Genomic DNA, 144179 nt, shown 5'->3' with positions numbered 1-144179 from the left:
TGTGGAAAAACGATCGCTCTTAATAATAACCTTTTATTAAGATGGCAGTTTGGCATTATACATTTGACAAAATGTCACCATTAGCAAATCAGAAAAATTAACTCAAAACACTTCTGTTTCTTAATTTATCAACATCCATCTATTAGTGTAAAAAATTTCTAATTTTTAAAACATAACAATTTACAGACTGACCTCTCCGTTTGAGAACTTGAAATATCATCAAGCGTCATATTTGTTTTATCTTTAAAAGATTAAAAAAAAAAACTTTAAAAGCACAATTTCTTTTTGGACAGAAATTTTATTAAGTAAGAAATAGTTTATTAAGTAAGAAATAGTTTATTAAGTAAGAAATAGTTTATTAAGTAAGAAATAGTTTATTAAGTAAGAAAAATAGTTTTCGGCTGGGTTTGATTTTTAAACACGAAGTCGACGTTAAACGACGCTGGACTTCGTTCAGAACGAATCTACAAAATTTAAGCGAAATAAAAATTAAGGTTCAACTTTTATAATGCCAATTTTAACAAGACCAAATTCCTATGGTAGAACAAGGTTTTTTTTTAATGTGATTAAACAATATTTATCTTTAAATTGACTCATGACTCTTAGTAATACTTCGAGTGTCTAGTTTATTACTATAACGATGTATTGTAAGTTTCAATTATCTTAAGGCTGTGTTAAGTTGAATGAAATTTTTTTCTTTCCGCTTTTCTGTAATAACCAACCAAAAGTAATTAAAACCAAAGTCATTACAAATTTTTTTTTATTAGAGGCTTTTGTTGGCCGTGTAAATACTTAAGAGAAACGAAGGACTAATCCTGGTTCAAAAAGGTGGGGAGGGGTTATAATATCAAAGGTTCTATAACCTTCTCATCTTGGAAGTGAAAAGGTTATTTGTTTAGTATTGTGTTAGGTATAAAGAAGTTAAAATGAATCTCATATGATGCGTAAAAATTTTATTAATTTGATGTGCGAAGTGTGAAAATGGGGTTTTATCTTTTAAGGTATACAATGCATCAACTACTTTGCCATTTATGTAGCAGCGTGAAATGTCTGAAGTTTTGTCATCATTGGTAAGAATAATAAAGGGATATGAAGGTATGGGGTACGAGGAAGCGCGGAGATTTGGGTTGAAGTAAAGATTCTTGGGACTGTTTGGTAAGGATTTTTTTTAGATGTTCCAGCGTGTTCTAGTAGAAACAGTTTTTTTTTTTTGCAAAATAAGGACTTGGGTGGGAGTGAGACCATAGTGCAGTTTTACTTAATAAACTTTGTATTCCGAAGTTTTGTAAAATTTCGACTTCTCATTAAATTCGTTTGAACGCAGTTTTTCGTTACTTAGCCTATGTCTAGTAAGGATGTAGTAGATACAGACCTATTAGAGATCCAGTAGTTATAAACCTAGTAAGGATGCAGTATGGCTTTCTCACTTTAGTATAGTCAATAATATTAACGTTAATGCCAAAAAGCAACATGACTTACAACTGAAATGGGTGGATCTATCTGTTTCTTCGCTTCTTTTCGGCCTCTATTATTCAACAAAAAAAGTACTCACAAAAAAAACTAATAAAACGTAATCCAATACGAAAAATCTTAAAATTGCTGAATATGAAATTTTTAAGATAAACATCTTAATTTCTGATGCGCAAACGCTTCATAGAACAGTAGCTTTAAAGAAATTAAATCTAAAGCACACCACACTGAATCTCTCTTTACCTGACAGAGCAAACAAGGAGTAATTAAAACTTCATGATCTGCACACAATTTGTCACCAGTCCTGTAAAGTAAGTTTAGAAGACCTTTTTTGATGAATAAAAAACAACTCCTTAAAAAAAATCACAAAACTAAAATAAATGAAATCCTTACCTAAAAATTGTGTTAACAGTGGAAGGAAATTCTGCCTGTAAAACAGAAAGCAAAATATTAGGCTTTAGTTTTTAAGAGTTAAGAACAATGAATTAGTTCAACGAATAGTGTTGTGAGTTAATTACTATTATTTCTGATTTTTTGATAATTTTTTTACGTTATTTTTTGGAACTTGATGAAAGTTTATCCTTACTTAAAATACCTTGGGATTCTTACCTGCAAGCTGTTTACAAATTCTTCAGTCTGACGTTGAATGCAGGAACCTGGCCCTTTCTATAAGATATATTTGAACAATATTAAACACATAGTTTTTAAAAGTAAAAAAATTCATTCACCTTTTATTAGCCATTTTTTATTATATATTCTATATTTTAATACTGATTCAATTAGTATCTAAAGAATAACTTAAGAGCCACTGAGAATAAATACCCAACCTTGGTCAATATATTAGGCATTGCAATAAAGTTAAGATGGTTAAACCGGTTGTATAATGCAACTTCTTTAGAACTAAACTCCCTTTAAAATGAAAAAAGAAAAGAAAAACATAAGTTGTAAAAATAAATTTAAAAAATCAATCTTTTAGGCTTAAAAGTTCAAAAACAAGACACCCTAAATTACTCTGAAAAATAATTTACAAAAGGATTTTTTTGAATGCAACTTATAAGAAAGACAATAAAATACTCCAGCTTAACAAAGAAAATATATCAAGCAACTTCATTAGGCTCATAACATAATTACACAAAATACCTTAATGGACGTATTACAGTTATGTTGTCGTACCTCTTGTCAGCAACCCCCTAAAATAAAATAGGTAAAAACAGGTTCAATAACAGCTTTTTCAATAGCAGTGTGTTTGTTGAGTTTGCAATTTGTTTATAATTTTGATTGTGTAAAAGAAAGGTACTAAATGTTTGAAAATTTCTGCAATTTACATTCATATTGGAGTGCATGGAGTACATGGAGTGCAATACACAACGATTTTTTTTCACAAGTGTTACTGTTAACTACACAAATAGTAATTTAAATTTTGTTATGAAATATACTAATGCTAGAAAATAACTTACAATATCAGCTGGAACAGCATCACCAATTCCTTGCAGAATGTTGCAAAGAAGTGTTATTGATAAATCACTTGCAGTATCACCAATCATTATCTAAAAATTATTTTTAGAATTCTTTTAGAAAAAATCAATTAACACGCTGCTGAGCAACATTTTCAAAAACTGGTTCATCATACCTATTAATATTTGTAAATAAATTGTAATATAAAGCTACAAAATATATCTTTATGAGCTAGGCATTTAATGTAGCAAACTTTTAGATTTATTTTAAAATTTACCAGAAATAAGATACATTAATGTGATCAACTGTAATAAATAATTTCATTATTAGCTTTAGAAAGTTCTACAAGTTAACTCATAGTTGGCAGTAAATTAGTTAAAGAAATTTTAAATTTTCATGAAAAACAATATAAAAACCACTATTTATTTACCTTTGTATAAGAATACTTACGAGCAGTAGCAACAACAGCAGACATTCTAAAAAATTTTATATATATATATACAGTATATAAAAGATTAGAAATAAGAAAATTTGGTTAAAAAATTATTTAGCCTGGTACCAGCCAAAATTTGTAATGCAAATGAAAATTGTAAAAGCAAATTTGTTAACTGATAAATTTTGTGAACTATAAGATAAATTTCATGAACTGTAAGATAAATTTCGTGAATTATATGTTAAATCGTATTTTCTATAAACCAATACCTGACTATAGACAGAAAATGAACTTTTGCAGTGAGTGTTGTCAATTGGGTGAATGCTTGACAAAAGTAATTTTTGTTACTGTCATCAACAGCATCAGAATGAAAATTCTGAAATTTAAAATAAAAAGTTAATAGTACTTAAAAAATTTAACTATTTAAAAATCAATCATTTTTTTTATAATTTACTATATAATCGGATTTAAAATTTACTATTTAACCAGATTTATAATGTACTATGTAACTGGATTTATTGCCTATTGGATCATTTTAGAAGATTTTCAAAGTAAAAGTTTTTATTGCTACATAATCAATTTTTTTTTATCAAACTTTGCAAATAATCAAAATTATTTAAATTTTATTCCAAAAACATAATTTTCTTCCAGAAGCATTTATTGAGAATTAATCTTTGTATCTATCTTGTTGGTTATAAAAAAAAAAAAGTATTAGGCAACCATCAATGATTGCTTTTATATGCTTTCAACTTACTGATAAAACAGTATTCCATGTAACTACATAGGTGAAAAGACCTAAAAGATAAGAAGATTATGTCAACCTTCCATCATTTGCAATTTTAAATTTTAGTTACAATTTTAAATAAACTTTTTTACATTCATTTGATATACAAAAAATTTTTGAAAAAAGAACATTAACTCAGATCAATAACTCATTTAATATACAAAGATTTTTTGAACATTACAGTAATCATCAAAAAATATCATTTTGCATGATTGGTAACCATCATTTTACTACAAATATATTTAAAAACTTACAAAATTTTATCATGGCTTCCAACATGATAAATAATTAACCCAATATCTTTTTTCAAATGATTTTCAAAAAAAGTTTTATCAGGATTAAAATATTTAAAATTTAATTATCAGGGTTAAAATATTTAAAAGATGCTTTTTGTAGCTGTTAATATTTTTTAGGCAACTTTTTTACACAGATTTTTTCAGTAAGAAAGGTTCAACACTACAGATATCTAGCAGCAGGAAATGTTTAACACAGACTTCCTGATCAGAAAACTGTGCAATTCTTACTGTAGAGAATTCTAACTTTAGGGATGAAAATTTTGTGACAAACAATTGTAGAAAAATTCATCAAAAAGAGGGCACACCAAATAATAAAGATGTCATTTAAAATAATTTTTAGATTTTATCAATTTTTCAATTTTTATGTTTTATTAGGTATAATTTCAATAATTATCTTTAGAGTGTTTAAAAGTTAACTACCAAATTAAACTTAAAAAATATTGGCAAAACATCTCTTAATTTTATTTGACTCAATTAAGCAAAAAAATCCAGCTACACTAAAATACTACATAAGTGAATAAAAAGATTAAAAAAATCACCTGGTATATAGGTACACAATAAAAAGGATATCCAAAATTTTCAACAAGTTTTTGTATATTTTGAATGCCAAGCTCAAATTCTGTTTTGTTTGGTAGGGTAACGCTTTCTTCATTTAAAAATAAGAGACAAAAATTCGTTTAAAAATAAGAGACACAAAAGTGTAAATAAAAAAAACAAACAAACAATGCACAGCTAATGATTCCATTTAAACTAAAGAGCTTTACCATCTATAAAGATGGCTCCTGGCGAAAAACGAAGTCTTTTGTGAGCTCCTTCACTCAATGCCTTTGAAAAAAATAATTTTAAAACTGTTTTACTCCACATAATAATATAAAGAAAAGATTTCCAAATGATGTGCAATTCACTGACAAAAAGGTGCAACAAATAGTTATGCTACATGCGTTTATTTTATTTAATTAAGAAGTATTCAAACCTCCTTGACAAGATTTAGTATAGCTATGGATGAGTGACTACCAGATAAAACTAATAAAACCTAGAAGAAAATAACAATTACCACCTCAAACTATTAATGTTAAGTAAATATTTAAATTCATTAAAGAAATATATTTTAATCAAATAGAGTAATTCCTAACACGATCATTTGCTTTAACCAACTTTGATTTACCAAGCGTTGATCTAAATTTGTGAGTGGTGTATGTCAAAAAACATGACCTAAAAAAAAATACCTGTAGAAGGTACCTTTAATAATGGAAAATGCATAACTAGATATAATTAGAATAATTTAAGATGAAATCAGTCATACCTACATAAAGTATCATTAACACGCACAACGACAACAGCTTGTTGACTTTTGCACTTCATGCATAAGCTACCTGGGCTAATGACCCCATAATCATAAATTTAACAATATGTCACAATAAAGATTTTATTTGAGGAAAACTTCATCTTAAACATAATTCAAAATTCAAAAATCCAAATTTCTTTAGGAAATTAAAACAAATTTCAAATTATTTATAATAAGAATAATTGAACATTGTTAAATTTCATAAAATACAAAACAACTCTAGGGTGGCTCTTCTTTTCTAGCATATTTCATACAAATTTCTTTTAGTTTTCTGGGTACCCAGCCAACTTTTAAAAATTTAATTACAATAAAAAGTTAGTAGAGTTCATAACAACTTAAAGAATGATGGATCAAGAAATTAAAACTTTTTAAAACTTAACTTACAAAATCTTTTTCCTATAGATCATTTCTGCACTGTGCTTTTCAGAGTTGGCCTCACACATTTTTATTAAAAATACTAAAAAGAAAATTTGAAAATCAATAAAATTAAACATTTAAAGTTTTTTATTTGTTTATTTTAAATTCTTTACAAAGAAAAGATAAAATTTCTGCAAACAAAATTCTATTTCATCATGATTATTCAAAGATAACTTAAATTCATTTAACATATTTTAAATGTTGGCCCAAAACCATCAATTTTACCAAGTTGTACTTTAAATACTAAAAGCAAATTGTTAATTTCCTTGTTAAACAATTCTTTAATTATTAAAATAGCAACAAAACTTGCCAATGAAAATATTTTTTATTCTTCTGATGGCAATAATTTTTAGTAGAAATATTTTTTATACTTTATGACACTTAGATAAAGAATGATAAAGCAATAAATAAAAATTAAAAAAATTAAATAAGCAACACGAAAAACTTTTTAAAATTTCAAAAGTAATACCAAAAAATAACGTAAAAAAGTTATCAAAAAATTAGCAATTATAGTAATTAACTCACAACACGATTTAACAAATTTTGATAACTAACAGTACCCCAAAAACTTTTTTGGATCAAGAAATAGCAGTTGTCTTATTCAAAAAAATATACCAATAAAACATAGATATCAATAAAACAATACAAAGAACTTTCATCATCTCAACCAACTAATTACTATATACAACTTTTTATTTTTATTCTTATCAAAAAAATTGTTAAGTTTGTTATAAAGTTGTCATTTTTACATATTTATGACATCAGATGTATTCTTCTTACATAAGGCAATTAAGAAAAAAAGTCAAGGAATCATTCAAATCAAAAGCACTGGAAACTGATTTAACCTTGCTACTGCCAAACACGATAAAACAATTGAGAAAAAATTAACTGTTAAAAAGTTATATTTAAAAAAAAACAACACAGAGGAAGTTTTTTTCAAATGATTCCCTGAGTTTTTTTCAAATGATTCCCTAAGTTTTTTCAGTGCTTTCACAAAAAACGCAACCAGCAAAAAAAAACAAATTACAAAATTTTTTCGCATAAGGTAAAGAGTATGCTTAACAAAACTTATAAAGGAATTTTTCCAGTAATAAGAAGAAAATTGAAGCTATAAATGTATTTATGAAATGTTGTAAAAAAGGAAGATTTATACAATCTTTAGAATGTGTTAACTAAATAAATATAAAACTCGCAACCAAATGTGCCTATGATAACAAAGAAGGAAGATTACAAAATATTTGGTAAGGATTTCTTATAAATTAGCACAAAACTGATAACTATAAAAATATCAACAAGAAATTAGCACAATTCACTACATAAAAAACAGATGAAAGTGTAAATGCTAAAAGAAAAAATATGTAAAAAAAATCATAAATGGGGATTTAAGATATATCAGTAAACTTAAAGGAATACCTTTATTAATATATTTTTATATTCAAAAATGCACTTCTTTGATAATGTTACTTGAATATAAAAGTGCATAAATATTTCTTTGATATCTTAATGTCATTATATGATGAATTATTCACATATTTTAGGCTCATTTAAGATGCAAGCATCAAACTGTTAGTACTCTGGCACATTATACTCTGTTTTAACAGGCTGTTTTGGTGGTGGAACACCAAAAGGCTGCTCTGGTATCCCAAATGGTTGCTGTTGATAAGTAAGAGAATCATCTTCCCCAGGATGGGGAAAAGATGCATAAGGTGACTGTTTATACCCACCTCCAACCACACCATACTCATTTGTTGAGCCAACAGGGTTATTTGTAAAACCATCTCCTTCCTTGTACCGCTGATAAGCCATAAGAGACAAAGCAACCTAGAAAAAAACCTCACATAAATAATAACATTAATAAACAACCAATAAGAATTAACAAACTAAATAAATTCGGTATGAAAAATAGTCCATTTATGGCTAGTTTATAAACTATAAATACATATACACACACACATATATATCTATACATAAAATAAGTAAGCTTACCCATGTAAATATTGAGAAAAAAGAGAAGGCAATAGCTGCTCTGGCATTATTAGTAGCTTTAGTTGTCTGTATATTAGTTTTTCTCCATTGATCTGCAAGAAAACAAAAACCTACAAACCATAAAAATGATAAAACGCTTGAAAATCCCAAATCTCCAACCACAATTTGTTTACGAGTATTAGTATTGCTGATATTTTCAAACTTTAAATCAATAGCCAAAAAGAGGAGGCAACTCAAGAAAGCAATGACACCAATGCCAACTCCATAATGACAAGCATCTTGGTTTTTGTTAAATACACAATTACCAAATGGTTTAATATAGCCTTCATCAGATATGCAGCCAAATACAACAATAGCAAACAGCTGAAACATAAATTCAAGCTCTTTTTTAAATTAATATAAACTTAATTACATGGCAGTATGTCTGTATATATATATATATATATATATATATATATATATACACACGTAAACACACACACACACACACACACACACACACACACACACACACTCACACACACATAGAGAAAGAGAGAGAGAAAGATCACTAAGTTATACATATACACCCATCCATCCATCCATACATACATACATATGTACTTATATATATATGTATATATGTATGTGTATATATGTATATATATATATATATATATATATAAATATGTATATATACATAAATATATGTGTATATGTATGTATATAAGTATATATACATATACACATATATATACATACATACAAATATATACATATACACATATATATATACGTATATATTTATATATATAATGTTTTTATTGGTATTTTATACAAACATTTACCATGCTAACTAGACGGCAAATAGTTAAGGATCTTTTCATAAAGTTCAATAAATCAATTTCTATTCCAGACGCAACTCCACCAAAACTTCTGTTTTCCATTTTTTCGTTTAGGGGCTTTCACTTCATATTCATGAGCGGATAAATGAAGTAGACGGAAGAATGTATACAAACGATAGTAATATTCTACCGCGCCCATAAACATCTCGGATGGCCACGCGTAAAGTGGCAGCACGGGTCATATATTTAAAACTTACTGAAAAAAAAACAAACATTAAAACAAATATTTAGAGTAACAGTAACTGCAACTTTCCTCGTTGCATGTGTTCAGGCATCTGATAAATGTTTTAATGGGCCGCTGGGCTAAGCTCGAAAAAGCTGGAATAACTTAAAAATGTTGTAAAATGTGATACCAGTGTTATATTGAATCTTCAACATAGTAAAGCTCCTTTAATAATCCGGTAAATACATAACCCACCCAACGTAAGACGTCTTTAAGACGTCTTCAAAATGTCTAGACGACTTAAAGATAACTTTAATAACTTATGTTAGGTGGGTATATTAGTAATTTATTAAAATTCAAACCACTTTCTTTTTTTTATATATACACAAAGTTTTTGAGATGATATTCATTTTTCGCTTTCCAACGTAATACAAGCTTACACATTTGTATTACCTTTCGTTAATCAAGAATATTAAAACTACTTAATTTTCTTTTACAGCTGGCACCCTGATTTTCACTCTTCAATGCCCAGCTAAGGTTTAGACTTATTTTCCTTGAAATTTTATTTCGTAACTGATGTCCTGATGAAATGGTTCTCCGTGTTTATCGCTGACATCACCGAGATTCAAAGGGGAAGAAATCCAATTGCAAATCCAGGAAATGCATTTCAAAAGACACGTTAGATTTTATTTACTTTTAAGCCAGTAGAAACTTCTCAGCATGCATAGAAAATTCTTGCATATGTTTTAGTGCAGATAAACTTAGATTAGACATTTAGATTCTTTATCATTAAAGATTTTTCAAATCCTTGGCCCAGTAAAAGTCTTCTCATTCGTTTTAGCCTCGCTTATTTTCGGAAACTTGTTTCGAAGGTAACGAAAATCATCGTTCAAGTTCTGTTCATAATTCGAAGCTTGTTTAAAGTTAATGCAGGCGTTCTAGATTTAAAGTTAATGCAGGCGTTCTAGATTTAAAGTTAATGCAGACGTTTTAGATTTATCAATAGAAAATCAAATAGAAAAAATCAAAAGCTTCTTTCTGCTGATGAAATTATGTCATACTTTTAAACTGGAGTGCGATCCAAATTGAAACGAAAAAACTGGAAAAAAAAGCGTAGCGCGACCCGGGCTGCAGTTTCCTGTAAAGCCTCACTTTTAGGTAAACTCTATTTCTATATTTTGTTGTAACTTAAAAAATATTTCATTTAAATGCTATTTTTTTAATGTAAATTATATTGCAAAATGTCAAATAAGTTCTTATCAATTATAAAGTTATCAAAATTTTTAAACCAAATTTTTTTTCAAACCAAAGTTTTTATGGAATTGATATATGATCTTGTATATTTCCTTTTATTGTTAAATGTTTTAGCTGCTATCAGGATTTTTAAAGATTTTAATATTTTCCTTTTATTGCTTCAAAACAGAGAAATAAGTTATTTTAAATATTCAAGTTGAACCTGATTAAATGGATGACCACGGTCTGTAAATTTCAAGGTTAATTCTTACGAGAATCATTAAGAAAACCCTTTGGATGTATGAATAGACACATGATAGAGTAAGTATTCAAAATTTCAAAATCTTTTAATTTCGTTTGAGAAAGAGTGAAAAACACCCTTAGCTCACAAGTTTCAAGGAAGCAATTTTTTATTTAACCATCAGTTTTTCATAAGTAATGTTACATAAATGTTTAAAGTACAAAAACAGGTAGTTTTTTATCGAATAACATTAACAGTGGAACATTTTTTTAATAAAAAATCTGAATATTAATTATATTGCAGTCATTTCAGTATGAATAACAATTACACAGCCACTTCGTGCAAATTATGTGCAAGTGATTCCGATTTAATGCAGTTGTTTCTATTGGTGGGATTTTTTCTTACTAAAAACTTCCAAATATATGTACTTAAAACTCAATTTCAAAGTTTCTTTAATGATTTACAAACTTTTGCTGTTATAGTCGAAAATGCATTGCAAGAGTATTGATCCATACTATGAATTTTGAATGGACTGCTTCTGTTGCCTGTTGCTAAATTATCCACAGTGGCATGCAAGTGAAGGTATGATTGCTTGAAGGGCTTGATTTTTCTTAAGGGAACTGTCATCCGAAGTTTGTCTACCAAAAAGTTTGTTTACAGCATAAATTGAAAATGTTACCGAAGAGCTGAAAGTTTCAATACTTGAACTTAAAGGTGCAGTATGTTTTAGCCATAATTTGAAGGATGTTAACATTCTGCAGCAACCTTTTGCACTCATTCTCTGCAATTTTACCGCCATAAAAGGGTTGTATCTGAATAATTACTTTTGCCGGTCAGTTTCTTGCTTCTGAGCAGGTGGTTAACAAAAACTAAAAGAAAATGCAATCTTATTGTTGGGATCAAATCCAAATCCATATCCATGAGACTCTTTTAGGATTCTGGAACTTTTTCTGCAAGTTTTAACTTTCATAAACTGTCGCTTGACTTCTATGCTTCATACTGTCGGAGTAGTCTTTAGTTTTAGATTTTCTGTTTAGGACTGGATGTTGTATCAGTTCCTCGAGATGTGTCAATAACACTAAATTTCTTTTTTAAAAAATGATCCATCACCATTAATTTCATGCTTGATGAAGTGATTACTAAGAATTTCTTTTATGTATGTATGTATGTATGTATGTATGTATGTATGTATGTATGTATGTATGTATGTATGTATGTATGTATGTATGTATGTATGTATGTATGTATGTATGTATGTATGTATGTATGTATGTATGTATGTATGTATGTATGTATGTATGTATGTATGCATGCATGTATGTATGCATTATATATCACCTTTCTTTATATTATATTGTGGAGTGTGATTAAATTTATTTCAACCAGAAAAAAAAGATTGCATGCAAGTTCTTTTCAACAAGAAAAAAAGATTGCATGCAAATCTTTTTAAAAGGGATTAAAATACTGATTCATGAATTTAGTTTTTAAAAATTTACAAGTCATATGAGAGCGGCTGATCTTAACAAGCCTCAAGCTGATTGTTTTTTAAATGTGTTTTTGACTAAAAGAAATTGACTTAAAAAAACAATTTTCTAGCATCAAGAATATGAAATGGTGGTGAAAGTGTTGGGTCATTTCGCGCCAAGTGATCCAGAGGTCCCCGCACTACCATCTCCGATTTTAATAAAACTTTGACAGTATGTTGTTAAACATGTTTCATGAACATTGCCAAAATTTCAGATCAAAATAAATATTATTTCGGATTTTGTGGTACTTTTTGTAAAGCTTACCCATACTTCAATATCTGTCAGTAGCTAAAAATTAAATTTTTGGTGGCCTATATTTTTGCAATGAAAGGGTAATATATCTTAAAAACGTGGTTTCTTAGTAAACCGAAGGTGCAGATCAAAAATAATTTATTACAAGTTTCATATTATGCCTACATTTTAGTCTATGGTTCGCCAAATATCGTCACAAACGCAACACTATAAATATTTTTTATTTATTTGTAGGCTCATATCTCTAAAACTAAAGGTTTTTGAATATTGCTATTTTGTCTAAAGGTTCTACATACTGTCATAATGATATGGATTAAAAATTTGCTAATTTAAAAATTTCTCTGCTGAGTTATTCTGAAAGCAATATGGCGAAAAAAAGTGAAAAACCCTAAAATAACGTGTGTTTGAACCCCTAAAACTTGATGTAGGCAAATTTTTTTTGTTTTTTTAATTGTATAATTGGAAAGACCTTATTTCAAAATTTTAGAAACAATAAAAACTTTCTCGGAGAGATCTTTCTTATGAACGAAAAAAACTTGGTTAATATATAAATTTTTTGAATTTTACAATTTCGTCCTAAACATAAAGATTTATCATACTGCATCAAAATCAAAGCTTATTGTGCCAAAAATCAAAATATTTTAATGTTCAAAAAGTATTTTTTAACATTTGCTTGAGTTATTTCTAGGGATTTTCGGGTCTGGGTACCTGGTTTTTTTCGGACACGGCGAGTCTGTGGCTGAATACCTGGTCTAAGGCTCGGCGAGTCTCGTGATTTGAATGCCTGGACTTGTTTCGGACGCATCAGGGTGTTTTTTGAATCCCTGACCTCTCTAGTCATCTGTATGTGATGCATAATAGCATGCTTAGATAATGTTTTAGTTATATTATTGCTAGGGCAACCCACGGTAAAAAAAGTTCATAAAATTAACGGTTGGATCAAAACTGTCAATTACAAGATAGTTGGGTAAATCTAATCCAGAAAGAGGCAAAATATAAATTATAATATTTTCTAATGAATTTTAAAACAATTTTGTATCATTTAAGAAACTCTTCAAGGTATTGGAAGTGTGCGCTTTAAGAAAATATTAATATGGAACATGAGTTGACAATACGCTAAAGCCTATTAAATTAAATGATGAAGCTTTTAGTAGAAACGCTGCTAATCTTGCAACAGCCCAATTATCAATTGATTTTATGTTAAGAAAATTAAAAGAATCTAATGGTACTTTAAGTAGAGAGCTATAAATGACAATAAAAACTAGAATATATAGCCATTAAATTTAAGATTTAGAAGAGCTATTTTAATCTCTTGAAAATGGTACTACGCCAAGGAAAAGAAAAAAACTTACCACAGATTTATTGAAGAGATTATCTTATTATCTACAAAATACTGCTGATAAATGCATGTTATTGGCATTTTAAAATACTAGAGAAGTTGAGGCAACTGACTATGGGCACCAACCAAAAAGGGGCGCTTGTTTTTTTGTTATATATGTATTTTTTTAAATTTTTTTACGAAATTTTAGGCGACGATTATTCATATGCCTATGAGCACCATCAATCCAACACGTCACATATGCGGTCCTGGTTATAGATACAAAATCTAGTTAAACAATACAGCTTTTACAACACATTTTCTGCAACAAAAAACTAAAAACAAATATTTTTATGTTAACATATTGTTTCTTATCTACAAAAAAAAAATTTGTGATAGAAAAAATTCAGTTGTACGAAACTGTAATCAACTTGATTCCAAATTACATATTTAAAATAGCTTCAAATTTGGAATTAATGTTTAAAACAACAATTGACGGTAAATTATAATATCGACCTGTTGCAGAACTGATTGGATTTGGAATGACTGCAATAACATGCTGCTTAGGAACCCAACAATTGTCCTTGGTGCTAGGCCAGTAAAATGACTGAGCCATACCATGAAGATGCATAATATCAATGAAAACATCTTCCTGTTCTTCTGAAATTTCACAAACATGTCCAATCCACCAATGTGCATTGTAAATACATGCAACAAAATTTCCAGGACTAAGATCAGACAGTGAAACTAATTTGGTTGAGTTGTTGTTGTGACTCTAATTAACGTTTGCAATAAAAAATGTATTGTCATTTGAAATACGACTGACACAAACCTGATTTTTATTTACAGGTACAAATTTGTGATTATCGCGAGTACCTGCAACTGTGTTTCCAGTACTAAATCGTTTCTCTTGATTGTCTTTAATATTGTCTACTTCGTCACTATCAACATAAATAAATGAAATACCCGTGATACTTTCCTTGCAAAAATCATACAAATTTAAGGGCGTTAAAATTGATTATCAATTGGCCGTTGAAGACTGGCTTGTGCTGCTAAACGCTTCACAGTTCCTCCAATTCCATCACAGGGAGATTTTCCATGACTAGTTGCAAAGAAATTCCATTCTGCTCTAATACCATAGTCAGTATAATGGTGACATAAATTCATAAAATTTTTGAAGTTTTTGTACTGTGCAGCTGAACCGTCACTGAAATAATGAATAAGTTCAAAAGATAAAAATGTTTTAAGTTCAGTTAATAATTTACTAAGAAATACATGAACAGAAATAGTATTGTGATGCATGCAATTACTGATGACACAATAACATTTATTTTTAAGTATGTCATTAAGTTTGTAGTAAACAACAAAAGGATGCAAAGTTGTTTGGCTGTTTTCCCAGTAAAACCCTTGAACAGCATCTTGCACAACAAATGAATAGTTTTCAGAAAAATCCATCAAAATGATCAACTCATTTGATTTCAGTTCATTTTTCAATAATCGCAAATAGTTGTTTTGGTTTTTGGCAATAAAATGATGCTTAGATAAAATAGTTACTTTTGAAATTAAATCATCTATGAAGTCGTCTACTGGTAATTGCAAAGATTCTAAAGTTTCATGATCTACTTTTATCAATTGCTTGAATGTTATGGTTTCATCAGATTCAAAGTCTTTAAATTGCTCTTCAAGATAAGCCTTTAACATTTCATTCCCTGGACATTTATCGCAACGATGAAGCATACATTCTTTAGATTCAATATCACAAACTATTTTTTCAATTAGACATTTATAGTCTACCATAACTGGGCTACTTGCAAGCATTAATTTTATATTCTGGTGAATAGTACATACACAAATACGATGGGTACCTGAAGATCTAACAGTTATACACCATTTTGGACGTAACTCGCAGAATTTAGAAAATCCGACTTCAGCTCCATTTTCTTTTTTATACTCCAAAAAAAAGTTCCTTTAAATTAACTAACAGTATTTTTTTTTGCATATGCATTTTTTTTGCACCAATGCGTACAGATACAAAATCCTTTTTCCCTGGACATGTTCTGCTGAAAGCTTCGTGTTCATAAAATTTCAACATTTTTTCTTTAACATATTCTGGCAATTTCTTTGTTTCATTTCTTTCTGGAAGTGCTAAGATTCTGCTTTTTGCTTTTAACTTTTTTGCTGCTTTAGCCATTCTGTCTGATACTTTAAACTCACTACATATTTTTATTCTTGACCAACTGTTTGGTATAAGAGTTAAAACTTGAACTTTTTCACGGGGATTACTGATTGTAGATATTTTATCTTTTAATTCTAATATCAAATCTGACCAATCAATTCAATTTTCACACTCTACACTTGCACTGCTTAGTTGTAGGACACTATTATCTGGTGATAAACCACTAACAACAGCTATTTTTTCTGCAACTGTTATTTGCACTTTCGAAATTTTGCTTTTTACATAACTAGCGTGATTTCTCTTACTAACACGTTTTCTTAATGGTGAAATTCCAAGCTCAGAAAGGCTAGTATTAATAGTGTCAGTTGAACAAAATATATCATCTATGTCATCAATATCATCAATTTTTTCACTTGAAGAGCTTGTGGTTGAATAAGCTTTGCGGCAATTTGGACACAATTTTTGACCTGGACAAATAACTTTATTTGTTAAATTCGAAAGACAGTCTGCAGTATCTTGGTCAATACATCTCAAGCCTTTAACTGAGCAACAATTGGCCATACCAAAGGGTTTAAACAATGGCGCTGTAAATGCGTGTATTTAACCAGCAGCAGTGATTTGTGGTGGAAACAAATTAAAGTAATATTTTTAATTAAATTATAAGTTCGCCTCACAATCAAACTCTGTTCCTCGTTCGAAAGTTCTGAGCAAAAGTCAATAAAACCCTTTTTCGAGAATAAGTAGTTAAATGACATAAACTTCCATCAAATTTTCCAATACAACAAGTAGTTAAGTTTTGTTCAACAGACATGTCAGGATAAATTTAAGATAACTCTTATTATAACATCTATTCTCATTTTCGTCTTCGAATATTAGATGTTTGTGATTAACTTAAATATTTGAAATTAATTTAGAGAGATTTGTCCGTAGAATAATAATATACTTACTTACTAAAATTACCTCTACATGGCAATAGTTAATATACACGGCGATCTTCTATTTGACTTATTAGTAAATTTTTCGAGATCGTCCGTGTTTTATCATTCGGTCTTATTTTTATAAGATTTTTCATTCCGTACTTTCAAGGCCTTCTCAAACAGGCCACAACAGCTCATTTTCCGTAAAATTAGCGAAGGCCGACTTTTTTACGGTTAAAATTATTTTTTATCCTTGCTTTTGTAAACAAACTTCAGAAACAAATAAAGAGCTTTATTAGGACAAAACATTTTGATTAAATTTCGGAAGCAAATATTGTAGAAATTTTTTTTTACGCTTATAAATAAGTTAATTAAAATAAAAATTTAAAGAGTAAACATATAGTTATAAAAATGACTAAATCATTTTTATACTATATGTTTATTTTAGCTGTTTAACATTTGTAATACAAATAATAAATTTTTTGATAAAAACAAACAAATATGTTAACTTTATTTTATTAAAATTATTTTGACTTTTTTTTAACTCAAAATATTTTTATTTTGAAGTTGAAAGTTTTGCTTGTTTTATTAAAAATTCCTTCCCAAAATCTTCAGAGTGTTTTTTACACTAATTGTTTAAAAAAATGTTTGCTAAAATGCAGCAAACTTTTTTAACACTTCGAACAAGCAATTGAAATTTACTATTGCAGTTAATAAAAATGTCAATTAATCCTCTCTTGCACAGCAATGGTGAAACTTTATTCACAAGTGTCACTTCAAATATAAAAAAACAATAAATAACAAAGTAGACTAAATTGTCAGAAGGTTCTCTTAGTCTTCCCCTGTTCAAAGAACTAATCAAAGTTCCATTTTCTTGAAACATATCAAAGGTGTCTGTTTCTTCTAAAATTGAATGTAATTCCGGAAGTTTGTAAGCAATAAAACCTGCAATATATAAAAGCCCTTTTTTGCATTCATTTGGCAACTGAACCTCACAACTTTCACATATTTACATATTAAACTACACATCAAGTTCACAGTTATCACAATGGTGGTGAGCAGGAGGAAATATTGTAAAATCTGCTTGCTCGTCTATCAAATTACAAGTTTTGTCGATTCTAAATTTTTGAATAACATTTTTGCACAGTTATCAGATATGTGCCACCTGACCCTTGCTGATATTTCCTAAACAGTTTTTCTAGTGCATCTGATTGCATTTGTCCTAGCAATACATAAGATACACCGCAGTTCAACAAATACTTGGCACAGCTTGCTATTCTTTTAAAAGTTTTTTGCAAAGCACTCACAGTATCCATTGTTAACTTTTTCTCTCTTAATTTTCAATTTACGCATTTCAAATTTTCAGCAAAATAAGAAATATAGTTCTCTAAGAAATCTATTTGCTAATCATTGACTGAAGCAATAGGCTTTCTTCGAATATCATTTAATCTAATATATAGACCTTTTGCTTTACTGTTGACAATAAGCCATCACTTGACAACTGTTTCAATAAAAAGTGCAGTATCTTTAGCTTCAGGAATTTTTACACGTAACGCTGCAGCTGTTTCATCACAAAAAACTTTGAGAACTAATCCATAATTTTGTCGTTCAATTGGTTTTGGTGACTTGATGCCTAATATAACTTGCTCGCTTAGAATCTGTTTCATTATTAATAACATAACTAACACCATTCTCCAGTTGAGAATAATATTTAATAATTCCTTTGTTTAAAAATGAAAATAAATATCTCCAGAATCGTCTAAAGTTATATATATTGAAAACTTTGGTACTGGTCCACAATGTTCATATGATATTAAAAATATATTTTTTTCTTTTTCAAAAAAATAAAATTTTTCTTCACAGTTATTTATCATTGACTTCAAATTTTTTACAATTGAATTAAATTGAATAGCTTCCATTTTTTTAAAGTTTTCGAACTCATCAGGTAAACTATTTCTTTCAGAGCACATTAACCCAGTGACATCTCGTTTTCTAGACACTATTGGAATACAAGACACTGGTATACCTTTAAAGACTGATGGAGGATGCACTGGAACAAAACTACTACCTTTGAATTTTTTAAATTCTGCATCTTTAGGCTAGTGCTGAGCACAAATTCGCTTATAATCTGTAAACACCAAGTTTGCATTTGAAAGTTTTTTAATCCATAACTTGTGATCCTCGGCTTCACAGACAAAGACATACCAATTTTATCTTCACCATTTTTTAAAACGCATTCAAACATTGGCTGACCATTTCCTGACTCTAAAACATTGCAAAAACAATCAAACTGATTACTTTCAGTTATAATTTTCCGGAGTGCACTGTAGCCTTTATTGCATTTATAAGACCCTGAATAAAATTCTTCAACAGATACTCCAATATTCACTACACTATCCCATAATAACTTTTTCATCTAAACAAGAAGAACTATTAACTACTATTAGTTAATTAATTCCAGTTATACTATTACAGCTTGAAGAACCATAACCTTATTTTCTCTTCACTTACTTTGAAATTATAGAAAATAATTTCATTTTTGTAAACTTCGTTTGCGATTTGAGTCTGATTATTTTCTGGCGATATCAGAAATTTACTTCAGATTAAAGAAAGAAACAGTAAAAACACCAAGTTTTATAAAACGAAACAAAATACAGAAAGAAATTATTTTGTTATTTATTTGAACAAAATACAGACACGCAATTATTTCTTTAAAGTTAAATAATTTTGCAGACCTGGAATCTCTTGACACATTCGGTTAAAAGTTGTAAAAAAAGACTGATTTTTTAAATAGTAAATTCTACATAACAAAAATAACAAACCTTTCTCTTTCTACTTTTCTTAATAAAACAGGTCTTACTTTTCCTAATTGTCAAAAAAAAAATCAAAATTCCTTTGTTCCTTAGTGTGTATTTTTAAATGCCCCCGAACGTCGGTAATCTGCCCCCGAACGTCGATAATCTTAAAAGTGAATTTTATTTGCATGGTTTCGTCAAAACAACATTTTTTTTTTTGAAAACAAAAGAACAACGTTCTGACTGTATAACGCACAAGTTTTTGTTTACAAAGTTAGGTGAATTCGCATTGTATAAAACATTTTAAATAGGTTACATGGAGTTGTTTCACTATTTGGTAATTTCCAGATCCACGGATATTAGGAAAATCTATATACGAAAGATCGCCGTGATATGGACCTTAATATCGTTTTTAAAATATCAAAGACTTTGCAGACCTAACTTAGCTTATAAAAACTAGATTTTTTTCGTTCATAAGAAAAATCTCTCCAAGAAAGTTTTTGTTTCTAAAATTTTGAAATAAGGTCTTTCCAATTATACAATTAAAAAAACAAAAAAAATTTGCCCACATCAAGTTTTAGGGGTTCAAACACACGTTATTTTAGGGTTTTTCACTTTTTTTCGCCATATTGCTTTCAGAATAACTCAGCAGAGAAATTTTTAAATTAGCAAATTTTTAATCCATATCATTATGACAGTATGTAGAACCTTTAGACAAAATAGCAATATTCAAAAACCTTTAGTTTTAGAGATATGAGCCTACAAATAAATAAAAAATATTTATAGTGTTGCGTTTGTGACGATATTTGGCGAACCATAGACTAAAATGTAGGCATAATATGAAACTTGTAATAAATTATTTTTGATCTGCACCTTCGGTTTACTAAGAAACCACGTTTTTAAGATATATTACCCTTTCATTGCAAAAATATAGGACCCCAAATGTACGAGTTTTAGCTACTGACTGAAGTTGACGTTTGGGTAAACCTTACAAAAAGTACCACAAAATCCGAAATATTAAACATTTTGATTTTAAATTTTGGTAATCTTCATGAAAAATATTTAACAACATATTGACAAAATTTTATCAAAATCTGAGATGGTAGTGCGGGGATTATTTCGGAAATTGGACCGTTTGGCGTGGAATGACCCTGTTGTTTCATGCGTTTATAGAAACCACGACGTATTGTCTGTAAAAGGAAAACAACAAGTTGGTAAATTGACATCAGCAGGAATAGGCTGAAACATGAAAATAAAACCTTCTGATACATCCTCGTAAAAAATAAATTGAAATAATTATCTGGTGATAGGGGCACTCTTAGGGGTTCTCCCATACTACACACAAATTGCAACCACTAGACAGATCTTTAATGAATTCCTTCAAGGCCGAAAGTAGTAAGCATCAGCTATAAAGATGCAGTTGAATTCTGGAGCTAAAACAACTGATTATGACATTATTTGTCTAGTGTCCAGTGTTTTATTTTCCGTTAGTATAATATTTTTAAGTGTCCAGAGCTACCTGACATTTCCCTAGAGGTTTTTGTCTATATTAATAGTAATCAATAATTTGGCATTTTCGCCATTTGTCAATTTTACAAACCTATCAATAAATAATGAAAATAAAAATATTATATAATAAATTAACGCATGACACTTGTACTTTGTTTAATCTTACAGAAGTAAGATTTCATTGTGATAATTATGATAATATATATTAAACAAATGATGAATGGATTTCTTACTTTAAACAACTTGATTCAGTTCATAATCAAAAGGTTTGTCATGAAACCTATATTCCTCATGTTTAGTTATAAAAAAGACTAGTTCCCAGTTTCTTTTTTCTTTTCTTGAGTACTTCTAACTTACTTTCAAATGAATAACGTTACTTTTTTGCTTCGAAACTGCTAATAATATCAAATACAAAAATCTTCATGTCAATAAAGCTGTTTTTTTTTTTTTCATTAAAAATTGAGGAAGAGTTTTCGAAATTTTTCTTTTATGAAAAAAGTCTCGATCTTCTTCCCGTTTTTTACGTTTAAAAAATCTATTTCATGATTTTAGTCCTAGCCACCCTTTGCGATTGCTTTTTTTTTTTAAAGAAACATATGCTCGCAATTTTTGAACAAAGCGCACTCTTGCGTACCGACGTGCTCGATTAAAACTTGACAAATTTTACTTTCAAAATCATTCGGAGGAGATTTTTTAAGAAAAAATGAACCAATCAGGATCATTATATTTTTTAATTAACAAACTTATCTAAATAAACCGGGCCTCCTCTTGTAACAAGTAGTGTATCCAAAAAATTTTGCTGTCGCTGTTTTATATTTATTACCATTCTTAATCAATAATATATAAGAACATTTGTACTCCGATTTTTGATTTCGTATGTTACAATTTGACATCTATTTTTTGCTAATTCCTACTTGTTTTCTTGATAATTTTCCCTATGACACTCAATGATAACTTTTAGAAACGAAAACAAAAAAACGATCGCAGAAAAATTAAAATGGTTATTTATCGCAAAAACCAAAAGAATGAAAAAAGAAAAATAAAGATACCTCGATGATTTTGTATGTACTATGAATGCATTTGTAATAAAAAATGAAGATAGGGTAAAAAAAGGTAGAGTTACATCGTAGTGGTTAGTTAGAGATATTTAAATTTTAAAGTTGAACATGATTTGTCTTTCTACTATATATGGCTGTTTCATTTCCGCTTTTCTTTCCTTTCACTTAAATTGTGATAAAGAGCAAACTATAACACTACCTATAACACAACTTAAAAATTCAAAAATACAACTGGTATTTTTCCATTTGAACCATAAATATTTGCAAAAATAATTTTCTGTTATGTGGTTTCATTTTGAGCTCCAAAAAGGTCCGAAGAACATCGTTAAACTAGGCATCTTTTTTTAATTAAATTTCATACATGCCGAATTATCCGCAACTTCATACATAGTTAGCAAACTATGATAACAACTGAAGAGCTCCCACACAAAACCAGACTAATCCATATTTAAAAATTTCAACATATCTTGATATTTTTAGTTCACAGAACATAAAAAACTTTTAAAAAAAAAATTATGCTCTGTGAACCATGATCCTTGTCGATGTATGCTATGTTAGTGACATTAGAATGTTGCCAACATAAATCAAGGAATTAAAAATATCAAGGTATGTTAAAATTTTTAAATATGGATTAGTCTGGTTTTGCGTGGGAGCTCTTTAACTATGCATTACAAAGTTAAAAATAACAAATGCATTATGAAGTTTTATTTCTGTTTACTCAGTTTTAAAAAATAACCTTAGAATTTTGTTTCTTTAGAGTGCAACACATAAATCACAAGATGAAGAGTAAGATTCCTGTCGTTTCTATTATTTTTCCTTTATTTAATTTTATTTGTATCATTTTAATGCACTGTTCTCACTATAATACAGAGACACTTATTTTCTACTTGTATTGCAGCACTATAGTAGGAGTCTATTGAACTTGATTTAAAAATGTAGCTGCATGTTTGTCTTTATTTAACTATAGACTTTAGGAAAAAATATATGATATTCCAATTCAGTCAGCACCAAAAAAATCTAAACCATGCACAATGCATACTTGTTGCATTTTAAGACAGAAGGTTATGAGGTATTGTGTGTTTATACATTTTTATAGGATAAATATATACATGAATCTAGGAACTAAGATAAGAAAAAAGTATTGAGAAAAAATTCTTAAGATCAGTTTGCTATTCTGTTATGTACAATTTATAAGAGTTAAATAGTAAAAAATTATTTAAGTTATAAATGCTGAATAGTGCGAAGAGCTTCAATCCACTCTAGTTGTAGGTATCTGATTTCGCTGAGCAAGAATATTTTTTCTGTCTCTTCCAAATGTCTACTTTGATAGTTTTTCTTAAGATATTGAATTGCTTAAGTATGATAAACATGCTTTTTGTATGGCTGTATTTTTCTCTCAAGTTGTTGTAACTCTGTATGTAGATGTTCTGAACATTGTTGATCTTTTGACATGTACACTCAGAGATTTTCTACAATAATAAAAAGAAAAGAGTACTAATTACTATCTGCATGTAAAATTCTAATAACAATTATTCATCAAATTAAAACTCATGGCAGTGCATCATTATCAATGATCTATATCTAGAGACATCTTATTACCATTGGTAGGTTTTGGATACTGACTGAAGGAAGCCAGAAACACCCAAAATATGTAATAATAGATATGCTATAATAAAAATATGTACAAGGAGTTGAAACTTAATATTTCTGCTCCACATTTCCATCAAATACATCTCTTTAAAACATTTTTGAGTAAATATATGTGATACTTTATGACCTTAAACAACCATAGAATTTTTATCTTAGCATTTTAAACGTAATTTATCAAACACTGAGACTTTAGCAAATACAAAGTTTTTAAGACATCGATGGGATCTACAATGAATTTGTTGCTGCTTAAAAAACTCATAATTATTTTGTTTTAGAATTCCTAAGCAAATTTTTTTTAAGTAAACAATGTTTTTAAATATTTCAAAAAATTTAGGTGCAAGTTGCTTAACAAGAAAAAAATGGTAAACAAACTTTAGACAAATAAAGATTTGGCAAAAGGTATACTTATCAAAAATTAATAGTCAATTTCTTTCTTAACATTTTTTAGCATGTTTTTGCATTCCATTCAATTTTTCAAATACGGTTATAAAATTATACTTATTTTAAGAATTTATAAAATTTATGAACTGCCTTATCAGTTTTAATATTTAGTCTTGTTGGAAAATAAAACTTTAAAGTGATTGAAAAGTACATTAAAAAAAAGAGACCTGTATCATATTTTGTATTTTTAGGACCAACGACTTTAGGTTGTTGATAATGTGTAAAAGATTGTTATAAACAGCTCCTTTTGATTTTTCTTCAATTTTCAACACATGGAAAAGTTCTTTGAGGATTACTTCGAATAAATGCTGATATATCCAAAAAGCTTGAAAGTCCTACAATAGAAACAACACGTTGCTCTGAATTTGTTTGGAATGTTTAGATATCGCTAAAGTATACACTAAGACTGATACTAAATTGGTGAATGCTAAGCTTTCCACTTTTTTAAAGCTATTATTTTTACTGGGGATTATTTTTTGTGAAATAATTTTTTTTTAGTCTCATTGTTTTTGTTTTTTTTAATGCTTAAGAATGATAATTGAAAAAGTTACATTTCACTTATTTTTTACCACTCACTGATTGAGCTTTTTCAAAATTTGGTCTTCTGATGAAGCTTTCAGAGGTTTCATAAGGGCAAAAGGAGTAATTAGATTTTACTTCTGTTGCAGACAGCTGTTCTCCCTAAAGCAAATGTTTGTGTAATATTTATTTGTATATACTAATGACGAAGGCGTTTATGTATGTATGTATGTATGTATGTATGTATGTATGTATGTATGTATGTATGTATGTATGTATGTATGTATGCATGTATGTATGTATGTATTTATGTATGTATGTATGTATGTATGTATGTATGTATGTATGTATGTATGTATGTATGTATGTATGTATGTATGTATGTATGTATGTATGTTATGTATGTTATGAGTAGTCTTTTTTTTTGTAACTTGGTTGATCTTCATAAAATCAGATGAAAACTTCTTCTCTTATTATTTGGTCTGTAGATTGGAAGTAATTATAATAGTTTAGTGATAAAATAATGTAAAAATTAGTTATGAAGCTAAAAGAGACTTTGTGATTTTTTTCAAGTATAAAGTTTTATTTCTGAGATATTGTGGAAAGTGTTGTGGAAGTGCTAAAAGTATCAAAAACAATCGTTTACAAAATTAAATTAAATTTAAAAGTTAATGGAATGTGCTAAAACACATTGATGGTAAGAAAAAACATTTAGAACTAAAAAAGTTCATTTCTAAGTTCAGTGTTCAGTTCAGTAACCATAAGTGAGATCCATAAGAAAGATGACTAAAGAGTTTGAGGTGTTAGAGGCAGCCATCTGAGGGGTGGTCACAAGCTAGGATATCAGATTATTTGCTTATGTTTGATTAGAATATTTTTAAAAAAGGACCAAATAAAGTGCTGTCATTTTCTAATGAAAAAAACTTTATTGAAGGCCACAACAGAAGAAATGAAAGAAAAATCTCTAAGCAATCCCCCAAATATATTCTAGAATAAATAAAGAGGATAGGTCACATCAAACACTAGCCAAATTATGGTGTAAAGGTTTGTAGTATTTGATTGAGAAGAAATAGTATTTTCTCAAAGCAATGAAACCTCAATTCTTGTTTTTATTCGTGTGTGTGTGTGTGTGTGTGTGTGTGTGTGTGTGTGTGTGTGTGTGTGTGTGTGTGTGTGTGTGTGTGTGTGTGTGTGTGTGTGTTAGTATAAAAGCATATATATATATAAAGAATACATAAAAAAGTTGTTATAATAAATGTAAAAAATATGTTAGTATGTATATAAAAAATACATAAAAAGGTTGTTATAATTTTTTGATATGTAAATATATCAAAAAATTAAAACAACTTTTTTAATTAATTATTTTGATAGAATGCATTCTCAAATAATCCTCACCACAAAACATTTCACTCGATGTGCCAGTGAGAGATGGTAGTTATCCATTAACAAATCATCAGTTAATTGAAAAACAAAATTCTTAAGAAGATCAAAACAAGATCTCTTTTGGCAATTTGAAACCTTTGTAATCAGTGGATTTGTTGAAAACTTCTTTGAATGCTCTGTGATGTCCTTCGGCATACCCATTATACTGGTAGTTAGAATAGTCGCAGCTCAAAAAAAAAGCGAGAAATAAATAAAAACTTGAATAAAAAAAGCTTGTATTAGTAGCATGATAAAATTATACTTAGATTCATTCCAGGAAATTTTTCATCATTTAGTCGCATTATTTTAAGTAACTGAAAATAAAATACCTGTTATCCACGCCAAATGTTTATTAGCCATGTTTTTCAATATCGTGTCGAAAGTTACAATTGTGAGATCTCAGTTGCGTCGCTCTCATCTTTATTCCAACTAAGGCTTTTACCTCGCAAATGTTCCCGAAGAACTTATTCTTAGGATGGTCTTTTTTCGTTAGGAATTTCTTGTCTGGTAGTTTTCTTGTAACGCACTCGAAACCACTACCGAAAAGAAAAACAATCTTTTGCTGTTAAAAACTCGTGGATTTCATTGAGTTTTTATCTTGTGATAAGATGTTACGATTAGACGCTTAACTAACACATAAAGCTTTAGTTAGTAGAAACCTTCTGTTTTTTCTTAGAAAATTGCATCACTAATTAATGGTTCTGGGAATATTTTTTAAACATCAAGGGCCAATAGAAGTTCACGGTTAAAAAGAAAAAAAGAAAAGAAAACCACAAAAAGCCGTAATTCTTACTAAGAATCCTTAAATAAGAACGTCGCATTTTTGTTGCTGTGCTTTTGTAGTTTTCTTATTTTTTTTTTATTTTTTATTTTTTTGTTTTTTTAGCGTAAATATCAATTCGGTAAACATCTCATTTTTTTCTCCCATTTTGTTGGAGATTTAGGACAAACTTTTAATAGCTAAAACGAAAAAAAAAAGCTCTATTAATTTCTCATTTTAAATTGTTTAACAACTCAAATCAAATAGATTTATTTCTATCGTTAACATAAACTGATTTTTTCTTAATTATTTTTAATCAATACTATTTAGACATGTCTGATTATTTTGAGCTCTGGTTCGTACTTTCAACTTTGATAAAAAAACATTTTCATGAAGTTGACTTAACCAATCAAATTGCAGTTTGCAGGCAAAATAACTTTAATGGAAACCCGGATCTTGTTGAAAGGGAAGTTTAATCATTGAAACTTTAACTCGATTTACTCCAGTGCGGCTGAAAATCTTTCAAAAGCCTTTTTTAAATTTGTTATTGATTTTCTTGGCAACTTTTTTGTTTGGCGAGAAACGGTTTTTAATATTCTACTTTTCTTTTTATATCTTTTTATATTATTAATATTTTACTTTATTTAAGTTGTATTATACAAAAATATGTGAAATTTTCACTTTTTTTCAACACCATTTTTCTTTTTCATAGAAAAATCAAGAATTGTTTTGAAATTGAATTAAAAGTAACAATGTTAGTAAAAACTTTAGTTGTAAACTATATATAAATAAAGTTATATATAAAGATATATAAATTCAAGATCGCTCATTACTCATGTCTGTAATTAACTTGTGTTTTATAAAGTTTATATCTTCAAATAAATATTGTGTAAATATTTAAAAGAAGCTTTTACAAAAATATTTAAAGTAACGTTCTGTTTCTTTTTCTTTCAGACGTTTTTTTAACAGCAAATTAAATGCAATATATAAGAAGATACTTTTAATCTACGATCACAAAAGTTCAATGAATTTGTGAAAATGTGTTTAAATGGTGACAATTGCAATGAATTTGTGAAAATGGTGCACCATTTTCACAAATTCTTTGCAATGTCACCATTTAAACATATTTTCTAATGAAGCTGACAAAAAAAATATCCATGGGTGTTTTTTTTTTTTTCAAAAAAAAAATCATTCTGCAATTTCTTGTTGGCAAAAGTTTGCTTCACAACCCAGCACGAGTTAGACATCTAGTAAATATATATCATTGTTTTTTCATAAACTTCAGAAAATTCGATTTATTCTAAGACTGATATATAAATTTGTAATCTATTTGTTAATAAAGAAAAAATGCCGATGCTTAGTTAATGTTTTAACTAGCTCCAGATGAAAAATTTTAAGTAAAATCATAAATTTTAATTTCAAAATTTCCACTATTAATTTAATTTTATTTTTGACTCTTATCTCCGTAATTTTAAGGAGTTAAGCTAGTAACGTCATTACTCTTTTTTTAGTCAGTTGTTCGCGCCCCAACCTTCAAAAAGCTAATCAAACCCTGGGTCACTACTATAAAACTCAACCCTTACCGATCGGAATTAAAAAAATCGTAAACCCGATGAATTTCTTCGGATTCGGCAAAATAGGCGCAAACCCGATAATTTGAGCTAGCTTTTTTTTTTTAACAAATTCTTGTTTTGAAAACAAAAACAGAAATCAAACTCTATTTCTAACATTTCTCATTGACAAAATTAAAATAATAAGTTCCACATTTCATTTTTCACTGTCCACCTCGACAACAGATAATCAACAGCGGGTAAGAAATTTAAAATATGAATTTGCGCACGAATAAACTCCTTACTTATTTCAGACCAAACTCTATTTTCATATGAATTTTTCCGAAAATAGCAAACACCAAGGTTATCATCCAGTGGTATTAGCTTTTGACTCCCCATATTACTTTTGTTAGAATCTGTCACCTTCTTTGTAGTCACTTATTTGATGTTGTCCCAGAAGTCCTACATAGTTAGATAATACAATTTAAGTTTGTAACATTTTACAACATTGATTACATCTTATACTATGATATTGCATTATTGCAGTATTTTGCACCGTCTAGGAACCATTTACACCTTGGGCAATAGGTCACTTTTGCTATATTAAAATATTGTCAGGTAACTAAAACTGATGCCTGGCAATTTTTTTTTTAGTAAAAATGACACAAATTTTCCAACTTACAAAATTTGTAAATGGCATCTAAGGGTCAACATAGACAGGTGATATTAAAGTAATACTTTTTATAAAGTAAAATTATCAAGGATGTGATAGCCACTGACTTTTACTAAATGATTAAAAAGAGAATTAAACTTTTCAGGAGACAATAAATAAAGTTTTCAATTGGTCAGAGCTTTATTATTACTTTAATTTCTCCTAAAAAAAATTTTAAATAAATGGAATCGAGTTGTTTAATTTTAATTTGCTAGAACAACTTTTAGGATATTTTTTGATGTTTTTTAAAGGTATTTATTGTTATTTATAGTGTAGTAGAAGTGGCGAAGGCTTCCTTTTTAGGGCTTATAATAAGTTGCATTTAGGACCAATACATTTTGTCTGGTCAAAATTGGATCCTGCTTCTAACAAACCAAACTAACATCTAATGTGAATAAAACTTGGTAATCTAATTTTAAACTAGGTTTAGAATACTTTTGGAAATGTAAGAAACTATTACAAGTCTTAGGTAATAGATGTTTGGAATGGGGAGTCCATTTGCAACTGCTTTAGAATAGATAGCCTCAGATGCCCAGGTTTTTTTCAAGATTGGTAACCTTTGGTGTTTTTGAGCCATCTGTGACTTTTCACCAAATCTTCTCATTAAAACATCTTTGAATTGTTTAATCCAGTCTGCCGAATTTTTGTGACAAACTCAATGACACTCGAGCTATGTAGGCATCTTTTTTCTGTCCCCTTGGATAAAAAACATTAAAGCACATTAAATATAATGCACTAAGTGTGAGAATAGTATTACATATTGGGTCGACCCAAACAGGCAACAATAACAATAAAAAATAACTTTGATGTAATGTGAAGAAAATTATTTAACATGAAAATTATTTAACATGATAATAATTTCACTACTTTAAAATTACTATTTAATTGTGGCTGTGTGCCAGTCTTTGTTATGCCTTAGAAAAAATTTTTTTTTAATTAGAAGTTCTATGACATAATTATTGCCTTTGTGGTATGCCTATAACAGGAAAATTACAGTGAAAAAATTACTTATAACTATTTAATGGTTTTAATATTTTAATAAAACATTGATTAGCTGGCCTTGTAAATTGAAAAAGAACGTCTTAAAACTCCTAAAACATATGAACGTAGGACTGTGGTAATTTCACAGAAAGATTCGTAATTGGAAATAAGTAGGGGAACATGGGGCAAGATGACAAACGTTTTGAAAAGCACTTATATCTTATTCAATAACTGTTCCAATAAGTAAAACTTTATCAAAAAGTGGGAGAAAAATTATTATGCGTCACATATGTATAAAAAAAACCCATATAAAATTAAAAATAGCCTGGAAAAAACTCATTAACCAAAGTTATCTCAAATTATCATCTTGCCCCGTATGCGGGTCAAGATGGCGGCTTTAAAAAAATTAAATTCCATTATTCCTTCTCAAATAACACGATACCATAAATTCTAGTTAACAAGATATGTAATACAAACGGTTATGTAACTTTTTCAACAACTAAACTATATATTTATATAGGGCTATGCAAAAAAAAGTCCACTAATCAGTTCATAGCAAATTCCAACACAACAAAATAAACCAAATGTCAAACAAAACATTTTAATGCATAATAAAGCAATATAATAATGACTAAGCTACACAAAAGTTATTACATTACAGGTTTATGGTAAAACATGTACTTTGGCGAAAGGACAAACAAATCATCTTGCCCCGTTCATCTTGCCCCTAGGCTACTTAATCTTTAAAATGACTCAGAACTCTACATAAATAAGTAGCTTAATACTACTTGTATGGCTTCCAAATTGAACAAACTGAATGAGAAATTCTTGCTTGCCTTTGGCTGGTATTGTAATGATGAAATTAATCAGATACAAGTGGATAAATTTTTTTTTCCCCTTAATATAGGGAAAACCTTTTTAATAATTATCTTTTTAATAAATAATATTTATAAAGAAAGCATAAATAACTCTAGTAGATGTAATCTACTTCCCTCTTAGCTACAGTCAGATTTCATATTTAGTTGAGTTTTGAAGATAACAATATGTTTTCATCTTGCCCCATTCGTCATCTTACCCCATGTTCTCCTATAATTTATATTTAAGATAAGGATATTGTCTTTACTTACATTTCTTTTTTGAAATTTGTTTTTCTTGTGGCATTTAGTTGAAATTTTGCACAACTGTCCATAATATAAACAAAACAAAATGTAAAAAAAACAATTAACTAGATAATATCTTTTTGTTTTTTTATGAACCCGCTAATATTTTCGTCGGAAAGTTTTTACAATACCAAAAAAAATGTTTATAGTAGAGGCTATTTGGGATTATCGGGTTTACGATTTCCGCTACACAAAGATCGCGTAAATTTTAGGCCGTTACTACTTAGAGCGCAATGCGCTCTATGCAGCCATATGCTACCAATGATATATTAAGAATAACTAGATGTCTAACTGCCGTAAATCGGCATAAGAAAAAGTGAAGCAAAAATCGGCCATTATGGGGGGCAAAATCTTTACGCTATTTATCAAAACAAAACAAATACGAAGCTTATGATTTGTTAAATTTGCCCCCCATAATGGCCGATTTTTGCTTCAAAAAATACGCGGAAGTTAGACATCTAGTTATTTTTAATATATCATTGTATGCTACTCGGAGCACAATACTTTGTACGCATGCACAAATTTTTTATTTTTAAATCTTGTTGATGTTAACCCTATCCCCATCCCTCACCCTAATCGCCTATCTAACCAGCTTTATTGTGAAATATAAATCGCACTATTACAATAAAATAATTGCGCATGCGTGTACAATATTGCGCTCAGAGCAGCTTATGGCTAAGTAGAGCGCATTGCCCTCCACGAAGACACTTCGTAAATTTTAATTGGGTTTTTACGCTGAAATTAGTGGAAATTACGAAAAAATATGTTTATAGTAACAATCCGCTCTTTTCAGCGGTTTCAGATGAAATGGTCGTGAATTCCGATCGGAATGAGTTTTATAGTAGTGACCCCCTGACAAAGTTAAATTGCTTTTTATTTAAGCATTCAACTTAAGTTAAAATTTTGTTTTCTTAGTCTTCAAAGGTGCAAATCTGTCAGTTACTACATGAAAATCAACATTTTTCATATCGTTTTCGATTAACAGACCAGAAAGCCTGTTACAATGGAAAATCGCAAATAGTTCTTCGTAAATTTTAACACGAGGGATGCACCGCTTGCAACTCCTAGTGACACCAATTTTTAAGATAAAACCAAAAAAACCTTTAAAGGTTTAAAAAAAATCTTATTCGCTTGCATTTAAAGTGAACTTACATCCAATACAGGGGGTCAGTTTAATCTAGACTTGAACTAAAGTATTTTTATCAATAGATAAAAGAAAATCATGCGTTAAAAGTGTTGTTGATACCTCAACTTTTTGTGTAAAAATTAGTCAAGCTCTTTTCAGGAGAACAAGAAGAGACAAAATATATATTAGCAAACAAATATATATATATATATATGCATACATATATAAATTGACAGCTATATTATTGGCAAAACAAATAGCTGGCGAATTAATGTTAAACTCAAAATCGCTGCTTTTTCCTAAAAGTAGTAAATCATAGACGATGATAGAAATACCAAATGCTTGGCCTTACTGAATCATCTGCGCATACTTTTTTATTTGAATCATCTGCGCATACTTTTTTATTTGGCGGGAGATGCTATTGAATCTCCTGCTAAATAAAAATATGAATCAATTAAAAAAACAAAAATTTACATCGAATGCCAAATATAAATAAAATTTATTGCCAAATAAATAGAGTTACTGTAGCAGAAAATTGTTAAAATAAATCAAACTCTTTGAATTTCGAAGAGACGAACATCAGTGTCGTACCATATAGGCGGATCAATATTTCTACAAAAAAATAGACAAAAAAAAACCGTTATTTTTATACTTCTGGATTGTGATTAAAATTTTACTGATAAAAGAAATAAATTCTACCTTAAATAGATTATTCCCCACATATAAGTTCGAAACCAAAGTTGTGTACCACTATTTGCCTAAGGGAAAAATATAGAAATCAAAAGTAACCAGACCCGTCAATAGGATGAGTGAGGCTCGGGGCGACTTATTCAGGTGGCTAGATAGTGATACAAAGGAGGTAGGGGAATCTTTACGGTCACCATTCCTTTTGAAAAACATTTTTGGGGCTTAATGTTTGTTTTTTATAGTTTTTACTTAGCTAAGAAAAACTTTATAAATATGCAATAACAGTATATATTAGTAATAAAAGTAAAAGTTTAAGAAGAGATTTTTTTTTTATTACAAATCGCGACCCGAATGCTTATTTGCCCTAACTCCCAAAAACACATCATTGAATAAAAGCGGATAAAAGATTCAAAGTTATTTTTCCTACGCCTTTAAAATTTCTGACTAACTTTATTTGAAAGAGATAGTAATTATATTCCGTCAGATTAACTTTAGACATTTTTTTATACTAAAAATATTTTTTTAAATGAATTGATTTGGAGATCAAAAAAATATTTGTATCTCCAATAATAGAAACCAGGATACCATTTTTGAAGCATTTGCAATACTCATAATTTGACTATTGTTTTAAACTGTTTCTTCAAGTAAATAAAACGTTTCTTTAGAAATTACCAAAGAAGGGTTACCCCAAAACCATGACACTACCACTGTCTACATTGTGAAAGTGGATATTAAAAGGTACAAAAACAATATTAAATAATTTCAACATACAGTAAAAATAAAAGATTGTATTAAAAAAAAATCAGTTTTAGTACAACAAAAAGTTTTTATTTAAAGCTTATTTCATAAAAAGCACAGTCAATTGTAGGCATAAAACATAGAATTGACTTTATCTTAAGCTTTTTCTATGCTTAGAGGAATTGCTGATGTTAATGAGACACTAGAGATTGGGACTAATGTCCTTCCTTTTTTCAAAATACTTACAGATATTTCTGGTTCAGTGATAGAGTGACAGTCCTTGTATGTTACAGAATGCGGCATATTTGAATGATATTTTAGTTCTTTGACAGAAAAAAAAGGTATCTGCAAAAAATTCATAGTTTTTGATAATTTTTCAAAGTTAAAAAAATCTGATGATCTCATCTGAAAAATGTGGAGTTGGGGCTTTCTTCTCAGCGTTTTTAATATACGAATTAAGGTAACCGGGCTAAATACTTCATTTTTATCTAAAATGCTCTTGGAAGCTGAATAACATTTTCCATATCAAAACATAAAACAACTTTTCTGAATTCCCTACCACTCTTCCTTTCTTGATAGGAATCTGTCTTTAAAAAAATATGATGCTGAAATTGTATTTTATACTCTAAGCTGTTAATTGCTTTCTCCATATTCATTTCATTCTCTTCGCAGCAGTCACATCAGTCTGATTTTGGTCTTGAAAGACCTATATTAAACTCTTTATTAAAAACTACTTTATACTTATGTTGCTTAACATATTGAATTCCTTTTTTTTGCACAATCTTCAGTATAAAAGTCATACATTAATGACAAATTCAACTTATTTTCAAGATATTCTTTTTTGGTAGTGCTCCTACAATAATGAGATTCAATACGTGGAAACATATTTATGTGAGTACAAGCTTCATCCAACAATCTTTGTGGCAATTTGTATTTTATGTACTTTCCTTTTTTTCTTTCAACTGGAACTCCTGTATGTAGATCTATTAAATTGTTGTGAAAATAATGTACTCTTGCTTGAGAAATGCAAAGAACTCCAAAAAAAAACTTTTTAAAAACCCCGTGAATAATGCTATCATTTTCCATAAATTATTGATAAGAATAATTTCTTCTGCTATTGTCTGAAACAGTTCTAACTCTTACTTTTTCATTCCTTTTTTGTAAATTTAGCATAAAAAACATTTTTGCTATTGTCATCTAAACTCCAGAAATGTTTGAATATAAGTTTCCTATTTTCCAGGGTAATTTTTTATTCACAAGAAAATATGCACTTTAAGCAATTACTTTCAACAGGTTTTCTTTCTTCAACTTTTTTCCCTCTTGAATTTACATAGGATTGGCCAGATTCTCTATTTTTCTTTGTGAAGTTCCTTTTCCACATATCAGTATTTCTTGTCCGTTTTCTTTACTTGGTCTTCACTAAAAAGATAATACAATAATTTAATTTACAGAATAACAACAGAAACAAAAACACTTGAGTAATGTTGAGTAAGATTATATTAAATTTTACACAATTATTATTAAATTCTAAACAAATTTTTTATTAATTATTTAAAGATAAATTCTTTAAGCACTATTTTGTTAAATAAATAAAAATAATCACAGTTCGACTTACGTTATTGAACTACAAAAAAAGACATTTTGTGTAGTTTCATTGTCTGCCATCTTGAAATTGTCATCAAATTATAAAAAGCAAGCTGCGTGATTGGCTAGAATCTGTTAGAACAAATAAGCATTAAAAAATTTTTCTTGTTTGGAAACTTGTTTTTTGTAATGCTTTATTTGATTGGCCATTTTGTAGTTAAAACAATTAAGCATATTAAAACAATTGAAAAAAGTGGAGATAAGACAAAGTGAATTCTTAATTGACACTTACCTGGCACATTGTTACACAAACCAACAATTAAAATATAAAGATTTTGATGCTTTATTGACTGCGTTAAAGTTATTTTGATTTTTTACAAAATTGGAGTTAGAACGAATAAGCACTCAGGTCGCAAAATCTATTAACAAAAAAATACCCTCACTCAGCGTGAAGGCTGGGGAAAAAAATTCTGCCAGCAACCCCCCCCCCCCTTTCTTTCTCTACAGGGCTGAAAATAACCACTGGTTTTAAAAAAACTGTTGTGTTTAGCAAAGGAGTGAAACAATACTGACTTACTTGGTACTTTCTAATTAATATCGGATGTGGAACAGGCAGCAATCCAACTAAAGTACCATGTTGTAAAAATTTTATTATTTCTGATTCGTCAGTAAGCCCTCTAAAAAAAAGTAAATAAAACTTTCTTTAATGAAGATTTATTAAAAAGACAAAACTTCGAGTACTTTTCTTACTTGAAGGACTGTTAACAAGTCATCAATAGTCGAGTAAATGTATCACTTACTTATCTATACATATTTTTTCTACTTGTGGAACAAGAACTTGTAACAACCTCATTATGGTCTGTAACGGAAGTTTTTGCTTCCATGAAAAAACCTTGAAAATCAATAATACATCGATTAATCTTTTCGTATTTGAACTATCTAAACTAAACACAATACCAGTCTGATCAACACATTGATTCTTTAGCAGTAAAAAATTAAGGTTAAATTACAAGATCGTAAACAAGGATTGTAACAAAAAATCCTAGTGTTAGTTTCAGTGGGATTAAGCTTTGTTTAAGCGAAAAAGAAAAAAGAGAGAGGAAAAAAAAAAAATGTCAATCTACAAAACATATAACGCAATTAAGATAATTACCCATTCTATAGTAGGTGTAAATGCTCCTTTCTCATTCTGCCTCAAATTGCTTTCTCTGTTTGCAGGAGCCATAACATCGTATACACTTTCTCCTTGATTAGTCTCTTGTGAGGCGATATGTTCAGAGGAATTTGGATTTTGAACTAAGAAAAATATATCTTGGTTTCAAACTGGTAGAACTGGTAGAACTTGAAATTCAAAAACCAAATTGAGATTCAAAAACCAAATTTGAATGAATTACAAAAATCACTAATTAATAAAATATATTATTTTTATACATTATTTAATTTTAACTGAACCCATACCTATCTACCCTTTCTTTATAAAAAAAAATTTTTTTTTTGTATCTAAACTTCCCTGATTATACTTACACCAGAAATTTCTATTAATATATATGATCATTTTTTGTTAACAGGTTATTTTAAGTGTTAAAATAAAAAAAAAAAACAACCCAAAAGAGTTAGACATTTTTGAACAAACAATTCTCTGCTGTATCAAACAATTTACATTTGTTAGATACAGCAGAGAGAAATGAAATAATAATAATAAAAAAAGCAGCAAACAACAAAACCAAGGAGGTTTAAGATGAGAATCCTCCACTCACCAGTTCTGGTCGTTGTAGGAATGGTTTCTAGCCTGGGTTGCTTAAAATTTCTAAAGAAAGGATTAATATTGACAGTGAATCAATCAATTTTTTAAATACCCCCTAAATTGTAATCAGTTGTAAAAAAAAAATTTTCTCATATTAATTACATTAAACTATCAAAACAATTAATAACGCAGCATGCAATAAAAATATTCATTTTTTAGAACTTTTTTCAAATAATTTTGTAAATTTTTATGTGCTGATAGAACCATCTTTTAAATTGTATGTAAAAAAATATTAATTTTATTCTATGGTTGATGATTATAAAATATCATATTTTATTATTTTAATAATGATAATCTTATTCACAAAATCTGAATAAACAAATTCAATGTCAACATGTTGTTTCAATGAATAGGTATTGCCATGTATTAAAAGAGTCTCATAATTTTGTAACAAATATCTATGAGAAATATTGTTCCATCTTAACTGGAGGTTTATATTATGGTTAACTGGTTAATTCATCAACTTTCAAAAATGCTTTTGTAAAATAAGAAAGGAATATTCTGCATTTTCTCAACGTATTCATCTGTTTTACGATATTGGATTTTTAATGCAGTATTTACCTTTTTGCTTACATTTTTCTTTAAAAATATTCACTAGAAATAATTTATAGTTTAATTTTTTTATTAATTTTTCTTTTAACAAAATGTTGTTAATTTCTTAAATGAAATAATTTTTACCAAATTTTTTTTTTTTTAACTTAAAAAGTGTTATGAAATATTTTTTACCCTTCTTCTGATGATGAAACAGAGTCTTTTCTTTCGCTACTTTTTCCTGGCTTTTTCACAGTGGATGGATCAGTAGGAAGGTTGGCCATCTGATGAAATACATTGCGCTTACGAATGATTGCATATACCATATGAGCATTCCCTAGAATTATATTACACCAAACTTTTTTCAAGATATAAAACCTTGCAGAATTTTAGTTGTTCAACCAGAGACAAAAGAGTTCAATCAGAAACAAAAAAAAAAATTTTTTGGGACATATAAACCATTCACCATCAAATTGATACTGAATAATGTTGTTGAATGTTTCCAGAAGAAAGAACACTAAGTGGTGGTTCGTTGAATTCGCAAACAAAAACCATGGTGTGGAAAAAGCCTGATACAAAATAAAGCAAAAATTTTTCATTAAGAAAAATCTTTAATATGTTGAATAATATCAAAAAGAAAAAGCATTTATAAACAAAAATAATTTAAAAGCTAAGCAACTATAGGCATGGAGAAAAGAGGAAATTGAAATGGGCCTATTACCTCCAAGAGATGAAGCAGTTTATTTGCAGCAACCATTGAAAGGGATTTCAAGTAAGGAGAAACTAAATTAAGAAAAAATTAAGAAAAATACTACAACTACTATAAATTCTCACAAAGAAATAACAAGATAAATAAAAACTTACCATTTACAATAATTGTTAAGAGACAATCAAAAAGAGGATGTAAACGTTGGTGACCGGTAGTTATAATTTTATGAAACACCTGAAAAAAACAAAAAAAAAAAAAACAATAGAATTATACCCTTTTGTTTTGCTTGAGTCATTTAACTGCAGCTTAAATAAATTTAGATGCTTTCATGTTACACCCAGAGATTTGCTTGAGAAGTACAAGAGAGATTTGCACACTGATGTAAACTTCTCTTACATTTCTAGAACAAATCTGTTGTATTTCTTGTATTACTCTAAAAGCATCTTACTTTGGACAAATTTTGACTTATTTGTAATTTTCATTTGTAAAAATCTGCTTTAAACTTGTATTATATTGATGTAAACTAACAAATCATTTATTTAGGTTATCTAAATTTTATTGTAATTGTTAAATTTATTTTTACAAATTAAAAAGAAGTTTTTCAAGATTGCTTAAAAAATGTGCAAAGTTAACCAGAGGTCTGGGTAACTTTGCACAACTTAAAAAAACTTAGAATAGCTTTATGATGTATGGGATTGGTGCAAAATGACCTCTTTTTTCTATACTTTCTGAAGGAAAATTATTTCAAAGGGTAGTTTAATAAAAAATAAAAGATTAATTTTAGTATTATTTTGCTTAATAATTAATATAACTATGGTATGATAAAAGAAAACTGAACACAACCTCATTAAAAACACAAAAAAGACAAAAAAGTTCCTTTGTATCTTGGTAAACTTAAGCAAAAAGAAATAAAGATTTCCTTTTTTAAATAAAAAACTAAAATTAACAAAACACTAATGAAAGCCTAATTCTGGCACTTTGTGAAGTTTTCTAGCTTTGCTTATTTTTTCCTCTTTTGTAATTTTCTTAGAGGCAATATCACAATCCTCATTAAAGTTTTTTTTTTTGTTTATTAGTTCCTACAGATTCCAAAGATTTAAAATTGTCTTGTAAGAAAACCTTAAAGCTGTCTTCTAGAACTTATCATAAGATTCTCTTTCTCTAAATTTTATAAGAAGTTTATTGACATACACTGGATAGACACTGCTGTTGAATCTTTATACTCTGTGATAATTTTACACCAAGCTGTTTAAAGAAAGCTACATCTAGAGATTGAGTTGTATGTGTACTATTAGGTGGTAGACAAACTTTATTTCATTTTCTTCAGAGGCTTCAATAACTTTTGGAGAGATGTGAGAGGATAAGTTATTGCCTAACAAAACTTTAATTCCTGACTTCTTTTTCAAAGAAGGTAAATCTATAGAAAAAAACCACTCTTCAAAAGATACTCTATCAAACCATCCACTTTTAGTACTGAAGTATCTGGCTCCTTTAGGATCTCCTACACATCAAGCTGATCACAGATTAGCCTTATAAACAACAAAAGATGGTAAAACTTCACCTGCTGCATTACCTGATATCATTATAGAAATACTTGTCTTAGAAGTGTTTCTTATATTTGTATGGTATTTACTGCCTGTTTTATTAAGGATTTTTTAAACTAGGGTCATCAGTTAGATTTGTTTCATCATAGGTTTATATGGTTTTGGTTAGATGTTGAATATATTCTTTTAGAATTTCTTCATTAACATTTGCTCGTGATTTCTTTATAATTGGCACAAATTTATTTGTTCGCTCTGGATGTTTTTATAAAAATGACATATGGATTAAATCAGGCCCAGAATTTATATTCTTTTACTTTTCTACCAGAACTATGGATATAATTGTACATAATATGATGTAAGTCTTCTTTACCAATAAGAAATCCAAAATGACTTAATTAAATGGTACAATTGACAATGGGAGTCTCCTCTAATTTGGAAAAACAATACGGTTTACCAGGTTTTAAATTATGCTTTCCTTTCAATTTGTAACAAATTGTTCTTCAACTAACACCATACTTTTTAGCAGCTTGCTCTTGTGTCAGCTTTTTAGATTTTACATCTTCAAGACATCTAGCTAGATCATCCTCTGTATATTTTTTGTATTTTACGGACTTAAGCTCCTTTTTGTAATGGCTTGACATCTGGAAAAAACATTACTAATAACTAAATTTGACCTTGAGTTACCCAAGAAATTATTTAAAGATATAAAAAAGTATGAAATAACTCTGCTTATATAAATATGAAGTTCTAGAAAGTATTGCTTTTGGATGAACAACTACATTTAAGGTGAACTTTGTACATTATGCAAAGTTACCCCAATTTCTGTCAAAAAAAGTACTTTATTTACAAGATTGTTAAACTTTAATTTTTTTTTATTGATTATAGGTTAAAACTTTGTACACTTCAAATGAATACCATAATAAACACTTTAAGCAGTTTATTCACTCTTGAGTTCAATTCTGATCTGGTGCACAGATAAAAGTTGTAACATAATTTTTGTATTCTACTTCTATGTTTACACAAAACGACTCATGTTGCGAGAAATTGCATTTACAAAACTATTTTACATGAAATTCATATTGACACTAAAACAAACTGTCGGATTCTAAAGTGATTTAAATTTGTAGTTCAAACTTTTAGTTGCTAGAGAGTAAAACATCTTTGAAATATTGTTGTGCAAAGTTACAAACACTTGTGCAAAGCACTTTTACTGTGTTTTCAACATAATACTTTTTTAGTTGCTAGAGAGTAAAACATCTTTGAAATATTGTTGTGCAAAGTTACAAACGCTTGTGCAAAGCACTTTAACTGTATTTTCAACATAATACTTTTTTTGCCTTTAAAACAACAATTGATTAAAAACTATTTTTTTAAGAAACATTACTAACAAATTAAATATAAAAACAACCAAAAGTTTTGTCAAAAACATACATGTTTATACCAAGTAATCTTCAACAATAGAGAAAAATTAATAACTATTGGTTACTAATCACATAAATAGGTAACTTACAATAATCAAGAAATCTGCATGACTTCCATTGAACACTGGTAGGTCCATTGGAATTCTCATTGAGTATGGCTTGTTCAGACGCACACCTGTGATAGTTATTATAATTATTTTTTAAAAAGATAAGATGCATCCTAAAAAAAATTTTCAAATATTTTTAATTTTTTTTTGCTTAATATTAATACTACTTTGATATGATACCTTTTTAATTTTTTGCTTAATATTAATACTTTGATATGATACCTTTTTAATTTTTTGCTTAATATTAATACTACTTTCATATGATACCTTTTTAATTTTTTTTCATTTACTTATTCTTTTGAAATATTAAAAATCACTTCAAACAACTAATTAACTTCTTTTAAAAATATTTACCAAAGTTTCGTTCACCACTTAAAAGCAGCAAAATGAACACACCAATATGCATAAGACCAATACGCGCTAAAATAGAAGTATGAATATATTTGTATACACACACAAAGTATCTTTTTACATAAAACAATCTGAGAAAAAAGAATTCTTAACTGACAAGGTGTGAAGCACAAAATTGTTAAGTTTTATTGGCAGCTTTATTAACTAAAGCTTTTTGTAAATTAAAACTTTTTTATTTCTTTATTGATACCAATCAATAAAATTATGAATTAGGAATTCTAAAAACCAGTTAAAAATTTTAATAAACCAAATATTTCTAAACTGATATCATTACTAAATAAGGGACTTGTAAAAACAAGGACTTTGGCAACATTCCAGCAGCTTTGTAGTTTGTTAATCAATTTTAAGATTAAACTTGCTTTATTTGCAAGATTGAGAGTTATAATTTCAACATATAAAAAAACATAACAATGCTTATATGATTTTTTATATGAAATATAGAAAGATTTATTGTAGCATTTTCACTGTTTTTCTAGGAAGGTGTTAATTTGTATGCACAGAATAAAAACATTTTGATAGTTTGGAATAAAAATGAGTGCTTTTGATACTTTCAACTTATCAAATATCCATTTCATTATCTATGTTATATTTCATCTATAATATTTTTAGGAACTAATCACACTTTTGGGGGAAAAATATACATCAAAGAGTATGGCAGTTAAAGGAAAATCTTTGAATAAAACTTAGAAAAAACTTTTTACAGATTTATTTAAACAAAGAAATTCTTATAGAAAAGTACAAGAAGTGACAAGTATTTTTTTACCACAGTAGGAGCCACTGTAAAGAAATAAAGCTATAAAAACAACAATAAAAACTCTAAAAACAAGAATTCGTAAATAATTAGTACAGCCAATCAATTTTTAATTCTTAATTTACATTCTAATCCATTCTATTATCTGATTGTATACACTTGCTTGCTGACTTCACTCATCAGTTGTAAATTTTTTAAATTAATTTTGTTAATGATATGAAATATTTTACTGGTACTTAAAATATAAACCTTAAAACAGAAAAGAAAACTAAGAAGTTATTTAAATAAAAAAAACAACAATAAAAAAAAAACACTTTTTTTAAGAGGAGCATGAGCAAAACATAAAGTAAAAAACTTTGATTAAAACATATTGTAGATAACATATAAAATCCTAAGAATTAGCTCCACTATCTTTATTGTGCAATGCTTGTGTTTAACATAATAAAAATGTTAAACACAAGCATTGCACAAAAAAAATTTAATACCATAGTAACAATGTTTTACTTCTTCCATTATAAATTGATCACAATACTGAATAAGGGTAAAACACACCTGCCTGTTTTTATTTAACTATAAAAATTGTGTTATATGTCGGTAGGTGTTATATGTTGGTAGGTGTTGTATGTTGGTATGAGTATGTGTTGTAAGAAGATGCTCACAAAATAGTATGAATAACAAATTTTATTAGCAAAAACTTGATTAGAAAATTTGATATATTGAGATAAAGTTCAAATCTTTAATTATTAATTACTATGACTAAATTTACTTATACTGGATTAAAAACAACAGTTTTATACAAATGCATAAAAAAACTTGTCAATAATGTTTATCCTGTTAAAAAATTAAATCAAATTACAGATGTTATTTAAAATACTTACATGGGTCTCCACGAGAATCGCTCAGATGATAGAGGATTGGTACAAGAACATTTAGAACATCACTGCTTTTCAACACATAAAATAAAAATTTCTAAACCAAAAACAAAAAGTTACAAACCATGAAAAAAAATTAAAATTGACTCATTCATTCATTCATTCATAGACATTGTTACCTTGTTCAGATCACAAAGTTTCCAAAATAAAACAAACAACTCTTGGTGGAAGCCAATTCTTTTGCATGAATTAGGTAAATAAGTCTTTAAAGAAAAGAAAAAAAGCATTCAAAATTGTAATGTCATTAATCATATCAATACAAAACAAAAAATATTTAGTTTTTTAAGTTTTTTAAGTTATTCAGAAACATACAAAAAAAGATTTGATTTTATGTCCATAAGTTTTTTCAGATAATTTTCAAGTGATTTTTGATATAATCTCATAATATGACATAACATGACTGTGTAGAAAAATTAAGAATTTCATGATTAAATTATATGAAATTTTTAAATTAATACTGAACAACCCAAGTGTTTGCACATAAGATAAGTAAATATTTTAATAAACTTAAATAATTTAAAAAATAAGTAAAGTAGATGATGTCAAGAATCTTGGCTGATAACATTCAATCCAATGCAACTTTTATTACAACATCATATTTCAAATTTAAATCATAAAATAAAAATCCAAATTAAAAAAAAAAAAAATTAAGTTGTCTTTAATACAGAGCGAAATAGTTGATCGGGGGAATTTAAAATCATCTGGCTACTAGTTGATCAGGGAATTTAGAATCATCTGGCTACTAGTTGATTAGGGAATTTAGAATTATCTGGATACTAGTTTGTGTCATCTTGATCCACCAGTCAATGTTCTCTGAATCAGAATCTACCAGTTTGAGGGTTTAAGATCAAGCAACACTATCAACAAAAGCATGACTTAACTCTTAAAAATCTTTTGGCATTAAACTAGAAAAACTGTTACATGAAGTTTTTAATGCCAGACAATAAAAAGAAGAAATGAGAAAAGTTTGATGAAAAAATTGTTTAACAACAATGCAGCAGATAATTTTTAAAAAAGATTAAAAAAAATTAAAACTCTGTTATTTGCTTCCTTTTTTTTTATCATGAAAAGTTTTAAAAAATGTTTTTTTAGAAATTATTGTTTGACTTTAAGCTCTCAAATGGACTGTAAGATAAGCAGAATTTTAAGCTATAAGAAATTCCACTTGTTTCTTTTTGTTATCTTTTAACTCCTAGAATATATCGTTGAAACTTTTCTCATACTAATTGTTATGCATAAATACTTTTATCTCCTAGAATATATTGTTGAAACTTTTCTCATACTAATTGCTATGCACAAACACTCTTATCTCTTACAATTTAAAAAAAAATTTCTTTTATGAACTAATAGATGTGAAAAATAGGATGAGATGATGTAAAGAAATTAAAATCTACAAAAACAAATGGTAAACCAAAGTCATAAAAATTTAAAAATAAAATTTTAAATGTCTAAATTGCTGCAAAATTTTCTCACTTGCTAAAAAACTGTTTAATTAAATGTAAACAAAACTGACTAATAAATGAAGCAAAAGTTCAGCACTAAAAAGTGCATAAAAAAAAGAAAAGGTAAAACACATTAATAATGTAAAAAAACCTGTATCAATGGATTTTGGAGTAAACCGGTGATTCCTCTCAAAATGAAGTTAAAATCCTAAATAAAATGCACACATAATCTTTTGCAGCATACAGGTCGTCTTTTACAGGTTAAAAAAAATAGAGTAAATAGAATAAATTTCAAACTAGAAACTTTTATCTTTATTTTTCCTCTACACATACCTCTTCCCTGTGTATTCGTGTCAAGTAGTTGCAAAACAGGTTCTCTGGACCATTATTTCCCTATAAAGCATATATGACAGTAAACATAGTAATAGATAAAAAATCTTTTTTTTTTTGTTTGTTTTTTTTTGCATATTCGAAAATAAAATATTAAATTTTTCTTGTTTCTTCTTTTTACCTCATAGATTTGATCTGGGTTGTTGACATGGTCCATAATTTGTTGATGCTCCATATCATAATCCAAAACCACTATGAGAAGCTGCAGTGCAACTTCAATCATTGGCTCTCGAGTGTCAGAAAACATAACATAATTGTATCTAAAAGAAGAAATCCCCAATAAAATTTTAACAACAAAAAGTACCTAAAAAAACATCTTTCATGAAAATTTCACTGCTCTAAAAATTTATTTAAAAATTGGGTGAGAAAAAAATATTAAATTTTTAAACAACGTGAAAAAAGTTGAAAATACACATGAAGGGTTAAATAAACACGTAAGTAAAAGAAGGTATTAGTCTACTTCTCTTCCAACTCTTCCTTTAATGCTACTTGTGCATAGTAATTGAGTAAATCAAAAAAAAGGGGAAATCAGAAACTTTTGGACAAAAATTTTCTTTTCATGTAGAGCATTTTTTTATGTTTCTAAGAAAGCTTTGTAGCTTACTAATTGCTATTCTGAAGATGTTTAATATTTAGATGACATTAAGTACTCTGTATATATGCAAGAAAAAGAAAAAACTTACGGAACACCATATCCAATTGGATCATAAGAACAAACCACATTTATTAATGAAGTAAACAGAGGAAGAGCATGTCTAGATGATCAAAAATAATTAAACTCACAACTATTTTAACAAAATATACTTATAATTATTTAACATAGTTAATTATATAAATCTTAACAAGGTAAAACTTTAATCATAAGAAAATAATACCTGTTTTCTGACGATGCAAAATATTGTAACCATTTGTTCTCTGCTGTTGGTGCTTCTGCAATAAAATTTTATTCATACAAAAAAAAAATTTTTTTTGAAAGTAACAAACTGTAAAAATATCTTTTCATAAAAAAATTTCCTTAAAAAACAAATTTACTCTGAAAAAAAATTTATTCTCACAACCTAAAAAAATGTTTAAAAGAAAAAAATTTAAACATCATTAATTCCCTAAAAATTCTCAAATTTTTTAACTCCATTTTTTTTTTTTAATTTTTATTATTAGCTTCTTTTTTTTTTTGTAATTTTTAATATTAGCTTTTAAGAAATGGCAAATATTAATGGTATCAAGAAGTAATGATAATTTTGCTTAAATTTCATTCAAAAAATATTTTTCTCAAAGTATAAAATCATGTGATGTAGAGAATTTAACTGTGTAAAAAGTAAGCATATCATGCTTTATTTTTAAAACTTGAATGCATGTACAGTTAGCTTTCTAGCAAAAGCATTTTTAAAAAAAAAATTTAAAAATAAAAAAAAAATGTTATTGAGTGTACATTTTAGTTAGCTATAAACTAGGAAAATCAGTCAAGGAAATCCATGATGAATTTACTTTAGCATACCCATATGGCACTCCTTCATACATGATTGTTTGAAGATGGATTAATCAGTTTAAACATGGCATTAAGAACCTCAAAGACTTAGACTTCGTGGAGCAATGTGATGAGCATGTCATAAAAGCCATCTGAGAGTACCTAAACAATGAGAGCATCGTAATAATCATCCACCCATCATACTACATCCGGAGTTGAAACTTGTGAATTTTACTTTTAAGTAAAATCAAGCAACACTTAACTAACAATAAAAATGACCAAAACCTAAAAGAGTAGACTACAGAGATAGTTGCTGCAATACCCAAAGAAGAGTGGCTAAATTGATAATACCCAAAGAAGAGTGGCTTTAGATGTATCTGGAAAGAGTGCAACTATGCATAGATAATAAGGGCAAATACTTTAAACACTTTAATGAATAAAAGCTATCAATATCTTACTTGTTCTTGTTCTTTTTATTCATTATATCATTACTTCTGAATACCTTTAAGTATCATTTGTTATAGATTTAAAAATGCAAAAATTAAATTAATCTTTAATTAACTTTTCCAATGAAATTGATAATGCTATACTAAACGTCTTTTAGCTGAAAAAGCATTTTAACATTTTAACCTGATGGAGATAAATACATTGCTTCAGAAAAACATGTTAGCAATAGCTTCAGAAGCTCTGTTCGATGTTGATCATGTAATGCAACATGTGGTGGTGAAGCAGCAAAACCAACACCAGCTTCCCTGCAAAAAAACTATAACTTTCTAAGAAAGTTTCAAGTACTTTTAAAGTAATATTACAAGTAATATAAAAAGAAAATAACATCATACATACATACTGACATACATACATAAATACAATATGCATGCATGCATACATACATACATACATACATACATACATACATACATACATACATACATACATACATACATACATACATACATACATACATACATACATATATATACATACATAAATGAATGAATGAAACAACAAACCAAATATATGCACAGCTATCAATACTAGCAAGGTCTTCAGGATTGTCCTTTCAAAAAAAAACCAAATAAATATTTCTTTTGTGAATATATATCAAAAGTGTAATCATATTAAACATAAAAGATATATATTATATTTTAACAAATATTTAAGACAAATCTGAAAATCTGACAACGTTCAATATGAAAACGTTCCAGGAAAAAATTCCATAGGAAAGACAACCTTACATTGAAACCATCTGCTTCAGATGCAATAATTTTAAAATATCAGGTTTTTTAAAAACTATCCTTGTTTAAAGTTTTCAATGATATAAATTTGTTAATTTAATGTTAATTAAATATGATATAATAGTTAATTTAATATGTTTCATAGAAAGTTTAATGTGTTTCATAGAAAAAAAAAACTGCAGTATGAGCAGAATTAATTTACTCATTTTATCAGAATAACTCTCCTAAAGGAATATTTGTTTCATTTATTCATGTTGTTTAACTAACTGTTAACTATAATAACATGAATAGCTAGATAATCAGCCCCATGTAAGATGAATGGTTCAGTCAACAGCTTTCTTTTTATCAATAAGTCGCTTAAGGATGGTTTGATACATGTTTCAATGAATAGCCGAACCAGTTGTTCAGTTTATAACAAAGAAACTGCTTTGGAGAACTGTTTAACCCTTCTAGAGGCAGATTTGTTTCTTCGCTCTATGTTTAACGCATGGTAAATTGTTAAATACTTGTTACAAATGGACTGTCTGGCTGACCACTTTAGTCGTAGATGATGACCGATGCCAGAGAAATGGCATCTGTTCTTATGCCTGGGTTTGTTTGATTAGCACAGGGTGATGCAGTTAAAGTTGCACTAACTTGTTTGCTAACCACAAGAGAATGACAAGGAGTAACAAACCTTTGTTAGAAATACAAGAATAGGATCATTCTCAAAGTCTCATTTTTACTTATGAACTGAAAATTCTACAACTGGCAGCTTATGAATCAGCATTGCCTGTAATGAATTAGGGACAAAGGTGAGTAGAAGAAAAAACTTTGAATTCCAAAACAACAATTAGACAATCTCACTTCAAAAAATCATTAAATCAGAAGTAACAAATATTTACACATTGGAATTCTGTTAAGTTCCTCAACCAGTAATATAAACCCATGCTTATTTTTTAAATATAATTCTTTTTTTCCTAAAATAGTATAATTCAAAAAACCTTGACAAAATTTTTTAATTTTTTTTTTTACTTTTTTGAAAAAAAAAAAGGAAAGGTGTTCAATTAATCTTAAAACAAAAAAAAATCATTCTCTCTTTCAACTATTATTTCCATGACCATGACAGATGCAACTACCTGCGAACAATACTACTAAGCAACTATATCTAAAACTTGAAACATTTGTTTTAATCAGATTATCATTGGGAGCATGTCTATGTTATGTATTACAAAGGAAGTATGAACCTGTAATAGCTTTTAAAACTTTCAAATTTGTCCTATTTTTATCAAAATTACAGGATAAGAAAATATTTAAGATACTAACCATCGTAATATATAAAACTTAGTAAAGAAAATAAAACTGAAAATACAGAAGAAAACAACAAACATACCGGACCAGTTCTTTTAGCATAGACAGTAAAATCTGGACAAAACAGCAAATCCTTTTGAAAGAAAATATTTTTAAAAAATCTTTTTTAAAATCTTTTGTTAATTTTTTTAAACTTTAGTACAAAAGCATATTTAAAAAAAGAGGTCAGACGCTTAATTTATCTTAAATATAAATTTAAGTTTAACTATTTTTTGATATAAGCAACCTATTATTGTTATTGACAACTGCTTGAGTAATAATTCTGGTAAAATCTGTTTCAAACATGTATGTGACTGTTAAGTGCCAAGTTAATGAAGGTGAAAGAAATCTGCTTTGAAATAAACAGGTGAATGAATAAAGAACTTTGCAATGGATGGTAATAATCATAATTGTTTGGATAAATGAAGAAACATTTTTGTGATGTATAACAAATTGCTCATGAGGAAAAATGGAAAAAATACTATTTTTTAACCTTTGAAAATCTTATTTAAAAAAAAACACATGAGAAAACTTACACAGACAGCGGCAACCAGGGACTGGGCAAGAGGTGTTGAAACATCTTCTGGATTCTACAAAAGATTAGTTCATATAGTTTAGATATAATTTTTTAAACAACTCTTTAAGTTCTTCAAACAAGGAGTTTTTTAAACCACTTCTTCAACTTTTCATTTTGACGTTGCAAATCTTTTTTAGGATTTAACATGAGAAAAAAAGAAATTTCAAAACAAAAAATAAGTTCAAAAGTAAAAAAGAAAGTTCAAAAAACATTCAAAATATGTTTTGACATAAGAGTCTTAGTTTTGTATGAGAATTGCAAAATATATAGGGCACTTAGGAAAATACTCAAAAATACATACTTCGTTTGCCATACGCTCTGTTTCTCCCTATAAACAAATCACATGAAATAAATAGAAAGCATTAAATAATTTTTATTTTTGTAGCACAACTTTTAGTAGATCAAAACAAAACATTAGTACTTTTACCTTAGTATTTTGGTAGTAAAAATTTGATCGAGACAAGAAATTTCAGAACTTTTAACATTAAATAAAATGCACAAATTTTTTTGATTAATTTGATTTATTTTTATTTGTAATTTTGTTTCACAAATTCATATATTTTCATTCATAGATTTTAACAGAGGTTTAGCAGAAGTTTTTATGGATACCTCAGGTAACAACTTTTAGCAGAATCACAGAAGAGAAATGAATTTTTGAGAGACAAAAGAGAATAGAAATATCATAGTAGGGTTCTTTTAACTGTAAAAATCCCTTTAGCAACTATATTTAGTTAAAAAAGATTTTTAAAACAAAATGTTTGTTTTAATTAATATAAATATCATTTACATTATTACAGGGTGACACAAAATAAGTCACTAACTTTGTTTATGTCCTAATTAACTTTGCTTAATATTTTTATAATTTTAACTTTTTATAGTTGAGTTGTCCATGTTTTAACCTACATTGATCTTTATTTTTAACTTTTTAAACAACCATTTTGAAGATGTCAAACCAATGTTCAGAAATTTTGGCTTTACACAAGCATAAATGCATTACTGTGAGATCACGTGATTACTCAGTATTGACCCAAAAACTGTCTCTTGGACCATCAAGCAATATCAGAAACTTGGTCACAACTACACCCAGTAAGGGGTGTAAGTGAAGTTCCGGAATTCCTAAGAATTGTGAGCTCATGTAAGAGCAAATTAGAAAGGATCAATTAGAAAAATAGCTTGTAAGACCAGAATTAGTCTTCTACATAATTACACAAATTGCAACTGGCAGAGAATACTTTTCACAGATGAAAATTTCTTTGCAGTAGAGCAAGCACACAACAACCAAAACAACAGAACTTGGTAAAAAAAATTTTCCTAAAAGATAAGCTCTCCATGTCAAAGCTGAAGGGGGGCACTTTAAAACCAGCTGTACATAATATTACTACTACATCACATTGGTATTTTTTGTTGATTTTCTGAGATAAAAAAAATTGCTGACTGTTTTTTTGTGTCATCCTGGAGTTTTATTTAAATTAATACTATTACTGTTAATAATTAATACTGCTGCTGTTACTAATGTTACTAATAAAACTGTTTATACTAATACTGGTATCATTTATAATTATATCTCTAAAGCATCCTGCTATTATGTAGAATACTTTTAATTGCAAAATTAAATGTATTGCTAAGTAAATAATTGGTCAGCAATTTTCATTGTGCTTAACTTTCAAGTATCCTTGTAACAGCTTTTTTAAATTCTGTGCTGTGCTTCTACAGTAGCACAGCACAGAAATACGGAGTCCTGTGGATCAATATAAGTTTTAGCATTATCCACAAATTAGTATTTTTCTTAATTTTTTCTCAAGGAATGTTTTTCAATAAAAAATAAAATTTAATTTATCTACTTCATTGATATTAATATTCATTTTAGCAATAATAATTATCAATATTTATTTTAGAGATAAATATTCAAAATCAATCAAAATATAAAACAGAAGTAAAAAATTTATCAAAATGTAACAAATATAACAAAACCTGGCCTGGAACTGTTGACCAAAAAAAACCTCTCCAGTCTATATCCTCAAATATATAAGGCATAATACGAGTGAGCAAGCGAGTACAGTTCAGAACTAAAATTAAAATTAAAAAAAAATTATTAAAAAAAAAAAAATTACATAAAGCTGCAAAATATTTTAGCTAAAAAACTGACCTGCTGTATGTTCCTCTTGACCAGCACAACCATTAGATGCAGCATTGACAAGTTTTTCAACACACTAGAAAAGAATTTTCTTTCATGATAAAATCAGATAAGGTAAAAAAAAGTAACAAATTTTCAATAAAATTCTTTAAAAATTTTTTTATTCTACTTTTCAAAATTTCTAAAGTTATAAAAATACAGAAACCAAAATTACTTTACTCAAACTACTCACTACGTGATATAAAGAATAATGGAAAAACATGAACTATATTATTGTAATATATTTTTTAACTTAACACATAGTAATAAGCATTTGAAAAAAAATCACATACACACAAAGAAAAATGCAACTACTTGATGCAGGGTTTGATCCAAAATTATTGCAATGTTACTACACTATTATTTAATCTCGTATATCAAAGGATGATACAAATGTTAGTATTGATCAAAAATTAGTCTTCATCCTGTAATACAAATTACAAAAAAGCAACAACTAAAGTTTTCTATTTTATGTCAAATAATGTCTTCCATAACTCATGTTTTTGAAACTCAAAAGCATTTGAATTAGGCAAAATTGTTAGACTTTTTTTTAAATCTCTTGTCATAATAGAGTATGAATATAGACATTTATAACTTCAATCTTACGTTTGATCAATTGATATAAAATTTGCATGGTCGAAATTATAGTTATTATCTTAAAACTAAGTACCACACCTACAATATTTTCACAACTACTAAATTGTACAACTATGATTTGTGCTAAACACTTTTCAAAGTAAATATAAAAACAAGCCTATACATTTACATAAATATTATAAGTAATGTATGTATGTATGTATGTATGTATGTATGTATGTATGTATGTATGTATGTATGTATGTATGTATGTATGTATGTATGTATGTATGTATGTATGTATGTATGTATGTATGTATGTATTTATTTATGTATGGATGTATTTATGTATGGATGTATGTATGTATGGATGGATGAATGTATGTGTGAATATGTATATATATATATATATATATATATATATATATATATATATATATATATATATATATATATATACACATATATACATATATATATATATATACACATACATACATACATACATACATACATACATACATACATACATACATACATACATACATACATACATACATACATACATACATACATACATACATACATACATACATACATACATACATATACATATATATATTCTTTATTCCTAAAAAGAACAACTGCTTATTCTAAATTCATTTTATCTAAATATTTTACCTTATAGCATAAGGTCGCAAGATTTGATGGACATTCTTCTCTCAAAGTACGAATTTCTGCAGCTGGTATAAGAGCAAATACATCATTTACATTAGTAATAGAATCCATCCAAAATTGCTCCCAGAAGGCTTCATCACTCACTTCTATTGGCTAAGTAAAATAATTCAATTAAGATTGAAATAAAGAATATTGATAATTTTGAAAGTGTTGTGACAGTAATGTAAAGAGGTTTTCGGGCAGTGTTTTATTGTAATTTCTAAAGAGACTCACAGTTTTCTTGGAAGTAAGCTGCACAACTGCCTGTCGAAAATTCAATTTACTATCTGCTGCTCCCATTTCTTAAATAATTGCTATTGTCAAACAGTATTGACTAACATTTTTTTAAATAATAAAATATTTGAACTAAATTAGACAATTCATAACTGTTATATTAAATTTCAAAATTATGTAATATATTTACAATTTACAAAGTGTCAATTTATTAGAGATTTTAAATGTAACTGATTTTCTAACAGTAGATAATATTACAAAGAACTTTCTTTGATAAATAATAAATTCGTAGCTTTTAAAGACGATGATTTTAAATAAACAGCCCGGAAGATCTTTCTACCATTGTTAAGCTAATTTAATTCCTGTTACTTTTTTTTAAATATTACATATTTTCACTAAAAAGTACAATTTGTTTAACCTTGAAACCAAATTACAGATATAAATTTGAAAATTTCAATGAGCCAAAGCGGAACTTAATGACTTTTCACGGACTTGATTGTACACGTTTCACATAAATGTAAATACAAATTTCGTCCGGTGTCGTACAAATTTATTTCCCCCATAAATTTATTTCCGTGGCGCAAGTTTCAGTTACTAAGGAAATAAAATTATGCGGCTTGCGCATAAAATTGTTTCCCGATATAAATTTATTTCCGTAGCGGAAAAAAATTTGCAGAAAAAAAAATTATTTTTTTATTTATTTGCGAGGTAAAGAAGGTAATTTTATAGCAGAATTTTTTAACTCAATAGTAAACTAGTCACTCAATTATATAAGGAGATCTAGAGGGGGAGCGCAAAATACCTGAGCTCATAGATTTTAGGGGCTGATTTTGTTTACTTTTTTTACTGGTATTTCAATTTTTTCTATATTTTCTTAAATTTATTGTACCAATACTGCCAAAAGGAGCCGAATTGGAATTACTTAGTCCGAGCGTTTGAGTACTTTTAACCGTGCCTTTGAAATATTCTCATAATATTAAACTTTACCAGCTGTGAGCAACCTTTAACACGGATTATAAGAAAATAAATCAATAACAATTTAACTTATCTGAAATGTATTATTATATCACCGGATCGACAAAAAGGCTAGTATTACAACTTAGCCAGCACGGGAACGTACAAAAAACGTATAATTAACGTTTTGGACGCGTTCTAAATGCATGCAAGTAAAGACGCTCAACGATGTCCTCTTTGGGTGATTAAGTTCCATATGCGTATAAAGTTGATCCTGATATCCCAGCTGACATTTGGTCCGGAAACGACGTCTTTGAACGTTCACAAGACGTTCAGAATTTCTTTTAAACGTTCAAAAGATGTTTGTTATGATTTGAGCGAAATTTAGTAATCACAAATATTCTTGAGCTTTTTGTGACTTTAACGTTCAAAAAACATAAGTGAATATACAATTGTAATACAAGAGCTTTTTTCCAAAAAATTTAAACTAACAAAACATATTTTACATAACAAAATCTACAAAACTGACAGTGTGGATTTCTTTTTTACGGCCACTGCCGCCTTTTCTATCCCCCTAAAAAAAAAAGAACAAAAAGTATTGAACGAGCGTGTCATTAAAATCTTCTAGGTCTGATGCCTGATTCATGAAATATGAATCAAGTAATTCACTTTGTTCACATGCCATAAATATAAATCAAAGTTCATATATTAACTTTGAAAAACGAAAAAATCTGCTAATCCAGCAGGTAACTGAAAAAGTTTTAGTACAAAAGGTAAATTGAAATTTTTCACTAAAATTTTTCACTAATACTTTTTTTCCCATATGCTTAATAATGTTTTTAACAGAATTGTGGCTATGAAAAAAGCCTTTTTCGTTATAATTGTGACTGCCTAATCCAAACAAGACGCATCTTTTGTATTTACCATACAGCATTGACATCATAGATAGAAAATGTAGATTCTTCAAACAGGTTTAATCTTGTCTTCTGAAGGCATCAATATCCACAGAAGCAAAAGTCTAACTTTCAGCATGCTCTGATAAAACCTTGCAACAATAAACAAAATAAAATACATCTGGTATGCCCTATGATAAAAATAAATCAAAATAACTTAATTCCTGATGCATAACACATTTTACCATTAAAACATTAATATAAGTCGATCCCTTAATGTTTGATTTGACAAATCCTCACATTAATACCTGAAATAAAAAAAAAAGATATATAAAAATGATAACGAAAAAGTATAGATCCATTCATAGACTATGTATTAGGGGATGCCAGGTGCCATACGTTCAGGCTACACTGATTTATTAAAATTACTAAACACCAGCATCTTGTCTAATTAGTAGAAAACTAAAATAATCTGAAACTATATTAAAAGTTAATTATTAAATAATACAAAACAGACATTTCCATGCACTAATTTTTTAAGCTTCTGCCACTGATTCACAAGAAACATGAAAATAATTTTTACAGCTATTAAACTGCATAACTTTTTAATCTATACTGAACTTATAATCTTTTATTAGACAATCTACACAACAATCTACATATTATCAGACAATCCACATTAACAAAAATTAAAAATTGTAGAACTACTTTCACATTTATGAACTGTCTTTTCCAAATATGATCTTGGAAATGATGTAAAATACTTCGCTTTAAAGCAATTATGCAAATGCTGGCGCATCGCAGATTGATTGTACGAAATGGATGCAACATTTTCTCCCATAGAAATATCTACTGCAAATGCAATTGCAAATAAACCACAGTCAATTCCTCCAATTTGTTGCTGACATGGTTGTTATAGACACATAACTGTATTTTTAGAAAACGATATAATTGAAACAATTTGGTTTTGTACATGCAAAGTTGGCATTTGTTTCTTCATTGAGTCATAAATTTTAATAACTCTATTACTGCAACCATGGGTGCTAACCAATAGCCAGTGAAGGGATCCGTCATGCAAAATTTCTAGCATCTCCTGTGACTGTTTGCTGAACATAAGATTAGTTCCTAATAAAGTGTCTTGCATACCTTGAATAGCAGGAAATTGATTTCTTAATATTGCTTGAGCAGCATTAATTTCAATATCTGTTAACATGTTTTGATTCAAAATACTCTCAAACACAGATAAACTAACTGTAATGCTATTTTTGGGTGAATAAGAATGAATATGGTCAATGTTTTTAATATCTGACTGATTTTGTAATAACATTGTTTGACTAGATCTAGTCTTTTGGACTAAATTTGTTTCTGGGTAACTACTGAATGACAAATCTAAACGAGTTGCTTCTTGATGTTGAATATTAGTTTCTATGTCTTGACATGGATAATAAGGTTTAAGCTGAGAAACGTTTACTTTTGTCTTTAAAAATTCACCCTTAAGGTTTTTTAAAGTGCATTGACCTTTCACATTTAAAGCAGTAAGAATATATGGTCCCCACCACTCCTTAGATAAAGGCTCACCTTTGCGACCACACTTTCTAGCATTTAACTTCATCACTTGATCATTAGCTATAAATGTAAACATCTTTACACCTTTTTTTGAAACTTTTTTCATGTGTTGCTTGCACTGCTTTTCTTGAGCAACTTTTATATTTTCTCTAACTTTTTTCTCTACAGCTTTACAATCATTAACTACCTTTTCTACTGCAAAGTCATATAATTTTTCAGAAAAACTACTAGTTAAACTATCATCTCATTCTGAACATTTATCACTTCAATACCTGGAGGGTGTCTTAAATACATAAGATAAAATGGAGTCATCTTTGTAGATTTCTGGCATGATATGTTCAGTCCATAAGCAATTGCAGATGTGTAACTAATATAAATCATCAAAAAAGAAAATAATAATAAATGAAATTGTACATTTAAGAGAAAATGAGTTAAAATTATAAAGACTATCAAACCTATCCCAGTCATTCATCTCATTACTAGTATACTTGCTTAAAGCACGCTTAAAAGATTGAATTGTGCGTTCATCTTGACCATTACTTTGAGGATGGTATGCTGATGTCACAGAATGTTTAATACCCATTAATTGAAAAATTTTATGATTAAGCTGTATAACAAAAAAAATTAAAAATAATTAATAAAAGAATTTAACTACCACAAAGAAGATGAAAGTTTTAGAAAACCTTTTAGCATTTACCTCATTTACAAATTCTCTTCCTTGATCACTGATTACTTTTTTTGGTGGACCATACATATGAAAAGTGTTAACCAAAACAGTAGCTAAAGCAACAGCAGATTTTTCAGGCAATGGCCTAGCAACAATCCATTTTGTAAATAAATCTGTTATTGTTAAAACATATTTATTGCCATTTAATGTTTCTGTAAATGGACCAATTAGATCAAGTCCTAAAACTGCCCATCTTTCAGAAACCTGAATTGGGTGTAGTTGTGGTGCAATTGTTTTTATTTTTTCAAATGACTGACATCCCACTGAGAAAAATGAGCTCTTCAAAGAGCTCTTTTAACAGTAATTGCTATAAAAAGAGCTTTTTCTCAGTGGGATTGTTTACATGCCTTGATCTATAATATAGACTATCTATTATTTAATTAGAAAAATATAATTTATAAAACTTAAAGTGTATATTATTAATGTAGGTTACATGTTTATTTTCTTGATATTATTAGAAAGATAAACAGGTAACCTATGTAAAAAACAAGTAATAAACATGTACTTAACCCATGCTTCCACATCAGATGTAATTGACATCCAATAGTATAAAGCTTTAATTTTAATTTGTGTTCTTACTATTCCTTGATGTGCCCCACCAGCATCATTATGGCATTCTTTGAGAACCCTCCTTCTTTCTTCTTGACTATATAAGACAAGTCGTAGAGATTCATCTCTATTATAGTACAAACGTCCATCTGAAAATTTAATCATTTTTTAAATATAATTCAAACATATAAAAGCTTTAACTTAAAACTGAATATTTTAAATTGAATGGAAAGTTCTCAAATATTAAGTTATGAGTACTGACTTGCCTATTCCTGTAAAATTCTTTGCAGCTAATCATAGCCCTCGTTTTTCACTGTTCGAAACAGTGTTTGCATACTTACCCTCTTACGTATTGCCTAATCTCTTCAAGACGTAACTCTTGAGTTTTAACATTGATCTTAGGCATTGTTTAAGAATAAATGTAAAAATAATATATCAGAATATGCCAATTTATTTATTTATAAACTTTCAATCAATATCGGAATTAAATTTATGGGTGTTGTTGTTAAGTTAATATGGGTGTTCTTAAGTTTTCGGGCGGACCTCTTAAGCCAATCGGCGTGCGACTCGGAAATAAATTTATGGGGGAAATAAATTTGTACGACACCGGCATAAATTAATATTATATAAAAATGACGTATATTCCCGCTTTTATTTAGCTTGGTAAAGTAGTTTTTAAATTAAAATATTATTTGATTGTTAGAAAAAGCGTAAAGTAATTATATTAATGTTTAAAGAGGCTTCTAAAAACCTCTGTGAAGGGCGTCTTCACAAATATTTTCAAGAAGCTGGAGAGCATAAAATTTAGTGAGGTATTTTTGGTCAATTCTGAAATTTCGTTTGCAAGTCTTTTAACTTTTTTAAATTAAAGATCAAAAATGTAAACAACGATCTCCACGCGAGTGAATTCGTTGGACATAAAAAAATTTTGAATTTTTTTTTCCAATAGCTTCTAAGATATAAACCCTTTAAATCTAGAAGAGGAATATGAGGAGTGGGGGTGGGGTAGGGGTGGAGACCTAATGGACACAAGGACCCCCAAAAAAAAAAACTGCTCTTTTACAGCGCAGGATCAAATTCGCTAGATTTGCAAACTTTTATTGGAAATTTTTTCTAAAGGACTTCTAGTTATTATTTCAGAATACCTATCGAACTTATGCATACATTTACAGTCATTTAATCGCTATTATTTTTGATTGTACTTCAATCTTGTAATCGGGCTTTTAAAAGGGAATACGCAATATAATCTTATTACTTGCATGCAACATAACTATTACTTGCATGCAACATAACTATCCCTACACTTTATAGATTTAGACAATTCCTACACTTTTCCTACACTTTATAGATTAAGATTTAATCTCTTACTTTCTTTTTAACGGTTTTCTGATGAATGCAACTTTACCAACCACTGCCCAAGGTAAAATGTTTTTACTTTATTTAAAGAACTGTTTTACAGTTTTCGCCCAAACATCTCGCGAAAACTTACCCTCGGATTTTACTTGAATAAATATGATTTTTCTCATGTTTGATAAAATCTGAACTACTATTAATTGAGTAATACTAAAGAATGTTTTTGAGAAAAAAATACTTTTAACAACTAGATATTCAGTTTGTGAAGAGATTTTTGCATAAAATATGTAAAAATGTCATTGTCATTAGATTAGTTACTTATTGAATTTTTTTTGCCATCATGATTTAATGTAGAAAGCAAAAAAAAAAAAAAGAAAAAAAATTAATGTGAACACAATAACATTGTTTGTTTGTGTTATATCATAGGCCCAAGCCATTTGGGGAGTCCTAAGCTAAATTTGTTTTGTGCGCTCCCGCTACACGTAGACACCTTTGATTGACGATTATATACATTGTAGGTAAATTTATTTAAACAATATATTAATACAAAATAAATACTAAAAAAAAAAAGGAAACTTAAAGAACTCTAAAGTTATCTCTAACCTCCTCCAATAATGGAAGTTATCCGCTACAGATTTCAAAAAAGGGCCACTTCTGGCTACTTTTATAGTATCCACTATCGGCTCATCAGCCACCCCATTGGCAAAAGAATTCTTTTTGTTGAATGCTATCATATCTCTTTAGTGCTTTTGTGTTCAACCACATTTTTTTTTTTTTTTTTTTTCTTTACAAAATTTTATTTTTTGGTTACTGTTGAGTTCGCTATTGTTGCTTTGTTGTTGATTGTAGAAGCTTGCTAGTAATGTTACGTTTATACAAAATGTCAAATCAACCAAATACTTGGATTGGGGCCCTGAGCAGCTGCTTTGTTTGCATATACCTTGGGTAGCACTTGCACTTACACATAACAAACCTTATAACTACCAGATATGGATTGTCGTACAAATTTATACTGTATATTGATATTTATAACAAAATAACAACATAACAACATAACAACATAACAGCATAACAACATACTTTACGAAAATAAGTTGTAACTTCACCAAACAAAGTCATAAGAATATCTGGTGTTACTCGAATTTTTCCAAATCATTTTGCTGTTGTTTGCTTCAAACTAAAGTTTAAGAAATATTTACTCTGTTGCTTGGAGCTAAAAAGGCCTATGTTCAAAATTAATGAAATTTAGCTATAGTTTCTACAATACTGTAAATAAGCTTTTTTATATAGTAAAAGGCCAATGGCCAGCTCTTGTATTTACTGAGATACTGATTCATTAAAGGGCTATGCCCAAATTTCATATTTATATAGGAAGAAGGTGAAGAAAGGCTTATCGTCACAAAATTTATCAAAATAAATAAATAGGAGTCTGAATACACTTAAAAAACTAAAATAAAAAAATCATATCACATATTATTATAACATCATGTAAAGAAATCTTTAAGCTGCTGTATCCGAAAGATGAGACTTTAAACATTGGTCCTTTTAGCAAGTTTAAACTAAATAATTTTGATTATAATAAAAATGAGTGATATAAATCTACAGGAAGAATGTTAAATAGTTGTAGAAAACTAAAAGTGTAACGAATTTTGTTAAGGCAAAATCAAAATTTATCAAATAAAAAGTAAAATGTTATTTTTTCAGATTTTTTTTCTTTACAATTTCATAAGTTTTCAGAAACAGCTTGTAAATTCTATTAACTGAGAAAGACAGATTGTGAGTTGCGATATCCAAACGTTTGGCTGATGATTTGGCGTCTGGAAGTTTTAATAAACTTAGTTGTTCTGTAAAATGTTTCTGTTAACAAAATTCTGAAACTGTTTTTAAATTCTGATATTTTTTTTTATGCAGGATTTTTTTATGCCTCTCAAAACTTGAACATACTTAAAAGTTCCCAATATCTGCTATTTCGTTCCTCGTGGGCATTTCAAATTACTTGAAATTAAAAAAAAAAAAACAAAATGCTACTTGAAAATCTTCTTATCACAATTTTTTTCTTTCTGTAAAATACGCTGCAAATCTTTTCTAGCAAGATAAAGAAACAATGTTATCTATCAAATTTTGTTTTGCAGGCTTTGCAGAGTCTTTCCCAATTATCTTGATTAGAACAGATTAGAGAGAAAAAAAAACGTGAAACCATCAAAATGGCGCCTGTAGAAAAGTGTTCCAATTAAGAAAATTGAAAATAAAACAATTCAGCATCTTCAATTTTGATCTCAAAAGATACTATAGATCTCAAAAAATATATATAGATCCATAATAATATATATAGATACATATTAATATGTAGATCCATATTAATATATACATCCATATTATTTTTATTAATAAAAACAGTTTATTTAATCTTGAAATAGAAACTAGTTACTTGAACAACGCGCGTCACGGATTATTTGTTTTAATTGGTTCACCTGTTGCAATAATTCTATATAACTATAATTATTTTGGAATAGAAAGATTTGCTTTACCGCAAAAACAGCAATGACGCCCACTGCTAATTGTTTCAATTCGGAAAAAAGCATAAAATAATTTCTAATAGATAACAAAAACTTCCACGCTCTTCTTTTAAGCCATAATAGAAATGCAAAAGCGTACAATTAAATTTTTATTTTAAATTATCTATATTTCCGCTTTTTCTATATTTCTAATTATCTATATTTTTGCTTCACTTTTTCTTATAACGATTTACGGCAGTTAGACATCTAGTTATTCTTAATATATCATTGAGTTAGATATCTAGTTATTCTTAATATATCATTGAGTTAGATATCTAGTTAATAAAAATAATTGGTAACGAGTAGGTCCAAGTTGGTCCGAGTATTACTGGATTATTTTCGATTACAAATCAGCGATTGAGCGTATATTCTTACTTAGAACTTTTTCATTTGTCACCTTCAATGCTAAACATTTTTGTTTCGAAGTCAACAAATGTGTTTTTTTATTCACAACAAAAACGTCAAAAAAAAAAAACAAATCGCTAGTTGTTGTTGGTGGGATTAATCGGTGCGGCTCGCTACAGATATTTGCCCATTATTTTGTAAAGTAACCGCAATTTACTCTATCCGACTAATCACAGACCATTCTTACCTTCAAACAATTAGATAACAATTAATCTTGTTCGCTTAATTGCTGTCGAGTATGTAATGACTAGATTCCATTACTCGTGAGACACGTTATTAAGAAAGGAAAATTTTTCTTTGGATTTACTATAATGTTGCTTTAAGCTAAACCAATCGAGCGTGTTTCTAAAATAAATTGACTGTTTTGTTTTAAAGTAAATATTTTAGATAACTATGGTCAAAGATAAATCCAAGGAAAAAAAGTTGAACTTTTTTAGATAGACCAGAGAAATATTTAAAACTATATTGTAACCATAAAAATATAAAGCTGTATTTAAATGTAAACAAAGTTTTTCTTCTCGGACACGAAAAAAGAAAAAAGAAAACGTTTTGTCTTAATTTCTTGTAACAAGGTATCTGAAGAGCTGAGGAGCTGGTTAGTTTTTAGTCCATGATTTATTTAAAGAATATCTCAAATATACCTTTTTACAACCTCCAAGATAACAAAAAACTCGAGCGATTTGTCTGCGATAAACTCTATGCAATTGTGAATAAATAAATACGTTAGCACAGCTATTAGCTGTGTGAGTCACTTTTAACCAGGAGTTTACCTTAACTAGCTGGCGAGTATGCAAGATGCCATTTTTTTTCATCATCCACGATAAACTATATACTAAATGAAGAATTTCTTTGGGAAAAACGAGTAAAAAGAACACCATACCCATTGTTAGAAGCACCTTCAATGTTTTTTTAGAATTTTGAAGGCGTCTTTGCTGTAATGCTTTACTCAACAAACTCACGTGACCTCTCCTTAGTGCTTGTGTTATCTTTATAGTCGTAAAAGTGAAAACGGCTACAAAAAAAATAAAGCGAAAAAAGATCAGACCGCAGCTTGTTATTGAATAATGGTAGCTTTTAACATTTGGTATTTTACAAGTGAACACATATTTGGGGTAACTTGGAATTAACTTTAATGCTAAACTGTAATTAAGATAAAAGCTTATCGACAAAATTATATCCACAAAAAAAGCGACTGTGACGGTTTTCCAAGATAAAGCAGATCCCTTTAAAAGAGACACCACTGCGAGGTATCGATCTATCGCAAAAATGATCAACAAGCCAGATGAAACCGAAGACATTATTGGACCTAATGCTGGCAAAATCTTGCATCCAATAGTGCCAAAGTGCCAATGTTTATACTGAGTGTACGTCCAATATATGTACAGAGGAGGATTTAAGACTGATGATAAAAAATCAACGAGCCCCAAATATAGAATCAACCACTCTGACGTTAGCCGATGCCTGGATTTTCTTTTATAACCAAACACGTAAATTACAAATGCATTTCCAACAACTCCCGTTAAGAATATCAATCCAAAAGCAATAATAAGGTCCCATTCTACGGATTCTAGTTTGCGGGTATTAGTCCGGTTTTCTATTGTCTTTGATAAACTAGTATTCTCTTTCGTAAGATTATAAATCATGATCATCTTTTATTTTCTAAACGAATCAATGAAATTTTACTTTTCTAAACTGAATGAAACTTCACATCTTTAGCAAAATTTTTTTTAAATAAAAACACTTTAATAAAAACATTTTAGCGCATAAAAAAAAAATGAAATGTAAAATACTTTTGCAAAATGATTAATGCAATAAAAGATCAATAATATATTAAACTAAAGGTTACGATATATATGGCTCCAATTTCCAACTGTTGTGAATGCACTGTTATTCAAAAAATCAATAGTGATTGAGTTTTTTACTTCTTTTACGCCATATCGTAGGTTGATATAAGCAAGCGCATTTTATTAACTCATAATGTGCTTCACCTAAGGTCTATTTGTTTCTTAAATTAGAATTCCGTTACCAACGACGTTTACCAATTCTTTTAATCAGAGATAGGGGGCCGATTATTCAATTGTACAGGACACGTACGAGATTTGAGGACATCCATTTATGTGGCTGTAATTTCTCAAAGTAATTGTTGAATTTTTTGTTTGTTTTTGTTTTGTACCAAATCATAGTTTTAATCCAAGAAGTAAAAAGACATGCTGTTATCGTTATTACATGTACGAATATAACAGGTTTAGAAATTTCCAGTTTTCTAAATTGATCATTTAAGTTTCACCGTGAATTGGAAGCCTCAAATGATGGCATAAAATATTTGCAAAACGCAGAAAGCACGAAGGACGTTCAGCCACTATTCGAACAACACAACTTATTTAACCAATACAAGAGATCGTTGACAAAATTAATCAAAACCAATAGAAGGTCTCGCAAAAGACCTTAAAATCTCTGAGGGCCTAGCTCTTCAAATCGTTCACAAAAACTTATGCAGAGAAAAGGCATTGAAAGGCGTTGCTGAGGAAAAGCGTCTTTTGAACAAGTATACAGAAACTCTCAGCATATTAAGGTTTTTTTCTGAAAAAAAAAAATTTTAATCAAAAAGCAATCGAAAAAATGATGTTTATATTCAGAACTCACAGAGGTTTTGTGTGTTATGTTTTGTCACTTAACTTCTTTTTTTAGGGGCTTGCGGATTTTACCACCAGCATAGAGGTTTCAGAAGGTGTTGTGAAACCCTGGATCGATAGTGTACGTGGGAAGAGACCGTAAATGTTCAATCAAGATTCTTCTGCTTCACAAAAAGCAGTGACGATACAAGATTGAATTGCCAAGAATTTCCATCGGTTTAACTACAAACGTGAGAATAGTAATCATCTTAATGCACCATTTCTTCGCTGAAGGGTGTTATAACTACCACCCTAGTCAACATGAATATACAGCATTTAATTCGGGGATGCAGTCTTTTCCAACTCCGAATAAAGGAAGTTTTTGTCGCTAACTTTATAGTCAAGATTACAATAATGGGAATAAATGAAGAGCACAGATCCCATCTCCCCAGATCGCATCTTTTTCCCTTGGTACTTCCTTAAAAAAACTTAATCATCAAAACAGATAACATTTATCAAGAAATTTCTATCACAGAGTTTAAACACAAATTAAATAAACTGCAAACTGCAAAGATGATTCTCTTGATTCATCTTTGCAGTCTGAAACTAACATTACCATAACATATTTAACATATCTCAAAAGATAAACTCCACCATAGTTAGTTTCATATAAAACAAACTATATTTATCCGAATTTACTTCACTCTATTTACATCTCAAATACAACTTTTTATTATAAATATTTCAAAAACTAATTTGGGTATTAAAATTTTTCAAAATACTTATTAAAAGTTTGCACATGAAACCTTAATGCGAAAAATAGGGAAAACTCAGGATATACCTCCGAACTAGAAGGGTATGGTTTGATATGACAAGAAAAAATATCAGAGTAAAAATACACATCGTAAATAGATAATCTAAGGCTAACTGTTTAATTTTTTGTCTTTTCTTTTAACATACTAAAAGGTTGTTAATAAATAAATTTATCATAAATTAATTATACGGATCAGAAGACAAAATTTTCATAGAAACCCAAATTTGTCAAAATTTCTTATCATTGACAATAGCTGAGATTTATAAAAAATGAATATTTAAAAGATGGAAAATTTTAAGAATAATTTATCTTCTAACAAATCTCCTATCTAACAAAAGACATTTTAGAGACACCACTAGAATGTAATAATAAAACATTGCCGTCTAAATGACGCCTAAAGGACCCCCACAAAAACAACTTGGGTTTGCTGGGATCGTAGTAATCAACATCATTGATAACTTTCTAGAGTTGAATAAAATTACTATTAGAAGCATCCCAAAATATTTACACATCTATTTTATTATCATTACTTTTTTTTTTTCATTTTTTGCTAAATATAAATTATAAATAGTTGCAGATGTTAAAAATATATTTTTTACAATTAAAATTTTTTAAAAAAAAAGAATGAACATACCAGCCCTCTAAAGTTGATTGGAAGCTTACAGGTTCAATGATCTGCCTCGAACACATGAAAAAATAAACTAACTTGAAAGTTTAAACTTTTGAAGATTTTTTCCCTTTCAGATAAAAGTAGTAAACCAAACTAGATTTTTAAAAGTGTCTATTAACTTGGTTGTACTTGAATTATGCTTCAATCAGGGTATAAATCATTTGGATCCAGATCTCCAACCAACTGAGGTGGGTGAGGAGAAGAAGAGAGGCGTCATACAACCTTTTGGCTTTATAAGTGCTTTTTTTTGTTTCAAACCTTCAAACATTTCGATAAAACTTTAAAAGTGCAATTACCTTTTATTTTAATTCTTATGAGAAACAAATCAACTGTAACTTGTTATGTTAACATGTTAAAATAAGAATCTTAGTAATCATAATAGAATTTTACGGGACTCCAAAAGTCTTGCTAAATTAACCGATAAACACCTCAATTTTATTTTGTTTATTATATAAATCACCTTTACTTAAGATTGGTGCAGTAAAAGTGATTTAACTGAGATTTAGCAGACGTTCATATACAGAATCTAGCAACGCCTTTCAACGCCTTTCAACGCCTTTCAACGCCTTTCAACGCCTTTCAACGCCAAACTTTCTAATGCCAAAAGAATTTCTGAATAAAAAAAAAAACAGCTTGTTGCTAAAGGAGGGGCTTTCTTGTTAGGCGGCTGATAATTAACCAACCAAAAAAGAAAAGGCTTTTTTACTAGTTTTTCTAAAATGAATCACACGCTTTGTTGATTTTAACAAAAGGGGCATTAAAATGAGAAAATCTTTAATTCACAACTTTCATACCTTTGTATTCATACTTTTCAAAGCAAAATAAAACTTAGTATAAGGTCTCGTCCGTGTCTACGTGGTGTTCACATTAAAATTAGAAAAAATTTTTTTTATATATCATTCTTGGATAGATGCAAAATTTCTCAATTTAACTTCTGAAAAAAAAAGAAAAAAATTCATTAAAACACAAATTTTCAATACTTTTTATACGGGCCACTGGCCCCAACGGTAAGGTAACTTTTTATACTGGCCACCAGCCCCAACCCCAAGGGTAAGGTAACAACAATTGATTTAGCGTAGTTTGTGAAAATTTTACCTAATAACTTCAAATAAGAAGCATCCAACTTCTTTTTTTTTTAAAAAAAATTTTTGAACTTTTTAAAATTATAGAGCAGATTTTTATAACCTTTCTTTTTTTTTAGTCACTTTAAGAAGAAAAGAAAAAGAGAAACAATTTTCAGTTTTGTGTTTTAAATTATTACATACTAAATATATGCCACGTGTTATTTAACAACCTCTTAAATAAATGGAAGCTGCACAAATCTCAGTAGGCCCGTCTAATTCTTGAACAGGATCAGAACCAATTATTATTATTACTTTTGTTATTATTATTATTATTATTATTACTAATATTATTATTATTACTATTATTATTATTATTACTATTATTATTATTATTATTATTATTATTATTATTATTATTATTATTATTATTGTTATTATTATTATTATTATTGTTATTATTATTATTATTATTATTATTATTATTATTATTACTATTACTATTATTATTATTATTATTGTTATTATTATTATTATTATTATTATTATTATTATTATTATTATCATTATTATTATTATTGTTATTATTATTGTTATTATCATTATATTATTATTGTTATTATTATTATTATTATTATTATTATTATTATTATTATTATTATTATTATTATTATTATTATTATTATTATTATCATTATTATTATTATTATTACTAATATTATTATTATTACTATTATTATTATTATTACTATTATTATTATTATTATTATCATTATTATTGTTATTATTATTGTTATTATTATTATTATTATTATTATTATTACTATTACTATTACTATTACTATTATTATTATTATTATTATTATTATTGTTATTAATATTGTTATTACTATTATTATTATTATTATTATTATTATTATTATTATTATTATTATTATTTGTTATTTGTTCAACTAGACGCCCGAGTAACATTAAATGGCTGCTCGTTCGAGTAAACGTTTTGTGTTAGCTGGGTAGCATTGGAGTTATTTGAATTGCTTATGGAATCATTAGTCAACATTAAACAGTTTCTGATTTCAATGTTCTTAAAAGATTAAACTTCTCATTTCTCAGCCAAAAACTAAACTTTTAATATATGAATTAGATTGACTGCTAATACAAGTATAATATAAACAGGAAATAGAAATACGGATTTTTGTGGTAAAATAAGCAAATCACGTGACCTCACATCACGACTTTTATAAAAGTCGTGTGTGAGGTCACGTGAATTGCTTATTTAATTATGCTTACTTAATTAAGTAAGCATAATTCCAATGACTTTAGTCGATCCAACAAATAGCGCGGAAAACGAGCCAGTTTTAAAATTGCGCTTATATGAATTTTTGCCAAAAAAATGAAAAATGATATCGAGGTCAGCCTGGCTTTTTCTAGCAGGGCTGGCCTCTTTATCAATAAAATAATAACTTTAAAGATGGCGGCTAGCGGCAAAAAAACACATTGCATTTTAACAATATGTTTAACTGGTATTATAACACAAATAATGCTTCTTAAAAGCCTAATTGTATTATATAAGCTTTTAAATTTAAATTTGATAATTTTTTAAATATTATTCTTTTACGAAAACTATCATAACCATTTCATAATCATAATCATGATCATAATCACTTCAAAAGATGAAACAAGCAAAAGAAAAAATCGTAGTTGCTGGTTTAAGACTAACAGAACTGGTTTATGATGGCATAATATAATAACTGGTGTAGCTCCCATTAATGTACGGAAAACAAACTTTAGGCTTTCGCGGTTTCTTTTCATGAATTTGGTTTCAGAGTTAAGCCCTTATTTATCTCCTGACCCTTTTTCGCCTAACTCTAGAGCTCTATCAGCAGATAAAAAAGTAGCTATTACTTTATATTACTTAAAAGATACTGGATCTTTGGTAAATTATAAAAGCAAAACAACTAAAATTTTAAGTAAACGGAAGTTGCCAGTTTTATTATTAAGTTTATTATTTTACGCGGAAGCTTTCAAATTTAAAAAATGTAAGAATTTGTGCGCATGCGTACAACTTTATAATATAAATTTGTACGCATGCGCACAAATTCTTACATTTTTTAAATTTAAAAGCTTCCGCGTAAAATAATAAACTTAATAATAAAACTTATATTATAAGAAATTAACCAGCCCGTATGCCGAGATCTCGGGCTGGCTCGTTTGCTGAGCCAGCCCGCTTTCCATATAAACAGGCCCTTAGTCGTTTTTCGCTTTAAGCAGGCAAAAAATCAGATAATTTGGGGGACACTTAAAATACCTCCAAATAAGCTGTAATTTCTTGTGGTTGTATAAATAACCAATAAGAAGCCATTTAAAGTTTGGGAGTCAGAAAATAAGGAAGATATTTTTTGGGGGGCACCTTAGGAATCAGTACTCACTGTGAATGGCAGATGACAAAATATACAAGAAATTATGATTCCGCAAGATCAACAACACATTAAAACAATATTGCATGAAGGTCATCATCCAAACAAAAGGAAATATTAAACATAATATTAATTGCCATTTTTCCGAAAAAGAAGTTATTGTTGGCTAAATATTATATTGACTTGTGTGATTTAAGGCGTTATGACGGATTTTGTCTTATCTGAAAAAGGAGAATATCTTTAAAAATAAACAAAATGATCTCTGAGCACATTGTTTTCAGTAATGCTCAGTCTAGTACACTTTGATAATTGCCATTATCCAGTAAGCCACTGTCATGTACGAGATAATACTTGGCTCAGTGTAGGATTATTGTATTGTATATATAGAAATTCATTACCCCAAAAGAAAAAGTGAAAAAAAAGTAATCTTTTTGGGAACCTCAAAAGAAAAACTGGTTGTTTAGTGTCCGGAAAGGAAACTTCATTTTTCAAACGGTTTTTATTAGTAAGCATAGTGTAATCCGCAGTTTAAAGCAAACTAATGAGCTGTACGGTCGATAAAAATACTATTTATCAAGCTAATAAGTAAATTAATTTGTTTTTAAGTGGATACATAACATTAATTGTTTATATCATATTAAATTTCCAAAACATATATATTTTTTTTTATTAATTTATATAGAAGATCAGTTTCTTACAACTTTTTTAATTAAAACATTTTTCTTATACTAATACTATATTAATGAAAGACAACCTTAGTAATGGAAAAATAGTGTGTAACTAATGTCAGATAATTCATATTGTGATATCAAAATGAGCTCAAAAAAGGTTGGGACACCTGCAAAGGTTTTATACAAAAGTCGTAATAATTATGAAAGATTTGCTGGAAAACCCTCTGATTTACCCGTGAGTGAGATCTACCAACTCACAAACAGCTAATTCAATACGGTTACAAGATTGAGAAAGAGTTATTTAATTGACATAAAATTGACTCTGAATCAATTGTGACAAAGGTCAGTAATGCCTTGCAAAAGCTTTGGTATAGAGTTAATCCGAACCTCCCTCTTATAAAAGACAAACCATTGAAAAATAAAATATCCAGAACATTTCAAAAAGTGTTATCCGCTGATAATTTGATGTAATAGTAAAATAGTGAACATTTAGCGCACAATTAAACACATAGTTTGTCTCTGTGAGAAAAGTAGAAAGGTGGAAAAAGAACTACTCTCTGTGAGAAAAGTAGAAAAGTAGAAAAGTAGAAATACATGAAATCTTTTTTTACCAGTATTATTAGGCATTTACAGTTACACTTCACAAAAATGGGAGGTTAGGTAAAGAAAATAGCGCCAATTGCATTTCTTCAAATGAGTTACATCAAGCTATTCAAACTGTTAATCAACTTTCTCTTACTGATCTGCCAAACAATTCTCAATCTGTAGAAAGAGCTGTAAAGCTCACATCTGAAACCTCTATAAAACGTTTATGAATTGTTGTTTTCAATTTATATCATTTGGCGTCCTTCACAAAGTATGAAGGTGAAGGGTGGAGAGACATAATTCATTCTAGCTAAAAACCAGAGCAAAACTGAAATCAAGAAAAATGCGAATAAGTCAGAATATTGTGTACATTCTTCAGAGTAATTTTGCAAACTTTTATGCTGCAAATATAAATATTGAAATCAACAAATATTTTTGTATAACTTTAAAAATTAATAAACGAGCGTTCAAAGTACTCGTTTAGGGTAAGACATACTTAAACAATCGTATTAAAAACATTCAGCTTGGTGTTTCTTTTATAATGAGGACTATAAAAAAAGTGCTTTTATCCAGTGATTTGTGGTACAATTAAAAAATCCGACGTTTTTTAAAAACTTTTGACGTCCCCCTTACACGACGGAGAGAACATCGTTAACGACACTTTCAGATATTAAGTAGATTAGCGAAGTACATACATACATACATACATACATACATACATACATACATACATACATACATACATACATACATACATACATACATACATACATACATACATACATACATACATACATACATACATACATACATACATACATACATACATACATACATACATACATACATACATACATACATACATACATACATACATACATACATACATACATACATACATACATACATACATACATACATACATACATACATACATACATACATACATACATACATACATACATACATACATACATACATACATACATACATACATACATACATACATACATACATACATACATACATACATACATACATACATACATACATACATACATACATACATATATGCACATGCATCTAAGTTGTGTGATTTATTATGTGTTGTTTGTTTTCCAATTAGTACTACAAGTTTTGTGAAATTTTCATTTTTCAGCAAATGTAATAAAAATAAAAAGCAAGACAAGTTTTGAAAGTACAAGGAAAAGTTACAAAATCCAAATGCTTTTCAGCAATTATTTGTCTTTAGTCAACCTTGAGGTTTTAATTGGTGGTGGGTCTTAATAAAACAGATACAACTATAAGAGAGAAATTTTTTAAATTTCTTCCTCAAATTCCATTTAATCTTTTTTTAATTCATTATATGATAAATGCATTAGATTGTGTATAAAATACAAGGTGCTGGATTAATACTGACAAATCTTTTTTCTCATAGGACAATAAAAGATTAATATCAAGCACTCTTCAAAATGATATATAGGAATGAGATTATAGTATTAAGCAGATTGTTTAATTGCAAAAGTAAGAAATGATAATATTAAATACTAATTAATCTTTTTTTTTCCCCCAACATTTGATCATGTAAAATAATTAGTTGTATTAAATCTCACAATACGGTCTTTAAAACACCCACGAAACGCCTTCTGAAGCTGAAAAATTATTTTTAATTCTTGAAAAATTAGTTACAAAGATGCTGAACTTTATCTTAACATGACGTCAATACTGTGGAGCGACGTACATGTATGCAGAAATGCCATATATGACATTTGGTTTATCTATTAATAATGATGTAAGAAACTTCTATATCAGTCTAATAAGAAAAATCAAATGATCAGATGTTTGAAAAAAGGGACTTTTATGCGTTTAAAACAGCACAGGTTTTTTGTGTGATTAATTTATATTTACACATAAATATATTTACTTGATTTATTGAGTTACCAATTGCGTAATATTTTCGCTGGTCTAGATTATTCAATCAATAAAACAATTCCATCAGGCAGCGGATTTAGACTTATCAAGTCATCATTTTTAACAAAAATTTATTTTATTAAATCTTATACTTTTATCTCACGAACTAATTACTGTCAAGCATATAAATAATTGTGTGTGTGTGTGTTTATATATATGTGTGTGTGTGTGTGTGTGTGTGTGTTTATATATATATATATATATATATATATATATATATATATATATATATATATATATATATATATATATATATATATATATATATATATATATATATATATATATATATGTTATTGTAATATATTACTAGAGTTATTTCGTTTAGGTTTTAATATAATTACCAGATTTAACCATCAAGATGAAAGCTATCATTTCACCAGTTCTTTTGTTTATCTCTGTGTGTCTAGGAATAACTGCACTTGGTACACAATCATGGATTGTTTACAATGTTGCAGGTCAGAGCAAGTTCCTAGTACTTACTATTTGTTGAAGATCTAGAAAAAGTGGCTTAATAGGTAGCTACTAAATGCAGTGTTTTATTCTATTATTATTATTTTTGTTTGTTTGTTTGTAGTATAAAAAGGAAGCTGTGTTTTTAAACTTCAGAAAACCAATTAAAAATTTAGCAACAAAAAAAAGTATTCAAAATAACTAGAGTTTTTAAAATGAAAAGTAACAAATGTCAAATAAATAAAAAAAAAAAACTAATAGTAATAAACACAAAAAATAGTATAAAGAAAATATTACTTAAAAATAACAATAGAATGTGTGTGTGTATATGTGTGGAAAAGTTTCTATACTGAAATATATATACTGATGTGTTACTTTTTGTTAAAGTATGTTAGGTTATTTTTTTTAAGTAAATTTTCAAAAAAATATTTTTTTTGCAGATATTCACTAATAAAGTTTACAAATACTGATATTTGTAAAATTTTACAGTTTGTATTAATAACAAGGGTCAAGTAAGGCCTTAGAAGTAGTTGGTTCAAGTAAGGGTCAAGTAAGGTTTTCAAGTAAGGCTCAAGTAAGATAAAGTTCAAATAAGGATCGAGTAAGGCTCAAGTAAGATAAAGTTCAAATAAGGATCAAGTAAGGCTCAAGTAAGATAAAGTTCAAATAAGGATCGAGTAAGGCTCAAGTAAGATAAAGTTCAAATAAGGATCAAGTAAGGCTCAAGTAAGATAAAGTTCAAATAAGGATCGAGTAAGGCTCAAGTAAGATAAAGTTCAAATAAGGATCAAGTAAGGCTCAAGTAAGATAAAGTTCAAATAAGGATCGAGTAAGGCTCAAGTAAGATAAAGTTCAAATAAGGATCGAGTAAGGCTCAAGTAAGATAAAGTTCAAATAAGGATCGAGTAAGGCTCAAGTAAGATAAAGTTCAAATAAGGATCAAGTAAGGCTCAAGTAAGATAAAGTTCAAATAAGGATCGAGTAAGGCTCAAGTAAGATAAAGTTCAAATAAGGATCAAGTAAGGCTCAAGTAAGATAAAGTTCAAATAAGGATCGAGTAAGGCTCAAGTAAGATAAAGTTCAAATAAGGATCGAGTAAGGCTCAAGTAAGATAAAGTTCAAATAAGGATCGAGTAAGGCTCAAGTAAGATAAAGTTCAAATAAGGATCAAGTAAGGCTCAAGTAAGATAAATTTCAAGTAAGGCTCAAGTAAGGTCTTACAAGTAGTTGGTTTGATCTAGCTTGTTTCTATGCTGCTAATCTTTTGTCTTTTTTTTGCTAAATTGAATATTTAAACCAAATAAAGTTAAATTGTTTTCTTGACTAAATACCACAGATGATGTTTGAATGTTGTAGCTATATCTTTTTGAAATACAGGAGTTTTGCATTTAATCAATTTTTGTTTTAAAAAGTATTATTAGAAAGTGCAGAAAATGAGGTTGAAACTGTGCTTCTGATACTGTATATACCGGTATACACTGGCAAAAAGAAGGAACTTGAAATTTCCTCTTTTTTTCATAAGTTTTTAGTTGAAATCTAAAAATATGCATTTTAAAATAGCAAATGACTGCTTTATATGCTTAGTGCAGGGCTCTGGGTGCTGTGGAATAAGCAACATAGAGTTCCTATAATAAGTTGGTAAAACTTGATAAAACTTGATAAAACTATAAGTCTGGTTAAAAGTCTAAACTTGACATGAATCAGAGGTAGGTCTATTGCAGCCAACTAACATCTTTCTAAGATAATTATTTTTTTGTTTGGGGCCTTAGAACGGTTGAAGGGCTAAATTGCAGACTCTGGTTGGATGAGCTTGAAGTTGTTCAATGAAGTGACAAAGCACTTAGTAAAGTTGATACATTCAACCAAGGAAGACCCCATCATTATTTCATTTGATAATCAAGCCATCTTTCCTTTTAAAGAGGTGCATTTTTAAGAATTTATTTCTGGCTGTATGGAAATTTAACTAATTCATGTTTATGTTTTAGTGTACATGTTATATAATTTTTTAGGAAATTATGTGTAGAGCATCTCTCTTCAAGAAACACTTTTTTGAATCAATAAAAAATTATGCATGTTATATATATATATATATATATATACATACACACACACATACATTAACGGAAAAAAGTATCCGGACAAACCATTTTTAATATAATATAATCTTTATCATATTCTTTATACAGCATATAATCTTTATCATATTCTTTATACAGCACCACAGCTGAATTGGCAAGCTAGTTAGAATCCACTGCAGTTTTATAGGCTCTCTACACACAGTTGATATTTTTGGGGATAGTGTCCTTCTAGCTAACCCAAATAAGCCAATTATATGGGGTGATAGTGGACACATGTAGGTGTCCAGAAATGGGAGTTTTGAAATCCATCTATTAGGTCCGAGAAAAAAAAATCACTTTTAAGTTGAAAATTTCCCAATTTTTTTACTGTTTCGATTATTTACTAAACAAGCCATAGAATTGAAATGGGTCATTGGAACTTCATGAAATTTTATGGTGTTGTACCTATATAGTATTACTATCAATGTATAAAATTTCATGCAGATGTCTTGCTTGGTTATAAAGTTATAGGCCAAAACGTTTTGCAAAATCATACATTTTGACAGTGTTGGTACCAAAAGTTTTTAGTTTTGGTAAAAAAATTTTGTCTGATTGACCTGAATTTTTGTGTGCATACTCTACAGGTTATAAGGCACAAGTTTTATTAATACTGTTTTGGAATTAGGACCATTGCTGAAAAACTGTGGCCAAAAAATCATTTCGAGCCCCAAAATTTCCTTATAAAATTGGCAAATCAATTTTCAATGAAAATGACCAACTGAGGGGTCCATTTTGCATTTTTTGCTACCCTGAGCACCAATTAATATAAAAAATTTTAGAGCTTATTGAAAATTATCAAAAAATTGTAACTTTTAGGTCAGTTTTTACATTTTCATAAAATAGGCCTTTTTCGTGTACATTCTCTATGCATTAGTATAGGTTCAAAATGAAAAAGCTATAAGTAACCAACTATAAAATAAAATTAGATTGTTAAATATAATGGGATGCATGTATACATAACACAAATTGGGGTTTTTGCCCAATAAGTTAACTTAAGGCTTCCTCTTCATGCACCTTGGGGCTTTAGTAAAGGTTCAAAGCTGAAAAAAACTTTTAGTTGCAATAAAACTTGAATTTTAATCAGGTAAGTCAGCTGAAACAGTTGAAATGAAGAGTTGAAGAAAACTCAAATATTAGAAGTGCAAGCTTTTAACCCCAAAATTTTATTTTCTTCTTAAATTGATAACTTAACAATTTACTCTCAATCACAATTTAAGTTTTTTTTCTTGATTCAAGAAACACCTACTTTCTAATTTAATTAAACAGTTCTAAATAAGCTGCACAATTTTAGAATTATAAAATGTGGCATTTTTGGCAGAGTAAGACTATTAAAGGTGCTTGCTGTTGTAGTCCACAAGGCAGTTTTTATGTCTAAGAGCGTATTCTGGATGAGATGAGAGTCGTTTTTATCATTGCCAATGATGAGAAAAGTCTTGATGAGCTGCTTCAACTACCTGTTCGCTGTAAATTTCAAGTGGTGACATGTGGCAGTTCACAAAATATTTGATGTGGTGAAATACCATATGGATCTTGGGTGTAACACTGGCATTCGGGATGGCAAGGTATGAGTCTTGAAATTGTTGGATTTTGTCCAAAAAGTCATCCTCAAGGTCTGATCCATAGCAGCTTTTCACTACAGCATCAAACTTCCTAAGCGCTTCGATGAATCCAAAAACTTGGAAACCCGACTCAGTTTCTGCCAACTGTTGAAGCCTATCCACATTCCGAAGAAGTTTGCAACAATCGTTTCCTTCAAACATGTCTCCATGATAGGGGCTCAGTTTCATGTTAAGAGAAGTTGGCCATTTTTCGGCATTGGGCCATACACTTTTCATCTTCTGAAAAATGTGGTTAACAACTCCAAGCAAAAGATGCAATTCCCGTGGAGGCAAACTGTCCAGAATGAGAGTATCATTGGCTCCACTGAGGATAGGTGGATGGACAAAATTGCCAGTGTGTTTTGCCTTGGCAAGAATGCTCCCTGCACTCAAGAAGCTTTTATAGCTTTCTCTGAGTGACCCAAGTGTTCTCAAGGCTCCAGCCTTCTCTAGATTTGTGAAATCAATGCTACACCAAGAGCAAGGGTGAGAGCTTGAGTGAGCTTGAAGCCCACAGAGAATGTTGGTCAGTTTTAAGTCACAAGCAACAATGGCCTTCACTCTATTGACTTGAATGAGCGACCAAATTTGGCGGACATTCTCATAAGTTTCAGGAAGCTCTTCTGCAACTGCCACAAGCATCTGGCGCTTTACACCCGTATCTTTTGCAAGCCTGTCAGTCAAGAGATGCTTTTGAGGTGGGGACTCTTTTTGTGGCTCCGTTGATGACTCCCAAACAAAACTTCAGAAATCCCTTGCCACCATCGATTCCAATTTTTATGATTCGCTCAGTTGAAACATTTTGAGATGTGCTGATTGTACCGATAAGGTAATTGATGTTTTTACAGTGGGCAACAGTGTGATCTGAACCAGTTTCACCTTTTGCATCAGAAGCCTTTATATTTGAGTGGGTAAAAAAATCACTCAGTTTACGACCAGCAGCCAGAAAATGTTTGTTGAAATTCGGCTCAACAAGCTTTGTGCCTGAAGTCTGGTTTACTACTCTTGCCAATTTCATCATTCCCACATTAGATAAACCTATGTTGAGCTAAACATTGACCATGTCTTGTGTCTTTAAAGTAGAAGAGATGATTTTTAGTATAGCTCCACTTGGCCCTGTAATTACAAATTGGCTTAAGAAACATTTTTCCAATTACTAAATTATTGAGGAGAAAAATACTTCTTGAATAAAAATATTTGTCCTGTCAATGTAACATTACTTGAGGTATTCACTATTAAATGAAGCACCTGGAGTCACAGGAAGAGGTGGTCCTCCAGATGATTTTGATAGCCTTACAGTGCCTTTTGGTGAAGCTGTTTTGCTTACAATCACCTTTGCAGCAATCTGTTCTACAACTTTCTCATCTTGAGCAGTTAGCACTTTGAGGTTTTCACGAAATGTGGATTGGTTACAATTGTGAGGAAAGCCTTTCCTGATGGGACTCAGACAATCGTTGCAGCGCACAGTGGGCCCTTTCTCATCAGCTCGAGAAACATATAGCGGATGTTTCTCATTTAGCTTTAGACACCCAATCCTGCAGATGGGACAGTCACAGTTTTTGCCATGAATTTCCAATCTGACACAGATAAACTTGAAGTCATACAGTGATGGTAAAACAACTTCTTTGCCTTCATCTCGTGTATCACATATTCCTTGAGGCACTCTTGCATCACCCAAGTCAAAGTTGATGCCATAGATTTTTGACAAACGCTCCGCTTGGAATGAAGTTATTTGCCTGGTGCACTTTTTAAGGCAAGTTGGACAGACAATTTTTCTGTTCTCCTCGTGACCTCTTGCATAATTTGGCATTGTGAGAAATTGCTTAGTCTCCTGTAAATGCAACAGTATTCAAATAGTTTTATCAGTCTTGAAATAAAACTCTTAGTTGTGCAAATGGAAAGAATTTAAAAAAAAAACAGGCAAAAGTTTGTAGACTTATAAGCCAAAATATAATTGATGTTATTGACAATATATGCAATTGAAACAAATTGAAACCTTACCCGTATTCAGAAATATGGATGGTAACAAAAGTGAGGGTGAACCTTTTATTTGGAGATTGGTCTAAAATTTAAGCAATGCTTTATCACAAAATTTAAAATTTAGTTTAGTTTCAGAACTTTAAAATATATTTAATTAGGATTAAAATAGTTTTGATATAAAAGCAAACAATTTTCATATCTACTCTCCTTTTAGTTCATTTACCCCACTTGTCATTTCACTTGTCATCTTACAGTATTTTATATAGTATAGTTTGCATATGAGTATAGTGCACACTCAACTTTTTTAACAATAAATATGGAATACATCTGTAATGCTTTTTCTGAATGAAATTCATACGGACATAATGAAAAGAGCGAATTACTTAAAAAATCTACTATTTTAAAATCTACTTATTTTGCTAAACCCCCCAAATTGTGTTTTGTGTACATGCATTTCATTATATTTTACATAGATAACTGCTCAGGGTAGCAAATACTTCAAAAAATGTCCCCAGAGTTGGTCATTTCACTCAAAAATTGAATAATCCATATTATGAGGAGATTTTGTGGTTTTAAATGATTTTGTGGCCACAGTTTTTCAGCAATGGTCCTAATTCCAAAACAGTGTTAATAAAACTTGTGCCTTATAACCTGTAGAGTATGCACACAAAAATTCAGGTCAATGTAAAGGCACTTGCAGAATAGCTGAAAGACAAATTTTTGTTAATGCAAAATTAGGTCCAAATCAGTGAAGATTTCTAAAATCAAAAGCAGTGTGCTGAGAGCTTCTGTGGTTCTCAGCACACTGCTTAATAATTGCAGAGAAAAGCGGATTTAAGAAATCAATTTGTCCTTCACAAAAAATAGAAAAAAAAACTCTTGCAGGTTGTTTTTGAGCACATAGACTGTTCATCAATCTTTTTTATTGATTTGTTTGAGTGATGGGAGAATAGCAATTTATTAAAAGTGGAGATTTCTGAATAATCACAAAACCTCAACCAATTAAACTGATTTTTATGGCATTGTTACAGTTTAAAAATTTACTATCAACAAAACTACAAATTTCAAATTTTTGAATTATATAATGTTTATGTACTATAGCAGCATAAAGTAAGTATACACCATTGAGTTTTGCATACATTTATTATTTTAAGCAATTAAAAACATTGTAAATTGTTGCAAACACAATTTTTATTTATCAGAATCATCAAAAACAACACTCTGTATCAAGAACATGCAGTTTGATCAATATTTAGTATGGTAACCTTGCGCTTTAATAACATGTTTCATACGGTTTGGCATTGACTCAAACAGGCGAGTAATTGTAACATCATCAATATTGTTCCATGCATCTTGCAAAATTAACCAAAGACTATCCAAGTTAGATGGCCTCTTTCCTTCAATGTTCTTTGCCATAACGCTCCACAAATTTTCAATCGGATTCATGTCCGGGCTCTGAGCAGGCCAATCAAGTACTGCCACCTGATTACGTCGAAGAAAATCTGTGACAGTCTTGGCCTTGTGGCATGATGCATTGTCATGCTGAAAGAAGAACGAGTTAAGTTGCCCAAACAGTGCACTAGCAGAAGGAAACATTGTGTTTTGTAGTACATCAATGTACTGGTGTTGGTTCATACTTCCAGTACATCGATAAAGGTGCCCAAGCCCATAGCCAGACATACACCCCCAAATCATTAAACTCTTTCCTCCATGCTTGACAGTTGGCGCAATACAGTTTTTACTGAATTTTTCACCAACTCTTCTTCGCACAATTACTCGTTTGGAACTAAGGAACAACTCGAAAGAACTTTCATCACTGAACAGGACATGTTTCCAATCATCTACTGTCAAGTCTTTGTGTGCTTTTGCAAATGCCAATCGTCGACAAACGTTTGTAGCTGAAAGCAGTGGCTTCTTTGCAGCCACACATCCACGAAGACCTGCTTTCAGAAGGCGCTGACGTACAGTTCGAGTTGCCAGAGTAACCCCATGTTCTTCAGAAAGTTTTCGACCGAGTTGAGGGGCAGTGAGTCTACGATCCTGCAAGGACATTCGAACTAACACTCTGTCAGTGTGTGGAGTTGTTTTCTTTGGTCTTCCAGATCGCCTCTTATCAGCTGTTGAGCCAGTTTCGATATGTTTATCTATTATTTTCTTAATACCCATTGGTGTTGCTTTAAGTTCTCTGGCTATTTTTCTTAAACTTGCACCTGTTTCTGCCAAGGACACTGCGCGAAGTCTTTCTTCTGTTGTCAGTTGACGATATTTGGGCATACCTTCAAATATAAAAATGAATAATTACACAAAATATATCAGACAAATGGCCAAATATGAATAATGAAAAACCAAAGACATTAATTAATCAGTATTAGCTTAAACTAACAAATTGTAACTAAAAATTCTCTAAAACCCAACATGCATCTCAACAATGGATAATAATAATTTATTAATGACTTGGCCTAAAGTCAAAACTGGTCAGAACCATTTTGAAAGTTTTTAGGACAATAAAAAAAAGTTATTTGTTAATTGTTATTAAAAACTTAATTATAATAACAATACTATAACATGCAATAATTGCTTCTATTATGTTTCTAAAAATAAGAAATACCACATTAAACTATTATTTTTACGATTTGGGTAGGGTGAATACTTACTTTCTGCCGCAATAGTATATACACTTAAAAATTTCTATAATGTTTATATATTAGACTTTTTTTTTGCTTTCAGGCACAACTCGCTTTGGTCTTGTTCATATATGTATTCAGTTTTTTAACCAAAAAGATGAAGAGTTTTGTGAAGAGTTTAAGCCACCTTCTTTTTGGGTGGCAACATTTATGTTTATTATTGTTGGAATATGCCTTGATATTGGAACTTTTATTCTTTTGGTTCTCTCAAGATGGCGACAGTCATCAGAAAGATTTGCACAAATAGTTGGATTAGCTGCAAGTATAAATTATTGGTTTTATATTTACTTGTTGAAGAATATATATTTTTATGTTGAAAAAGAATAGTAGCCTTATGATCTAGTTATGAAAATGACATAATTATCAAAATAATAATAAATTATAATAAATAAATTATAAGCAATAGTAAATTTGAGTTTTCAATTTTTAAAATACAATTTTATTTTCTAGTGGCTTCTTTTTGCTTTGCTGCTATTTTATTTCCATGTGGATTCGGTGCAGATGAAATTGGAGGAGATCCATACAAACTTCCATTAAATGCATCAATAGGCTACTCCTATTTTTTGTTCTACACATCGCTTATTGTGCTAACAATCGCTATCTTTTTTTGCAGTTGGAATGTTATGAGAAGAAGCGTGTTCAGAGCGCCGATTTTTTGATAAAAAATTTTTTAAAAGTATGTAAATATGTAAATATGTAAACTTCTGAAAAAGTATTTATTATAAGATTATAACATTAAGTTTATTCGAAAGTGTTGAGATTTTTAGTCTTCTAAATCCACTCAACACAACAAGAGAAATTCTAAAAATACATAATTTTTTGGTATTATTTGTATGACAAATAGGTAAAATTTGGTGTGGCAAATGTTTCTAATACTAAAAACATGTACACTGTTCAAATTTATTACATTTTTATGTTTAAAATAAAACAGACATGCAATTCTGTTATAGCGCGTCCTCATCTCCGTATTAAGGGTCTGCGTATCGTTATTATTTTGAACCGATAACGATATCAAACGATATGAGTTTGTCTATGAAACGATAACTTATCGTTTGAAACGATATTATTGGCTTTTTTTATCGGTTTATCGGAATACATAAAAATAACGAGAATACCGATATTTATCGGTATAATAACGATATTTTTTACAATATTCCAATTTATTTTTTTTTAAAAAGCCAAATTTTAGTTCAAATATATAATAAATCTTCAAGTCGAGTCAAGATGTCGTTTTGCCTATCTTTACCGGTTTTACAAATGAATCCTTCCCAATTGTATATATTATCTGGATGTCTAACTTCACAAAAATTCTGTAAAGAAAAAGTGAAGCAACACTGTTCTCTAAATTGACCCCCAGGTTGAAACTCTCCCCACTCCTGATTTTTTTACATTTAATCAATCATATGCATTAGTAAACACAATATATAGGTTGTCAAAAAAATCTGAACTAAGTGCTAATTATGTTACTTCCAAAATTAAAACGCATAATTTTTGGCTTTTTTTCTTCCAAAGTTTTAATAAAGTCAGCCATTATTGTAGTCAAAATAACCCATTAATATTTATTTATTTCATTTACAAAAAAACCATAATATAAATACATTTGTATCACAAATGATATTTAAGTTTATGCTTGTTTAAATTAAAATTTACCACAGCAGATTTTAGCTCTCCATAACCTTTTGTCCTATGTTTCTTTTATAGTTCATCCAAGTCTTTTCATAGCTACCTAAGCTAATATTATTGCAATCTAGAGAATGTGACACACTAAAATATGTATTTTCCATGAAACTGTCAAGTCATAGCTAAATACATCTTTTGTATATAGTTGAAGACTAGAAAATGAACTTTTGAAATCTTGAATTTTAACAGAAATATCTGTACCCATTTCCAAACCAAACACAGCTGATTTCACTAATGAAAATTTACGCAAGCAATTCATTATTGGTAAAATATTGATTGCTGCAGTTAAGGTCACATCCTTCTCCAAAATATCTAACAGGGGCATAAATCAGTTATCATTGTTTCCATCTAAACCTACACCATGATACCCTCTCATTAATATGTAATGTGTTTTCAACCAGTTTTGAAAAGTTGGCCAAACGTATTAAAGCAAAGTACAAAGTTTATCCACAACTCCCATCATAATGTAAAGCTCAGGTGGAGAAACAATATATTCAAGAAAAGTTTCTTGATCTCTTTTAAGTAAATGAAACGAGGATTTATTACATTTTTGTATTCCTGCATTTTCAATCTTTTTTTTCCACCATATACATATTAATCATAGCATAAGTCTATAGAGCCCAACGTTCTTAGTTTCCCTGCTTCAAGGGAGCATTCTCCTTCACAATACAGGCAGGTGTATTTACCAGAGTGACTTGAAAGTTCTAAAAATACTATTTGCACACTTTAGGTAAAAAGCCATACTGAAGTTTACTTCTTCAAGTTGAAGAAGTGCCAATAATTTTTGGAGATTGCCATTATCCTCTAAGACCATCTTCTCAATGGCAAGAATATAGCATTGCTTGACACCAGAATCTTCATATATTTCAAAGGAAGAATAATGATTTTTTGGATCGAAAACAATAATAACTTTTAAGAAGTTTTGACCACTATTTAAAGATATTCAGAGTTTCCTGCAATTCAGTCCTTTTAACATTAATAATCGATTCGACAGCACTTGTTAGATTCCTGTGTAAAGTAGAAGATGATTTTTTGGTTTTATTTTTAGAGAGTTCTAATGCATTTGATAGCTCCATAATATTTATATGATTTACTATTTATATAGATATGATTTACTTTCTTTCTTTTTGACTTAACTTTATTTACTCCAACTGTAACAGAGAAAAGATTTCCACCTGTAGACATCTTGAACTGCTCTATACTTAAAATGCTTTCACTCTCCATTTTATGCTTTAACAATCCAGATGCTACTTGTTCCGCATGTTTATCTCCAAGTGATTCACTAATATCTACTATATTGGTTACAGCTTTACTTTTGCAACAATCATGAGAAACTCCTCTAAAATTAATAGTAAAAATTTTATAACAGTTTTTGAAATAAGTAAAAACAATAAAAAATATATTGAATCAAACTATAAAATAACATAAAGAGAAAAAATGTTTTAACTGATCTTATTTTAACCTTATTTTGAAATTATAAAATCATAAATATAAATGATCTATACTAAGATTTAAATAGCAGAGTCCACAGATTTTTTTAGCTACATTTAAAGTATTTGACCCTGGCTAATTATTTGTCTGGATACATATCAGAGGTTCGCCTAATAGTACTCCTATTTACCTGAAATACATTACTTTCTATCAAATACATTATTCTACCTGAAGTATATTATATAATATCAATATGTATGTGTGTGTGTTAATATATATATATACACACACACACACACACACACACACACACACACACACACACACACACACACACACACACACACACACACAAACACACACACACACACACTGGCTAGAGAGTATATCAAAGGTACTTTAATCTATATATATATATATTAATGGGTTATTTTGACTACAATAATGGCTGACTTTATTAAAACTTTGGAAGAAAAAAAGCCAAAAATTATGCGTTTTAATTTTGGAAGTAACATATTTAGCACTTAGTTCAGATTTTTTTGACAACCTATATATTGTGTTTACTAATGCATATAATTGATTAAATGTAAAAAAATCAGGAGTGGGGAGAGTTTCAACCTGGGGGTCAATTTAGAGAACAGTGTTGCTTCACTTTTTCTTTACAGAATTTTTGTGAAGTTAGACATCCAGATAATATATACAATTGGGAAGGATTCATTTGTAAAACCGGTAAAGATAGGCAAAACGACATCTTGACTCGACTTGAAGATTTATTATATATTTGAACTAAAATTTGGCTTTTTAAAAAAAAATAAATTGGAATATTGTAAAAAATATCGTTATTATACCGATAAATATCGGTATTCTCGTTATTTTTATGTATTCCGATAAACCGATAAAAAAAAGCCAATAATATCGTTTCAAACGATAAGTTATCGTTTGGTTATCGTTTCAAACGATAAGTTATCGTTTCATAGACAAACTCATATCGTTTGATATCGTTATCATTTTATATCGTTATCGGTTCAAAATATCGGTTCATACCGATATACCGATAGCGATACGCAGACCCTTATTCCGTATACCGTATTCTTTCTAATCATCCTGACATTATTTAAAATGAATTGAACTTGAAACTTCAAGTCATATTTCATAACTTAAGTTCGATTGGGTGATACCAGTCTTTTAACTGAATTTCAAATTAGACGTGCGCTAGTTGATTAGAATCGGAAAGCATACAAATAAAGACGCAGGTGAAAAATAAAAAGTACGCAATCAAACTTAAATATGTTGTAAGTTACATCAACAAACATTTTGTAAACAAAATAACGTAATAGTTTATAGATCACTGAAAATGTTTTAGAAAAAAAAAGGTCTTTAAATATGTGGTGGGAAAAAAAAGCGTGGAGTAATTTTTCGTTGACCAATGGAAAAGTAGTTTCACTCCTTTTCACTGGTATTTTAAAAATTTCTAAAAACCTCCCATTAAATGTCGAGGTTGAATTATAAACCATTAAATGTTGAGGTTGAATTATAAACCTTCAGTGGTATTACATAAACTGCTATTGAAATATTCTTCTGGTTTCTTGCATTTTATCATCTACTCGCTGTGCCTAATAAAACAATCGAGTTACGGTTTTCAAAGTCGTATATTTTTTGTTCGACTTTGAAAGTCGTCAGTTTGGCGACGTTTCTTAAATTAAACGAAGTTGAAATCCGTTAAACTTCGAAAAATAATTAATTAAACGGTTATGGAAGCCGTAAAAAGTTGTAGCTTTAATTTTTGATCGACTTTAAAAACCTTTAAAAGTCGTTAAAACTTAATTAAAACGATGTTGAAAGCCGCAAAAAGTTGAAGAAAAATCGTGTAAATTTGTTTACATTATATTTAACGAAGCTGTAAAACTTTTAACTTTGTGTATGTTGTCAAAGTTAAACGAACTTTTTAAAAATTATTTGAATTTAAATAATTTTAGATTAAAGTAAGCAAAGTTATCTGAAGTTTACTAGTTCCAGTTTGAAAATACTAGTATACCAGTTTGGGAATACCGCTCCATGGAAGAGCAAATCGCAGCTAGATCTGCTCCAGACAGAGACCAAAATGATGATGATGTTGATGATTCAAACTAGGATGATAATGATACCGCCACATTAAAAATGAAACGGAGACCTATCTCCAGGATTGTTGAACTAGAAATATAATTAATATTCTCTTCTAGGGTTGGGTAGGGTAGCATGCTAGGATTATTTCAGATTAGATAATCGATAATATGCAAATAACTTTTAAACATCTTTAAAGAACTGGGTTTTTGAAATCTGGAATGATCATTAAATAAAAGCAAGGGTCTTAGCATATCTTTTGTATATTCTGTATTTTTATTTGTGCCGTTAGAAGTTTTAAACAATTTTAAAACACGCCATTTACGAATTTATACAACTTTTTACGATTTTGAAAACCGTCAAATTAAATTTTATACAACTTTCTACGGTTTTGAAAACCGCGAAAATATATTTTATTCGAAGTAATACGATTTTGAAAACCGTGTAATTAAATTTCATACAACTTTTAACGATTTCGAAACACATTCACACGCGACTTTTAGCTACGTCGAAGCTTCGGCGTTCTCCCTTCATCACTACGTTCAAGGTTATTAATCAGTTTGCATGTAATCAACTCTAGCGTCAAGCAAATTGACTAAAAGACCAGTTTTTATTACGTCATTGTCATGCGTATCAATAGAAATGAGAAAACTATTTAAATTATTACAATAAGAAACCTGGGAATGGCTGAAAATAAAATAGTCTAATGCGGTGTTTCGGTTGCACTAAAGTTTTTAACAAAACGGTTTAATGGTAGACAAATACTTATGTAATTTTCTCATTCTACCTTGTTCTGTTGGTATTGTCCTTTGCTGATAATAAATAATCCAGATGATTAGACGTTTTTATACAGAGGCTATTATTGAATAGAAAAAATTCAAAACTAAGAGAGGGTCTGTTCTGCAAGTAAAACAGAACCATTATTGAAGTTGATATAAAGACCAAACTGCTTGAAAGTGTAGTAGTAGTCTAACCTGGGCCCAATCCTGCAAAGCTTGTTACGTTAGTTTAAATCTCGGTATATACCGGAACTCTCGTCATTCCGATGATTTTTTTTTTCCGATTTCATACCGGAATGATAACGATATGGAAATGAAACGATACGCAGACCCTTACAAGAGAAACAAGGAATATACCTTGGAGAAAAGAATTTTTCTTATCTATGTTTTGTAAACAAATCTCATTTCATCGTTTTCAGAATTGCGTACGAAAATAAAGGTTTTATATTTATATTATATGTTTATCATATTCCTTGTTTACCTTGTGTCCCAAAAGAAGGGTCCACGTTTCTTAAATTTAGAGCTGGAAAAATTGTGTACTCTGTAATGTTCAATTTTTATTAAAATTAAACTTCATTAAATACTTCGGCTTTCAACCCCTTGTTTTGTAGAGTGATGGACGCCTATTGTATTACGTCTTTCATGTCTTACATTGTAATCAATCGTGAGTTTGTTTAGTTCTTTTGATAAAAGTTTTTATTTCAAGTTGATGGATTTTTAAAATTTTAAATAAAGTTAAAAATTGCTTCTCACGCAATGCTTACTTTTAGAAAAATGCAAAAAAAATTATTGAAACACTTAATATTCACTGAAATTTAAAAAAAAAAAAAAAAAAAAAAAAAAGACATGATTTGAAGAAAAAATCACGAACCTTGGCACTACTTTGCACAATCGTTCTTTGGTTAAAACGTAATTACGCAAAATTTAGAAATTTTTATGAAATTTTCCGTAAATTAATCGAAAATTTTGCAAAATTTTGTTTATAAGATTGTAGTTTACGTAAATTACGGATTTTTCATCCTTATAGGATCGAGCCCTGGGTTGGAATCTACTGTGTTAAAAACTGTTTAAATTAAAATTTAACGCCCATTAAAAATTAAAAAAAAAAAAGTCCAAAACTTCAAAAAGTCAATTCTATGAGACTGCGAGAAGTAAATATGTGGAAAAAGGAAAACAAGCTTTAAAATATTGAAAGGTTTTCTCGATAGCATTTCATTGAAAATAATTTACTCATTTCCAGCAGATAAAGGTTCCACTAACAGGTTATTCTTTTGGTTTCTTTTCTTGCTTATTAGTAATAGCAACATTATAGCGGGCAGGTGGAGCAGAGTGAATCGAAACAAACTGCGTGCCGTATTGCTGTTCGACGACTTATAAAAACGCCAAGACAACAACGTCAAGTAAGAATTGAACGGTAAAGACAAAAAAAAGAACCACCAATGACAAATTCCAAGCAGCGGAACGACGGCAGCTATAGGTATTTGAAGTACAGCATGACGCAACGTTACTCGGCGACACAACGCTGGATCTGTTACAGACATCATTTTATAACCAGCTAAAGCATAATTAAATTAGTAATAAAAATTCTAATAAAAAAAAGTAGAAAAGTGTTAACATACACTAAGATTACATCCCAAACCATCAGATAAATTAAAACTTAATAGAACTAATTTTTTGTTCAGAATTTCAATAACCACTTTACCTCTTGAGTAATCAGGTCTGTAGCTCCAGCTCAGAGAATTAAAGTGAGGAAACTGCCATGAGTAGAGAACAGCTGCTAATGCTAATGCACCCATATCCAAACTACCTGTACATGCCACCCACCCCATAACAGGTGGGATTCCACCAACCAATGAACCGATCCACGTGTTGGCAATATGGTAGCGTTTTGATGGTGTATAAATACCAGCATACAGAAAAATATTAAGAGCACCTGAACAAAAAATCGTTTGTTTAAAAATTCTAGATAAATATTATTAGACCTTATTAGAAGTTCTTCATGATAACAAACTCATGGGTGGCAAATAAACATTCCGCCTCTTTTCTTCACACCCAACCTATCCTCCTTTCATGCCCTGTCCTGTTTTTTTTTTTTTTTGTTTTAAAATGTCCTGATTAAAATAACGGTAATGTTGAAAAAAAAACAAAGAAACTTCAACAACAACAAACTTGATACATAAATATATTTTGTTCAATTATTGGTATAAACAATCTTAAATTAAAATACGATTTCGGCCTAAATATAACTACCTAGTATAGCTGTGATTGGGTTAACAAAGCTTAATGCAATAATCCCAGTAGTTCCGGTTCCAATACCAAATAGAACTGCATCAAGTGGCCTGCAAGAATAAAAGAAAATATCTATGAAAGAGCAACCACTAAAAGATCTTTATCAAAGAATTCTGGAACAAAACGATTTCTACCTCAAAAGGCCTCGTACCAAAACACGGTCTCGTGTTCTTGTCATTTGACAATCATAAGGAACTTCTAAGAACTATAAAATAATACAAATTAAAATAATATAAAATAAAATAATATAAAACAAAATAATATAAAACAAAATAATATAAAACAAAATAACATAAAATAAAATGATAACATAAAATAAAATGATAACATAAAATAATATAAAATTAAATAATATAAAATAAATAATATAAAATAAATAATATAAAATAAGGATAACAATAATGAAAGTAAAACTAATGTAGCAATAAAAGACAATATAAAAAACTAAACCAAATTAAAAAAAAAAATAAAACTAACTTAACTTAAAAAAAAGAAACCTGATTCAAAGAATTGGCAGATGCAGAACAAAGTGCGGTTCCTATAACAGTGCACATCAGTGCAAGTGGCATCATAGGTGCTGGTGCGATCGCATAACCAGCTGCTGCAGTAAGAACAACAAGACCTAAACAAATGGTAAGTATAAAATAACCAAAAAGAAGAAAAAACTTTTTTTAAAATTTTATTTTGCTATTATTTAACTTGTTAACTTTTTATGTGCAAACAAAAAATAAAAATTCATTAAAAAAGAAATTTTCAGAGACAAAAATAAAAATTTCTTTTAAAAATATAATTTGGATGGCATATGATGGGAGTAATGGTTTTAACTTTTAAGTGAGCACAAATTAAAATAATTCATTCTACAAAAAATATTTTCTCTGTTTATTTTTTTTCTAAATGCCCTTAACACAGGCTATGATCAATTTATGTACTGGTTCTTAATGAAAGCTTTCTCAGAAACTTAATAGTAATAAATTTACCAGTTAGTCTAGCTTTAGATAACTTTGCATAAATTCCAAGTTTTTCTTTTAATGAGTGAGCTTTAACTTCTGTCCAATCGTCAACTTTAGTAAATTTTTTTTCTTTATCATCTTTCTTCTGAAAAGTGTCAGCAACAACTGCTAGAGGCTAATATAGTAAAAAGAATTTACAATTTCAAACTATTTTATGACTTGATCTTTAGTCTAAACATCTTGATTTGAACTTTTACTGCAAGTATAAGGCTTCCAATATCAAAAAACGAAAACATTTCCATAAATAAGAACGACATTATAAAAATTACAGAACCATATTTAACTCTGATACTTGCTGTTATTAATACTCAATAAAAAATGTTAAAACATTAAAAAACTGATTTAAGTTTAACTCAAGTTAAAAAGCAACAAAAATGTCATTTGCATTTTGTTTCATCTCAGGTTAATGTTTAGAAGTCTTGTTTTTAGAGCAATTTTAAGAAACATTCAAACTGATTTTTAAAAACAACCTTTTATGTGACTCACAAATTATAAATATATTTTTTTATATCTTTAAAAAAACAACTGGTTTATTATTACTGATTCAAAATTTTAAATCCTTAAAAAGCTTGTCAATCCACTTATAAAATTTTAACCACACATATATAGAAACTGTAAACTCAGGTTTTCTTTTAGTTTACTTTTTATCTGGTCAAAGTTTCAGAAAGATCCACCTTTTGACCTTGATCCACTGTTAATTTGAATGTCTCTAACATTCTCTCCAATGATCAGATCAAAAGTATCAGAAAAGAAACTTTTGAAGCATTACTAAAGAAAGTATTGCTAAAGAAACAATAGCTGATACCATTCTTTTTGCCTCAACATTTTGAAAAAGGAAGCAATGTGGCAGTTTTAAAGTCTTATTTTTATCATCAGCCCACTTCCTATTACAAGTACATCAGTAAAAACGGAAATTTATTAGCACAAATAAATAATTCACCAAAAAGTCATAAAGTTTTTTTAAAAAGTTTTTTCATAAAATATTTTTAAAAAAGTTTAAAACTTGTGTAATATTTTTTAAAAATAACTTTTAAGACTATAAAACACATCAAAAATAACATATAATAATCATAATTTTTTTAGTTTCGACATGAAACAAGATAAAGATATGAATTTATCCAAAACTATGGTCAACATTTATCAAAATTCTTCAATATGTGACTAAAACCTCCTAATAGTATTAAAAACTTCATATTTATTACTTTAAAGCGAACAAAAAGTCTTACTTTAAACTGTGCAGATTTTTGAGCAGACCTTCCCAAAGACTGCAGATGAAAACTCTTTATATGCTTTGCGTAGTTAAGAAGGAAAATGGAGCATTGTGTACGCGGCAGTAAAACTTTTTAAAAATCAATAAAAAAAAATCAATAAATTGCAAATGAATGAAAACTAAATGGAAAACTAATTAAGACCAAAAACTTTTTTTTTTATAATAACGATGACAGTACTAAAGTGAATGATATTACAACATTGAACACAATTATGATTTAAAGTGTTTACATATATCGAGAATTTCAGTAAAAAAATTCCTACCATGTTTTAAAAAAGAAGGTAACATGATATGCTATGAGCCATTCAAACTTATTTTGATTAAGTGTCTATAGCTAAAAGAAACATTAAAACAGAAAATCAAATTAAGAGATACACCAAAGATGTAACCAATGATTTATTAAGCTATTTTTAAAAGTCATAAACAATCATTTCTAAATTTTTGTAAAAAAACCTTCCACATAAAAATAAAAAAAAGGAGAATAATGTTAATTAACATTTTGGGGAGTAAAATATTATATTAATGCATGATGCATGATGATGACGATGGTTTGTGGTGATGATGTAGTTATATTTGAGCTAGATTATTCTTGAAATATCATTGAAAAGTTTAAAAGAAAAAAATTTTTTTTATAGAATCAAAAATGATTGTTTAAAACGCAGATTAACAATCTTTTTAGAAAAAGGAAAACAACCTGTTTTATAGAAAGTAAATAGCTTATAGCAATAAACTCAAATAACCTCAATTAACCTAAAAAAATTTGAAGATTGCTTCTCATTTTCTTAACCTTCAATAAAATTAAAGTACAAAAATTTAAAGAAATCTACATTTAGAAAATTGCTCTAAACTTTGTCTGCACCAACACTTCGAATTATTTAAGAATACTAAAGTGAAATCACAATCAAGAATTCTGTTTGCAATGACCAGACATTTTTTTGTTTTGCAATAACAAACAGCATGAGTTCTGCATTTACACACTGTCTTTTAGGTCAGCTGCCATTTTTTTCTTCTTTGGCTTGTTGGTACTAATGCGCTTAACACTATTGCATGATAAACATGTTGAAACAAGCCTCCTGTTAGCTAAACAAAAATTTTCAAAAAAAACATGCTAGATAAAATTAAATCATGATAATGACAATTATGTTGAGTGCCATGAAAATGATATTGATAAAAGATAGGTAAATAGAAAAGGTAGAGGCATCTTTGAATCAACATTATTCTTATGGCATTCTCATGGCTAAAAACATTTTTTTTTTTGTTAAAAAAAAAAAAAAAAAAAAAAAAAAATCAGAAATCATAAAAAATATATATTTTTTTTAATTAAAATTTTTTTTTGAAAAAAATTAATTGCAAAAAAAAAGTTCACTTATTAGAGAAACTTTTATTTTTCTCAAAATATTTTGACATTAGCAAATAAGTTCAAATTTATAGTTTATATAACTATAGTATATATAGTTTTGACATTGACAAAGAAGTTCAAATAATTTATCAAAAATTAAACTTGCTTTTCTTTGAACAAACCTTTTACTCTGACTTGAGTTGTAATTCCAGCCACAAGCAGCATATGGCAACCACTGCAATAAGAGTGTTTCATTTCTCTAGACCTAGTAAAATAATCTAAGCACATTTTATGTATGCGTAAATATTTGAATACGTATATATATAATTTATTTTACCTATAACTTATTTTTATTTAACTCAGACTTATGTGTTTTGCTATACAAATTTTGTGAGATTCTATTTTTATTGTGACTAATTTATTTTTAATATAATTACATTTTATTAGTGAATCACAATTTACAATGACCTGAAATTTGTAAGATTCTTATCAACACAAAATATATTGATCGATAAAAAAAAACATTGAAAGAAAAATAAACTAGTGGCAAAACTTTAGATATTTTTACCATCTCAAAACTTTTTTTGATTTAATGCCATGTACTGACTTCATATAGTGTCTAACCAATTCTATGTTATGTGGTGTTTTTGCCAAAGTTGTCATTGCTCCCTAAAAAATTCCAAAATGAAGTCAAAAAATTTTCCAGTAGATAAGTTCAACTTCTAGTTAGATAAACATTATCAAGAATCTACATTCTCATATATTACTACACCATAATAAAGTCATATACTACTACACCATAATAAAATCTATGATTTGTCATAAAGGTTTTAAAAACACTTGATATAGATGAATTTTTGATTTTAAGGCAACCTTATTCAAAAAGTAAACCAAATTAATATTTTTCTTATTACTTTAGAATAATAGGTCATTGATTTATGACACAGGACAATTAGGTAACAAAAAAATCATAATCCTAATATACAAAACACATGACACATAAAATTGCAAAGTTAATTAATAGTGTTACTTGAACTAGAAAGTTCATTCGTTCATAGCTATCCCTCCCTGGTAAAGTAGGCAGCTTTGTTTGATGACTTCCAATATTGGTTGGTTGTTTAGCATGATGATCCATATTACTTGGTAGCATTTGTTGATGGCTTTCCATATTATTTGGTTATTTGTCAACTTAGATCATTTGATCCAATTTACTCTTAATGTTGTTTGGTTGCATACATTCATAACGTTCTTATATTTAGGGAAAGTTTTGTTATATTGTTTTGTTGATTGTTGGTTATAAACAAATTATTGGATTACTGTCACTATAACAAGACATGGATATTTTTATATATATTAAATATATTACTGCAAACAGGAATGCTAAACAAACCCACAAAAATAAAATGCTTGAAATATTATCAGTATATTAGTGGAGAATTTATCTCTAATACTTCAGCCTTAGAATAAATTTAGCAAAAAGCTTTTTATGTAAAAATAAATGTAAAAATAATAATAATGATAACAACAACAAAATAAATAACAGCAACAACAATAGTAATAAATATATACTACATATACAGGGCTGTTAATGATACTTTCAGAAAGTATTGGCAAATATAGTAGTGTCAATAAGATTTATTGCTAATATTTTTACTGATACTGTAAACAACAAGTTATAATATGATAACAATAAACAACAAGTTTCTGATGCCTTTGATAATACTTAATCTGATATTTTATCAGTGCCTTTACATTTTAACATATTTCCTCAACTTGACAATATAAATTTAATGATTTTTAATTTTTCTTTATTAGAAATTAACTAATGGAAGTGCTGCATGTAAAATTAAAAGTAGTTTGAAATTTAAAATGTAAAGAAATTCCTTTGCAATATATATATATATATATATATATATATATATATATATATATATATATATATATATATATATATATATATATATATATATATATATATATATATATATATATATATATATATATTGCTTACATGCCTATCTGATAAATCAGTAAATCTTGTATTTACTGATTTATCAGATAGGCATGTAAGCTTAATCGCTCAAAATCAACCCAATACTAGTAGAAAGTACTCATGCAGCATGGTCTCTACTTTCTTTAATAGTAATAGAGATGCTATCTACGTACAACTGATTCGCCGGGAGACCACTTTCGATATTCGGGAGACCAAAATTCAAAAGCCAATTAACTCCACTTTTTGATTTTTTTGATTTTTTTCAACTTGACTGGAAAAGCCATTGAGTCCTACCTTTTTATATTCATAAAAAATTTCCCTAATGATACTAATTTTGTCGAATTTGTTGGTAATTAGTTAATGTAATTAGTTGTTTGTAATTAATAGATAATTTTGAGTCTACTCGAGAAGAAAATTAAGAATATCAAGCCCGAACTTCGTGACGCATATTTAAAAGAAGCCAAAGTGAAATGAAATGAAATTGGTTTCATGAAGAGTTTTTTAAAAAATACATACAGGAAATTTTTCTTGTTTTCTTTTTCTTGTAAATAGTGGAAGTTAAGAAAGTTCAAAAATTACAAAATTATTTTTTCACTAAACTAAACAGCATTTTTAATGTTGTTTTTTGTTCATATTCTTTTCATAGTTTAAACAGATATTGAGTTTTCTAGGTACTAGTCTGAAACTTCTTTGTCAATTTGGTAGCTGGATTTTGGGACCCTGCTATTTGTGACTGTGCAACTCAGTGTTATCAACAGAACTAGTTTTTAACATAAGGATGGTTTCATCTTGGCTCAAAACAAACCGTCTCGTTCTAAAAAGACTAGCCTTTTAGCATCTTGAAAGGCTTCTTGGGATCTGAAGAAGTGTTGTTTGAATATGGGATCAAGAAGTGTTTCTATTGCAAGTCAATTTCTAAGTCAATTTCTTGGTCATTTGATGGAAATTCTTCTATGACTTCAAGATGGTTGTCTCGATTGGAATGCATGCACTGATGCAACCATTCCTTTCAGAGAGCAATTTGGTGGCTTCTATATAAATTTCTGATACGTTCACCAACTTTTTACCCTGGTTCCAATCCTGTACAGAGAATTCAATGCCACTAGAAGGAAGTTTGAGCATTACGATTGCAATTGCAGATTTTAAGTACAGAAATCTTCCATGCATATAATTAGTTGAATTCCTGTGAGTTGAGATATCATTTTTGAGCAAGAGTCTGTCAAAATTGTTCATTTCCTGTTGTTGGTAGAGCTCAGAAAAGAAAGAGTTTGAATGAGAATCATGAGTGTGAACCTTTCTGTTAAGCTTACAAAACTCTGAATTGAAAAAAGTTACTTTAGTAATTGCAAGCTGAAGTGACCAAACAGATTTGTAAACATTCATCTGGTTCTTTGAAAGCTGCTTTTACATTATGTATTTCTCTTCAGCAGATTGTGATCTTGTCTTTTAGCTCCCTCTCTTGTTCAACATTCTCAAGTGTTCTAAAAACTTTTAGGAATGAAATTTTTTCATCAAACTAAGAACATGACAGGCAGAATTTGATCTACTCCCAGTTGTCTGAAATCAAGTGTGTCGTCATGCCCAAATATCCATATTTAACGGTTTGTGCTTTACGTTGTTCTTCACTTTATTTAAATTGTTTTGTTGCAGTAAGTTAAATAAACAAAAAAACAAAAAAAAAATATAAAGTTTGATTGCTTGATCCAATATAGAAAGTTTTTTGGTAACCAACAATTAAAATTAGCTTGATACATCATTTTCTGATCCTTACTTATCAACCAGCTCAAGAAATATTTTACACGCTAAAATAACTGTAATAATAGAATTTTAAAAACTGAAAAGGAACTCAAATACTTTGGGTAAATTACGAAGAAAGCAGCTCAGAGCCATCAAAAATATGCGACCTTGAAAAGAATTAGAAAAGGACCCATAACACAATAGTGGATGATTTTAATTTATCGATGCTTCTGTTAACAATATATCAAACTTTTAATTCTTTGCGTTTTTCTCAAAAAGTCATTTTTGACAAACTGGCAAATTTTAAAATATGATATTTTCAGCTTGGAACAAGATGGTGGCTTGTTGTAAAATATAATTGTTGTAAAATATGAAACAAATTTCAAGTCATCATTTTGTTCCACGTTGAAAATATCATATTTTAAAATTTGCCAAATTGACTTAATTATACCTTTTTTCTGCTTTTTTTTTTTTTAAATTTTTAAAAGCTGTAAAAAATGCTTTTAAAATATTCCATGCATTCAAAATAACTAATTTTGGTTACTAATCATTACCTATCTTTTACAAATATAATTTGAAAATTTCAGCTTTAAATGTTGTACCGTACTGGATATATCTTGTTTTATATTATCTCCAATTTTAGGTCAAATAGTTCTGAATCAGACAAAGTTGAGCAACCAAAATTTCTTGTGAGAAAAATTAGTAAGCATAACAATTTCAAATTATTTCAGGTTTTTGATTTTCTGATTTTGTATTGATTATTTTAAAGAAAACTTTATCAAAGAGGCGTATTTTCAGGAATGTCGGTTGCCGGTGAAAAAAGCTTTTTATGTTACAAGATTTTTTTTAAAGTTGTGTAAATTTAATTATTACAAATTAAACTTTAAAATTTTTAAATTTTTTAATTGAGTTTCATTGAACTTAAAAATTTTCATTTTTTCATTGAAAAGTCTTGAAGCTTAATTCTCGTTAATTGAATTTTAATAATATTTATTACAATTAATTTAAAAATTACTGATTTAAAAATAACTATTTCAGTAAAAGTAATTATTGTTTAATTTGCTTGGGACCATCAAAAGCTTGTCTTAGGCCAGCAGTCTAAAAACCCAAGATATGTTCCATACAGGACTTTCTAACTCCAAAATGATGCAACATGGTTCTACTTTAAACAATTAAACAGACAACAGATTGATTGAGCCATAATTAGATCAAAAGTTTGAAAAAACTAAAGAAAAAAAAATTTGGTTTCTTTAAATTGTTAAAAGTCAATATTTCCAAGGTAGAAGGCATAACAATTGAAATTAATGAAAATGAGTCTTGGTGTTATTAAAACATCGCAGAGAATCAATGAAATATCCAACTCTAAATAGAAAACCATCATATTATTAATGCTCCACTCAACTGCAGGTAATATGGTATTAAAAATGGCTCACGGATTTTTTTCATTTCACGGATCATTCATCACGGATCATTCATCACAGATGAATTTCATTTAAGATTCTTAGTTAAGGACTTAATTTACTAAATTATTTTGGATTTCATACTTTAAACTCTTCATTATTTATCTAGTTACAAAAAACTTCGTTTTGAGTGTTTAGTGATGCTAAAAAAATGTTTGCTGTGTAACAGCTGCCAATCAAGTTTAGCACATCTGGATGATTATCCTATGGAGTCTGTAAAATGTTAAGCTTGATTATAAAATTAGATAATCATTCTAAGTAAATGTTCGTTATTTCAACGAGTTCTATTTTTGTTTACTTTCCGAAGCATTGAATTAATCTGACATTCCTATTTCCGTAAATATATACGAATTAGGCGTAAAAATTTCAAAATGAATGACAAAAATTACACAAAAGCTATATACAAAAATGCCGGAATTTTCATTTACAATTAATACACGAAAATTTTTTAGCAAAAAACATAAAATCAATTTGGACTGCACTGAATCTAAATATAACTCTGAAAACTGACAAAAGGTAAAAGTTCCTCTCATTCTTGTGAAAGACATTTAATCGTAAGCAATTACCTGGAATCTAGATGCAATTTTGGGTAAGCTCTTTGATTTTTCTTCGTGTTTCTACTCATAAGATATCCTTAAGAAAAGTATAATGTAACAAAGTAAATTGCTTAAAAGAACATATTGTATCCCGAAATGCCAAAGTATCATTTGAAGACAAAGGCTATCTTTGAAATCAGAAAGTAGCAATTTATTAAAAACGTTTGTAAAAATATTGTAATTTTATTGAAATATTTTTAGAAAATGTTAAAAAAACCCAATTTATGTGCTGTATTTTCCTTCTCCATAACCTAAATAAATTATATTCATACATCACATCTTGGTTGATAAGTGTAAATTAGATAGGGTTAAAACACAAGCAAAGATCGTTAGTAAAGGTATGGTTTTAAAAAGAAAAAAGTTAATTTCCCTTTGTGTAGAAAGAAACTTTGATCAGACCAATTGAACTTCTAGACTAATAGAATTCATCTGAAGGAAAACTGCTCAAAAAATATTACAGCTAGTGATGAAGATGCAAAATCTACTGGAACCTTTTTGATTCATAAAACAGTTCATACTTAAAATGTTAAATAATTCATGGGATTTGAATTCATATTAAACAATTCATGAGATTTTGGAACTCCATCATAATCTATGATGAGTCACAATAGTTTGCATTATTCTCAGACAGTAGAAGGGTGCAAGTACCGCACCTTCGCATCCCCGAACTTCAAAATACTTCGTCGTACATTGAAGTACATCGTAAACTTTGCAAAACTTCGTAATTACGAAGTTCTGAATTTCCAGATTTTCTTGAAGCTTCTTAACTAACGAAGTTCCAAATTTGCGAGAAATTCGCATCGCCTTCATAAAAATGAAGTTCCAAAAAAAAATCTTTGCATCGCCTTCGTGTGCAAAGGTGTGGTGCTGAGAGAGTGTGAGTATGGATACTTTGCAGCCAAGAACATTGACTTTAAAAGATTGAACTTGACATTAAAAATTCAACTTGACATAAAAAGATTACAACCAAAAGTGAAACATGGTGGCTTCTCATTTATGGTTTGGGGTGCAATATGGGGTGATGGTTGCTCAGAGCTAGTGGAGTAAGGTAATATCAATTAGATAAATATGTTTCCTTATAGCAGGAAGGACTCTTTCCAATATTCTCTAGTGGTAGGATGATTAGAGGTGACTCCATATATAGAGAGGACGGAGCATCTTGCAACACTGCCAATGCGACTCAAAATAAAGTTAAGAAACTTTCATAGTCAAGTCAGTCACCCGATATTAACCCTATCGAACACCTCTGGGCCGTATTAGACCGGAAAACTTCACAAAAAGAATAAGAAACCAAAAACAAAATATTAAAGATCGTGGTAAAAAACGTGGCAAGAAGTTCCTCAATATGATGTTTGTGAATTAATTTCTAGCATACCTAAAAGAGTTATATACAACTTGTTAAAATAAACCCAAAAACTTAGCGAGATTATTGACCCAGCGAGATAGCAAGTTGTTTTAAGTGATCAAATAAGTTTTTTAACCTTAAGAATGACCACAACACATTGCATGACCACATAATCTTGACACCAAACGTTTTATGTACGATACATTTATAAATAATTTCCAACTAATTTTACGATGATTTTTTATTTATATTTTGTAGCAACGCGGAAGTTTCTTGAATAAAAAGTTTTTTTAATAATGATTGCCAGTTGACCAAACCAAAGCCCAATCACTGTATAATGTCAATAAAAAACGAAATAATCAGTAATATTTAGACAATCATGACGTCAATAGTAAATTACTAAATTATAGTATTTAACTATAAGCAATGTTAGCGCTAACTTTTCGCTATGAAATTTTACGTTAACAAGACAAAAAGAAGAAATGAACTATTTAGCGTTGATTTTCATCATCGTATTGACCTCCACAGTACACATCAAGTGTGAGTTGCCAAAGACTTTATATAGATTGAGACTAAGTAACAACCCGATATGCCGTTGGGAAGTATTTAAATCTTGCGAATGGATTTGTTTTATGCGCTGTCGTAACGTTTGCAAAAATAAGACACAACAAGTGTGTCAAAAGTAGGATGCGTCGAGTCAAAATTAAACATAGAGACAGATATTAAAGTGTTTAAATGCATGAATGCTTTTCTCTAAATTCTGAATTTATCTTCTGAGAAGACGTAATGTCATTTATAATGGAATTTTAATACAACATTCTTAATATATATATATATATATATATATATATATATATATATATATATATATATATATATATATATATATATATATATATATACACACTTTCTAGAAAACTCTTTTATTTAGAAGAGGAAAAATGAACGAGAACTTTTAATCCAGCTATCATACTTTTTTAACTTAATATATTCTTGATTGTCTGTTTGTTAAGAGCTATCAGTTTTGTTCGGTGAAATATCTTTTTAATTATTCTGTTAGTTTCCCTCCCCCCCCCCCCCCCCCAAAAAAAAAAAATGAAGATATCGTAAACAGATCGGAATTGAAACCCATATCAAATTTATTTGGTAGCAAAAATCGTGCTAGTAATATATTCGTCGATTTATTATTCAAAATAACGAAAAAATATGTGAATAACTTTGGAATATTTTATTTAAACAAACAGAATGAATCTTGTATTTATTTATTATCGTTTTTATTATCAATATATAAACGTTGTTTCTTTTTCTTTTGGATTGTTAAACACAGTTCAGTCTAAATAAACCCAGGTCAGTCTAAACAAACCCATTTCAGTTTAAACTCAGTTAAGTGCAAATAAATTCTACCAGTTTTGGTGTGTCATCCAAAACCATTGCCATTCTTTCACTCTGATCTTGTAATGATTTTGCAGAACGAAAAATGTTGCTGTTTGAAATTCTTGGGATTCAAGTTGTGTCTTTGGCGAGTTGCAATGTTGCTGGAAATTCTGAAGTTCTTTTTGACAACTGCACACAAAAGTTCTTGTTCTTCTTGACACAAAACTTCTTGTTCTTCTGCACACAAAAGACAAATTGAACAAGATCAGGAAGAGAAGATGTGTTTACGTTTTTAATTTTTCTTGGCACAAAAATTTTCCCTACAAGATAAAGAACCATTGCCTTTGAGTAACAATTCTGTTATTTTTTGATCCGCCGTCCCATCAAGAAAACAAAATAAAATAGTTATTTCTTACACTTTCTTGTTAACTCATTACCAAGCTCCAAAAAGCAGTAGGAAAATAGTTTCAAACTTTTTTCTAGTGATGTAGCTTGTTCATTTCACTTAGATTTTTTTTTTATGTATATAAAAAGAATATCCAGCAAAAATATGTTAGTAGGTGATAACCTACTGACACAATTTTCGATTGCGAACTCTTTAAACGTTCAAGAGGTCACAAGCAACGTTGTACTAATGTACTCTCAGACATCAGATATAAGCACAATGCTAACTTCGGTGCTTTTTACGAAAATATCTTACAAACTTTATTAATGGGGATTTACCTCTGTTAGATGAAGAAATTAGTTGAATCTGTTAGGTGAAGAAGCTGATGCTCTAAATTGATTTTGAATCTGTTTTTCCTTCTTCTCTCAATTTATTTGCAGTCAGAATTGACAGTTCCTCTTTTTTAATTCTCTTAGTTGTTCAATTGTCTCCGTTTTTTGAGCCGCATTCATTTAAAAAGTTTCTATTGAGTGTGTTTATTTTTTGGGAATCCTGAATCAAATCCTTAGGAAAAGTGACATCCCCTTCGAGCAGCGGAACATTTTATTTAAGAAAACAAACTTTGTGAGGCTCCGATTTGTTTACCAAAAAGGGTGAAATTTGCGAAAATCGTTTCGCTAAAAAAGTATCAAAATTTGTGGAATTTATTTTGAGTCTCATATCAATAAAGAAACATTTTAAGGACTTTGTTTTTACGATTTCATTTTGATTATGCAAAAGTATTTTGTAGTAAAAGAGAGAATCATAACATGTTAAAAAAAAAAAAAAAAAAAAAAAAAAAACGCAAGAAATTATGCAGGCTGGTAGATTGCTGCTAATGATAAAGATAAGAGCTTTTTGTTAAAAAAAAAAAACCTTTTTCTAAAGTTTAAGACCAAAAATCATGAAGAACAGACCACGTTGATACCGGAACTTGCGTCAGATGTTTCATGCCGGAACCGCAACGAGGAAAATACCAAAAAAGTGAAAATACAAAAAATTTATTGATGTTGATTAATGACAAATAATTAGTTACAGCAGATATAAAACAAAAAATCATAACGTAATAGTGTCTTGGTGTTACATGATTTATACCCAATATAATCTCTTCCACATAACGTTTAAAAAAAAAAAAAAAAAAAAGTGAAGAACTCGAGAAAGCAAGATTTATTTTCCTTTTTCACTAAAGCAGATATATCGCGAAATATACTTTTGCGAATTAGGGGCTAACTACGAAAACAAATTCCGATAAAACCGAATTGGTTTACGTAATTTTTGTAATTTTTTCGTAATTTTCGTAATTTTTCGTAATTTGCCGCAAAAATTTCTGTTTTTAGTTCTCATTTTCTGAACAAAAGCTTCGAACCTTGGTACTTTTATCTTATTAACAACCACGTCTCCCTCGTGTTTTGCCGAGATGTTCTTAATACGCGCCATTATTTATTCTAAGTGAATTTTTGTATCATTTCCAAAAATATTCGTCGAGAAATCTGGAAAGCTATTCTAAAAACGAAGATTATTTTATAGCTGCACAAAAACTATGCAGAGTTTTGTTTTTTCATGGAAAAAATGTTGCTCAGCTTGATATGCATACCTTAAGTTAAAAATACCGTTTCAGTCTGTTGCGAATGTACAAGAGCTTATAAAATTTTGACATAAATTGCATGCAAAAGTGTATTCATTGAATAACATGCTACTAACAAAGCGTTCCAGATACTCGTTCTTCAAACTACTTTCCATCAAAAATTAAAATGAGCTCCAAGTTTTCGTCACTTAATATGAAAAATTTATTTTACAACAAAAACAGAGTGTACAAAAAGCCCCCTCATTATTTACAACTTTCTTTTATGTCACTTTAGTGTCAATCTTTACGTTGAAGTTACACATTGGAAGCAAACTATACTGCTAAACACAGCTACTTATTGCCATGTGCTATATATGCTATATATGCTATATATGCTATATACGCTATATACAAAAAGCATGTTATTCATTTATAGGCATGCATATTTAATACACATTTAGTCAAGTCAAACTTCCAAAACAATTTATTCTAGTAATGGCTTACAACTTCTCTGGGAAAAAAGTTCTTATAACTGGTGCTGGAAAAGGTAAACTTTGCTAAAGTTAGTCACATCAATATAAGTATATTTAAAAAACATTAAATTATAAAAAAGTTTAATGCAAACTGGCAGTTGTAGTGTTAATATTAAAAAAATTTTTTGTTGACAATAATTTAAACTTGAAGTTTAAAAAAAATTTTTCTCCTGTTTATGGTATTAACTTTGTTTTAAGCGATTATTTGATGTTAAGGTATTGGTCGAGGTTTATGTATAGCAATGATAAAGACTGGAGCTCAAGTGTTTGCATTATCAAGAACCCAATCTGACCTAGACAGTCTTCATCATGAGGTTACAGTATATATATATATATATATATATATATATATATATATATATATATATATATATATATATATATATATATATATATATATATATATATATATATATATATATATATATATATATATATATATATATATATATATATATATATATGTTATATTACTAATACACATATTGATTGAATGGGTATTTATAAGGGGAAAAATCTTCTTACTTATTTTGTTAAAATGATTATTATGTATTGTATATATTTACAGTTAAACCCTTATTTACAATAAATGCAATAAGTTAAAAAGTCTTCAAAAGTAAAATTACTTTTTATTTTTATTTATATTTTCATAATCTATAAACATAATTTAGATATAAACATTTGTACAAAAACATCTTTTAAATTTATCATTTTTAGTACCCTGAAGTTGTGACTATATGTGTTGACTTAAATGATTTTTCAAAAGTAAAAGAAAAACTTAATATTATCCCAGATGATATTTCTTTACTCATTAATAATGCTGGTGTTGCAGAACTGGAGCATTTTTTAGATATCACAGAGGAAGCCTATGATAGGTTGGTTACTGAACTTGCTACAATAGCTTGCTTTTTTTGTAATTGTGTTAAAACCTCTGCTTGTCATCAACTTTTCATGTCATTCATTAAAAGCTACAGTGTCCGACAAAAAAAAAGCTTAGGTAAACTCTCAAAAAATTACAACAAAAAAAGAATGACAATCAAATATTCTTTACAATATATATATTTTTTAATACTATTTCAGGAAGAAATAATTCATTTTAATAGTGTATCTTTAATATTCTAGAAGTATCTTTGGGCAAACTACAACCACATGTTTATGTCATTTTATTATTTGTCAATTAGAGCTTGACATGTCGAATTCCGGACAAATTTTTGGCGAGTTGTGAAAAAAAGTATTTATTGGGAGCGAAAACCTAATCCTAAATTATTTTTCTTACTTCAATTGTCGCTTTTTCTATCAAAGCACCCAAGTCAAACAATGCGCCAGACAACTCAAAAAAAGATAAGAAAACAACTCACTGAGTTTGAAAAGGGCCAAATTGTGGCATGGCATGAAAGTGGATACACTGACCATGAAATTGGAAAAAAATTGTATCGATGGTGCAATACAATTCGAAGATTTTTGTTCAAGTATTATTTGACAGGAAGTTTTAAACGCAAAGAAGGGAGCGGAAGAAGGCGTAAAACAACTGCCAGAGAGGACAGATTAATTGTAAGAGAGGTTCGAAAGAATAGAAAGATAACAGCGGCTGAAATAAAGAGAAATTTTAAACTGGATGTTGATGAATGGATGGTTCTTCAAAGTATCCATTCTATTGGGAAATTTAAATCTTACTGGAGAGTTAAAAAACCATTTATTTCTGAAAGTAACCGGAAAAAAAGACTTCAATGGGCAAAGCAATATCAGAATCGGACAATTGAACAATGAAAAAATGTTTTATGGAGTGATGAGTCACCATTTTGTTTGCGCTTCAGTGGACGGTTGCATGTTTGGCGGTTACATAATGAATGTTACGATCCATTAGTAACACAGCCAACAGTAAAGCACGATAAAAAAGTGAATGTGTGGGGATGTTTTACTTCATCGGGTGTTGGTCGTTTGTATAAAATTCCTGGTATTATGAACAGTAAAATGTACAAACAAATCTTAATTCATCAACTGATACCTAATGCAAATGAGCCCTTTAAAGATAAAAGTTAGGTCTTTCAGTAAGATAATGACCCAAAACATACGGCAAACAATGTGAAAAATTATTTGAAGAACAAAAAGTTAGTGGTTCTTTCTTGGCCAGCTCAAAGTCCTGATCTGAACCCTATCGAGAATCTCTGGAGTATATTGAATCATGGAATTAAGACAAGAGCTCCAAAAAATGAAGAAGAGTTGTTTCAAATTTTTCAAAATCAATGGAAGAACATTTCTGGGGAACTCTTACAATCACTTGTTGAGAGTATGCCTAGTCGGTGCAAGGCAGTGATCAAAAGCCGTGGCTTCACCACAAAGTATTAGTTTGGTCTATTTCATTATTTCAATAAAAATTCTCAAATTCTCATTTTTTTCTTGTTTTTTTTCTATCTAAGAATCAAAGCACCAAATAAAAATTTTTTGTTTATTTTTTTCTATATCAGTTGTAGAAATTTAGTTGAGTTCTCTTGCATGTCTATCTAAGCTTTTTTTTTGTCGGACACTGTAGCTTTATTAAATAATTATTAAAAAAAAAAAAAAAACACTCCTGCTGTTAAAATGAGCAACTGCAATACATTAATGTCTGTGAAAATTGATTTAATGTTATAAATTATTATTATTTATTTTGAACTATATCAGTAAAATAAATTAAAAATATAATTTAGAATTATGAGTATCAATTTGAAGTCTATGCTGTTTGTTTCACAGGTAAGATGTATGATGTAAGATGTTTTAGTTTTTAAAGCTTACTTGGATGACTCAAAAAAAAAATGTCTTAATTTTTAAAGCTTACTTGGATGACCCCAAAAAAAATACAATTTTACATTCTAATCTGCTGTTGAAATTACATTTGTCTGCATGTGTATGGCATAAGCATAGTAGGTGGTTTTGCTATGGCTGAGTTAAGATAACTACATTTAATATATTTTATACAGCTAAATGTTTTAGTTTGTATCAAAAAAAATGGTGAAGTATGGTAAAGGTGGAAAAATTGTAAATATTTCAAGCCAAGCATCAATGACAGCTCTCCCACTTCATACTGTTTACTGTAAGTTTTTTTTTCCTTTTTATTTTTTGTTTAACTTTTAGTTTGGTTAAGCTTTTATTTTGGTCTTAAAGAGCTCCTTTTTTTTTTAACAACAGGTGTTTCTAAAAGTGGAGTTGACCAATTGACAAGATGTATGGCACTTGAACTTGGTCCTCATCATGTAAGATACAGTTATTCTCTTATGATAAAAAAAAATTTTTTATGATAAAAATTTTTAGTGTTTTTCAAATTTCTACTAAAAAACTGTGCATAAATACACAGATCAAAAAATTGAGAATGAAAATTGAGAAGTCATTTACCAAAACACAAAAACAAATTTCTTATTATATTGTTAAATGTTGGTAGACTATACTTATTATTCATGAATAATTCTGTTTTAAGATTACATTTATTTTGAAATATTTCAAAAGTTTTGCTCATTAAAGAAATATTTTGAGGCCTACAAGTAAGAAATTTGTCTAGATTTTTTATTTGTTGTTTATGGAAACCAAAAACATTTATTATAAAATATCATACTAATAATTTGAATACAATTTCATATTAATTCTTTCTGTTCATGACTTTCTATCCAGTGAGTTTACCTGAGTTATTCAATGCCATCTAGTGAGTTTACCTAAGTTATTCAACTGTAATTCACAAAACTTTAGAATTATTAAATTTGTCAAACTTTTGTTGGAAGAAAATAAATTTGAGAATAAAAATCAAATTTTAATCCCTAAGCTTAGTTATAGCTTTTCTTATAAAAAGCTGAATAAAGATTAAAAATATGTATTGATATACATTATAATTGAAGTGATTAATGACATTTTCTTATTTTCATAAACTAGGCAATTACTTCTCCTAACAAGCTATTAAAACTGGACACGTTTCCAATATAAATTTGTTCAGTTTTAAGTCATGATTATTTTTTAATCTAAGTGTGTTAAGTTTTAAGTTGTGATTATTTTACAGAAGATCCTTTTAAATGTATGTAAGAAATGTTATTAGTTCACTTGTATTGAGTAATGTTTGTATTAAAGTTGAAAACATTATTCTTCAGTTTGACCACTTTTTTGGTCACTTTTCAATTTGACCACTCTTTTGGTCACTTTACAGTTTGATTACTTTTTTGGCTTATAGATTAATGTAAATGCCATCAATCCAACAGTTGTCATGACAGAGATGGCAAAGAAAGCTTGGAGTGACCCTTCTACTGCAGATCCAATGAAAAATCAAATACCACTAGGAAAATTTGCAGGTGGAGCAATCTTTGTATTTAAGATTTTTTCTTGTAACATTTTTTAAAAATTTTTTTAGTTAAAATTTTTTTTCTAAAATTTATATTACACTAATTAACATAAGTACCCCCCACCCCTCTCTTTCTCTCATTTTTTAAAATCTTATTCTTCTGGTTTCACAATCTTTGTTTTTAACCCTCGCTACTTTTATATCTTGCTCAATTCAGATTTAACTTTTTATTTTTTTAGATGTGGAAGATGTTGTCAATGCCGCCCTTTACCTACTTAGCGATTATAGTGATATGATAAATGGTGTTGTACTTCCTATTGACGGTGGTTTTCTTGCAGCAAGGACGCTGAAGTAATACACAAAGAAAAACTTGCAAATATTTTCCCCATGTGCGATCATGGAAAATTTCCTCTGATGTTTTGTTGCTTATATTTAAAGTTTTGGCATGTAATTTAAAGTTTCTCTTGGAAAATTATGGATGTCTTAATCTAAATTTTCGCATCTGTTAATCATTTATTCACTGTAGAGCTAAGGAGTTGTGCGAATTTAACATACAGAATAACGTATTTTTGAAAAAGTGCGAACAGGCTAACTTTTCGAACTTATGGGTTTTCAATAAATCAACTTTGTTAATTTCTGACCATTAAACATTTGATATTAAACAAGATATTTTTATGATATATTTTTATGCAAAGGAATGTTTCCTAGAAACTCAAAGTTTTTATTTATTTTTTGCAGAAATCAATCACTTTTCGCTCCTTCTAAGGAATCGACAAATCACCACAGAATGTTTTATGATAATTGAGCTTTTTCTGTTTTTCAATTTAAATCAAAAAGTACTGAAAAAACCCAGGAAATCGTCAGCTTTACTCTTCTTATTCGTTCAATTGGATCTTAACTAAATGTATAATTAGTTGGAAATGTATAATTAGTTGGGTAATATGACATTTTTTAGGCCGAAGTGGATCAAAACCAACAATGATATCCGATAAAGAAATTATTGCCTCTTAAATACGAGTATTTAAAGCTTGGTTTACACCTGAACTTTTTGAGCATTATGAAAGCTAAAAAAATCTAAGCAAAAAAAAAAAACAAATAACGAAGCTTTTAAGTTTAGTGGATAAATGGCCAGCAAGATGAAAGCACTTAATGCTTTACTTTTGCTTTGAAACTTTATTGAGAAAAATTAGTAGAGGTGTTATTGCAGGTTATTTATTTTTTTACTCTTCTTATCTTTATTGAAGCATTTAACAATTTTTTAAAATATTTTATGGGAAAAAAAATCACGTCAGATTTTAGTAGGATAGTCTTGATAATCTGTCGACTAAGAATTCTTAAGCGTGACGAGGTTGGTGAGTGTCCTTATAACTTTTCTAATTTCGTGAGTACAAATTTTTGTTTCTTTGATGGTTTTTTCTGTTTAAGTTGTCAATTTAAATAATTTATATAAATAAATAATTTCGATAACATTTAAATTATGAGTTGTATGTAATAACACCCTGATGCAATATTTTTTTTAAGAACAAATTTTCTTAAAAGCAAATAATTACGTCATTACCTACAGTTTTTTTTTAAATTTTAAATGAGCTTTAAACAAACAAAACTCAGTCAAAAGTATTTTATATCGCCACTTCGCGCATGCGTCAAAAAATAATTTTATATCCAAATCTTTTCGCCACTTCGTGCATGCGTCAAAAAAGTTTTTTTATATCCAAATCTCTTCCCCACTTTGTTATTCTCACTAATTTTTGTTGAAATTTGATCAGTTTTTATGTGCTTATGTAGGGTTAACTTTCCTTTATCAAAAACATTTTTATTCACCACCAAAATAAAATTCAACTCCCCCATCAATTTTTTGAGAGCTCTTCCTACTTTACAATTTTCTTTCAATCTTTTCAACTTTAACTTATTTCTGTTTTTTTAAATATAATTCTCATTTTTACTGAAGTTTTACAAAATTACAGACTAAGCTACCTCTGATGGACTAAATTTTGCAGGAGAGTATGTATTTCCAATTATCGTCGGAGGACTTAAAAAACAAATATGAACATTTATTTTGGAGAACTTATAAAAAATGCCCTTAAAGATACACATACTTAATATGGAATGATAAAACATTCTTTTCCGTCCTTTTACTTAACACCTACAGTTGTAGTACTATCTTTCAAAATTAGATTTTTTAAAATACACTTATGTGTAAAATTAAATGTTTATTCTAAAACACAAACACGCGTGTGTATACAAAAAGTATTTATCTAATTTCAAGAGAAGATAAATACGAAAGCGTTACATTTAACCACTCAATTGCAATTAAAAGCCTTGGAAATTTTTTTTTAAACACAAAAACGTTCTTTAGATAGCAATAACCTCCATCCTTCAGATTCCCAAAACTCAGTAGTATTGTTGCAAAACCTAATACACACCTGAAATATTGTTTGCATATTTCTTATTTTTAAAAAGCTTTACCACAATTTTTTGTCAATACTTTTAAATTCAGATACGATTGCAGATTATTGCTAGTACTAACATCAATTGCCTGAATCTCCCATGAAAAATTTTGATATCTCTTTAGTTTGGTGTAATTGTTAATTTTTTAATTTAAGGAAGGGTGTGCATAGAACTTAAACTAATCAAGGTTTTGTAATTAAGATTAGAAGTAGTAAAAGTGGATACAAGAAGAGCGAACAAAAGCGCAGGCGCGGCAAACACCTTTCAAAAATAGTTTATTTCATCCAACTCAAATACAACAAAACAGAAAAATAAAAGAAACTTAAATATTTTATCAAGTGTTAATTACACTAATGAATTATAATTAAATATATAATGATAAAAAAAATCATGTAGTATCGAATGCCTTCAAACATATCAGCACTGAACAAGAGAACAAAAACGAAAACAAAAACAACACTTTTATTGCCTATGCAATAATTAAAAAGAACTTTCTTTTTGTATGAAAGTTAAGCTGCTTATAAAGAGCTTTACTTGTGAAACTTGAAAAAAAAAAATTCTATGGTAACAAAATATTGCAATTAAAGAAAGTCCCTTCTATGTCCATAATCAGGTGCAAGTTTAGCTTCAAAAAGATATTTAAGCAGGCAGCTTCAGTGATTTACCCTTCAAAACTAAAAAAGACCACAAAATATATTTAATAATACCAAAAAGTGTTTGTTAAAAAACCCTTAGAATAAAAACTCTGAAGAATATTAAAGCAAAAACACTCTTAGCCCATCTCCCACCCAAATAATAGTTAACCCTCTCAAAGTCAAGCAGCCGTTCAGCAGACTCACCTTTAGTAATGTATAGGTAAAAGAAATCACAATAAAGGACTGTTTGCACACACCCAGAGACAATTGCAATAAGATCAAAGAATCCCTCAAAGTAATATCTGTAAATCCAATTTAGCAAATAGAGTGCACGATAAGATCCCAAAGCAAACAAGTAGTGGCTTGTGATACTTTCTGCCTCTCCTGTTTTTGAAATCATAAAGAGTTGAGGAAGAATAGCCACTGATTCCAAATAAATGGAAAAAGTCCACAGAACCTTAAGAAAAAAAAGTTAAACTATTATGCAACCTATGTAAATAAATTTAAACTACAATGCAACCTATGTAAATAAATAGATTTTTAACAAACAATTTTTTTCCATTAAGATAATTTCATACCTCAAACACAGTTAACTCGTGGTTTACAAGAACCGATAGACCAGCAATAGGGATAACAAGAAACTCTGCACGAAAACTATCATGATTAGAATCATAAGTTGCTTTGAACTTCACTAACATCAGATAACAGGTTGCAAATGTAGAAAGCAGGAACACAATTTTCATGAAAGTATTATAAACTGAGACAAAGGTAGTGAAAAGATCAAGATATCGAGTTATAAAAACCAAGGCAAACAACACTTGACTTTTGCCAGAGACACCTAGAAGAAAATTTTCCTATAGCAATTTTTTACTTTATCTACATATTTGTATAAATGTATGTATGTATGTATGTATGTATGTATGTATGTATGTATGTATGTATGTATGTATGTATGTATGTATGTATGTATGTATGTATGTATGTATGTATGTATGTATGTGTGTGTATGTATGTATGTATGTATGTATGTATGTATGTATGTATGTATGTATGTGTGTGTATGTATGTATGTATGTATGTATGTATGTATGATTACTTGAACTTTAGGATTTTTAAAATATTTAATAAACTAAAGCCATTTATGGAACTTTCTAGAGAAGTAACATTAAAGGTATTCTAGTAAATAAAATAATTTGACTCTAAGATAACTTTTTATTATACTTTTCTTCTCTCAGCCTTTGTGTACTAAAGAGCCAATTTAATACCCCAAAAAGCAACGAAAAACTACAAGGATACAGCCATATAAAATAAACACCTGTTCAATATTTTTAAACATACTACGAACAACCAAAAAAAGTCCATTACTTACCGGCACAAGAACGTGTTTTCCATATTTTCCATAACAGAAGTAGAATAGCTAATAAATGGGAAAGATCTCCTACCAAGCGAAAAACATTCATTGCTTTTAAATAAAATTAATAATGTTCGAAACAAAATACATCGGATTTTTGCTTCTGTAATATAGCAGCTTGAATTTAAACTCCTAAATTTGTGTTACTCGCCTGTTCTTACCTTTGAATTTAACGCAACACGAATACTTAAATCCACGTAGCCAAGTTAAATACAACGGGTACTGGTAACTAGTTAGGTTAGAAACACTTAGATATGGCCACCGTTCAGACTAAAGTAAACTTTATGTTCTAATTATATTCTACGTGCTATGTCATTACAAAGTAAAAGACAGTAAATAGCACAATTGAGCTTAGATGTATTGAATCGAAACTATCGGAAGCATCAAGAAAGTAAGATTTCCAACAATATACTATGAAAGCTGTTATAAAAATAATATGTATATTAGAATAAAATTAATCAAAATCATTTAGCTACCTGCTGGCACGATTAAAAGTGACTGGTCTGTTTGCACCTAATATTCCTTAAATTTTTAATAAACAAAACTATTTTCAAGCTTAAAAACTTTCTTTAACATTATAATTAGATTCAGTGGCGGAGGTTGTACAAGTAAAGAATGGGGATGGTTTAGAGGGGTATTAGAGTTCATGATACAAAGTAAAAGCATCACGTAAGTATTTTACATTTGATCGTTTTCTACCATGATAATTTTGATTGTTTATATATTTTTATACAGGGTTTAAATTACTGGGAATCTTCATTCTAGCTTTAATCGTTTTTATGATGTTTCTTTTTGATCAGCAATACAGGTAACAAAAAAGTCGGAGGTAGCAATTATAATCCACAAATAGCAGATAGTAATTATAATTACAATAATTTAATTGAATACTCAAAAAACATTATAAACACTAGCATATCGATAATGAATTGTTTAAAAACAAACGGGAATATAATTTGGAAGAGGCAACTCAGTATTTCGACAGTGAGTGGCAATACACACAGAAATTAAATAAACATTAAAAAAGAAAAAGAAAAAAAAAATTATGAAGAAGAGCTGAAAATTTGCAAATGGTATAAACGGACGCAGAAAAGACCTAGGAAACCTTATCGAACTTGTATAACGATGCATTATGACCTGGGGGACTATTCCTATAATATTGGTCAAAAATTGGTTTGAAGTGAGGCATGTTTTGCACCAAAAAGTCCTATTTTTCTGTCCATTTTTAATTTCGGCTTCCAATATCTCAGAAACTACACATGCTAGAAACTTGAAATTTTAGATTTCATTTAGTTGAAAGGCTTATAAATGATAGAAAATCAATAAAAAAAAAAATTGACGAAAAATGGTTTTCCAATTTTTGCCCACTTGATCACCCATAGTAAAATGAACAAGCCTTTTTTCAAAGTATGTGACAACTTTTAAACAAACTTTTTTTTTGTTTTTTATTTGAGTGTAGGGTGACATTTATTTGTCGCATTACAGTTGCATCATGACGCTTAGTAAAACTCTTTTTTGGAGGTTTTGTACTACATTGGAGAAAAAACCTCTTAAATATAGGTTATCATAATTAAAAAAGACATGGTTTCCCTAACCTAACGTTGTTTTTAAGACTATTTAAAAAATATTGAATGTTCTACTCATATAGCTAAGAAGAGAGTATTTGTTCAAATGATTTACCGAGTGTTTATTACAATTTTATGAAAGCAAAACGTACATTGATCAAAGTTTATGAGCAAGTTCTCATAATAACTATCGTGAAATTTGCAATTTTGGAGTAACATATACATATGTACAATATACATGCATATAAAACACTTTGGCATGAAAATTTTTTCATAACAGTTAAATTAAAGATTAATATTGTGTGTGTACAAAATTGTTCTTAGAATGTTTTTAAAAAAGAATTCATTTTGATTAAATGGTGATTTGAGGTTCATCTAAACAAAAATAAATTGATAAAGAGTGTTCATTCGTCTAATTAAAAGAGCCAAAATATTAACCTTCTTCGAAATCGGTTATTCAAGAAATCGGAAGTATTTCAACCTGAATTCTTCACACTTGATTTAAGTTAAACTTTATACAACATTGCGATTACATGGGAAAAAACCTCAGTTTATCAAGATTAGATAGAGAGGATTAAGTTGTTAATCTAATGCAGAACTTTATCAAGTCTCAAATCTTTATCAAGAATCACAAATGGAATTATGTGACTACAAAGAAGACGAAGCAAAGTTGTATGAAAAGGTAAGTCTACAAAATATATTAAAAACTCCACTAGGGTCAAGTTTGTTGATGCATCTAAATAACCTTCTTAAGACTTTCCGGAATGATAATGACCCATGGAATTTTTGAAATATTTCAAGATTTAATTTTTTTCAAGATTTAATTTTTTTCAAGATTTAAATTTATCTTCAAATACATTAAAGTTTTTAGAAAAAAATCATCTTTAACCTGATCACAATATTTTCTCAATTAGTGCGGACACCTCACAAGAGCTTTAGGATTATAGTTTTTTTTTTTAATTTCATGATGCCACACTCATAATTCGGCGGAATTGTGAGTTTGGCATCACGAAATTTAAAAAATATATGCCACACCCCCTGTCTACCGCAATTTTGCCCTTCTTCATAGCTTGTGTTACATTCTTGCCCAAGATTTTTCATTTGGATGAAGTTTTGGCACGTTTGCTAGATTCATAATTTTTGGAAGAAAATTGACGCCATTTTGTTGATACCATTTAATTACACTTCTTGAGCGATAGCAAGATGTAAGATCAGAAGAGCAAAACGTCAGGCTTTGTTTCTTTCGGAATCATATAAAATTGCTGGAATCGTCGAAAAGTTGAGTTTGCAGTGGGTTTCATTATCTCTTATATTTCACTTTTGATTAGCTTGAAGCTTTTCTCATAGCAGCTTTCTGCTAGGAGAAAAATTTCAAGAAACTTAAGCTAAATTTGACGGATCTCTTTCTCGGTTTCTCAACTTTCTTTTCAATCCACGACCTTCGCAATTCACAATCTACGACAACACTTCGCAATTCGCGACCTTCACACTTTAAAGACCGCAGCTTTCACACTTCACAATCCGCGACCTTTACACTTCACAGTTTGATTATATTAATGACAGTTTTCATTTTTTTCCTAGCGAATTAAATGGATCACAGTTTTTAAGTCACTTGCAAAAACATTTTCTTTGTTTACAATCAAATTTTCAAAACTACGTTTATATTATTTGAAAGGAATATAAATTTGCTTTAAAACAATAAAAAAAGTTATCAAAATTGATTAAGTGGTTCTCGAAATATTTCAAAAATCTCATAGATCCTTATCGTTATGGACAGCCTTTAATTTTGGTGATTCCAACGTAATTAGTTCTTATTTGATGAAACAAAAGAAGACCCTCAGTTTCAGAAAGAGATGATGTGAATCTCTAACGTTAAATGCTGTTTTTTACTGAGTCAATTAAACAACTTTCTAATTTAATAAAACTTAATTCAGCACAAATGGTGCTTTCAACTATGACTAATTCAATTAGCTATCAACAAACGGAGTTTAATGATGAAAAAGGATTTAAAAAGTTAACAAAAGAGCATTAACATTTTCAACGATCATGTTTATGCTCCTTTTATTGCAGTTTATAGTAATGCCCCCCTCCCCCGTAATAAATAACCGCCTGATAATTGTTATCTATTTCCGTTAAAAAAAATCAAAAAAATGATTTTTACTTTTTGATCAAGAACTAAACTCAATAATATTAGTGAAATAATCTTTGTGTTTTTACTTTTTAAAAACACAAAGATTATTTACATTGAATGCATTAATATGTAGGTTAATTATATTAAATGCATAAAATCTGCGGTAGCATCCATTTTTTAATTTCGCACCAAATACTTATTGTCAATGCTTGAGTTGGTCTTTGATTTTTTTGCATCATAGACAGGTTTTTGTGGTCTTCTTTTTACGGATTTTTTTTTTCAAAAAAAAAAACTTTCTCTCGCTAACTACGTGCGGCAAATGCTGCACCCGCCCTTGCGTTTTCGATTTAAAAACAGTTTTCAGACGTTTGTGAATTATTACACTAACGTCCGAAAACTGTTTTTTAAATCGAAAACAGAGGGGCGGGTGTTGCATTTGACAAAACTATGCATGAATCTATTTAAAATATCTCTTTAAGGACCAGGAGGTTGCAGCAAATACTACTGGGTTTATTTGTTTATAGTTTAGTGTTTTTATTTCACTAAAACTAAACGTGGAACAACGTGGAGCTTTTTTTTGGCTGGCAGTTATGTTTAAAATTGTGCATTAAAACTTTAGTTTCCAAAAGAAAAATTAAAAAAACTAGTTTTTTAAATTTAAAAAAATAATAATACTTTCACTTTTTTTTTTGGACTTTTTGCCGTTTTTAGATTAATTTGGGTCACTGTGCGTTGTCAAGATTAGCCGGGGACTCATCAAGAAGGCTATTGATGGCTTGCATCTGATAAGTTTGCTTCGCTTCCAGTAAAGCACTAGATGAATTGTTTAAGCCAGGTTTGGATAACATAAGTTTTGTCTCATATACTTCGTATACCAGAAGTCTTTGTGAGACAGAAGTAGCAATCGTCTACTTGATTTACATACATTATGCAGGGCCCACAATTTATCCTGATCACCTTGTTTAACCTTAAACTAAGCCAAGTAAACTCATTTGATAAAATCGCTAATATTCGTTTTTTGAGTTGGTACCGTAAAATTTCCTCAAATCTAACATAAGTTGTGTAAGAACTTAAGCATTTCCTTCGTATTAATTCCATTACATTGAACTGAGTGTATGGATGATAGTTTTTATCCTATACGAGTGATAACTCCAATTTTTTTAGGGTTGGTAATGGAGACAAATTTATGAGTTTTGACATTTGACCACTCAATCCAACGGCAGGTGAGGTACGCTCAAATTGGTTACTAAACTTCGGTTAGTGGTTTGATTTTGGGGGGGAAAAAGCAACAGACATCTAAAACTCCTAGAAAAGCAGTCAAAAATGTAGGTCGTCGTCGCTTTGGTAAAAGCACAAAGCTCCCTGACACACACCCTCACTCAATGCACAGTCAACTTACACTGACCATAGTCCACAACGGCAACACAAGCCCAACCACAAGACAACGATAGGTTCTGAAGCATGTAGCAGCAGGTTGAGCAAGCTTTTTGATGGGCTTATGCTCTAGTGGGCTGCTCTTAGTTTCTTGATTTAAAAAATGCTCTGATGTTCTTGAAAGAAAAAAAAGAGTGGGCACAAAAAGCATCCCAACCGGGGGGTCCCACTGATTAAGCTGTTCCAAAATAGTTTTTTCAATCGCATTATTTAAAATTGAACATCTGTTTATAATTAAAATTTTTCCCTGGGCGAGCAAGTTTTTCTTCAATGTTTTTTAAAAAGAGAGAGGTTTCACTTATTGTCATGTAAGCAATTAAAAGAATTAATTTGGTAGGGTATTTTAATCAAGTAAAGACCGCATGTGTTTTCTAGTCGCTATTTGTTATTACATTTTTAGTTATTAATAACATGTCAACACAATTTTTGCTGTTTTAAGTTTGAGAATTGTTTAAAGATAAACTTGGGTTGCTGTCGTTTTTACTTATCGTTTTTACTTATCACGGCAAATATTTACTCTATATATACTGTGAAGAAGCCTTTGTGTATGATTGAACAAAAAAAATAAATATAAAAAACATTCATTAAACATAGAATGCTAATTATAGAACAAATTTTTAATTACAAGAAGTCTCTTTTAAGTACTCCATCTGCAAGCATATATATAGCTCATGACACCTATACTTCTAATACCCTGATGAAAATTTTCGCCTTACTCATCGAGGTAAGCAAGAAATTTGTTAAGGTGACAATGGAAATGATCATGTATACTCATTATGCAGCCAAATCATTCATTACTTTTTAATAACAACTCTACAAGACTTTTTTAATTTTTGGTTTTTATTTCCTAAAAAGCTTTTCACTGGTCACACAGTTTTGTATTTTAATGCTTGGTTCATCAAAAACACTAGTTTTAATTTTAACATAACTCAGAGTAGGAAATCCAGAAAAAATGTTCTTGAAACAGTCACTCATGTTAAGGGTTTTTACTACTTGCTTCATTTGAGCTTAATTTGATCAAGGGATAGAAAAAGTAATTTTTTATAATTCTCATTATTAGAAGCATAATAAGCATATCATACTTGTTGACCAAGTAAAGAGATGATCATCTTAACATTCACAGATCTTTTTGTGTTCATCTGAGTAAATTTAGCACTGTTTCTATTTAATTTTCTTATTAAAACTTCTCATTGAGAGTTAAGAATGACTAACAGGAATTGTACTAAATAAAATTCGGTGAAGAACACACTTTCGGATTTTTCTTTAAACTAAAATTTCGATTAAAGTTTAAAGAAAAAATTAAAGTGTGTCACTTCATTTTCTAATTCTAGAAAAAGAAGCTATGTAAAAAACGAGCTAAATGCTTCATATAAAGGGACACTAGACGGATTGCTTAATCCAGACATGGGTAAGTGATTTTCTGTCGAGTTTTTTTATGGGTATATGATCTTTTTTATGGGTATATGATCTTTTTAAAACTAAGATTTAGATTCACACTGAATCTAAATATTAGATTCACAATTTTAAAAAAAAAAGCTCTAAATGTGATTCACAAAACTTTAAATATGCTTCATATTTTCAAAATAAATTTTGACATCTTGTTTAAATACTGAAAACTACAAACAAACAAAAAAAAACCTTATGAACTAATGATTTGTAATCGTCAAAGAAATCTTTTATATACAATGTAAAAACTATTATTATTTATAACAATTTCTCTTTTTCTCTCTTTAAAGTAACAACAAATTAAATACATTTTTTTAAAAAAACAATTAAAAAAAAGAACAAAAAAAGAAAAAGAAAAAGTAATTAAAATATTCACAATGTGAGAAAAATGAGATACTGCTTTTATACTGTAAAACTTTTAAGAAAATTTAACTCGTTCTTTGCAAAAAGTGGGAGTGTATTATTCTCTAGCATCTCCTCCCTCCTCTCAGACTGTTTTTCCGTCTGAAACGATACGATTTTTAAAAAAATTGTACTTACTAAGTAGTTAATAAAACATATTTGTATCTTAACAAAGCATATATCTAAGTAAAAATGTATCACTCAATATTTTCAAAGACAGGATGTTTATTTACTTAAAATATTACAATAAAAGTTCACAAACTTTATCAACAGCATTCTTCATATAGACACCATTTTAACAAAATCGTCTTTATTTTCTTTTGCTATCAGTGATGATTTAATTTGATGACGTAACTATAATGATGTAATTTGGGAGATGGAGATATTTATTCTAGAAATTTTCTTCTTCCATCCTCCAAAGCAAAAAAAAAACTTAAAAATCTGCTTTCGATAAACAGTATGCAAATGCGAGTATACGAACACATTCGCACAGCTATTGGCCGTGTGAGCAACTTTTAACCAAGAGTTGATTTCAATTATTTGCTGATTAAATTGAATCCCACTATTTGGAAATATTATCCACGATAAATTATACACGAAATATAAAAGTTCCCTAGGAAAAACTAGTAAAAAGAACACTATGCCCATCATCAATAGGATGCGTATTGTTCTTTTAGAATTTTTAAGACGTCTTTCTCGTATTTCTCGATTACTCGACACCACACAACATTTCTTTAAAGTTTTACAAATTTTTACTGTCGTAAAAGTAAACACTGACACAAACAAAACCAAGCGTAAAACTATGAGAAGGCAGTTAGGAATGCCGAATTTATAATCACCTACCTTTGGAACATTGCAATATCCACTGATTGGATCAACTTTTATTGCAAAAATATAGTGTAAAAAAAAACAGATTGATAAAATTATGTTTATAAAAAAAGCTGTTGTTACGGTTCTCCAAGATAATGCAGATCCATGGAAAGGTGATACTATCGCTAAATATCGATCAACTGCATAGATAAGTATGACTCCTGATGATACTGTGGCCATGATTGGGCCAACCGATGGTATAATCTTACATCCAAGTTTACCAAACTGCCACAGTCCATTCTGGGTAATCGTTAGGTAGATGAACAGGGGCGGGTTAAAGAATGACGAAAGAAAATCAACAACTCCTAAGTATAGAATCAACCAATCTGCCATTGAGCGATTTCGTTTAGAACCAAACACATATATAACGAATGCATTTCCGAATACTCCTGTAAAAAATATCAACCCAAAAGCAACGACAAGACACCATTCTGAAATCTTTAACTCAGTGCCATTTTTTGAAGCATCACTTGTTTTTGATACATTACTAATCGCATCAGTAAAATTGGAGATCATTATTTGCGAACAAAGTTTTGGAATAATCAAATCTTATAGCCAAAAATATCTTTTCCACTCCATTCTTATAAATTAGCTTGTTTATATCGATCTATTACTTGCTTACCTTTTTATTTGTTTTTATTTCTTTCCTTTTGTATTTATTTAAACATAAAACAAGCGGAATCTCTGTTCTATTTGACAACCCTCAATTGATCTCGGAAAAAAAAAAAAAAAATTAAGAATTGAAAAGCACTTAAAAAAGTCTTGGACGTTTTTCTCTTGTTCACGTAGGAGGCTTAAAAAATTCTTTTAATTAAGGTGAATCATTGAAGTTTACAACTTCGTTATGTCGAATAAATTTATTTTTAATACAACTTCTGAGCAGTTGTCTTGGTTTTGCGTGTGGTGTTAAATTAGCATTGAAAGATTGATGAGTTCATTTATTCCTATTACATATTTTCACAGTATTTATTTCTGTTTAGTAACGTTTTTCTTCGTTAGATAAAAATAGATAAAAAAAAAAAATCATACTGTTAATGGCCTTAGAAGTAAAAAAAAAATCATACTGTTAATGGCCTTAGAAGTAAAAAAATGAATTCTACATTATCTATTTCCTTCGCAGAGTACCAATTAACAATTTAGCTTCGTTTTTATTACTATATATTACTATTACATATCTCCGTTAAAAAAATATTAAATTTTGTAATAACTATTGTGTTTGTAAATATTTAACACGGTATGACACGGTATGTCACCGTACATCACGGTATGTCACGCATTAAATACGGAGTTGAATAATTTTATTATTAATTTTGTTGAATTTGTTACTTAATTTTCTTCTTCTTAAGTTTACTCAAAATTAGTCATTGAATTAAATCTTAAACAACTCCCATGGGATTGGTAGAAATTTTAAAATAAGATAAGCAATTAGATAATACGTTTGACGCAAGGCCTGGTTACATATATAAAACTCGTGAATTGAAATATAAAATTCATGTATGGATTTAAATGAGAAAATAGCCAAAAGCAAAATAAAAAGTTAAGTGACTTAAACTGATGAAAATCTAAGTTTGAAAATTCTTTCAGCAAGTATAATTTAACACACCTTGATTCCCTGAACAAAAGTAATGCTAACAAAAGTATTATTAAAAGGTTGCTGAAATCAGCTATAAATTGAATTTGTTGAAAACTGCTAAAAGTATTTGGTGTTAAAACAGTTAACCAAATTAATCTTTCAGTTTTTGTTTACTTTTTCTTAATGAATGAAATAGTTATAAATTATTTTAGTTATATATTACACAGGAAAAGATTTTATTAATCGCAATTGAAAGAAATTTTTTCCCATAATACTTTGGTGAGCACATGATAAGCAAGTAAATAAAATCTTAAGTCTTTTTTTTTCTCCTTCACGAATCTTTAAAGGGCGTTTAAAAGATAAGATGACGAGTGTTGTAATTGAGAAGGGCATATTACAAACAAAAGTATTTTCTTTTTTGAAAAACGAAAAGTCAATGTTATTCTTTTTGTTGTTGGGATGCGGTTGGTGTAAGTTTCTCAACCTATCAAGCAGAATTTGAAATTAGTTTCAAATGTCAAGGAAAAAAAAAAGGTTTTGCCGATTTTTATATACAACCCGGTCTTGCGTCAGATGTTTATCAAACTGCTTATCTTTTTCGTAATAAATTATCTTTTTCGTAATAAATTAAAGTTTCTTTCACTTTTGTGAAAAACTAATTGAAAGTGTTGAAAAGTGGAGTTAAGAAAAAAAAACAAACAAACAAAAAAATAAAAACATAACCAATATAGCAACAAAATATTATTTCACGTTTTACAGCTCTGCTTTAAATTGAATCATTGCACTGATGTTTATTTTATTTATTATAAAATTTACATTACCCCTTACTAAAAAGAGATGAATCTTAAAGTTCAAAATAAAAATGACGCATCACTTGCAACTGATCTATGATTAGAGACCCTCATCTAAAACGTTTTCCAACATAACGAAAGATATCGAGAAAAACATTTCAAAAGAACAGAAAAAAATCAAAAAACATTTTTTCTTAACACAAGTTATTGTAATAATGATCCCTGATGCCTGGTGGTACTCTTATTAGAGTATTTTAGCATTATTTCTACTCAACAGTTGAGTGCTTTATATACATATCTACATAGTTTATCCAAAGAGATTATCCACTGAAAAATCTACAGAATGGTCTTAAAAAAATGTAAACCTGTCTTCACGAATACTGCTTCTTTTTCAACGTAAAATAAAATTCACATAAAAAATTAAAATGAATAAAAAATCAATGAGAAGTTGTAAAAGATGCAACCTGGAAACGAAATGGTCGGAAAGAAAGAAAAAACTTCTGCATGTGCGGACATTTTATTGTTGTCTAAACTATTAGTCATAAGATCATCTAAAAAAAGTTTATCAAACTTCTTTTTGAACGAATGTAAAAACGAAGTAAACTTATTGAATTACATAAAGACTGACTACGTAGAGTTTGAGCCCTTTTTAACGGGAAATTTTTAAAATAAAACGTCTAAAATTTCGGTTTATTTATTTCATTAAAGCTGTGTTTCTTCGTTACTGAAAAAATAAACATTGTAAAAGGAATTTTTAATGCTTTTTTAAATGCCGTCGAAACAAGAAAAAGCTAGCGAAAAAGCTCTGCACAAATTTATTTTGATTCCAAGCGCATCATATTCTTTAACCGCAAAGGCAACCAAAGTACCTCGATTAACAGTCCAACGTGTGATTTCGAGATTACGGGAGTCTGGAACTATACTAAACTAGGATTCCTCGATAAGAAATTAGTTGAGAACTTAAAGCGATCATTCAAGCAAAATCCCTGCCAATGAGGCAGAATTCGAGCTCAACGATACGGAACTTCAAGATCATTTGTGATAAAAGTGCGTAAATTCTGTCATTTGAAGCCTTTTAAAAACATGAAAATACCTAATCAAATTATTTGATTCGGTACTTTCATGACTTTGACTCGCCAAACCAAAATGGCTGCCTTATCATCGGAAACTTACGTCAAAACTGACTTAAAACAGTTCCTAGACCCCCTATTTTATGTTTCAAACAAGTGATTTGGTGTTCGTGACAAGTTTAAGTTTCTAAAGTGCGACATGTTCTGTAAAAAATTCATGATATGGCAAGCAATATGCAACTGTGGTCATAAGTCAAAAGTTTTGTCACTTCTCAGACAATGACCATAGAACTTTACGTCTCTGAGTGCTTGCAAAAACGTCTGCTACCTTTTATAAAGTTCCATAATGGTCCCACCACCTTCTGGTCAGACCTCGCTTCATTTCATAAAGTCAAACACACGATTGATTGGATGAATGCCAAAGAGTTAGTCTTCGTCCCGAATGAGCTGAATCCTCCAAACTGCCCTCAATAACGACCGATCGAAAAATTCTGGGCAATTATCAAGGGATACATTTCTAAGAAGTCACAGGTAATTAAAACTGCCGACGCTATGTTGAAATCATGGGGAAAAGAGGGTGAAAAAGTTCCAGAATCTGTTGTGCGTAAGATAAAGAGCAGTATCAAGACAAAGATTTGTGCGTACCTCCGAGGAAACCAATAGTAATTTTTTGTTATGTTAATAAATGAGACACAGCTTTAATTTAAGACATAAACCGAAGTCCCACCACCTTCTGGCCAGACCTCGCTTCTTTTTAGATTTTAGACTGATGTATTATTTAACAAATTTACCGTTAAAAAGTGCTTAAATTTTACATAGAAAATGTTTTTTTTATTTTTAAATTTTACGTAGAAATTTGTTCAAAATATAATTTGTTTAAAATATACTTTGTTCAGATAAATTATGAAGTAGACCAAAGTTCAATGATATATTTAATCAAATGTTAACTGCATGGAAAAAAATGGTGACTGAGGAATATGACAATGTCGAGCTAATTTTGCAAACATTCCACAGAGCATCAGATGATAATCTTGATTTGGAGCCTTCACTGAAAGACTAGCTACAGGTGTAAAAAAATTGAAAACTATAATACGAGGTTGTGTGACTTACAATGTTTGTAAAGCCATTTTATTTTATGTTTGAATATAATAAAGTTTATTTTATGTTTGAGTATAATAAGTAAAACCTTTATAATCATTAAAAAACGCATTTGTTATTTTTTTTTTTTCCAGGTTAAATGGCAGGATAAATTATAAAATATTTAAGTTTGTGCAATGAAAAAACAAGTCCACTTAACTTGTATCAGTTTTTTAACTTTTTTTTTTTTGTGCAATATGATTGCAAGATTATTGAAGAGCTGAAAAAAGGTAATAGCCTTTTCGGAGAACGTTCGACTCGTTCGTCAATCAGGATTAATGATCAAACAAAGCTTCTTAGGATTTACTTATGGAGTAGGAAACAGGGTTAGAACTGCGGTGAAGTCAAGAAGAACTTTTAAAAATGCATGGAATCTTCTAGAACCGAATTAAACTCAGGAAAGGCTGAAGGTATTTGTTGCATAATATGTGGCATTGACTGTCAGACTGGGGTCAGCCTGTTGAGATTATTTCTGATAAAACAGCAAAAAGACGTTCTGAACTGATACTTTAAATCGGATGAATATATGTATAAAAATTATTTTTACTATTAAATACTAATAAACTTTATAAACAACAGATTTTTTTAAGTAGAAGAGGGGTTAGGCCGCATAAAGTCTAATTGGTAAAAGTTGGGTATTAGGCTCTCTACGCCTTATTTAATCTTCAAAAATTTTTAAATTCAAGAAAAGTGACACGAATTTTATTTGCATAACTTAAAAATCAACATCAGTCAAACTGAAAAATTTCTTAGGGGAAAGCTTTTAATCTCTATAACCTCAGCTTAATCTGTTTAGTCACATTTACCTAAACTTAATCAAATTTAGTAAATGTGACTAAACAGGTTAAGCTACCTTAATTTAATCTGTTTAATCACATTTACTCCATACGTCTTCTAACGTACGAAGTAAATGTGAACATGCCCAAAAAAACAACGTACGAAGTGTATATGACCACGCCCGAAGAAAGAGACATGGGTTAAAAATTTTTATCAGGCTTTGATAAATATATTTCGAAAAAGCTAAATATATTTATCAAAATATATTTTTTTTGAAAAAACTGTTTTTACTTTTTAAATAGATAATCATTTTAATTTAATATTATTAAAAAAAGTGTTAATTTAATATTATTAAAAAAAGTGCACTATATTTATAAAAAAGTTGTGTGGGGTTTATTTTTTTTTTGTTTTGAACCAATGTGCGTCATTTTCTGGCTGGCAAAACAAACTTGGTTGGCAAAAAATTTTCTTCTCTGCGATAGCGATATTTAATTAATATAAGTGATCTGTCTCGTAACGTTTCATAATTATCCAGGACACAATTGTGAAATTCCGAGACAAAATTTATGTCCCGATTTACAACATTATTCCGGGACAACCTTCTCTTTTTTTTTTTCCGGGAAATTTCTCGTCTTGTTAAGCTTGTCCCGGTTGATTTCGAGAAAACGATTCCGAGACGCAGACGCTTACAGGACGCTGTAAAAAAAGGAAGGGAAAAAAAAACAAAAAAAAAATCACGAGGCAACCCGGTAACAGAGTGACTATTATGGTTGATGTACGGCTTCACTAAAAACTTTTAAAAAAAAAAAAGATCTCTGAAAATCTAAACATATTTTCTGTCATGAATTTAGGTGCTAGTATGACCCATGGAAAGTATCAGTTTGAAAGGTGCATCGCTACGACCTACAAATTTTACAATTTTTATAAATCTATCAGATATAGTAAAGTATTGTGCATTAAGCACATTACTTTAATTCTTGAAGAATAACTCAGCAAACTTCTATAGACAGATTATACCATTGAATCATAGCAGGAATTTGTGGAAGTAGATAGTTAAAAAATAAGTATTCTAGGCTTTAATTTGAACAAAGGCACATGGAACTTGAAGTTGCTGATTCCCCAAGTTATAAAATACAAAGCTGAGCAAAATATTTGTAGTCTCCAGAATGAAATACCTAACTGTTAAGACTAGTTTTACGTTAATGAAATTACTCCTCCAATAGCAACTCTGAAGAAATGCTAAAAATAACAACTTTAAAGAACATTTAAAAAAATGTTTTTTTAGTTTTTTTTTGCCCTAGTAGACATACAGAAGGAATAAAACTAACATGCAAAATGCATAAAAATACTACCTGCTTGCTAACTAACCTAAAGCTTTTTCCTTGTCTTTAACTATTTCTTAATTGTATCGTGACCAAAATCCTTAACAGCATTAATGGTGGTTACCTATTTCATTTCATTATTTTTATTCAGAATTCTTTTTTTTTTTCTTCCTTTCTTCATTTCTGAATTGAAACTTATCACATCTTGGAGAAAAACCTAGACCTTAATGTTAAACTGTCATATCACAAATTTATGAGTTTCTAGCAAAAATATCTGATACTAGCACCTGCATTCATGACAAGATAACAGTAAATGTTTTTGGGTTTTTCTTTCTTTAAATACAATGCATCTAATATTTGTGTCCTTTCAGATATTCAACTTCAAATGTTATCTCAGAATAACGTAGAGTATATAACACTCAGCATTGATAAATAATGCTGTGTGTTGCAAGTTTATTTAGTTGTCACATACTAAAAAGTTACTAAAAACATGCATACATACTATTTAGTTACTTTATTACAAAAACAGTATAAAGGCTTTTTTTGCTCAAAGTATATACGATACATATATTTTTACATTTATGAGTATATACCTACTTTCTTGTTATTGATGGTGTTAAGTAGGTGGTGCTATAAAATTATGACGCTATCAGCTTTTTGCTATAATCACTTGAAGAGATATATGCCAATATTAGTGTGGTTGCCTCATTACACTTTCAAACATTTACTATGTGATTTTTTTGCTGGAATCAGTTGGAATAATGGTAATTCCTCAAGCACTTGCCTATGCTTCTCTTGCTGATGTACCAAATGCTTTTGGTCTTTATTCCTCATTTATGGGCCCATTTTTATATTGTTTGTTCGGAACTTCAAAAGATATAACTGTTGGGCCTACAGCAATTATGGCATTGTTAATAAAAAAGTATAATGTATCAGAATGTGGAGAGATGGCAGTTACATTCTCTTTTTATGTTGGTGTTCTACTTTTAGCAATGACTCTGTTTCATCTAGTTTTTTTGGTTAGATTTATTTCATTGCCAGTAATTTCTGCATTTACATCTGCTGCTGCAATAACAATAGCAGGCAGTCAATTTAACAGTTTGACTGGAACCAAAGTTACCTCTCAAAATTTCTTTAGCAATTTAATAGAAGTGTTTAAAAATGTTAAAAATTGGAACTTCTATGATTTTACTTTAAGTGCTGTTTGTATCATGATTTTGTTCTCATTGACTTTGTTGACAAACTTAAAACCCAATAATTCTATTTCTTCTACAAAAATTATATTGTACAAAATTCTTTGGATAAGTGGTATATCAAGAAATGCATTTGTACTGGTTTTTTCATGCTTATCTGTGTTTATTCTAAAACAGTTGAAACTCACAAATGTGCTAACTTTAAACAGCAAAATTCATCAAGGAGTACCTCATTTTACAGTAGGACTTTTTTTTTTGTGGTTTTATTATTATTATTTTTTTAATGTTTTATTTGGACCTCTTTTCAAATTCAGCTTTAATCTTTGAAGTTTTTTTTACTGTTCTTCCTGATAAGTAAAGATTAGTAGAATTCTGTAAACCTATAGGTTATGTGATGTAATTTTTTTACTTTTAATTACAGATTCCAGATTTTACACCTTTTTGTGAGAGTAAAAATGCCACATTCACTGTTACAGAAACTATCAGCCAGTTTGGTGGAGGTTTCTTTATAGTGCCATTGGTAGCTCTTCTTGAAATGATAGCAGTTGGAAAAGGTAATAATGTTGATATGCAGTCTTAAAATAACAAATGTTAAATGAGCAATAGTAAAACTTTTTTTGGTTTATTACAATAAATCTACCAGATTATTTACCAGTTTGGTTTTTTTTTTTTTTTTTTATATATATGAATAATTTATATTTGCTAAAACAGTATGAGCCTTACTCATTCTCAGTCTCTCAAGCATCAAAATTCTCTAAAATAAGTAATCTAACTCATTCTCAGTCTCTCAAGCATCAAAATTCTCTAAAATAAGTAATCTAACTCATTCTCAGTCTCTCAAGCATCAAAATTCTCTAAAATAAGTAATCTAACTATCTAAAATTATTTTAGTTTAACATTATTATTTGTATTTAGTGTATATGAAAAATTAGCTTTTTTATTTTTAATATTGCTAAAAATTGCAAAACAAGAATTTAGTAAATTTCCTTTTTTTTTTTTTTTTTTATTGATACCATTTTCTTAAGGGTATTGAAAATTCTTTCAAATGCTTTTGTAAAGATGCAAAATCAGCAAAATTTTATCATAAATTTGTAGTAAATATATTACTGAAAATGCTGCTAACATAGAATTAGAAACTACTTTTCTAGTAGTATTATATGATAATTAATAGATAAATAATAAATAAATATTAGTAGTATATTTACTAATATTAGTAAATATACTACTATTAGTAAATGTTAGTAGTATATTTAAGTCTCAGTAATTACATTAGTGGTGTTTGCAGTACTTGAAATTTTTAGGTAACAATGGCTAAGAGATGTTAAATAGTATTCCATTTTTTGTTTCAGCATTTAGTCATGTGAATAAATATAAGATTGCACCTACCCAAGAACTCTTTTCTCTTGGAATGATCAATATGGTTGGATCATTTGTATCAGGTTTTCCAGTAACAGGGAGTTTTTCACGATCCTCTGTTAACTCTCAAAGTGGAGCAAAAACTCCGTTAGCAGGTTGAGTTTTTTTTTTGTTGATGTAATACCAGCTTTTCTAGATACTTCATCTTTAAATTAAAAACTTTTTTTCTTCACTTTAAATTAAAAAAATTTTTTTTTCTTTCACTTTATATTAAAAAAATTTTTCAGCTAATTATTTTAACAACTTTACAAAACAAATTATTTAATCTCTCCATTAACATCTAATCAATGTTTTATGCAGATTTCATAAGTTCATAAGTCCTTTATCATCTTTAATCAAAAAATAAAAATAAAAAAAATTTGGAGTGTTTTCTTTAAGATATTAAAATCTCAATTTTTTTTTTAAATTTAATTTCTTCTGATTTTTTTAACTCAACAGTTTTAGAAAGCTGTTTTATAAGATAAATGTTATTTCTCTTGAGTTTTCTTCTTATTGGAAATTCGATAAAAAATTTTTGCTTGCTAATCCTTCACATAGACCATTCTTTTCAGAATCGTCTGAAAATCTTCAGTTGGGTATCATTTAATACATTTGACAAGATATTAGCTTTTGTAATAAATTGATGTGTTTTGCAGCAAGGTACAGAGCCACACTGTTTAATGTGATGTTACTAATGTTACTAGGTTGGGCCAGAATTTACTACCAATGTTCAGATATTACAGGAATTAATTTCTTCTTGACACACAGTGATTAATTGTAATGTCACTTAAAATGAAATAAGCTTTTAATTCCTCTGTCAAAATATGCCAGCAAGTTGAATGATTTGGCTTCAATTTTTTCAGTCAGTTGATATTTTACACCAGCAGGAGTTTGTTCAACATGTAGAAAATTCTGCTTTTATGCTTTTTTTGCTCTTTGCAGTGGATTTTTCTAGAGTCAAACGTTAATCTTTGTCAACATTTTTTCTAAATAAGTTCAATTAACCTGTGTTCATAGATAATCAAAATTAATATCATTTGCAAGTATTAAGTCTTTATAATAATATCATATTTGTTTTTTCTCCTTTATGTCCCTAAACTGAATTTTTTATGTTTTGTATATCAGTAATATAAGAATAAACTTGTGATATTTTCTCTTTTAAGGTTTATTTACAGGAATAGTTGTATTACTATCGTTGAAGTATCTCACACCACTGTTTACATTTATACCTCGAGCATCTCTTTCCGCCATCATTATATTTGCTGTTCTTCCATTGTGCAACTTTAAAATATTGCACTCAATATGGCACATCAAGCGGATGGACCTTCTTCCTTATGCAATCACTTTTCTACTTTCTTTTTACATGATTGAATTAGGTCTTTTTCTTGGAATAGTTTTCAGCATATTTCTTATTTTATATCCTGTAATAAAACCAAAAGTGGAAGAAGAAGAGTTTAAAGAAGTAATAGTGTTACGTGTCTGTAATGGTTTATTATACCCTGGGATAGACCACATTACAGATATTATTGAAGAAATAATCTATAAGCCCAATTCTCCAAATACTATCGTGCTAGATATGCACGGTGTTACTAACATGGATTATACAACTGTTGCTGGAATTTCAGATTTACGTAACAATGTCCGTCTTGTTTCACTATCAAAAGAGTTGATTGTCACAAACTTGTGTGAAAGTCTAAAGTCGATGTTTACAATGGCTAAATTGGAAGATATTTTGATTGATTCGAGAAATATTTCTGAGCGTTATGAGGAAAGACAAGTATTACTGAGAAATGCATAAAAAAATTGTTATAATGCTGAAAGTTGTGAAATAATTTTAGCTTTTGGGAATATCCCTAACTTTTTATAATTTTCTATGTTTTTTCTATTAAAATGCAAGTTTTTTTTTTGCTTTTTTATCAAAATGCTGCAAGTATTTTTTGTTTTTTTATCATAATGCTGCAAGTATTTTGTTGAAAAACTTAAACATCTGTTATGTCTGCTTTTATTCTAAACTTAACTAGAGTAGTATTGTCTTTCTGCAGATAAATAATCAAATTTGAAATTATGTTAAAACAGACATTTTATGGTTTTTATTTTTATGAACGTTTCGAGACACTCTTACTTTTATGAACGTTTTGAGACCAATGATATATTATATATAGGGTAAACTGACCAATATCTGGCCACATCGTACTTATTGTTTGAAAATAAAAGTTCATGTAGAGTTACATGAATAAATTAGCATATAAATAGGATATTTAAGGATGGATATAATTCAGAAAAATTTTTAACAAAATCAAACTTGATATGTATTTAAGCATCAGTTTTTCAGATGCCAGCTAAAAGATCTATTTCTGGCCGCTAAGATTTAATTCTGGCCGCTTCTTACCTAATTCTGACCACCGGCTAGATTTAGGCATAATTTCTTTTATAAATTACGTGCTTTTAAACAGAAAAAATTTCCACTGAAGAAGCATTACAAAAGCAAGAAACTAGAACACCAATATCCAAGTTAAAATAAATACAAAATAGAAAAAAGAATAATAAATTAATCACTTTTTTTTTTTTTTTACAGTTTGGAGATTTTATGTCTTTTTTTTCCTCCTGTTTTTTTTTTTCTTTAACATAACGATTTCTCTTCTCTTTTTTGTTTGATTAATTTTTTTTGAATTTCTTCATGTTTCTTATTCAGTAAACTTCTTGAGAAGGAAGCAAAAAATATTTTTGTTTCAATGCAGTTTTCGTTTTTTTAATGATTTGAGTGGGATATGTTAAAACATCAGAGTATGGATCTCCTGGAAAGAATTGATTTTTAAAAGGATAGATTTTTAAATGAAAATTCTGATAGACATTTGAACCTGATATCTCTATTTCATTCATGGCACCATTTCGAGTATTAATATTACCTGTAACTATATTTTTTACTGGGGATGGATTAGGAATGGCATATGTTTGGTCAAAATTTAATATCAATGAATGCTTTGTTGCTAAAGATGCTGAAATAGGAAAGTCAACATTTTCAATTGATTGATTCAGTTGATAAATATTGTGTTCTGCTGTCTTACAATGGTCATTAGATGCTTGAGGTCGGTCACCTTAAGTATTCAACAGGTTCTCATTTTTTTGAAAATTGGGTTTTATGTATAAAGAATTAGGCATATAAGCTTCAGGTGGATTATATTTGGTTTATATGAATAAATTCCACAAGCTCGTAAACCAGATGTAATATTATTTGGGGTAACAGATTCGTTCCAAGCCTGCTTCATCAATCCACAAAAACTTACTCTTGAAACTAGTGTCTAGGAAAATTACTAATCAAATTTTCACATGCCTTTCTGTAAGTTTTCTTGAGTGGGCCAAACTCTACAAAGTTGTGTGAGTCATAGCCGTCTAAAATAAGTAATTGAGGTCTGTCAGAACCAATTTTTGAAAGAAATGATTTGGTAAACCAGAGAAATGCAACTCCCTGCTTAGTCCAACATCATTAGAAACACTCCATGTGCTTCCTTCTGGTGCATTTTGAATTTGAAAGCTGTTGAATGACCTATTTGTTTTTTCTTTTACTATAAAATGTGGTGGAAGAGAGTTACCAATTGCATTGATACAAGCTATAACAGTGATTGTTTCCTAATTACCTGATGTACGACTATGTAGATACTTTACTCCTTTTTTAGCAATTATTCTCCCAGGGCAATAATCAAACTGCATTCCAGTCTCATCCATATTCTATATGCTCTGTGGTTTACTAATTAAATTATTTTCCATTGATACATTTTTAAGAAAAGAAAAGTATGTCGAAACTTTACAACCATTCATGCACTGATGTCTAACAGCAGCTGTAACTTCTGGTTGACATAAAGTTATGCGTTTGTGCCTTTTACACATCCTACGCCACCATTTTTTTGATCTCAGTTTCTAAAATATGCTGAAAACTATGCTTTGCAGCATATTTTTCTAATGCTGCACAATTGCATGCAAAATCAACTTTTTTTCTTCTTCTTCATCATTTAGAAGGGTGGGATGTCCAGGCTTGGCTCCCAATTCTGTTTTACCAGAAAGTCGAACCTGCACAGAACATCTTGGAACACCAAAAGTCTTACATGCTGCACGCTGTGAAAATCCATTTTTTACAGGTTCAATAGCTGATATCATAGCTGCAGCACTCTATAAACAGTGTTTTCCACGTTTACTTCTATTCAGTTCTTCAACTTTTTTAGAATTTTGTAAATTTTTTCTTACTTTAGCTTTCTTAATCTTTTCTATTCCAATAAAAAATTTCAGAGTTCTATAAAAAACATAAATATTAAACTATAAGATAGTTATTACTATCCACAATAATGTTCATGCATATAAGTGCATATAGCCATAATATATGTAGATGCATATCTATAACATTAACTATTGTACAACAAAATTAAAACATTATTAAGCAAAAAAGCATTTAATCAAGACCATATATCAAGGCTTTTATATAGAACTTTGTTTATAAAATGTTTTATGTTATAACATATTTGTAATATGTTATAAAAATATGTTGTTAATCTACTCAAAACAAAATTTATAATTATAAGTAACACTATGTTTATAAAGATTACAAAGTTAAGTCTGCATTATTTTTAAACATTATATAGGCTGTTTACCTAATATAACGCAGTATATATACATTTGTTTCTATACATACTGACACATGTACATATAACACATAATAATTGCATAGCAATATACATGATCATTAAAAGACATTAAATAACAGCTCTCAAAATTACGCAAACAAACACACACATATCTATAAATGTGTCATTTTGAAAGTTATGTTTTATATTTTAACAAGTCGTAAACATAAACTTATCTATGACCAGAATTAAGAACATTCGGTAGAAAATATATTACAATTTTATATAGAGAAATTCAAAAGTAAATAGAATTTATGAACATTATTTAAAACAAGCATAAATACATATACAGTTTTAACAACATTGTATTCTAATATTACTTTCAATTCAAGCGATTTACAAACGCAATAATGTTTGAATGTAATTATCAAAACTTTGAAAATATCAAACGTCGAGTTTTCGGAGGCAAAAAATTAATCAAACATTTCCAACGTGTTTTCAAAGCATCAGCATATCTAAATGTTTTTTTTTAACTGCATATTTAAAAGTTACAAATTTAAAATATCAAACCAAGAGACTATTACATTAAAGCATTTAGGGCTTCTGAAAATTGGCCAGAATTAAGACGCGCCCTGATATAGGTCAGTTTACTAGATGTCTAACTTCGATCCAAAAAATTGAAGCCGTATGGTATGACGTAATTTTGTGGAAGACATTTCTAATTAGGTCAAAAAAAACTTATTTTACTATATGGTATCTTAAAAATTAATATTAAAGTGGTGAATTCCTATGCTGCGATGATTGTTTTAATAGATACATGAAAGGAAGTGACATACCTTTTCAAAGATTTCATTAAGTAAAAAAGCTCCAAGTTTTTTAACTTGGGACAGACGCTTTTAGAGCATTTCTATGAATTTTGATATTTTATAAAGAACCTAGGCTCATAAAAAAACTTGTCTAAGTAATTATTAAAACGAGTTTTTGAACGATCTTTAATTTATTGGGAACTTTAAATGCTCTCAACATGCATTTTTAACTTTTATTTCGCACGTCGGATAGATATAGCTTTTGCCCTTATTACAAATGGCGGATTAAATTTGTAACCAAAAAAAACGGCTTCACTTTTCGTCCAATAAAATCCTGCAAGTTAGATATCTAGTATATATATATATGATTGTTCGAGACACTTTTATTTTTATGAACGTTTCGAGACACTCTTACTTTATAAGTTGTTAAACCTATCAAGCGTATTTGTAAAAAAAATAATTTTTGTTTCAAATTACACGTAACCTTTTATGTAAGTGAAAAGTAAATGAATATTACCCCTTTTCCTTCTTTTTCTTTGACTCATTAATAAAGCACTAAAGTTACTCAACTTGTTTATACAGATATTTAAACTTAACTAAACTGATTTCTTTATGTGATTTATAAAATAGTGCGTAAAACTTCTCCATGTTCCAAGATATCGAAACTAGTTAACATTCTTAGCTTAACATTCCAGCTTAACGTTATTAACAACTTTTACTTTAGAATTGACGCTAAGAAAAAAACTGAAACGAACTTTTGAATAATTCTTTATGTCTTGTATGTACAGTGTTAGTATAAGATCTCCACCAATTTTAAAAATCGCTTCAACATGATTTTGTAGCAACCAATTTGAACTACCCTCTATTTCTCTTTAGTTCAATGTTTTTCTCAGAACTTAATTCAGGATCTTTTAAACAATCGACTTCTATTTGGTCTTTTGTTGGCTCACAAACATTTAAAAGCGGTTCTATATTTTGTAAATTATTTTCGTCCACGATTGAACACTTCCAAACTGATTTTTTATCTTCGAAGTTCAGATCATTTCCTTCTAACACTCCCGTGCTTTTAAAGAGAGAGTTTTCCATCTTTAGAATTTACACTTTTTAAAAATTCTGTCAGAGATGGTTTTCTGAGCGTTATCTTGAAGCTTTTATCTTGAATATTAAAACGGAAGCAGTTTATACTTTTGTTGGAACTTTCTTTTTTATATCAAACTTTACATGAAGCCACGCCTTAAATTTTGTCCTGACTTGAACTAACAATAACCAACTAGTTTTGAAAGCCACGCAAACCAATAATTCTAACGAAAAAGTAGGAGGGAAATCCCGAATTGAGGTTTCGAAAAAATTTTTTCCCACGGTGTTTTCCTGAAAGCGAAACAGGGCCGTTGTTGCGTTAAAAAAGTTAGTCGTTAAAAAAGTTTATTAAATGTAAAATCTGCGCATGCGCAAAATCATTAAAACTTTTTTAACGCCTTACGGCGTTAAAAAAGTTTGCCCGTTAAAAAAGTATTCAAAATGGTACCGTCAACCAGGGTAACTTTGGTCGCCGGGGTGACTTTGTTGATCGGGGTCAATTGTTGATTTTTTTTTTTAAATTCCTAAAATTTAACAAAGATAACATGTTTTATTTTTGTTAGAGATACCAACAATATATATCGACTATTATATCAACAGTTTTGGTATATCAACAGTTTTTGTGAATATAGCACAGTTACTTCGTAGACTACATTGAGTTTATTTTGGCATTTTTTGACACTTCTGATACATTTATTGAACCATTTGAATTCTTAGCCGGTGAAAATTCCAAGGAAATATAAGCGAAAGCCTGGTTCAAGAGCATATGCAACTTCATACAGTCAAGAAACGCTGTCCAATGCTATAAAAGAATGTTTATCTGGAAGAATAAGCGTGAGAAAGGCTAGTCGACAGTTCGGAATATACGCTTCCCATTTGCTTCAACCGCTGGACGTTGCTGTTTTCCGTCCGCTAAAGATAGAAACGCGCATCAAAGAATCAATACCAAAAAATGTGGAGTATTTCCCTTCGATAAAGAAATGGTCATGAAGCGTTTGCCACAGGTTAACAAAGACATTGGAAGAGGTATCGGTAGTACTGTTAAGGAAGTATTCAATGAAGATATAGAAGGTCTATTAGTGAAACATTGTGGACAGGATGGGAAAACAAATCGCACCAGAGGGAAAAAGATCACACCTGGCAAAGCGATAACACCGCAAGATCTGGTGAATAACACAACTCCTACCACATCAAAGAATAACAATAACACCAAGAATAACAGTAACACCAAGAATAACAAGAAAAGGGCAAGAGTTGAACAAGTGTCATCATCCTCAGATGACGATAATGACCTACTAGAAAATGACTTTTAATGACTTTTGCACAATAACAGGGAGCTAGTTGCAAAATTTTTTGTCCATTTAAATGTTCTTTTCATGTTTCTCTAAGTGTTTAAGGACTGATGATTTTTTAAAACTCCAAAAAGTGACCAATGTTACCCCATAGCAGGGGTATTATTGATCAAACATGATAAAAACCTGGGGTAACATTGGTCACTTTTCGGCGTTTAAAAATAAATATTTGTAATAAAAAAATTAAAAAAATAAATATAGAGGCCTATAGCCAAGACCTATAATGTTATTACCACAAGAGGAAACTGTAAAAAATTAATAAGATTCAAAGATGTTTAAGAAAAACTGCCAAAACTGGCCAAAGTTACCCTGGCTAACGATACTCTTTAATTTGCGCAACCCTCAAATCCACAACAGAATATGCTTTGAAATTTTGATTAAGGCATTGGGAGGCATTCTTTTTTTATTTTAGAGCAAAAGCTCTCAAAGAGAGTTTCAATTATTTTTTCCAAATTTTTTTTTCCCTGTAATTTTCTAATTCTACAAAGTTATACAATTTTCATGACATTTTTTTTTTCATTTGACCTCCTCATAGTATCAAAGCTTTTAAACTCCTAAATAAATTATATTTCATGAAAAAATAGAACATAGATACTCACCTCTAAAAGAATTATACTATACTAATTATAGTAATATATACAAAATCAAATATTTTTAAATTCTCATACTATAGTTCAGAAATATTAACATTTCACCATGAGCTCCTGTTAAGCTATATCTCTTTGCAGTATATACATTTCCACCAATACTAAAAAGTCTTTCACTCTCCACAGAAGACAGTAGGCAGCTTAAATACTTTAAGGCAAGCTTTGCTAATAGTGGCATTTTAGTTTTCTGTGATTTCCACCACAACAAAGGATTGCTTTTTTTGTGAATAAAGTCTTCATTTGAGTAGAGTTGAATTTCGTTTAATAAAGTTTCATTTGAAATTAAAGTTTGTGGTTGGCAGATTTGCTTAGAATTAAATCCTACAGGTTCTTCAAAGCAATTGTCAAAACCCATTTCTACTATATCTTTCTATTCATTTAGTACTGTACCATTATTTGCATACTCTGAGTCAATATTTTCAATGTCACAAGCTGCAGACTGATCATTTTCAGTAACTTTGATGTTTTTTTATATTTTCATGGGTTTTAATAAGTTGAATGGTTATGTTTTAGCAGCTGAGAAGGTGTTTTCATTTTTGAACATTTTTGATTTGAATCTGGGATCAAGAAATGCTGACAAGATGATGTTATAGTTATCAGTATATTGTTTGAATTTATTCTCAATTGAATAAGTTAAATTAGTTGTCATCAATTGAAGCTTTATTAATGAAATGTTTCAAAAGCTGTATCTGTGGTATAACATTTGAGACAATAGAATTTCTTTCACTCAAGCGAACTGTTGTTTTTTGGACATTTTTTAGCAAAACACTAAATTGTCCAATAAGTATCCATTTGTTTGCATTTAATGAAGGAAGCTTACCATTTTCAAGTGCATATATGGTTAGAGGTTTCCTGTTCATAAATTTGTTCTAACATGATAGGTACTATTCCACCTTGTTGGAACATTTTGAATAAATTTGTGCTTAGGAACATTGTTTGCTTCTTGAAGAGCTTTAAGTTTATAGCAGGCTTGGGGAGAATGGCTGAAATGCCCAACAATTGAATGCCAGTTTGCAATGACATTCTTGACTACTGTTTGTTCAAAAATACACTCATTAATTACTAGTTGCAGTGTGTGTAAAAAACAAGGCATATTACCATATGGGGTATCTTTAATAGCCTTACCAATATTTGCACCATTATCTCTAGCTATAAAATGAATTTTTGAAGGTGATATTTTAAATACAGCCATAATATCTTCAATCAATTCAGCAATATTTGCTGCTGTATGCCTCTCAGGAAATAGAGCTACTCTAAGTACAAGTTTTCTGATTAAATGTATTGTATAAACAGTGACCTGTCAGGCTCATGAAGCTTTCATTTGAACTACTGGTCCATATATCAGTAGTAAAGCTTATGAATTCAGCAACTTAGTAAACATGGACAGCCATTTTTAATATAAAGTATTAACTACTTTTTAACATTTTACATACCCTAACAAAACGATGCAACTTTTTTAACGCCAAATTTCATTCCCTAACGAACGCTTTTTAATTATACTGCGCACGCGTAACGCATGCGCAAAACTATTTATTAACTTTTTTAACGACTAATTTTTTAACGCAACACCCTAACGAACCTTCTTTGACCATACTGCGCATGCGTAACGCATGCGCAGAACTATTAGTTAACTTTTTTAACGACTAACTTTTTTAACGCAACACCGTTACTATGCACGTGCTCCGAAAAATAGAAACCGAAAGTTATATGCTATTCACACGAGAGGATATTTAATGGAACATTTCGTGGAACATGGAACATGAACAAATATTCTCTAACGCAAATTGAACAAAAATTCACGGAACATTAGAGGAACTTTTGTACCGTCCCGCTAACCTAGAACAAATAAATGTTCCGGAATATTTCTTTGTTTTCGTATAAAAAACATGGTGCCAATTTTAATTATCTTTAATGTTTATCCAGAAAAAACGTGTACCTCACTGTGAACCAGAGAGACCACCAGGTTTTATGTCGTGTCACTCAACCAAAACCTTTTTTATTAGTTTAGTATTAGTTTATATTGATCATTAAAAAAGTTTTTTAAATCAAAATCGCGTGTTAACATGTTAAAAATGATAATTAAAAGCCTTGAATAAATGCTTAAAAAAGTGACAAAGAATCGGTAAAAAAAAGGCATCGTAATGACGACATAAATTGTAGGTAATGAAAAGCGTAAGTCTTATGCAAGAATAAAAAAAAAACGGGTGTCTTCTATCAAGTGATACAAATAACTTTTACTTATACTTATTTAAGAATCAGATGCTGTGAAGTCAATTTAAAAAAAAATCAAAAAAAAGTTTACAATAACTTTTTCTAAAGATTGCATTTTAAGTTACATTTTTCTCAAAATTACATATTTTTTTATAAAACCATGTCATTTGAAACAAGACACCCGTGTTATTTTTTGGATTTAATGTTGTTAATCAATAGCTTGAATTAGCTGCTGCTAGCTCATCGACTGCTGTCTTTGAACGAAATGACTTTTACTGCTGCTGCTGGGAATTTTTTGGAGCGAGGTCGAAATCTTTATACTCTGTAAATTCAACAATAGAAGATCTGATGAGATGTAAATTCAACAATAAAAGATCTGAAGATATATATATATATATATATATATATATATATATATATTATATATATATATATATATATATATATATATATATATATATATATATATATATATATATATCCTGGGTATTCCCTTGAAATTTGTAATTACCCAACTGTAGTTTACTCTAGTTGTAGAAGAAACCTTTACTTGATAAAGTCAGGAAATACACCCAGAGGCTCGTGGGGAGAGAGAGTATCAAAGGTAATTCTCAAATTTAAAAAAAATATATATTTTTTTAAACTCATTAATTTTTTTAAAGTGTTTTTATAAAGTGAACCTAACAATCTCTAAAATGTTTCATGTTTTTTTTTTTTTTATCTTTTTATTTAAAACACCATACCACTATTTATATTAAATTATTCGTTGTAATGAAGCATTTATCACTATATTATGTATTTAAATACCACTTTTGAAGGTTGAGTGGTAAATGCTGACCAGGAATTCATCTTCAATGCTCCAAAGTAGTGAAACAGAACCAATAATATCTTCTTCACCAGATAACTTAAAGCTCTGTGGAAAATGTTTCTCAATGTTAGCACCTGGACACACCCACAACTGTTCTTCTTCAGTTGCTGTAACAAACTTGATCTCTCTTGCCAAGAGCTTAGGAAGCATTCAAGCTGAACAAGTTGCTTCTGGTTTATTAAAAGATAAGATGAAAGCTGACTGCATTCCAAAAGGAGCAACTTTTTCTTTATCAACTGGTGGAAACCCATTGGTTGTAACTGTTGGATGTCCTGCCAATAAGGCAAATCAAAGAACAGTAAAACAAGTATCTTTACAAGTTATAAAAGAACTTCAAGTAATATTGGAACTTTTTATTAATGACACCAAACAGTTAATATCTTCTCTTCAGAAAGGATTAGGGAATAAGACTGCTGTAGAACCTAATATTTTTGGCAAATTGAATGATCTTGAGGAATCTATATCACATTTTATAATGTAGAAAAGGTAATTTATAATCACAAAAGTGCACTTTCAGAATATTCCAACATTTTGTATGAATATACTTTATATGTAAAGAGAAAGAGATCCTCCACCATGAATTTGTGATGGCTACACATACAAATATTGTAACTATATAATGTGTAACCATTATAGGTTAAGTAGTTTTTTTTGTAAAATTAAGTGCAGCTAATATTAAATTGACTAATATATAAATTAGAAATTATTGCTATCTTTTTTGTGTAATATACATTTAATTTTTTTGTGTTAAAGCTTTAATCCCTAAATTTTCCCAATCTGGAGATGCTTTAACAAGTCGTTAAATGTGAAGGCTATTTTTTAGTGTATAAATAAATAATGACATTATTCAAATATTTTTACAGATAGGTTTCCTAGACAGTGAGAGTTATAATTAATGTCTTTGATGCAAATGAAAGTACAAAGTCTGCAATTTACATGACCAATTTACATGAATCACAGTGACCTATATGTTATTACACCATAAAATGTAACAGATGAATGTTATTACACAATAAAATGTAACAGATGAATGTCTCAAGAGTGTAAAATCATTGTTGCTTGATTTTTTATTAAATGGTTGAATGGAAGATTTACATTTAATGTTAACGCAACTCAAACTAGGCTTTTTATAAAGTTGATGTTAGGTTGTTAGCTTAAACTAAAATATGATTCACATTGTGTTATCCTTTTACTATAATTAAAAAGAAGTTGTGTG

General features: G+C 29.0%; 13 protein-coding genes, 2 long non-coding RNA genes and 3 pseudogenes across 23 annotated transcripts in view; 6 read left to right on the top strand and 12 right to left on the bottom strand.

Annotated features, from left to right (window-relative positions):
- LOC145193587 (cytoplasmic tRNA 2-thiolation protein 2-like) overlaps window positions 1–6270 on the bottom strand; it is a 6839-nt gene extending 569 nt beyond the window's left edge. The window contains exons 1-16 of the mRNA XM_090073048.1: window positions 6168–6270; window positions 5742–5816; window positions 5572–5650; window positions 5412–5471; window positions 5203–5263; window positions 4978–5084; window positions 3628–3734; window positions 3356–3401; window positions 2928–3017; window positions 2611–2660; window positions 2298–2379; window positions 2080–2136; window positions 1864–1898; window positions 1714–1774; window positions 1480–1525; window positions 193–241 (exon numbers count right to left, since the gene is read on the bottom strand). Coding sequence (XP_089929174.1) covers window positions 193–241; window positions 1480–1525; window positions 1714–1774; window positions 1864–1898; window positions 2080–2136; window positions 2298–2379; window positions 2611–2660; window positions 2928–3017; window positions 3356–3401; window positions 3628–3734; window positions 4978–5084; window positions 5203–5263; window positions 5412–5471; window positions 5572–5650; window positions 5742–5816; window positions 6168–6226 — 1064 coding nt within the window. The 5' untranslated portion in view covers window positions 6227–6270. The remainder of the gene's footprint in view (window positions 1–192; window positions 242–1479; window positions 1526–1713; window positions 1775–1863; window positions 1899–2079; window positions 2137–2297; window positions 2380–2610; window positions 2661–2927; window positions 3018–3355; window positions 3402–3627; window positions 3735–4977; window positions 5085–5202; window positions 5264–5411; window positions 5472–5571; window positions 5651–5741; window positions 5817–6167) is intronic.
- Window positions 6271–7613: 1343 nt separating this feature from the next.
- LOC145193588 (synaptogyrin-2-like) lies at window positions 7614–9202 on the bottom strand. Its single transcript, XM_090073049.1, has 3 exons — window positions 9014–9202; window positions 8187–8549; window positions 7614–8021 (listed from the first exon to the last, which is right to left on the bottom strand). Exons 1-3 carry the CDS (start codon window positions 9110–9112, stop codon window positions 7767–7769), a joined length of 717 nt encoding a protein of 238 aa, XP_089929175.1. The 5' UTR covers window positions 9113–9202; the 3' UTR covers window positions 7614–7766.
- An 8420-nt stretch (window positions 9203–17622) lies between these two features.
- LOC149878305 (uncharacterized) lies at window positions 17623–19312 on the bottom strand (annotated as a pseudogene).
- A 2663-nt stretch (window positions 19313–21975) lies between these two features.
- Window positions 21976–24899, top strand: LOC149878304 (uncharacterized). Of its 6 annotated transcripts, XR_016447724.1 has the most exons (5): window positions 21988–22313; window positions 23016–23044; window positions 23226–23327; window positions 24243–24307; window positions 24541–24899. It is a non-coding gene; the product is annotated as an uncharacterized LOC149878304 (long non-coding RNA). The 6 variants fall into 6 exon arrangements; XR_016447725.1 differs by lacking the exon at window positions 23226–23327; XR_016447723.1 differs by having other exon boundaries at window positions 23226–24307.
- LOC149878303 (uncharacterized) lies at window positions 23406–26897 on the bottom strand. Of its 2 annotated transcripts, XM_090073399.1 has the most exons (5): window positions 26620–26897; window positions 26264–26478; window positions 24926–25030; window positions 24517–24684; window positions 23406–23727 (listed from the first exon to the last, which is right to left on the bottom strand). In XM_090073399.1, exons 1-5 carry the CDS (start codon window positions 26648–26650, stop codon window positions 23518–23520), a joined length of 729 nt encoding a protein of 242 aa, XP_089929525.1. In that variant the 5' UTR covers window positions 26651–26897; the 3' UTR covers window positions 23406–23517. The 2 variants fall into 2 exon arrangements, with proteins under 2 accessions (XP_089929525.1, XP_089929526.1); XM_090073400.1 differs by lacking the exon at window positions 23406–23727 and having other exon boundaries at window positions 24591–24684; window positions 24919–25030.
- A 6151-nt stretch (window positions 26898–33048) lies between these two features.
- On the bottom strand, window positions 33049–54074 carry LOC149878302 (protein HID1-like). Its single transcript, XM_090072865.1, has 28 exons — window positions 53937–54074; window positions 53667–53816; window positions 52383–52446; window positions 52208–52302; window positions 50538–50564; window positions 50196–50249; window positions 49703–49753; window positions 48106–48152; window positions 47726–47847; window positions 46506–46560; window positions 46314–46385; window positions 45752–45890; window positions 45574–45633; window positions 45392–45448; window positions 43918–44001; window positions 43745–43835; window positions 42059–42124; window positions 41687–41772; window positions 38788–38866; window positions 38645–38706; window positions 38390–38492; window positions 38119–38260; window positions 37346–37395; window positions 36742–36884; window positions 36389–36480; window positions 36166–36265; window positions 33279–33337; window positions 33049–33191 (listed from the first exon to the last, which is right to left on the bottom strand). The coding sequence occupies exons 1-28, from the start codon at window positions 54000–54002 to the stop codon at window positions 33128–33130; spliced, it is 2280 nt and encodes a 759-aa protein (XP_089928991.1). The 5' UTR covers window positions 54003–54074; the 3' UTR covers window positions 33049–33127.
- A 9446-nt stretch (window positions 54075–63520) lies between these two features.
- Window positions 63521–66203, bottom strand: LOC145193166 (C5a anaphylatoxin chemotactic receptor 1-like). Its single transcript, XM_090073312.1, has one exon. It carries the CDS (start codon window positions 64585–64587, stop codon window positions 63535–63537), a length of 1053 nt encoding a protein of 350 aa, XP_089929438.1. The 5' UTR covers window positions 64588–66203; the 3' UTR covers window positions 63521–63534.
- Window positions 66204–74062: 7859 nt separating this feature from the next.
- On the top strand, window positions 74063–83420 carry LOC149878301 (uncharacterized protein C16orf52 homolog A-like). 2 transcript variants are annotated; one of them, XM_090073169.1, is made up of 3 exons: window positions 74063–74197; window positions 82615–82833; window positions 83022–83384. In XM_090073169.1, the coding sequence occupies exons 1-3, from the start codon at window positions 74101–74103 to the stop codon at window positions 83228–83230; spliced, it is 525 nt and encodes a 174-aa protein (XP_089929295.1). In that variant the 5' UTR covers window positions 74063–74100; the 3' UTR covers window positions 83231–83384. The 2 variants fall into 2 exon arrangements, with proteins under 2 accessions (XP_089929295.1, XP_089929297.1); XM_090073171.1 differs by having other exon boundaries at window positions 74110–74257; window positions 83022–83420.
- Window positions 83421–84845: 1425 nt separating this feature from the next.
- On the bottom strand, window positions 84846–85883 carry LOC149878300 (uncharacterized; annotated as a pseudogene).
- A 3866-nt stretch (window positions 85884–89749) lies between these two features.
- LOC149878299 (protoheme IX farnesyltransferase, mitochondrial-like) lies at window positions 89750–93530 on the bottom strand. The gene is made up of 8 exons (XM_090073168.1): window positions 93394–93530; window positions 93087–93199; window positions 91828–91975; window positions 91348–91472; window positions 90985–91055; window positions 90812–90900; window positions 90264–90494; window positions 89750–90116 (listed from the first exon to the last, which is right to left on the bottom strand). The coding sequence occupies exons 1-8, from the start codon at window positions 93416–93418 to the stop codon at window positions 89788–89790; spliced, it is 1131 nt and encodes a 376-aa protein (XP_089929294.1). The 5' UTR covers window positions 93419–93530; the 3' UTR covers window positions 89750–89787.
- A 359-nt stretch (window positions 93531–93889) lies between these two features.
- On the bottom strand, window positions 93890–95807 carry LOC149878298 (ribonuclease P protein subunit p21-like). Its single transcript, XM_090073172.1, has 4 exons — window positions 95500–95807; window positions 95038–95138; window positions 94652–94734; window positions 93890–94210 (listed from the first exon to the last, which is right to left on the bottom strand). Exons 1-4 carry the CDS (start codon window positions 95635–95637, stop codon window positions 94101–94103), a joined length of 432 nt encoding a protein of 143 aa, XP_089929298.1. The 5' UTR covers window positions 95638–95807; the 3' UTR covers window positions 93890–94100.
- Window positions 95808–104776: 8969 nt separating this feature from the next.
- Window positions 104777–110503, top strand: LOC149878297 (L-xylulose reductase-like). Its single transcript, XM_090073429.1, has 8 exons — window positions 104777–105509; window positions 105712–105809; window positions 106213–106370; window positions 108183–108225; window positions 108466–108565; window positions 108661–108725; window positions 109685–109802; window positions 110032–110503. Exons 1-8 carry the CDS (start codon window positions 105458–105460, stop codon window positions 110145–110147), a joined length of 750 nt encoding a protein of 249 aa, XP_089929555.1. The 5' UTR covers window positions 104777–105457; the 3' UTR covers window positions 110148–110503.
- A 1844-nt stretch (window positions 110504–112347) lies between these two features.
- Window positions 112348–114480, bottom strand: LOC145193237 (ER lumen protein-retaining receptor 2-like). The gene is made up of 4 exons (XM_080070671.2): window positions 114245–114480; window positions 113454–113713; window positions 113080–113332; window positions 112348–112914 (listed from the first exon to the last, which is right to left on the bottom strand). The coding sequence occupies exons 1-4, from the start codon at window positions 114333–114335 to the stop codon at window positions 112880–112882; spliced, it is 639 nt and encodes a 212-aa protein (XP_079926797.2). The 5' UTR covers window positions 114336–114480; the 3' UTR covers window positions 112348–112879.
- Window positions 114481–120065: 5585 nt separating this feature from the next.
- On the top strand, window positions 120066–127214 carry LOC149878295 (uncharacterized). Its single transcript, XR_016447727.1, has 3 exons — window positions 120066–120137; window positions 120745–120821; window positions 126462–127214. It is a non-coding gene; the product is annotated as an uncharacterized LOC149878295 (long non-coding RNA).
- On the bottom strand, window positions 121469–123805 carry LOC149878296 (C5a anaphylatoxin chemotactic receptor 1-like). The gene has a single exon (XM_090073409.1). It carries the CDS (start codon window positions 122645–122647, stop codon window positions 121616–121618), a length of 1032 nt encoding a protein of 343 aa, XP_089929535.1. The 5' UTR covers window positions 122648–123805; the 3' UTR covers window positions 121469–121615.
- Window positions 127215–128137: 923 nt separating the features above from the next.
- Window positions 128138–133234, top strand: LOC149878294 (sodium-independent sulfate anion transporter-like). Its single transcript, XM_090073087.1, has 4 exons — window positions 128138–130234; window positions 130416–130548; window positions 131344–131505; window positions 132553–133234. Exons 1-4 carry the CDS (start codon window positions 129563–129565, stop codon window positions 133185–133187), a joined length of 1602 nt encoding a protein of 533 aa, XP_089929213.1. The 5' UTR covers window positions 128138–129562; the 3' UTR covers window positions 133188–133234.
- Window positions 131892–137894, bottom strand: LOC149878293 (uncharacterized; annotated as a pseudogene). The gene is made up of 2 exons (XR_016447521.1): window positions 137668–137894; window positions 131892–135674 (listed from the first exon to the last, which is right to left on the bottom strand). The product of XR_016447521.1 is annotated as an uncharacterized LOC149878293 (transcript).
- A 4680-nt stretch (window positions 137895–142574) lies between these two features.
- LOC149878292 (uncharacterized) lies at window positions 142575–143627 on the top strand. The gene is made up of 2 exons (XM_090073296.1): window positions 142575–142699; window positions 142914–143627. Exon 2 carries the CDS (start codon window positions 142926–142928, stop codon window positions 143442–143444), a length of 519 nt encoding a protein of 172 aa, XP_089929422.1. The 5' UTR covers window positions 142575–142699; window positions 142914–142925; the 3' UTR covers window positions 143445–143627.
- Window positions 143628–144179: the final 552 nt, after the last annotated feature.

The sequence above is a fragment of the Hydra viridissima genome, unplaced genomic scaffold (assembly GCF_058129835.1).
Source record: "Hydra viridissima isolate aposymbiotic clone 2 unplaced genomic scaffold, HvirCarnegie_v1 scaffold_15, whole genome shotgun sequence".
Classification (NCBI taxonomy): Eukaryota; Metazoa; Cnidaria; class Hydrozoa; order Anthoathecata; family Hydridae; genus Hydra; species Hydra viridissima.
This window is presented reverse-complemented; position numbering and strand designations above follow the sequence as displayed.

Bases quoted from the DNA above. Each gene is read 5' to 3' on its own strand.
- LOC149878303 (XM_090073399.1), bottom strand. From the start codon at position 26,650: ATGGCTAATAAACATTTGGCGTGGATAACAG. The intron at 26,479-26,619 runs GTATTTTATTTT...TTTTTTTTTGAG, and splicing joins ACATTTGGCGTGGATAACAG to CTGCGACTATTCTAACTACC. The intron at 23,728-24,516 runs GTCTCTTTTTTT...TTATTATTGTAG, and splicing joins AAATACAAAATATGATACAG to AAAATCTCTGAGTGTACATG.
- LOC149878296 (XM_090073409.1), bottom strand. From the start codon at position 122,647: ATGATCTCCAATTTTACTGATGCGATTAGTAATGTATCAAAAACAAGT.
- LOC149878292 (XM_090073296.1), top strand. From the start codon at position 142,926: ATGCTGACCAGGAATTCATCTTCAATGCTCCAAAGTAGTGAAACAGAA.
- LOC149878299 (XM_090073168.1), bottom strand. From the start codon at position 93,418: ATGTTACCTTCTTTTTTAAAACATG. The intron at 91,056-91,347 runs GTTTCTTTTTTT...ATTATTTTATAG, and splicing joins CTGCCAATTCTTTGAATCAG to TTCTTAGAAGTTCCTTATGA. The intron at 90,117-90,263 runs GTAAAGTGGTTA...ATTATGCTTTAG, and splicing joins CAGACCTGATTACTCAAGAG to CTGGTTATAAAATGATGTCT.
- LOC145193166 (XM_090073312.1), bottom strand. From the start codon at position 64,587: ATGATCATGATTTATAATCTTACGAAAGAGAATACTAGTTTATCAAAG.
- LOC145193588 (XM_090073049.1), bottom strand. From the start codon at position 9,112: ATGGAAAACAGAAGTTTTGGTGGAGTTGCGTCTGGAATAGAAATTGAT. The intron at 8,550-9,013 runs GTAAATGTTTGT...TTTATGTTTCAG, and splicing joins TTTGCCGTCTAGTTAGCATG to CTGTTTGCTATTGTTGTATT. The intron at 8,022-8,186 runs GTAAGCTTACTT...GTTTTTTTCTAG, and splicing joins TTTTCTCAATATTTACATGG to GTTGCTTTGTCTCTTATGGC.
- LOC145193237 (XM_080070671.2), bottom strand. From the start codon at position 114,335: ATGAATGTTTTTCGCTTGGTAGGAGATCTTTCCCATTTATTAGCTATT. The intron at 113,714-114,244 runs GTAAGTAATGGA...ATTTTCTTCTAG, and splicing joins GAAAACACGTTCTTGTGCCG to GTGTCTCTGGCAAAAGTCAA. The intron at 112,915-113,079 runs GTGAGTCTGCTG...GGTCTTTTTTAG, and splicing joins TTACCTATACATTACTAAAG to TTTTGAAGGGTAAATCACTG.
- LOC149878301 (XM_090073169.1), top strand. From the start codon at position 74,101: ATGAAAGCTATCATTTCACCAGTTCTTTTGTTTATCTCTGTGTGTCTA. The intron at 74,198-82,614 runs GTCAGAGCAAGT...TTTTGCTTTCAG, and splicing joins GATTGTTTACAATGTTGCAG to GCACAACTCGCTTTGGTCTT. The intron at 82,834-83,021 runs GTATAAATTATT...TTTATTTTCTAG, and splicing joins AATAGTTGGATTAGCTGCAA to TGGCTTCTTTTTGCTTTGCT.
- LOC149878297 (XM_090073429.1), top strand. From the start codon at position 105,458: ATGGCTTACAACTTCTCTGGGAAAAAAGTTCTTATAACTGGTGCTGGA. The intron at 108,566-108,660 runs GTAAGTTTTTTT...TTTTAACAACAG, and splicing joins CCCACTTCATACTGTTTACT to GTGTTTCTAAAAGTGGAGTT. The intron at 108,726-109,684 runs GTAAGATACAGT...TTTGGCTTATAG, and splicing joins TTGAACTTGGTCCTCATCAT to ATTAATGTAAATGCCATCAA.
- LOC149878294 (XM_090073087.1), top strand. From the start codon at position 129,563: ATGGTAATTCCTCAAGCACTTGCCTATGCTTCTCTTGCTGATGTACCA. The intron at 130,235-130,415 runs GTAGGACTTTTT...TTTTAATTACAG, and splicing joins AAGGAGTACCTCATTTTACA to ATTCCAGATTTTACACCTTT. The intron at 131,506-132,552 runs GTTGAGTTTTTT...TTCTCTTTTAAG, and splicing joins AGCAAAAACTCCGTTAGCAG to GTTTATTTACAGGAATAGTT.
- LOC149878298 (XM_090073172.1), bottom strand. From the start codon at position 95,637: ATGGAAAGCCATCAACAAATGCTACCAAGTAATATGGATCATCATGCT. The intron at 94,735-95,037 runs GTAAAAATATCT...TTATTTTACTAG, and splicing joins TCAAAAAAAGTTTTGAGATG to GTCTAGAGAAATGAAACACT. The intron at 94,211-94,651 runs GTTTGTTCAAAG...ATTTTTGTTTAG, and splicing joins AACTCAAGTCAGAGTAAAAG to CTAACAGGAGGCTTGTTTCA.
- LOC149878302 (XM_090072865.1), bottom strand. From the start codon at position 54,002: ATGGGAGCAGCAGATAGTAAATTGAATTTTCGACAGGCAGTTGTGCAG. The intron at 45,449-45,573 runs GTATGTGTAGAG...CATTTTATTTAG, and splicing joins CACGAATACACAGGGAAGAG to GATTTTAACTTCATTTTGAG. The intron at 41,773-42,058 runs GTAAATATTTTT...TAACTATCACAG, and splicing joins AAGTGGTGAACGAAACTTTG to GTGTGCGTCTGAACAAGCCA.